The 144,179-nt window shown below is 40.2% G+C and overlaps 3 protein-coding genes across 8 annotated transcripts; 2 read left to right on the top strand and 1 right to left on the bottom strand.

The window, feature by feature from the left end:
* Positions 1 to 17,521: 17,521 nt before the first annotated feature.
* Positions 17,522 to 19,613, bottom strand: GPKOW (G-patch domain and KOW motifs). Its single transcript, XM_023501032.2, has one exon. It carries the CDS (start codon positions 19,265 to 19,267, stop codon positions 18,005 to 18,007), a length of 1,263 nt encoding a protein of 420 aa, XP_023356800.2. The 5' UTR covers positions 19,268 to 19,613; the 3' UTR covers positions 17,522 to 18,004.
* Positions 19,614 to 55,555: 35,942 nt separating this feature from the next.
* LOC111720132 (immunoglobulin superfamily member 1) lies at positions 55,556 to 65,574 on the top strand. Of its 6 annotated transcripts, none has more exons than XM_031963497.1 (9): positions 55,556 to 55,919; positions 57,216 to 57,281; positions 58,888 to 59,187; positions 60,591 to 60,878; positions 61,139 to 61,168; positions 61,299 to 61,394; positions 61,583 to 61,610; positions 61,757 to 61,830; positions 61,933 to 62,244. In XM_031963497.1, the coding sequence occupies exons 2-9, from the start codon at positions 57,248 to 57,250 to the stop codon at positions 62,115 to 62,117; spliced, it is 1,035 nt and encodes a 344-aa protein (XP_031819357.1). In that variant the 5' UTR covers positions 55,556 to 55,919; positions 57,216 to 57,247; the 3' UTR covers positions 62,118 to 62,244. The 6 variants fall into 6 exon arrangements, with proteins under 6 accessions (XP_031819357.1, XP_031819355.1, XP_031819356.1 ...); XM_031963496.1 differs by lacking the exon at positions 55,556 to 55,919 and adding an exon at positions 56,010 to 56,536; XM_031963494.1 differs by lacking the exons at positions 55,556 to 55,919; positions 57,216 to 57,281 and adding an exon at positions 57,299 to 57,612 and having other exon boundaries at positions 61,933 to 61,970; positions 62,153 to 65,574.
* Positions 65,575 to 70,444: 4,870 nt separating this feature from the next.
* Positions 70,445 to 112,770, top strand: LOC111720133 (T-cell-interacting, activating receptor on myeloid cells protein 1). The gene is made up of 9 exons (XM_023501031.2): positions 70,445 to 70,938; positions 90,583 to 90,730; positions 102,965 to 103,143; positions 103,395 to 103,430; positions 105,647 to 105,949; positions 109,824 to 109,892; positions 111,690 to 111,717; positions 111,898 to 111,986; positions 112,704 to 112,770. Exons 3-8 carry the CDS (start codon positions 103,110 to 103,112, stop codon positions 111,926 to 111,928), a joined length of 501 nt encoding a protein of 166 aa, XP_023356799.2. The 5' UTR covers positions 70,445 to 70,938; positions 90,583 to 90,730; positions 102,965 to 103,109; the 3' UTR covers positions 111,929 to 111,986; positions 112,704 to 112,770.
* The last annotated feature ends 31,409 nt before the right edge of the window (positions 112,771 to 144,179 follow it).

Here is a 144,179-nt window from a genome sequence, read left to right as displayed (position 1 = left end):
TATTTAAGATTTTAGCATCAATATTCATTAGGGAGATTGGTCTATAATTTTCTTTCTCTGTTTTCAACCTACCTGGTTTAGGTATCAGTACCATGTCTGTGTCACAAAAGGAATTTGGTAGGACTCCTTCATTCCCTATTTTTTCAAATAGCTTATGTAGCATTGGGGCTAATTGTTCTTTAAATGTTTGGTAGAATTCACATGTAAATCCATCTGGTCCTGGGGATTTTTTCTTAGGGAGTTGATTAATAGCTTGTTCTATTTCTTTTTCTGAAATGGGACTATTTAAGCAATTTACTTCCTCCTCTGTTAATCTGGGAAGTCTATATTTTTGGAGGTAGTCATCCATTTCATTTAAGTTATCAAATTTATTGGCATAAAATTAGGCAAAGTAACTCCTTATTATTGCTCTAATTTCATCTTCATTGGTGGAAAGTTCCCCCTTTTCATTTTTAAGACTAACAATTTGATTTTCCTCTTTCCTTTTTCTAATCAGATTTACCAAAGGTTTATCTATTTTATTGGTTTTTTCATAAAACCAACTCTTAGTTTTATTTATTAATTCAATAGTTTTTTTACTTTCAATATTATTAATTTCTCCTTTTAATTTTAGTATTTCAAGCTTAGTATTTGATTGGGGACTTTTAATTTGGTCTTTTTCTAGCTTTTTAAGTTGCAAGCCCAATTCATTGATCTTCTCTTTCTCTATTTAATTCAAGTAAGCCTCTAAGGATATAAAATTTCCTTTTATTACCACTTTGGCTGCATCCCACAAATTTTGGTATGATGTCTTATCTTTGTCATTATCTTGAGTGAAATTATTAATTGTGTCTACAATTTGCTGTTCACCCAATCATTCTTTAAGATGAGATTATTTAGTTTCCAATCACTTTTTGGTCTATTTACCCCTAAGTTTTTGTTGAATGTAGTTTTTATTGCATCATGATCTGAAAAGAAAGAATTTACTATTTCTGCCTTCCTGAATTTAATTTTGAGGTCTTTATGATCTATGACCTATGACCTATGGTCAATTTTTGTGTAGGTTCCATGAACTGCTGAGAAGAAAGTATACTCCTTTCTGTCACCATTCAGTTTTCTCCAAAGATTTATCATACCTAATTTTTCTAATATTCTATTTAGCTCTTTAATTTTTTCTTATTTGTTTTGTGGTTTGATTTGTCTAATTCTGAGAGTGCAAGTTTGAGATTTCCCACTATTATAGTTTTGCTATAGTATTTGCTGTATTTGCTGTTTCAGGTTAGAATGAATAAGAGTAAAGAGTGCACATTTATATGGTGCTTCCTGTATGCAGGCATTGTGTTGGTTCTTTGTCATTATCTGGAATTTCACAGATGAGGAAATTGAGGCAGGCTGAGGCTAGGAGATTCATCAGGGCCTATTAATTTGCTGAAACAGCAAATAGTCTTGCAACTCTCTTAACTTCTCCTTTAGGAGTTAGATGTTATACCACTTGGTGCATATATGTTTAATATTGATATAGCTTCATTGTCTATGGTACCCTTTAGCAAGATATAGTTTGCTTTCTTATGTCTTTTAATTAGATCAATTTTTGCTTTTGCTTGATCTGAGATAAGGATGGCTACCCCTGCTTTTTTTGACTTCACCTGAAGCAAAATAGATTCTGCTCCAGCCTTTTACCTTTACTCTGTATATAACTCCCTGTTTTCAATGTGTTTTCTGTAAACAACATATTGTGGGGTTCTGACTTTTGATCCATTCTGTTATCTGCCTCTGCTTTATGGGAGAGTTCATCCCATTCACATTTACAGTTAAAATTGCTAATTCTGTATTTCCTGCCATCCCATATCCCCAGATTATGCTTTTCTTTTTCTTGCCCCTCTTCCCCCCTTCCCTAGTATTAAACTTATGGGTCCCACTTGTGTCACACAGCTCTCCCTCTTTAGGATCCCTTCCTCCTCCATTTGAATCCCTTCCCCTTTCTTGTACTCTTCCCTTATTACTCTTTTTCCTTTTCCCTTTTCCTCTCCCACTTTTTAATGAGGTGAGAGAAGATTCTCTGTAAAACAAATATGTCAGTTATTTCCTCTTTGGGCCAACTCTGATGAGAGTAAGATTCATACAATGTTCCTCCCCCTCTCTAAGTTCCCTCAGATATGATAGGTTTCCTTTGCCTCATCATGGGATGTACTTTTTCTCTTTTTATCTCCCCTTTTCCCTTTTTCTGACTTTCCATTTCTACTTCCCTATTTTTATGTTATATCAGTAAAATCAAATTACACATGTGGTTTTTTTTTGTATATCCACAACAGAGATATAGTTCTCAAGAGTTCCTTTTACCTTTTTCTGCTTCTCTTGAGTCCTATGGTTGGAGATCAAATTTTTTGTTTAACTCTGGCTTTTTCCTTAGAAACAAATGGGATTCCTCTGTAAGAACCTTGGTTTTTAATGAAGAAATACTTGGGACATGCAGGCAAGCAATGGTCAAGGCTGATTTTATTAGTCTCATGCTTCAGTGCATGTTGGGAGAGAAAGAGACGTCTGGGAGGAAGGAGAAGGTCTGCACTATTCAAGGTGGAGAATAACTTAGAGAGGAGAAAGGTCCTAGGGCAAGACAGGAGCCCTGAAACAGGAATAAAGGCTGCTCAGCCACTTCCTCCTAACAGCAGGAGACACCCCATGAAAGCATCATGAAGCCTTATTTACAGAGAAGACCTGGCTGAGTGAGCAGGGCTTCAGACCCAGGCATAGAGTAAGAGAGATGACCTGCCCCCTGCTCCCTTTTTCCCAGGATCCCTCCCATAGCCCCCTGATGACTTTGGCCCAGTCATTCTTCTCAGAGGTGGGGCCCACCAGGGCACCCCCAGCAGAACAGTGAGCTTAGCCAAAGGCTTAAACTGGTCTCTAGGGGCCCAGCACCCCACCTTGAGCTATGTCACTGGCAGGGGCTGGGGCCCTGGGGCTCCTGAGAGCAGGCTGACTGAGGAGAGCTGGGGACAACTGTGGGAGGTCTGTAAAAGGCCTCTGGGCTGGGAGGCCTGGGGTTCAATCCCCCTTCTGCTAGGCCCTTGAAGCAAGCCTTGGGAGAAATCATTTGGGCTCCCTGGGTTTCAGGTTAGAATGAATAAGAGTAAAGAGTGCACATTTATATGGTGCTTCCTGTATGCAGGCACTGTGCTGGTTCTTTGTCATTATCTGGAATTTCACAGATGAGGAAACTGAGGCAGGCTGAGGCTAGGAGATTCATCAGGGCCACAAAGCTAGGAAGACCTAAGCTAACGTTGGAGCTCAGATCTTCCTGAGTCCGGACCAGCTGCCTCTAGTCCTAGCTGATGTTTGAGCCCCTGCCAGCTCTCCACATGCCCTAATTTGTCCTTGGGATGTCCTGTACCCCATTCCTATGGGGAGAAGGGACTCTGCCCTCAGACTCCCATCTGTCCAGGATATCAGGGGCCAGGGATCCTGGAGATGAAGCCGTCCTGCTCCTTCCTGAAGCACCCAGGACAGAGGTGATGGTGGGGGGCTTCTGATGGTGGGAGGAGAAGCCATGGCAGAATCCCTTCTCCCCAGAAGTCAGGTGCTTAGAAGGAACCTCAGTCTCTGGTCTGGGCTTTGGTTTCTAGAAATAGCCACAAACCCCCTGCTCAGCTTGGTCATGTCAGCATTGGGGAGAAACATGGCCTTCCTGTCAGCGGTAGTCCCCTTCCTGTGCTGAGGCCATAAATAACTGAGGCCATAAATAACCACGTGGCTGCCCTCAATGGGGCCGTCCAGGGGAACGTGGCCATCCTGTGTCAGAGAAAACAAGAGGGTCGGTCCCAGTTCTTCGCTCGGTTCCCCCCAAGTCCCAGCCTGAAGAGGAAACCTGAGGGAAGCTCTGGGGCCCGTGATCCAGCACAAGCAGGAATTCCCCAAACCCAAGTGAGATGTAGGCACACCATGAAGCACATATGGCCATTTCTCTGCCCTGTCCAGCTCAGTCCTGGCCCAGCAGCCCTTGGGAGGGCAGTGAAAGGTGGGCAGAGGGGAGGGTGCATTCAGTACACCCCCAATTCCAGTGTTAGTCAAATGGCCCCATGGGCTGTGTGTGAGCTGGCAATGTGGCCGGGCCAGAGGGGACAGAAACTTCCTCTTCTCACCCACATCCAAGTCTGGGGTCATATGGACACGAGCCTGGGTGATCTCTTATGAGTTTGGACCTAGCAACGTGGCAATCTGTGTCAAAGCACACACACGGTTTGGTATATTTTAAATTGATTTCAGAATATTTGTGCTTATTCACATGTCCACAATGGGGCATCACTGGGCTTCTTTGCTCAGAGCCCCTCTGATATTTTTAATTTTTCTTTTTTGTCATCTTGGCTATTGAAATGCATATAGAATATGAGAACTATTTCAATTTGTATTTCTTCTATTAGTGATGATTTGGAATATTTCAAAATATATTTCACACATTATGTATTTTATGCTATACTTTATATTTATATACTATTATATATGATATACTATATTAGATATGATATACTATATATAGGACCCCAGGCCTCCCAGCCCAGAGGCCTTGTACTGCCCTCCCACAGTTGTCCCCAGCTCTCCTCAGTCAGCCTGCTCTCAGGAGCCCCAGGGCCCCAGCCCCTGCCAGTGACATAACTCAGCTGGGTGCTGGGCCCCTTGAGACCAGCTCAAGCCTTTGGCTAAGCTCACTGCTCTGCTGGGGGTGCCCTGGTGGGCCCCACCTCTGAGAAAGATGACTGGGCCAAAGTCATCAGGGGGCTATGGAAGGGATACTGGGGAAAAAGGGAGCCGGGGGGGGGGCAGGTCATATATATGATATAAATACAATTTATATAATATAACTATATCTATATTATATGTATAAATCTAACTTCTCTCATAGTGTTCAATTTTCCCTTCAAGTCAAGTAGGAAGCCCTCTTTTCAGCAGATGGAGTTTTGGTTTTTATTGAAAACTGGAGTACTTGCTTCTATGTGTTAAGTATTCAATTTCCTCCGTTGGATTTATTGCTCTAAAATGAGTGTTACATTATTTTAATAATACTAATAATTTTATTTATATAATTTATTTTAATATAAATAAATTAAATAGTAGAATTTAATAATCATTAGCTACATAGTATAGTTTTAGACTGGGTTCTGCTAGGCCCTCTTTATTTCTCTTTTTTTCATTAGTTCTCTTGAGAGTCTTGACTTTTTATATTATATAAATTTCATTATTATTTTTTCCTAGCACTATAAAGTAATTTTTTGGTAATTTGATATGGCATTGACTAAGTAAATGAATTTATGTAGCATTATGTTTTTTTTTTTTATCATATTGGATGTTCTCAGTTACAAACAACGAATTTTTCCAGGCATTTGGGCCTGTCTTTATTTCTATAAATTGCAGTTTGCTGTTGTGTTTACCTAATTATCATTTGCATTTTGGAAAATAAACTCAAGTATTTTATATTGTATATATATACATATATATATGAATATGAATATTCATTCATTTCATGTAAGTTTATTTCTTTTAAATGGAGTTTCTTCTTCCATCTCTTTTTGTTGGGTCTTATTGGTATTAGAAATACTGGTGATTCGTGTAGATTTATTTTATATTCTGCTGTTTCTTTGTTGAAATTACTTCAGTTAATTTTTATTTGACTCTAGCGTTATGTATGTTTATGTTTATGTACAGACTTTATGTATATATATATTCATATCATATGTGAGCAAAGTGATAATTTTTTTGTCTATACTTATTCCCCAAGTTTTTTTTTCCTTGTTATGTTGCTATAATCAGTATTCCTATCACGGGTCACATAGAAGTGGTGATATTTGACATCCTTGTTTCACTAATGATTTTACTGGAAAGGGCTTCAAGTTTATTTCCATTACATATAATGGTAGTTTTTGATTTTAGATATATAGTATGATCATTTCAAGGAAAGGTTCATTTCTTTCTCTATTTTCTATCTTAAAAAGCACAGAAATGGATGCGGAAAAACTGGGACACTGATGCATTGTTGGTGGAGTTGTGAACGAATCCAACCATTCTGGAGAGCAATCTGGAATTATGGCCAAAAAGTTATCACACTGTGCATACCCTTTGATCCAGCAGTGTTTCTACTGGGCTTATACCCCAAAGAGATACTAAAGAAGGGAAAGGGACCTGTATGTGCCAAAATGTTTGTGGCAGCCCTGTTTGTAGTGGCTAGAAACTGGAAAATGAATGGATGCCCATCAATTGGAGAATGGTTGGGTAAATTGTGTTATATGAATGTTATGGAATATTATTGTTCTATAAGAAATGACCAGCAGGATGAATACAGAGAGGCTTGGAGAGACTTACATGAACTGATGCTGAGTGAAATGAGCAGAACCAGGAAATCATTATATACCTCAACAACGATATTGTATGAGGATGTATTCTGATGGAAGTGGATTTCTTTGACAAAGAGAAGATCTAACTCAGTTTCAATTGATCAATGATGGACAGAAGCAGCTACACCTAAAGAAAGAACACTGGGAAATGAATGTAAACTACTTGCATTTTTGTTGTTCTTCCCGGGTTATTTTTACCTTCTGAATCCAATTCTCCCTGTGCAACAAGAGAACTGTTTGGTTCTGCACACATACATTGTATCTAGGATATACTGTAGCATATTTAACATGTATAGGACTGCTTGCCATCTGGAGGAGGGGGTGGAGGGAGGGAGGAGAAAAGTCGGAACAGAAGTGAGTACAAGGGATAATGTTGTAAAAAATTACCCAGGCATGGGTTCTGTCAATAAAAAGTTATTTAAAAAAATAATAAAAAGCACAGAAATGGATGTAATATTTTGTTAAAAGTTTTTATTTTGCATCTGTTTATTTGATTATATGATTTTTGTTGATTTTGATATTAATATAGTTAATTCAGTTTATAGCTTTCCTATTAGTAAACCTTCATTCCTAATAAAAATCAATCATGGTCATAATGTATCATATTTTTGATATATAGTTTTTAAGCCTCTTTGCTAATATTTTATTTAAAATTTTTGCTTCTGTGTTCATTAAGGATATTGGTCTAAAGTTTTCTTTTTCTGTTTTGATTCTCCCTGGTTTGTATATGTTTGACACTTTGTGAAGCCATTTGAGGCTTCCTTGGCAAAGATAGTGGAGAGTTTTGCCATTTCCTTCTCTAGCTCATTTGATAGATGAGGAACCTGAGGCAAACAGGTTTAAATGTCTTGCTCAGGGATCATATAGCCAGTGTGAGGCTGGTTTTAACTCATCTTCCCGATTCTGAGCCCAGAGTTTAATTCTCTATGGCACCACCTACTGGCCTCAGAAATTTGGTAGAATCCTTTATTTTGCTATTTAAAAAATAATTTATGTAATTGGATTATAGGGTTCATCAAAGAGGTTCAGTGAATTTCTGAGAACTATAATAAATAATTATGTAATTTTGAATGAATTGTTCTTCAAATGTTTGATAGTCTTCAGTTCTGAATCCATCCAGCCTTGGATTTTTTCTTTGGAAGCTCATTTTTGACTTGATCAATTTCTTTCTCTGAAATTAGGTTGTTTAAACAGTCTGCTTCTTATTCTGTTAGGTTAGCATTATATATATATATTTGTAAATATTCATTCATTTCATTTAAGTTTATTTCTGATTAACAAAAATATAAAAGAACAGATTAATGAAATGGAAACACAATAGAAAGTACTAGAAAATCAGCAAACTGTTTAAAATAGACATTTAAACACCAAAAAAGAGATCTCAACAATTAAAAAATTAACAAAATTGAGATGAAAAACCCTACTGAATTAATAAATAAAACTAGGAGCTTAAAAAAATCAATAAAGTAAATAAACCATTAGTCAATTTGATTTGAGAGAAAACACATTATAACTAGTATCAAAAGTGAAAAAGACTTCAAAAGAATTGAAGAAGAAATAAAGGATATTATTAGAAATTATCTTGCTGAATTGCATACCATTAAGATTGATATGGATTTGATACCCCATCTTCCTGGACCTAGGATGTCACAGTGGGAGGGAGAATGTGTCAGAATAAGGGAAAGGGGGCAATGGGATCCTGAAGGACAATAAACTCGAGACTGACCTTGACTTACCTTCACTGCCAACATCCTCACCCACACCCTCTGCTCCATCTCCTTCCTCCTCCACATCCTCATCTCCTTCCAGAGGACCCAGAAAGCTCGCTGCTGCTGACCATGTCAGACTCTCCTGTCTTAATTTCTCCATAGCTATCAATGTAAGAAGGACAAACAGGAGAATAGATCAGTGAGGGAAGTAACAAAGTAGCAGAGGGCTCACCTATAGAGTCGTGATACCCAGAGATAAGTTCTTCCTCCACAGAACTGATTTGTGGATTGTAGGGATCCTTAAGGAGGCTCAGTGAATTGCTGAGGGCTCTGTGGGGGACAGGATGTTGGGGAAGGGTAATATTTGGGGGGACTTTTCATGTAGTTGAAGCCTCCACCATGTTGGGCTTGGTCACCATGACAAGGAAAAACAAAGGTGGAGAAGGGTCTTTAGTTAACTTCTTATAATTAAGTAAATGAACTTAGAATCTATAGCTCACAACTCTGGGGCTTTATATCTAGAACTTTGCTATGATTCTATCAAATTGATTAATACCAATTAAAATAGAGTAGGGGTCTAAATGAATTTTAAGAAAAAATTTGATTTAAGCCCCAATTGGCTGGAGGCACGCACCTATCCAGACTATGGGGAGAGGGATTGAATGACCATTTGGCCTAGAGGTGAAGGTTGGGGTTCAGCAGGTGGAACTCTCTGCCCCTCTCCTTCCCTTATGGTAAACGCCCTCTCCAAGGAACATAAGGTAAGGGTTCCACCTGTTGTCATTTATATTTGGGTAATGAAACCAAGTTCTGTGAAGATAGCTGATTATTCTAGTCCATCTCTTTTTTTCCAGATCCCAGTATCTGTAGCTCTTCCTTGGGACACTTTCCAGGAGTCAGCTTGGGGACTCCCTCATCTCCAAAATGATAATTGGGTATTAAAGTCACCCAGAATTATATGCTTGTCCTGTTTTGGCACCTGGATGATAAGGATCTCTGAGTCTTCACAAAATTTTTAGCCTTTTCAAAATGAAGAATTTACCATCAGTAAGGTTTATAGTGGGGATGAATCAATAGTGGAGAAAATGAAGGGGAACAATCTGCTTCCTGTCTCTGCTTGATTCCCCATTCTCTAAGGCATTTGGGAGCAGGGGCAGGCAGGTGAATCAGAAGCGGCTGAGACCTGTTGAGAAAGGAGGACTTTGGTATAGAGCTAAGGCTGTATCAGTGTGGGTTTGGGGAAGAGCTGGTGAGATGCTTGGGAGCACTGAAGGAAGGGAGAATGGTCAGAGCTTCTAAGGCTACAGGGAAGCCAAGAAGAAAGGGGACTGAGAGAGGATCATTAGAATCAGGCAGAGAGGTTATGGGGCATTTAGCCTCCTGCTTCTCTGTAGCTGGTTAGCTAAGATTCAACATTAGCTGCTACTCCCTTCACTTTCCCTGATCTGTGATTACTGCCCTGGCGAGTGGCACGTGGTTAAGGCTGCCATTGGCTTCAGTGCCCATTAATCCCTATCTTCCCTGCTAACGCCGGCTCGGGATGGAAGAAGCCCACTAAGCCAGGACTGCTAAAGGCTGAGCAGGCTTGTAATCCTAAGGGAATCAAGGGCAGCAGGGTTCAGGAACGTCCTGTCCCCTGGACCTGCACTCCCCCACAACTTCAGAGTGTGATGGGAGTAACTGCCCTAGGGTGGCTTTGGGGGGAGCAGAATCCCAGCAAATCCAGCTTTGGGCATGCTGGAACTTCAGGAGATGGATACCCTCAATGGTACCCAACTGCCCTCCAGCAGGAGACCCCTACTGGGTCATGGGCTGATGTTTCCTGAGACTGGGGGTCCTCCTGCCTGGGTTAAGCAGTTAAAGACAGGAGGAGTATTTGGCTCTTGGAGTCTTCAGTCTGGGATCTTTGCCTGACCCTGGGGGTCTGAACACTAAGGCCAGGGGAGGGAGGTCTGTGAATGTGCATTGTTAACTGAGATCGTGTGGAGTTAGCACCCTGATTTCTGAGCTCCCAAGGAAACAATCCAACTGGTTGGGTGGAGCGTGCTATAGAGAGATGGAGCCTTCCCTGGTCTGAGAACTTTTTAAGCAGTTAAAGAAATGCTCAGAAAGTGCCTGCTGTGGATAAAGCAGCCGGCTAGATGCTCCGAGGTGGGCTGGGGTGGGAAGCCTATAGATAACACCTGGGGAGAGAAGCTCAGATCAGAGAGATGACCCAGCACTGTGGAGGTGGCTGGATATGGAAGAAGCCATTCAAATAGCTCTCTGATGATGGGTAGAGGACATTTAGAGGGTAATAGAAAGTGATAGAAATAGGAAGACCAGGACATTGAGGAAGACCAGCTGGGAGGCTTAACTTGGAAGGAAGGTAATCAATTGAGTGGAAATACAAATCATCCATAGGAGGCAGCATCCCCAGGCATCTGGCTTTTTGTTACCAGGAAAAATAAAATATTTTCCCCTCTTTTACACCTTCCTCCCCATTCATAGAAGGTCATTTTAAGGGAATATCATTAAAAAAAGTTTAAGGAAACAGCCCCAACTGACTGCTTGGTCAGCATGGGTCACCCCTAGGGCTTGAAAAGACTGTCTACACTAGGGGCCTCCACTTCCTCCCCTCTTAACCCTTTACTATCCAGTTTGTGAACTTACTATTCCACTGACACTGCTCTCTCCAAAGTTACCAGTGGTTTTAGTTGACAGTTCTAACGATCTTTTCTCATTCCTCCTGGCTCCTCTGCAGCCTTAGAAATTGTTAACCATTTTAACCTTTGTTTTCAGGGCCCTTCCCTCCTCCCCTATATTCTCCTCCTTCCTCTCTGTCTCCTTTACTGGATCTTCTCTTAGACCACTCCCTGTAATCCTATGTGGCTGTCAGAGTCCATACTGGACCCTTTTCTCTTCCTCTAGACTACCTCACTTGGAATCTCATCAGTTCCCTTGGATTTAATGAGCATTTCTAGGCTGATGATTCTTAAATCTCCCTTTCCTGTCTCATTCTCTCTTTACCTCTAAATACACATCTCAACTGGCTTTCAGATGTCTCAAACTGGATATCCAGTAGACATCTAATTTTTAAATAATAAAATATTTTTTGTTACTATTTTTATTCTTTTCTCTTTCTATTTGACAACCCACAACTTCCAAGCTTCAGAAACCACGTTTCTGGTATATCCAAAGTACCAAGTTTCTAATCTAATTGTTTCATTTTTCAAAAACAGCACATAGCTTTATATTTCTAAAACAACACTGTATCTCTAGTTTCACTGTGAGAAGCAAGAGGAATGAGAGCAGGATCGTAAGCAAGTGTGTACCATGAGGTGAAGATTCGCAGTTTCTTTTTCTTGCTTTTTATTTTATTTTTAAAATTTTGTTAAGGCTTTTATTTACAAAACATATGCATGAGTAATTTGTCAGATTGACTCTTGCAAAATTTTCTATTCAAATTTTTCCTCCTTCTCCCCACTCCCTCTCCTAGATGGCAGATAGTCTAATACATGTTAAATATATTTAAATCCAATAGCTATACATACATATTTATACAGTTATCTTGCTGCACAAGAAAAATCAGTGAAGAAGAAAAAAAAACTTGAGAAAGAAAACAAAATGCAAGCAAACATCAACAGAAAAAGCGAAGATGCTATGTTGTGGTCCAAACTCACTTCCCTCAGTCCTCTCTGTGGTATAGATGGCTGTCTTCATCACAAGACCTTTGGAACTGGTCTAAATCATCTGTGTTGAAGAGGCCACATCCTCAGAACTGATCATCCTATAGTCTTGTTGTTGCCATATACAATGATCTCCTGGTTCTGCTCATTTCACTCAGCATCAGTTCATGTCAGTCTCTCAGTCCCCTCTGAAATCTTCCTGCTGGTCATTTCCTATAGAACAATAATATTCCATAACATTGATGTACCAACTATTTCAAAGTCCAGTTCTTTTGTGTAGCAAAATAACTGTATGGACATGTATACATATATTGTATTTAACATATACTTTAACATATTTAACATGTATTCGTCTACCTGCCATCTGAGGGAGGGTGGGGAGAAGGAGGGAAAAGTTGGAACAGATTTTGCAATTGTCAATGCTGAAAAATTACCCATGCATATATCTTGTAAATAAAAGCTATAATTAAAAAAATTCATGTTACCATAATTTACTCAGCCATTCTCCAATTGATGGGCACCCACTCAGTTTCCAGTTTCTTGCCACTACAAAAGGGCTTCCACAAACATTTCTGCACATGGGTCCTTTTCCTCCTTCATGATCTCTTTGGAATCTACACTAGGGCTTCCACTTCCTCTTCTCTTAGCCTTTACAATTCAGTTTGTGAACTTACTATTCCACTGACACTGATCTCTCCAAAGTTACCAGTGGTTTTAGTAGACAGTTCTAATGATCTTTTCTTATTCCTCCTGGCTTCTCTGCAGCCTTAGAAATTATTAACATTCTCTCCTCCTTGATACTCTCCCCTTTGTTTTCAGGGCCTTCCCTCCTTCCTTAGCTTCACCTTTCCTTCCCAGTAGAATCACTGCTGGATCAAAGGGTATGTGCAGTTTGATAACTTTCTGAGCATAGTTCCAAATTGCTCTCCAGAATGGTTGGATTTGTTCACAGTTTCACCAACAATGCATCAGTGTCCCAGTTTTTCCCGCATCCCTCCAACATTTAGCATTATTTTTCCTGTCATCTTAGCCAATCTGACAGGTGTATAGTGGTATCTCAGAGTTGTCTTAGTTTGCCTTTCTCTGATCAATAGTGATTTGGACACTCTTTCATATGGTGGAAATAGTTCCAATTTCTTCATATGAAAATTATCTGTTCACATCCTTGACCATTTATCAACTGGAGAATGGCTTGAATTTTATAAATTTGAGTGAATTCTCTATATATTTTAAGTGAGGCCTTTATCAGAACCTTAAATATAAAAATGTTTTCCCAGTTTATTGCTTCCCTTCTAATCTTGTCTTCATTAGTTTTGTTTATACAAAACTTTTAAACCTAATATAATCAAGATTATCCATTTTATGATCAATAATGATCTCTAGTTCTTCTTTGGTCACAAATTCCTTCCTCTTCCACAGATCTGAGAGGTAAACTATCCTATGTTGTTCTAATTTGTTTATAATATCATTTTTATGTCTAGATCATGAGCACATTTCGACCTTATGTTAGTATAAAATGTTAGGTTGCCTAGTTTCTGCCATACTTATTTCCAATTTTCCCAGCAGTTTTTGTCAAATTCTTATCCCCAAAGCTGGGGTCTTTGGGTTGTCAAACACTAGATTATTAAAGTTATTGACTATTTTATCTAGTAAACCTAACCTATTCCATTGATCCAATCTCTGTTTCTTAGCCAGCACCAAATGGTTTTGATGACTGCTGCTTTATAATATAGTTTTTAGATCTGCTACAGGTAGGCCACCTTCATTTGCTTTTTTTTTCCCCGTTAATTCTCTTGAAATGCTTGATCTTTTTTTTTTTTTTCAGATGAATTTTGTTATTTTTCTAGGTCAGTAAAAGGTTTTTGGGAGTTTGATAAATAGATTTAATTTAAATAAATAGATTAGTTTGGGAGTATAGTCATCTTTATTATATTCCCTTGACTTATCCAAGAGCACATGATATTTTTCCAATTGGTTAGATCTGACTTTATTTCTGTGGAAAATGTTTTGTAGTTTTGCTTATATAGTTCCTGATTTTCCCTTAGCAGATAAAGAGTCCCAAATATTTTATACTATCAACAATTATTTTAAATGGAATTTCTCTTTGTATCTCTTACTGTGAGATTTTATTAGTGATGTATAACAATGCTGATGATTTATGTGCAAAGTTGTGAATTATTTTTAGTAGTTTTTTAGTTGATTCTCTAGGGTTCTGTAAGTATACCATCATGTCATCTGCAAAGAGTGATAATTTGGTTTTCTCATGACCTACTCTAATTTCGTTAATCTCTTTTTCTTCTATTATTGCCAAAGCTAACATTTTTAAGACAATACTGAATGGTAATGGTGATAGTGGGCAACCTCGTTCACTCCTGATCTTATTGGGAATGGTCCTAATTTGTCCCTATTACACTTGCTTGCTGATGGGTTTAAATAGATGCTACTGATCATTTTAAGGAAAAGTGCATTTATTCCTATACTCTCTAGTATTTTTAATAGGAATGGGTGTTGGAATTTATCAAATGCTTTTTCTGCATCTATTGAGTTAATCATATGATTTTTGTTAGTTTGGATATTGATATATTTGATTATGCTGATAGTTTTCCTAATATTGAACCAGCCCTGAATTCCTGGTATAAAACCTAATCAGTCATGGTGTTTTATCCTGGAGTTGATTATCTGTAATATTGTTGCTAATAGTTTATTTAAGATTTTTGCATCAATATTCATTAGAGAAATTGGTCTATAATTTTCTTTCTGTTTTCACCCTACCTGGCTTGGCTATCAGCACCATATCTGTGTCATAAAAGAAATTTCATAGGGCCCCTTCTTTCCCTATTTTTTCAAATAGTTTATATAGTATTGGAATTAATTGTTTTTTGAATGTTTGGTAGAATTCACATGTAAATCCATCTAGACCTGGAGTTTTTCTTAGAGAGTTGATTAATAGCTTGTTCCATTTCTTTTTCTAAAATGGGACTATTTAAATAATTTATTTTCTCTTGTTAACCTGTGCAATCTATATTTTTGTACATATTCCTCCATTGTGTTTAGATTATCAAATTTGTTGGCATATAGTTGGACAAAGTAATTCCTAATTTTTGCTCTAATTTCCTCTTCATTGTTGGAAAGTTCTCCCTTTTCATTTTTGAGATTAACAATTTGACTTTTTTTCCTTTTCCTAATCAAATTAACTAACGGTTTATCTATTTTGTTGGTGTTTTCACAAAACCAATTCTTAATTTTATTTATTAATTCAATAGTTTTCTTATTTTTAATTTTATTAATCTCCCCTTTTATTTTCAGAATTTCAAATTTGGTATTTAATTGGAGGTTTTTAGTTTGTCCTTTTTCTAGCTTTTTTAGTTGTAAGCCCAATTCATTGATCTTCTCTTTCTCTATTTTATGCGAGTAATCATCTAAAGATATACAATTTCCCCTTATTACCACTTTGCTGCATCCCACAAATTTTGCTGTTGTCTCATTAGTCATTCTCTTGGATGAAATTATTGTCTGTGATTTGCTATTTCATCCATTCATTCTTTAGGATTAGATTATTTAATTTCTGATTTGGTTTGTTTTCTCCTGGCCTTATATTACGTGTGATTTTTATTGCATTGTAATCTGAAAAAAATTCATTTACCATTTCTGCCTTTCTGCATTTGATTTTGAGGTTTTTATGCCCTAATATATGGTCAATTTTTGTAAAAGTTCGATGAACAGCTGAGAAAAAAGTAAACTCCTGTCTCCATTCAATTTTCTCTAAAGTTCTATCATACCTAAGCTTTCTAACATTCTGTTTACCTCCTTCTTTCTTATTTATTTTATGGTTTGATTTATGTAGTTCTGAGAGAGCAAAGTTGAGCTCTCCCACTAGTATAGTTTTGCTGTCTTTTTCTTCTTGCATCTTTCTTAATTTTCCTCTAGGAATTTGGATGCTATACCACTTGTTGCATATATGTTTAGTATTGATATCGCTTCATTATCTATGGTACCTTTTGTAAGATATAGCTTCTTTTTTTCATCTCTTTTAATTAGATCTATCTTTGCTTTTGATTGATCTGAGATCAGGATGGCTACCCCTGCTTTTTTTACTTCACCTGAAGCATAATAGATTCTGTTCCAGCCTTTTACCATTACTCTGTATGTATCGCCCTGCTTCAAGTGTGTTTCCTGTAAACAACATATTGTAGGATTCTGGCTTTTAATCCAGTCTGCTACCTGCTTCCTCTTTATGAGGGTGTTGATTCCATTCACATTCAGTTAAAATGACTAATTCTATATTTCCCGTCATCTTTTTTACCCTAGGTTATGCTTTTTTCTTTCCCCTTTTCCTCCTCCCCAGTATTTTGTTTTTGATGACCATCTCCCTCAAATTGTCCTTCCCCTATAGAGCCCTTCCCCCCTTTTTACACCTTTCCCTTAAAACTTCTGTTTTCCCTTCTATTAGTCTGTCCCTTTCTTTGCCCCCTTTCCCTCCCACTTCCCTATAAGGTGAGACAAGTTTCTTTATGAAACCAAATATGTCTGATATTCTCTTTTAGGGAGAATACTTACTCTCTGATTAGATTAAGATTCAGAAAATGTTCATCCCCCTCCCTTCTTTCCCTCAATTATAATAGGTTTTCTTTGCCTCTTTGTGAGATGTAATTTCCCTTATTTTGCCTTTTTCCTCTTTTTTAGTACTTTCCACTTCTAGTTTTTTTCCTCAAATGGAGGAAGAATCAGTATATTCCTCATTCAATCAAATACACCACCAATCCTTACAAATAAAAACAGCAATAAAAAACCAAAAAACACAGTTCCAAACCTGCAACTCTATGCCAAGTCAGTAAATCCTTCCTGGATGCATTTTGAATTAAACAATATGGCTCTGATGGCCACAAAGCAAAATCTGATCCAAGTAAGATGAAACTGACTGATAAACATCCACATTCCCCAAATCTTAGAACATTTCCAGTCCCTTTCTAATTTTTTTCATATTATCATAATAAAGTCAAATTATTCCCTCCAATAGACATCTTAAACTCAGTATCTCCAAAACAGAACTCTCTGCCAGCCTTTGCTCAAACCACCCTCAGCACACATTGGGCAAAAGCCCTGTTCAGTAATGTCTGGCTCAGAAAATGCTTCGCCTGAGTTGGAACTCCTTCCCAATTTCCTAACCGGAGGCTGTGAGTGACTGTAATGATGCTCCTAATGCCGTTTTACCCCAGCTGCACAAAACAGCTTGGCGAGGACTGCCAGGAGGCAGTGACATCTGTGCCGAGGGATCCCTGGAACAGGGACTAGAGCCAGACTCAAGGTCGGCTCCGGCTGGAGTCAGAAGTAATGAGTCCAGAGAGACCTGAGGAAGGGTGGCGAACTCTGCCTGTTCTAAGGAGAAGGAATCATCTGCCTGGTGTAACCCAAACCCAAAGGGGAAAGAGAAGATACTCTTTTGGGGTCACTTCAGCACAAATAAATCCAGTCCCAAGTGAGAGGAACAGCAGTCTCCACGTGGGGGGTTGCTGACACGAGTGTGAAAGAAGGTGTGAGTTTGTCTTCTGCCCCACGGCTAGCCTCAAACTTGGAAGCTCCCACAATGCACTTAGGAAAGGGACCCAAGGCTGTAAGCCCAGCGCAGGGACCCCAACAGCTACCAGTGGTGTACTTTGTAAGGATTGTTATCACTAATATTGGCCGGGGATTCAATTTCTTCCCAAGTCCTAAGGATGAAAGGCCTTCTGGCTCAGATTCTTCCCCTCCCCCGTGACTACCCCTTGGTGACCTATCCTGGATGCTAAGAGACTAAAAAGTTGTTTTTGGAAATGCCTTTTTATTTAGACAAAAAACAGAAACCAAACTAAGAGAAGAGAGGCAGGACCCTGTGATTTCCCCTTGCCCTCTCTGCCCCTGCCCCAAAAGGCCACCCATGGTGATGAGCACTAGAAGGCTCTGCCGAGATGGCCAGAAGGCACACAGTAAAAGCCAGAGCCACAGAGGCCTCCTTTATGCCCAGGCCCCCCTGCCTCAAGATCCTCAGTCAATGCAGACGCAGGGTCAGAGACAGAGGGGGGCTCCATCCCTGTAGTGATATTAAGAGCCTTCAAGTTCTCCTTCAGGGCCCCCCAACAGTGGAAGAAGGGGGGGCCTTCAGTCTTTGGCCCCTATAGTGACATAAGGGGCCTTCAGTCCTCCTCCATACCCCCCACAATAGCAGGGGGTGCTCAGCCCCTGTGGTTATTTTAGGGGCCCTTCAGTCCCCCATAATGGCAGGTGCCCCTCAGTCCTCGGTCACGGGCCCCACATAATGGCACACAGCGTCGTAGTCCAGCTGCAGGATGGTGCCCTGGCCCTCCTCGTGCAGCAGCTGCACCAGGGCCAGGCTCTTCTCCTTGTCCCGGGCCAGCAGGCGGCCCAGCTGACCGGCCTGCGGCCCCAGCACCACCATGACCCTGGCCTTCTCCTCCTTGGGGATGAGCGTCTCCAGCATGTCTTCCCGAAGTCCCTCCAGAAGCCGGCCCTCGTCCGTCCTGCACACGCACGTGTCCGGGCTCAGCACGTCCTCGATGATCATCTTGGTGTTGTAGTAGCGCCCCTTGTGGTGCTTTTTGTCCACGAAGCGCACGCGGAGGTCCCTGCGCAGCCAGTGGGGCGCCTGCCTCTCCCGGGCCGGGGAGAGCTTCCTCTTCTGTCCCTTCTTCTCTTCGGGGGCCCCGCGCCCCTTAGGGTCCCCGCGCCCCCCCTTGGGGTCCCGGCTCTGGGCCTCGGCTAGCGGCCGCAGCACATGCTCGCTCAGGGTGGCCACCTGGCCGGAGGGGGCCAGCTTTACCAGGGCCCGGGCGTTGTCGGGGTCCAGCCCTTCCACCTGCCCGCGGAGGCCCTTGTGGGGCCCGGCCGTCACCAACACGGCCCTGCCCGGGGCCAGTCCCGCGGGCTCCTCGGCGCTCTCCCGGCTGGGCCCGGGGGGGCCCGAGGGTGGCGCCAGGCTGGCCCCCAGCCCGAGCCCCTTGGGGCGCAGGGGGTTTTCTCGGGGCTTCACCACCTGTTTGAAAGTGCGCCCGATGCCCTCGCCCGGCTTCCAGCCCATGCCCCGCAGCATGGCCAGCCCGTACGCCTCCACGGGCACCGCCTCGTAGTCCGCGCCCACCGACTCCGGGGCCGCGTCCGCGTCCGCCCGGGCCACCAGCGGGATGGCCATGGAGGCCGCCGAAGCCTCGGCGCCGGGGCCCTCCTGGAGGGCGCGCCGGGACTCCTCGAGCAGCTCCTCCACGGCTTGGCGGAGGACGCCCTCCTCCGGGAGTCCGGCCTTGTCCGGGGCCTCCCTCCGGCCGTGGCCGCGCCGCAGCAGCGGGATCACCAGCTCCCGGGGCGCCTGGTCGGGAGGCCGCACAGTGCGCAGCTCCCGACCCTCCACAGCCCGCACTAGGTCCTTCTCCTCCTCCCGCGGCCCCTCCAGCCGCTTCCGGCTCGCCGTGCGGCTGAAGCCGAAAGACACCGGGCCCGGCGGCGCGGAGGCCGCAGCATCACTCTCCCCGTGCGCCATCGCGCAGTCCAGTCTCCGGACAGACCGGACCCGGCTCTGCTGGCAGCTTTATGCAGCTCTTCCGCTTTCCGGCGCAGGCACAGGGGTACTCCGTCCCAGCAGCTGGTGTTTGCACTCGCAGTGCCTGCTGGGTCTTGTAGTCCGCCTCACCAGCAGCTGGTGTTTGCACTCGCAGAGCCTGCTGGGTCTTAAAGTCTGCCTACCAGGAGCTGGTGTTTGCACTCGCAGTGTCTGCTGGGTCTTAAAGTCGGCCTCACCAGCAGCTGGTGTTTGCACTCGCAGTGCCTTCTGGGTCTTGTAGTCCGCCTACCAGCAGCTGGTGTTTGCACTCGCAGTGCCTGCTGGGTCTTAAAGCCGCCCCACCTGCTACTACGTTTACGTGCGGTGGCTGCTGATCTTGTACTCATCCCTAGCGCCCTTTCCCCCTCTTCTTCACCCGATTTACTGGGGCTGCCTGTGCGCGGCGTCTCTTGCGTCTTACAGTCAGTCGTTTGCGCTCGGATCCCGCTGGGCCTTGTAGTTCATTCTGCCTCCTCTGATTTGCGCGCTATGGCTGCTGGGCCTTGTAGTCTCTCAATTCCGCTCCCGTTTATACTGGAATTGGGGCCTCTCGGAAAGCTGAACGCCCGTTCCGACGGACGCTTCAGGGGGAGTTCCAAGGAGGGGACGATGCACTAGGGAGGAGAAGAGCCTAGTCCGTCCTGGCGAAAGCGATCCGGGCACAGCGAGGTAACAAGAGGTCTGGCTCGGCGCCGCCGTGCGCGCTGCCTGCCGGGACTTGTATTACTTTTCCTTGTCCGCGCATGCGGGGATTTCGGGGCGAGGCAGCCTCCTTTTGCCTCTCCCCTCCCCCCACCGGAGTTCTGGTAGTGAGGAGGATGGGGGCGGGGGAGTCTTCCTCTCCCTGGTCCCCACTCACCAAAGTGGCTGGCAGAGGGGGGCCACCGGAGCTGTGACATGTCACCCCTCTCGGTTGTTTGCAAGCACTGGGAGGTGGGGGAGGGAGGGGAGCAGGGACCCCGGCCCACCCCAGTGCCCTGGGGCCTCCCCTCCCCCTTCCTCCCGCACGCATGCGAGCCCTCAGTCCTTGCCCAGAAGGCCCCTTCCCTGTGACGTCACAGCCTCTGGCAGTGACCCTCTTACAGCCTCCGGGTGGAGGTTTGCAGACACTGAGTGTCCCACCCGCGGGGGCGATGAGCCGGCAGGGCCTTCCCCTGGGAGGCCCGCGGACCTAGAATACGAGTTTCATTAAGCTCGGGAATCTGTCCTGGGGAGACCATTTGTCCTCGCGCCCATTAGGAGGGAGCCCCTGAGGAACCCGTGAGCCTGGGAAAGGCTTCTGCTCGGGCCCTTCCCTTCAGCCGGCAGCCAGCTCTGAGAGCTCCCCATAGGGAGGGAAACAATAATGTCCTCTGAAAAATGAGGCTGGGGGGGGGGGGGGGCACACGCCCCAGTAAGAGCTGCTGACCCTTGTTCCTTGAATCTTCCTGTGCATTTCATGGGGAGAAAGAAACCTACTTGTTAGAACCCTGGTGTTACCTCAATGCAATTGATACAATGTTTATTGGTTCCCACAAATTCACACCTTAGCTCACACAAGAGCGGGAGATTCACACGGTTAACTTTGTAGCAAGAGCTCTCGGGACCAAGAGACAATAAAAGACGGACTTAAATCCCGGCTGCGTTTGAGCCTCTCCCCTAGACCTTCTTCTCTGGCCCCCGAACATCCCAGGCTAGACCGATTCTTTAGTGGTCAGGCCCTGGGTACCAAGATCGCTGACAAGAACTGGGACAAATGCTTCCTGATGTAATCAAAGCCCCTCAGATGGAGCAGATTTCCCGCCGGAGACAATTTCCTTTCTGCCTTTTACCTTCGGGCTCTGGGAAGAGGATACTTTCAAAAGAAAAAGAAAAAAACCAAACCAAACCAACAACAACAACAACAAAAACAAACAAACAAAAAAAACCAAGATTATGCCATTATAAGTGATTTGTTTTCTGAATGTCAAACCTGATGGTGGCCAGATTGTAAATATCCTTATTTCACATTGAGGTGAAGGGTCAGGAGAAGGGGATTCTTTTTCTCCTGGACACTAATGAGAGGCAGAACTTTTCCTGAAAACCAAACTTTTAGCAAAACTGACCTTGGGCAAACCAACCAGTCTCAGATCCTGTGGCTTTGATTACATCAGGAAGCATTTGTCCCAATCCTTGCCATGATCTTGGTACATAGGGCTTGACCACTAAAGAACTGGTCTAACCTGGGATGTTCAGGGGGGAGGGAAGAAGGTCTAGGGAAAAGCCTCAGGACTCAGGTTCTAGAGGAGAAAGGCTAGAGCCAGATCTCTCTCTGGTTAGGACAGAAGGAAGGCTGTCTATAATGAATGGATCTGGGAAAGGATGTTCTATCCCCGAAGTCCGTTTAGATTTCAGCAAGCTCTCCTCCCAGCTAGCTCAGTTAGGTTAGAAGTTGGACAGTTCCCTGCTCTGAAGTGGTCGTGGTTCTCATTGTAAAGATGGGAAAACATATCCCACTTTCTTCTTTTGCTCAGGAATCTAAAGTAAGTGAATTGACTAGAGGAAAGGAATTGTCCCATTCCCTGTCTGACTAAATTGGTGGGAGACAGTTTCCAATAGATTCCAAGGGTCTTTTCTGCACACTTGTGCCTTACACAAAGTTTAAGATTCCAGGATAACCCTCATGTGTAGAGTCCTGGTTCTGAACTGATTCAGGTCAGTATTGGAGCAAAATGAGATATCTGTTGGTCACTTAACATGTGACCATGTTAAGGTCACAGGGTTATTTGTCGTTCCTACCATGGAGAGGCAGTGCAGACTTGTACAAAGATGCTGGCACCTCTTATTTCCTGGGGCACCTCTATCTTCTCTCTGGGCTTTCATTTTTCTCATCTAGAAATGGGAGTTGAATCACAAGGTGCTTGAAGGATCCTTTCACCTTTGATCTTTGGTGAGATGGCCAACTAGGAACCACAACCTGACAGATGTATGAACACGTCAGCCCATTCATTCCTTACGTTAGGCTTCTGAGTGCTCCCAAGCTAGACAACAACTTGAGGGTTCCAGTGAGTGAACCTCACAGGGAAAGTGGTCACCATTTCAAGCTTCCAGGGGCCAAGGGTAAGAAAACAGATCTAACTACCATTTGGGAAGGGTCTAGTTGGTGGTTGATAATCACCCTATGTCGATGTCCCAGGTTGTCCTATGGAGTTGCCCATGTGTACATGTGGCCCATGTGTACCTGATAACTATCTCTCCCTTGCAGCCTCTTCCATCTTTATAGGATGAGACCAAAATCAGCTGTTTAGTCTAAATCTTGACCTCTCACCCAGGCGTGCTGGGCAAGAATATCTCAGGTTCACAGGCAAACATGAGATACTAGACTTGGATGGTGAGGTTTTGAACCGCATTTTCCTTACCTCTAAAGTAGGCAAGATAATATTCGTTGTATTTAATCCTTTGGGCTATTAAGAGCCTTATCTGTGAGTCCCAGGTGGTGTCCGAGGTGGATTATATATCCAGATCACCTAGATCCAAGTCCCCACTTTCTTCATTACACCAGGTAGCCTCCCATCAAACTCAGGGATGAGGAGGAAATGGTCAGTCTGAAGATTGATGTTCAAGGATTAGAGGCTCTGGGTTTCTGTTCTCTGCAAGCCCAGTCTTGATGTTTGATCTGTTGCTTTGGTTTGATCGGTTCCTCACTTTTGTGAGATTTCCTCCCTTCTGTCAGAGGCCAGGCCCACATCCTGAGCATAGACTGATTAGTCTTCAGGAGGAGGGAAACAGCTCATGTGACTGTTCTGGGGTGGCTAGGAAAATGGGCTGTGGACCATCTACTGTCTTTCAAGTTTGCGCAGGATTCGGAGAATCTTGAAGAAGACAAGTTGTTCTGTGGGGATGAACAAGAAGCCAACTGCAGACTTATGAGACATAATAGCCACCTTTCTGTGTTGGAAGACCTGTCATGTGAAGACCAATTAGATTTATTCTAAGTAGCCCCAGAGGGAAGAATTAGGGCTAGCTGTGGATTCTGTAAGCAGAAAACCATAAACTGAACCCACATTTGCCTAGCAACTAGCTAGGCCAAACATAAATAGGCCACTCTTAGAGGTAGAAGTGACTTCCTTCTTGGGACACTATCATCATCTGAATCAACTAATGGAGATCATAGGTGAGGGGGTTCTTGGTCAGGTCTGGGTTTCCCTAGATGGCTTTGATCTTTGTATGGGACCTGCTGAGCCCTTGACCCATGTCCCTTTGACCAAATATTCTTGTTTTCATGCTCTACAAAGGAAGCAGAATGGGGAGGGCTTTGATCCATTTCTTTCCTATTTACAATACTTATGTTGTAGAAAATCTGATTGAAATTTCCCAGATTATATGGCAAGAGGAGGTTATGCCCTAGGATTGCAAGGCTGCCTCCACTGTTCAGCTCTATAAAGGTAAAGGGAAGATCTCGTCCTATGACAATCATGGTATTCTCGCTCTTGGTCATTGCTGGCAATATTCTGATCAGAGACCTCCTCAGTAGTCTGATCTTACATCTGGAAAAAAGGTCATCTGTCAGAGCCAGTGTGGCTTCACAAGGGTCTGAGGAACAATTGATGTGGTGTTTATTGTTGAAGTTTTGTTGCAGGACTGATAAGGGTGTGAAAATCAGGGGCCAGATGAAAGACTTCCTTATGAAATCTTAAAATTTATTGGTCAGAGATACTATTATATATATGTATATAATATAATATTTAATATATTACACTATACCATATTATAGTATAGTTATATAATATTATAACATATATTATATATAATGTATTTATATATATATATATTCCAATGCTTATAGAGCCAATACAAAATACACTGTGATATTCTGTATCTTTTCTAACAAGCCCAATCTACTGAGATGCAAATGATTTTTTCAACAGAAATAGAAATAGTTATGATCCACATCAGAGCAAAATTTTCATACCAATGTCCTCAAGTACATTTCTCCAAAACAGCTTTGGTCTCCATAGTGGGCTGCTTTTCCTGTCCTAAGTTCAAAGGTGTGGCTTTGATCTATTATATAGTAGAGTTTGCATTTTGCTTCAGTCTTAAGGATCTTTATCAAAGTAGGCCAGTCTCTGCTATAGTAAATAGGAAGAGAAATCAGTGAACCAAAGTATTTTAAGTTTCAAAATCTGAAATGGATTCTTGCATCCTGGCTCTCTACAGTTTACTGCTTGAAAATTTTGAGAGAAATGCTAGGAACAGAACAGACATCTGTATACAGCATTTGTAATTTAGCCAAGGCCTTTGATTCTGTTAGTCTCTAGGGCTTTGGAAAATTATGTCAAAATTTGGTTTCCTAGAGAAGTTCAATGATTTGATTTGTCATGATGGCACGATTGCCCTGGTTCTGCACAATGGACAATGCTCTCGAGCTTTCCCAATCACCAGTGGAGGGAGACAAGGCTGGGTGCTCGCTGCCATGCTTTTTAGCCTGATGTTTTTGGCCATGTTGTCAAATGCCATATTGTCAAAAGTCAGTTACTACACTGAGGGTCAATTCTTTACCTTGAAGGAGCTACAATCCAAAACTAAAGTGGGGGGAGAGGTGGTGCGTGATTTTTGTTTGTAGATCATTGTGCGCTCAGTGTAGCCTCTGAAGCCAAGATACAAAAAAGTATCAATTTCACTGCTCGTACTAATTTTTGCCTAACACTTAACACCAAGAAACCCAGGTTCTCCTTCAGCCAGCATCATGTTATCCATATGTGGAACCGTTGGTTACGGCAAATAGTCAAGTTTTGAATGCTGTGGGTACATTCATTTGCTTTGGAAGTATACTTTTTAGGTACACATTGATAATGAGGTTGACATACTCATTGCCAGAGCTAGCTCAGTGTTTGGGACTGAAGAAAAGTGTGGGACAAGAGCCCTTGTGCTGACCTCATGTTTATGCCTGTGAAACCCACTCTGTCTACCAGTGCCATGCCAGGAAACGGAATCATTTCCATTTGAATCTTCTTAGGAAGACTACCAGAGAATAAGCTCCCAGACACTGAAGTCCTTTCTTAGGCTGAACTGCCAAGCATTCGAACCGAGAGTATGACTCTGGTGGGCTGATCATGTTCAAATGACAAAAGTACATTTGCCTGAAAGACTCTTTTGTGGAGAATTCATGCAAGGAAAACACTCACATGAAGATCAAAAGAAGTGATACAAGGACACGCTTAAGATATCTCTGAAGAACTTTACAATCACTTGTGGGACGTGAGTGACGCTGGCAGAGGATTTGCCTAGCATGACACGAGAAGGTGGTAGTGCTGTGAGTGAAGCAGCATTAAAATGGCTCAAAAGAAATGCAAGATTCACACATTTAGAGAGAGCTCCACTCCAAATGTTCACCCAGACTACTTGTGTTAGAGCCTTGGGAGCTGTCTGATCAGCTACAGTTATAGGCTCTGTACCTCGACACCAAAGTAGTGATGTCATTTTAGTTCTCTTTGAGAATGAAGGACAGCAACCAGCCAATTAACCAGTCAGCCAACCAACCAATTAGCCACTAATCAGTCAGCCAACCAACTAACCAACTAACCAAACAACCAACCAGTACAAAAAGAAGTTAAATGACTTGCTCAAGGTCACAAAATTATTGAGTATCTGAGGCCAGATTTGACTGGCCTTTCTGACTCCAGGCCCAGCCCTCTATCCACTGAGCACCTCTCTGCCTCCTTAAAGTCCATTCCCATAATACTGGTCTCAGTGTCCTACATCCAAGGATTTTGTAAATGCCTTAAGCACTTGTCTTGCCTTGGGTTACTAGTGCTGTGTCAGCCTGGAGTGAGTAAGGGAGAACTGTTCCTTTCAGCTGGGTTCTGCTCCCATAGACTTTGAGGAATCCTGAACAAGATTTTGCTTTTAGATTTTGCCACATCTCCCCTTGGAGCAGCTGATGACAAGTAACCTTCTTCCCCAACCTCTTCCCTTTCCTTGTACTCTGTTGTCCATCTACTCCGGCTTGTGTATCTGAATCCTATAGGATTTAGGGAGCCTTCTGACAACCACAGGGCTGAGGGGAAATCTTTTGGTGACCCTTCTTATTTCTTTTTCAACCATTGTATTTTAAGCCCCATTAGACAATCAGATGTCTCTCTAGCATACCAGCTTCTCCTCACAACTAATATCCATAATATAAAAAGAAAGCTGTAGCAACAGCAAATAGATTGCCATTCATATAAGGTCTTTTGTTCAGTGCTTTCAATGTTAGTGTCTTGAATTTGTCAAATGGGCCAGCAGGAAAAATCTTGGGGTTAGAATAGGCCTTAACATACCCTTTCTTTAATTATTTCTTCTATTATAGCTTAAAAACAATGTCTTTGTTGTTATGCTGTGAATTCCTCCCAAGACTTGGCTCATGATGAATTTTCATATTCCTGATGCAGTTCTTAAATAATAGTCTTGATTCTATTGCCTAAAAATGTGCCTCTTAAAAACCCAAGTTGGTTGATGACTTGTGTCCATATTGGTGTTTAAAGACAAATATGGTTTTCCCTTTTTAATTGGAATTATTTTTCTTGCGTCAGTAAAATCTCAATTCTTGATTACTATTGACCCATTTTCAGCTTACTTCCTATAAAATTTCATATTTGAAGACATTTTTTCTCTTTGAAATGTATTTCCCCCAAATCTAAGGAAGGGAAATGGGGTGAGGAATGTTGTATATCAGACCACACACACACACACACACACACCCCTATTTTCTGTGCCAAATTGCATCCATGGAATTACCTGGATTGTTTAATTGTATAATTTGTATCATTGCATAATTCATTGTATAAGATTTATATAAATCTTAAAGAAGAAAACTTTTTAATGGGTAAGGAAATGGAGGGCATTTGAGTAGGAAAATAGAGGGCATTTGAGAACAGTGAATGGCAGGTATCAGGGTACTCATGTGGGAGATGCCAGACTGAGTTCAAGGCTCCTTTAAAGAGTATTTTTACTAGAAGATAGATCAGTTGCAGATGAGAACCAAGGCAGCAAGGACAAAAGGAGCCAATTTAGAGTTGGAGGTCTTGAATGAAGACCTGGATCTATTTACCCTTTTGTGAAATGGGGCATCTCTGTGTTTTCCTCATTTGTAAAATTGAGAGGGTTGAACAGGATCACCTTACATCCTTCCCCCAAGGAAGGTCCAAAGGTGCTTCCTAAAACAGAAGATAGATAGTGTTATTTTTAAATTCCAGGCTGTTTCTCAGATATGCGATGATGACATCAGGATAAATACAATGGTGCCCAGCAATGCAGAGAGGTGATCACATGAGTTCCAGTTCTTGTATAAGGAAGATTGGTTTTAGGGAAGGGCACAGTAAATATTACTGGGAATTTGGTTCCTTTATTCTATCCATTTTTTTCATCTAAGCATTAATTTCCAGACCACTTTTCCTGCTATATGTTGACCTGAAGACTATGGAAGAAACAATTTGAAATTTTGGCTTCATTTCAAGGAACTCAGCAATGGAAAACCTGCTTGTGGGCTTGTCAGAAGGGAATGTTTAAAGGACAAGATTATCGAGAAATAGTGGCTGTTGTTCAGGCTTCATTAAAAACTCCTTCTAGCACCATGGCCAGGGAAAACTCAGAGTCAGTTATATAGCATGTTAGACCACACTTGCTAGGGAGGCCCACATCAGGCCATACTTAATCTGCATTGTTCTTCCCAAGCTTTTCGGTGCAAACTTCATAATTCAAGGCTTTAAGAAGGATAAATAGTTAGTAAATGATGGTAGATAAGCCAGCTAACCTTGTTGTCTTTGGATGATTTGTATGGTTTGCACCCTTCGGGCTTGGGAAAGGTATGGATTGTCTCACAGTCCTGAGAAAATTCTCTGTCCTGACAGATTCTGTCTGTCTCTTCTCCATGTGCTAAGATGGTTTTTGAAGGGATGGGTTAGATAGAGGTTGTGACCAATGTAAGGACAAGGCCTTGTGATGGTAAGAATGAGAAACTCGAGCCAATCTAACTCTGCAGAATCCATCAGTCTGAGTCTCTTCCCTTTGAACCTAGAGGCTCTTTAATGTCCAAAGATTCTGAGTAGGGGAGATGAAGAAAGCACAAGGACTTCTGAGAAATGGAGAAGAGCAGCGATTACTATCTTCCCTATTCTTTCATATCAGTCGTCCTCCTCCCTTCCTGGTCTAACCCCCATACTTTCACATGTAGTAGAATCTCTTTCTCACATTCTTTCTCTCTGACTCTTCCTCCTTCCATGATTCCATAATGGGAAAGACTGCATAAGTTGAGGATTTTTATTCTGGGGATGAGCATAGGCCGTTAAAGCTTTGAATCCAAATGCAAGCAGGAGAGCATACAGAATTGCTTTTGGGAAATTGTGACCATTTGTCTTTTTGCCAAGTATGACTCTAGGAAGATCATTTATCCTCTGAATGGCCCTAATTATCTCTCTGTTACTGAGCAGGTGATACGAGTTTGCTTACTACTGATTGGAGACTTCCATGGACACTATGCCACAAAGAGCATGGGACTCTACTCTGAGGACAGATCTCTATCCACTAAGCAACACTGCCTCTGGTATTTGCATGTCTATCATCTTCTTTATGTTTCATGATATTAATGATATGGGAACTTCTAGAACATGTATCTTTGCACCTGAGGGATCCCATTCTCTGAACTACAGAGAGAAGAATTAAAAAAGAATGTGTTTTCATTTGTCATTTGCAATGCATGGTGCTGAGCAAAATGGCAAGGCTGCTGCTTACCAAGGTCCATTGCTAAGTCCATTCACGTTGACAGAGGACTGAACAAGGACCGACTCCCATGAATTCTAATTCATATTTTAGAGTCATAAAATTCCGTTTTATTATTTAAATTTATTTTAAATTATTTAAATTCTATTAAAATTAGATTCAAAAAATCTAATTCAGATTTAAATATGGATGGTTAAAGTACTAGGGCCAGAGTAACAACATCTAAAATGTGTCAAATTACAAATGGCCATTCCTGCCTGACTCACAAAATGGCAACCATTGGAAATGAAGATTTATGTGGCTTTTCCTAGAATTTACAGTTTGGCTCCATCCTAAGTAACCAGAGACTTTTGGAGTCAAGGTCACAGCTAGCATTTAACTATTCTGTAAGTCTTTAGTTATGTGCTGCTTTATCGTTTGCTCTTAATTCCAAGTTAGAAGTTAAATCCTGTGTCGTTAAGAATCTCCATCTGCTTCTGTGAAAATGTAACCCCATTACTCCAAGATCTATTGGCTATGGCACAAGTTGGCAAGTTCAAGTTCAGGGTTTTTAACCTCACAACTAATGTCACTTGGGCATAGAGACTGTGTCAAGGTTTGGTGGTGGCCTCCCAAGTCCACACACCATGATAACTGCTGAATTGATAATTAATTTATGAAATTGTGAATTGGACACAGGTGTGCCCAGTTCTTTGGGGACTCTCTAGGACAGACTATAAGTGGCAGTGGGAAATGGGGTGGCAACCAGCACTTTAATAACCACAGTGGGTAATCACAGGGCATACAAAGACAAGCAGCAGAAAGGGAAGATACAGAGGCAGATGGAATGGGGATTAGGAGGAGATGATGAAAGGTGGCAGGCTGAGAGAGGAAGAGAATTGGGAATGGGATGAGCCATAGAACTGGTTTGGAGTTGTGAGCAGCAGGGACATTTTCAAGTCTCATTTTTATAGGGTTTTTTTTTTTGAAACTGATCAACTTTTAGCTTAACCCCTTTGGGGTTAATTCCTTAACATAATCAGACCATTTCAACTGCCCTCATCATTCCTTTTTTAACCTGATCAGGGAAGTTCATACCTCAAAGGGATCACAATCATAGTTTTATCATTCTTAGATATTAAAACTTTCCCAGGTGATTGATTCACTTATGGTGAGTCTCCTAGCCTTTATCTAATTTTTGGGACTTTAAACAACCAGTATTATCTCAGCAGTGAAATTTGGAGCCAGGAATGGAAGAAGAGCTGGGTCTCTGAGAGTTTCATCCCAGTGGTGTGCACCATAGATACCCCTTCTCTACTTCAATATCCCATATTTTAAGTCTTACTATTTGTTATCTTGGCCCAAGTTATATTTTTGATAGTGTGGGCTTATTACCAGTCCTATCCTTTATAATTCATATATCATTTGTGGTTGAGTTATTTTTCAGTCATATCTGACTCCTCATGACTCTTGGCAAAAATACTGGAGTGATTTTCCATTTCTTTCTTCAATTCGTTTTACAGATGAGAAAACTGAGGCAGACAGGATTAAGTGACTTGCCCAGGGTTACACAACTAGTAAGTGTCAGAAGCAGGATTTGGATTTACAGAGATGAACCTTTCACTGGATCACTTAGTTGCCTTCATGTGTCACGTGGTACAAATTTAATTTTGTGTAAGATGCTGAGTCAATATTTGGATTTTAGATTTTTAAAAAATCGGCTCTGGTGAATGTGAAGGCAAAATAACTATTGGCATAGGACTATGTATCCTTTCAAAATAATTATGGCTACCCTGTTATGATCTAAAATATTGAACTTTGGAGGAAGCTAGATGTTGGTAGCCTCATGCTCTCTGATTCACTGTTAACATCCCATTGAGTCTTCAGATAATGGCACAGTTAAATAATGGTGGCCATGACATTCACGTGGGAGTATATCTGAAGCTTAGCACAATCTGATTCAGGCTTTAAATCACCAAGTGGCAAATCAGGTAAAAATTCCCTCCCTCATTAAAAGCATTGATGCTATATCAAGCCATAACTGGACATTTTTCCCTTTTCAGGCTTGTTGATTATCATTGACATATAACATTAGCAAATTGCTTATTTGAAAATGTTCTCCTCTGTCAGAAAGCCAGGCACAGTTGTTAAAATTAGAATGGGAAAAAATCTTTGAGTAGTTCTCTATTCAATTCTAATCTTAGTAGCTAAATAACATTAAGGCCTGGCTACAAATTAGAGAAAATTTTAGTTTCCTTTTCTCCTTCTGTTGAGGTTGTTAAAATATTTAGCAAGTTCCACGGCTGTGGGTCATAAATTATTCTATTTTTTGCTTCCTTCCTGAAATAGGGGGGACCTCACCCATGACTAGTGATGTCAGTAATCTCACCCTGCAAACCACAGTAACCATTGATGGCTGCTTCAGGGCCTCATACTCAAGGTCTGGGGTTTTAACACTGGCTTTGTATGGAGAGATTTGGCCCTTGTTTATTCACTGGTTTTTTGGATTGCTCTAGAGAAGCCAGTTGTTCTTGAGGTGAAAAGATATAGCTAGAACTGCATTATTATAATTATTAGCATGATTTTTTTTTTTTTTTTGCAAGGGAGTTAAAACTAACTGGTAGGTTCACTTCAGATCAGTAGCGATTGAATCACTGACTAAATTGGCAGTATGGAATCTCACTGGGATTCCCAAATAGGGATAAAAGTTATTATCTGACCCTTTATTTTTATTTTTTTAATATTTAAAATAATTTTATCTTTAATAAAAGATGAAAGCAAATGTGTACACTAATAAAATGGATATAATTGTTTACTTTTTACATAAACAATTAATTCTTTTTTTTATTATAGCCTTTTATTTACAAGATATATGCATGGGTAATTTTTTGGCATTGACCCTTGCAAAACCTTCTGTTCCAACTTTTCCCCTTCTTCTCCCCACCCCCTTCCCTAGATGGCAGGTAGACCAATATATCTTAAATATGTTAAAGTATATGTTAAATACAATATATGTATACATATCCATACAGTTATTTTGCTGCACAAGAAGAATTGGACTTTGAAATAATGTAAAATTAACCTGAGAAGGAAATCAAAAATGGAAGCGGACAAAAACAGAGGGATTGGAAATGCTATATTGTGGTTCACACTCATTTCCCAGAGTCCTTTCGCTGGGTGTAGCTGGTTCTATTCATTATTGAACAAATGGAACTGATTTGATGAAGAGAGTCACATCCATCAGAATTGATCATCATATAGTATTGTTGTTGAAGTACATAATGATCTCCTGGTCTTGCTCATTTCATTCAGCATCAGTTCATGTAAGTCTCTCCAGGCTGCATTGGTTTTGTTTGTGCAATTTTGAAAAATTTAATATAATAAAAATTATCCATTTTGTATTTTATAATGTTCTATATTTCTTATTTGGTCACAAATTCCTCCCTTTTCCAAAAATCTATGAGACTAGATGGAATAGTTCCAGAAAACCTAGTATGGAGGTCTGCATACTATTTTGTGGGTCCTAGAGGTCTTTCTTCTCTGATTCTGGATCCTTTCCCTTTGTATGATGCAGGGAAACTAGCTGTCACTTAAATATCACTGAGATGCCCTTTTGCCACTGGGAGGAGATATAGCTATGGCCCTAATTTGGGTACTGTCCCCTTCTGGCATAATTAATCCAACTTTGGCCCTTCTGATACAAATATCAAATCTTCTTGCTGTAAAGCAAATTTTCTTTTATTTTTAAAAATTGATAGTATATTTTCCCCTCAATTTTATGCAAGGATAGTTTTCAACATTCACTTTTGTAAAATTTTGAGTTTCATTTTTTTCTCCTTTTCTCCTTTTCCTCTCTCTTGCCCCCAAAAGCAAGCAATTTAATATAGGTTATATATGTATAATAATTTTAAACATATTTCCAAATCAGTCATCTTGTGAAAAAATCAGAACAAATTGGGGAAATCATGAGAAAGAAAAAAATTAAAAAGTGAAACTAATATGCTTTGATCTGCATTCAGTCTCTAGTTCTTTCTCTGGATATGAATGGTATTTTCCATCACAAATCCATTGGAATTGTTTTGGATCATTGTATTGCTGAAAAGAGCTAAGTGTATCATGATTGGTCGTTGCACAGTGTTGCTATTACTAGGTACAATGTTCTCTTGGTCAGCTTGCTTCATTCAGCTTTGGTTCTTGTATTTCCAGGTTTTTCTGAAACCCACCTGCTCATCATTTCTTATAGCACGATAATATTCCATTACATTCATACATCATAACTTATTCATTCATTTCTCAATTGGTGGGCATCCATTCAATTTCCAATTCCTTGCCACCACAAAAAGAGCTATTACAAATATTTTTGCACATGTGGGTCTGTTTCCCTTTTTTATGATCTCTTTGGAATACAGACCCAGTAGTGATATTGATGGATCAAAAGGTATGCACAGTTTTATAACTCTTTGGGAATAATTCCAAATTGCTCTACAGTTAATTGCATCAGTTTACAACTCCATAAACAAAATATTAGTGTCCCAGTTTTTTCACATACCCTCCAACATTTATAATTTTCTTTTCCTGCCATCTTAGCCAATCTGATGGGTATGGGGTGGTACTCAGAGTTGTTTTAATTTGAAGTTCTCTAATCAGTAGTGATATAGAGAATTTTTTCATATGACTATAGATGGCTTTAATTTCTTCATCTGAAAATTGTCTCTTTATATCCTTTGACCATTTTTCTGGACTTGTATTCATATAGATTTGACTCAGTTCTCTCTATATTTTATGAATGAAACCTTTTTCGGAAACACTGGCTATAAAATTTTGTTTCCTAGATTTTTTCTTTCCTTCTCATTTTAGCTGTGTTGGTTTTGTTTGTGCAATTAAAAAAATAATCTAATAAAAATTATCCATTTTGTATTTTATAATGTTCTATATTTATTGTTTGGTCACAAATTCCTCCCTTTTCAAAAAATCTGCCCTCCTAATTTGCTTATAGTATTACCATTTATGTCTAAATAATGGACCCATTTTGACTTTATCTTGGTATAGGGTGTAAGATGTTGGTTTATGCCTAGTTTCTGCCTTACTATTTTTTCAGCTTTTTCTGAAATCTACCTGTTCATCATTTCTTATAGCACAATAGTATTCCATTACATTGATATACCACAATTTGTTCAGTTATTCTGTAAATTGATGTGCATCCCCTTGATTTCCAGTTCTTTGCTACCACAAAAGATGCTATAAACATTTTTGTGCATCTTATTCCTATTAGATGTGTTCTTAAGCAAAGAAGACATTTATAGAGAATAAAATATATAATTCTAATTAAATGAAAATGTAAAGTTTCTGCACAGACAAAATGAAATACATCTGTTAATAAACACTTATTACATGCCTAGCCTGTTCCAGGCACTGTATAAACATTGAAGGATATAGCTACAAGAAGAGACAGCAAAGACTGTCAAAAATACTTTACAGTCTAATAGGGGAACAAACTCATCCACGTGAAAAAACTGAAAAAGATAAGGAGTGGAGGGATTTGGTTAAGGGACATGAGGGAGAAGCCAAATTCCAAAATGATCCTAGCCAGATGAAAAACAAGGGTCAGAAGGGAAATAGCCAAGTGGAGGGAAAAATCTTAATCTCATTTATTTAATAAGGGTTTGATATCCAAAATATATAAATAGTTAATAAACATATTAATCAAATAACTATTAATCATTCCCTAATAGGTAAATGACCAAAGGATATGACCAAAGTGTTCTCAAAAGAAGGATTGCAAAGTCTTTCCAATCACTTGAAAGAATGCTTCAATTCAGAGATGTCAGATACACAATCCATAGCCATATCTGGCATATAACACTCCCAAGTACAGCCCAAAGCAGATTAAAATTTATCTGGGAAATATTTAACAATATAAATAAAAATACAGCACCATAAACAATATTAATATGTGGTTTTCTAAGTCAATTTGTAGCCTACAGGATCCCCTTATGTATGATTTGTTTCTATTTGAATTTGGCATCATTAATTTAAATCACAATTAATAAAAAATTCAAGTCCAAACATCTCTGAGATTTTAATTTACAACCTACAAATTGTACAAATTGTACAACCTACAAAGGATAAAAGGTGGCAACAGTCAGTGTTGGAGGCATTGAAGGATGAGACAAACATACATTGTTGGTGGAGCTGTGAATTGTTATAACCATTTTGGAAAGCAATTTGGAATTATGCAAATGTGGTGGCTAAAATATTCGTACCCTTTGACTCAGTGCTGATACTCAAAGGGAGTCATGGATAAGCAAAAAGTCTCTAAATACTCTAAATATTTATAGCTCCTTCCCTTTCTATGATGGCTAAGAGTTAGAAACAAAGTAGATACCCATTGATATGGAGATGGCTAAATACGTTAGGGTACATGAATGCAAAGGGATATTGTTGTACTGTTAGCAATAATGAATGTGACGGATAAAAAGAAACATGGAAAGATCTCCATCAGTGGTGTCACAGTGAAATAGAAACGGGGCCACTGAATCTAACATAAGGATCCCTGTGAGTTGCATATTGATTTCATTTAAATATACAGCATCTATGTTTTATTGTATACTTATTCTGTTAAATATCTTCCAGGCCCATTTTCATCTGTTTTGAGTCACGTGTGGTCTGTGTGTTTGACACCTTTAGTAGATACAAACTGAGGTGTGAAGTCAGCAGAGCCACAAAAACAATGCACACACCTAGTAACTACAACAATATGTATGGCAAGAACAACCACACACCAAATGGTCAAAAGTGAAGGGGCAAAGTTTGGGAAGATCTCGAATTAAGAGATGTGGAAGTACATTTCCAACTCATACCATGACTGCTAACATAATTCATATCCTGGGACTTCATTGATGTGTTGACCAGTTGTGCTGATTTTTCCTTTTTTTTGGTCTTTAAAACTATTATTTATTATCTGGAATAGCTCTTTGGAAGGAGGAGGGGTACTGGAGAAAACTATGATGTAAAAGACATTGATAGAAATTTGTTTAAAAATCAAGAAGAAAAAAATAAAAAAAAATGTCCCCTTATGTGAAGAAGAACAAGGAAGCCATTTTGGTTTAATCAGACTATGTGAAAGGGAATAAAGAGTAAGAAATTTACATTTTACACATCAAATTTAAGTATTTAAAAAAAAACTGCAAAAAAGTATTTTATATTTTATCTGATTTAACAGGCATGGAAGATGGATTATAGGAGGCTCCTAAGGAGAGCTTCCATTAGGTTATTATTATAATGGTCCAGATATGAGGGGATGAGTGATTACCCCAGAGTTCCAGCAAAATCAAAAGAGGGAATATTGCTAGTCATTTGTGAAGTGTTTACTGTGTGCCAGGTGCTGTGCTAATTGCTAAAAAGAAAAAGGGAAACAGATCTTGCTTTCAAGAAGTTCATAATCGAATGGGAAAGACAATACTCAAAAGGAGTTTGAAAGAGGGAGACTGGGGGAGAAGGCAGTTGGTTTGGGGCAGGGTGAAATTCAGTCCATAGAGTGCAGCTGCTGGGATGGAAGGTTGGCTGACCCCCATGCCTCTTTAATTGGAGGCTTTGGGAGTTCTCAGCTCCACCCTTCAATCAGAAGGGCAGAGGGCACAAAGAGGTGTGAACATCAAAACTGAAGCAGTCTCAAAGGATAAGGGTCCTGGTGATGAAAAGTGAAGACAGAAATTGGACTTGAAAGATTTGAAAGAGCCAGACTAGAGGTTTGGAGGGTGCTAGGGAGGTGGCAGGTGGCATGGACTCATACAAGTTTGTGAGACAGTGGGTGGAAGGACGGAAGGATGGAAGGACAAAGTAAACTCTGAGAGTGTGAGATGGTAGATATGCTGAGTTGGTGGATAGCTAGGGGTGAAGTGAATAGTGCTCTGGGCAAAGAGTCAGAAAGAGTCTCTTGAAAATCCTGTTGCTTCTTGCTCCTAGTTCTGCCTATCAGATAGTATTTGGAAAGGAGATACCAAGTCTGCAGTTGTATCACCCGCTCTGAGTCACATATGCTACATGTCGTGGAGAGAAACTGAGATTCAAGAGTCCCACCTATTGTATTGCCTTAAATACCAGAGGTGCACCTATCTGGACTGTTTTAAAGTTGCCAGCCTGAAGCCATTGCCGATCTCCAGTGATCAGCCATCCATGTGTTACTACCTTGACTTACTTATAATAAAATCCTTTACATTCTCTTTGTCCCAAGTTTTGCCCAGGTAATCAGGGTGAAAGTCCAAATGAAGAATTTCCTTTTTAATAGTCTATCTTTAAATTTGTTCTCATGCATTTACTAGCTGTATGACCCTGGTCAAGTCACTTAACCTTGTTAACCTCAATTCCTTATCTGTAAAATGAGTTGGAGAAGGAAATGGCAAACCACTCCAATATTTTTGCCAGGAAAATCTCAAATAAGGTCACAGAGAGTGTGAACTAGCATAGCTTAAGCACTTCATAAATGTTAGGTATAATTAATATTGTTCTTATTAGACAGAGTACCTAAAGTACTTGTACATTTGTTAGGACTACAGATTTGAAACTATAAAATGCCCCAGAGTTTATTGAGTCTGACTTCTGAAGTAAATGTTAGAAAACTAAGTTCCGGGGGCACTCCATACAAGGGGTTCTACAAACAATATAGCCACAGTATAAATCCATTCAGCCCTACAGCTCATGATTTCCCACACAAGCATTTACCTTTATTGGTCAGCAAGTAACAAATTGATTAAATCAAAGTTATTTAATGAAATTCAATAACAAGAAAAAAAATATGAGGTGATTGGGATTAAGTGACTTGCCCAGGGTCACGCAGCTAGGAAGTGTTAAGTGTCTGAGGCCAGATTTGAACTCAGGTTCTCCTGACTTCAGGGCTGGTGCTCTATCCACTGCACACCTAGCTGTCTACAAGAAAAAATTTAATGCAACATTTCTCTCATAGGCTTGAGACACATTTCCCTATGACTACGTACATCACATGTGTGAACACATTGAGGGTCATCAGTGGCTCCTGGTGATATCACTCCCACCATTCTTCATTTCTGATGCATCTGATTAGCCACTGCTCAGCAGTTTGTTCCACTGGGCATAAGGATTTGGCATTTCCTCTGGAGAACTTTACCTGGAGTCCACAAGTCAGGTTCTACCTTTTCCGGGAGTAGAAGAGTCTCTTTTTCTTAAAGCAAAGTTTTGTTTTTATTTTTCAAAATAAAATCAGAGCCCTCACATATTTATATATAGGATGAGGAACATGCCCCCAATGTTCTTTCCTCTTTCTGAAGAGGGAGAACAAGAATGACTTCGTGTTAGAGCAGCTGTGACAATTAGAACTAATATGTATGACACATTCTTGTAAAGTGCAATCTTATGATGTCCAGAGTTTTAGAATATAAAATCTAGATCCTGGTGTTGATATTTACATTTTTAACTGCCAAGTATTATAAGATCCTTGACATTTTTCTATTGTTTTTGTTTTTAGTAATGTCTGACTCGTTATGCTCCTATTTTGGGATTTTCTTGTTAAAGACACTGGAATGATTTGCTATTTCCTTCTCCAGTTCATTTTAAAGATGAGGACATTGAGGCAAACAAGATAAAGTGACTTGTCTAGGGTCACGCGGCTAATAAGTGTCGAAGGTCAGATTTGAACTCATAAAAATGAGTCTTTCAACACTGATCCAACGCACTATCCACCACAGCGTCACCTAGTAGTTCCAACTAGACATTTTTCTACTTGCTTTTAATTTAGTTCTTTTTGAAACCAACAAAAATATAAAACTGTACTATGTATAATTGGAGCGGTGATTAAATCTGACTGTTTGTCCCATTCAAATGAAGGCTCTTGGTTTTATGCCTTTTACTAGGTCTGATTTTTTTTGGGGGGGGAGGATTCCTAAGGAGAGTGAGTTAGTTCTTGCGCTTGACCGACAAAGTCAGTCTCTGACTTTTCCTCTATGAAAAGGGCTTCCTTTACCTGAGCATCCATGGGCTCCAACACAGACATCCCCAAATGTGTAATTCTTGGAGACTTCCCATTCACTACCTTTCCTCTTCCCTCCCCCCCAAATTTGTTGTTTATTTTCATAGGCACTTAAAATATCCTTGGAAACCCATTGGCTTTGTACCAGCGCTGGTTTAGGGGCTGATCACATGGGGACAAAAGTGAAAGCCCTCAAGCAGCCTGTGTTTTATTGGGAGAAACAATTTATAAACATGAGTAGCTACAGAATGTTACAAAGTCAATACAAGTTTAACCCCTACTTCAAATGCCTCTGTGCAGAGGTTTAGACTATTCTTGGGGGGCAATTAGTGGGAAAGTAGATGGAACACTGGGCCTGGAGTCAGGAAGACCAACCATCCTGAGTTCCAGTCTCTCCTCAGTCATAGCTGTGGGATCCTGACCAATCATCTGTAAAAAGGGCTGGAGAAGCAAATTGCAAATTGCAAATCACTCCAGTGTCTTTGCTGAGAAAATCCCAGAGGGGGTCGTGAAAAGTAGGATGAGACCTGAGCAAGAACAAAGAAACCATTTTTATGAATGACTGTGATTACTGTTACTCTTCTAAAGGTTGGAGGGGAAGCATGTGGATTTGTTATTGAGCTGTGAAAGAAAGAATGAGGAGACAGAGAAACAAGATATTAAGAAATGTCTTCCTTTTTAGAATGGTAAGTTTTTATTGCATGAAGAAAAATAAAGAAAATTTTAGGTGGAGTTAGACTGAAAAAGAAGAAAATAGTGGAGAAAATAAATATTCATTAAGCCCTACTATCTGCCAGGCACTGTGCTAAGTGCTTTATAAATAGTATCATTTGATGCTTACAATATCCCTTGTTCTATTAACTCCATTTTACAGTTGAGGAAACTGCTACAAACCGAAGTTAAGGGACTTGCTACATTGCTGCCTAGAGAATATAAGTTTCAAAAATAATGGCTTGATAGAAACTAATGAGATTGTTTCCTGCCATTGCTGGAGAAGACAAAAAGATAATTATCTATTTTATTCATGGAAATATTACAACTTCTTATCTTCTGAAGAAAATTCTTGATTTATTACTGGAATAAGCAAAATACTGTAGGTCTGTGTTCTCAAGTGAAGACAAATCACCTTCATTTATAGAGAAGTTTTGGTTCATTTGAGCCTTCCCATGGAGAAAACACTGTAGATAATTACTTGTGTTTCCATTGTACTATCTATTTGTTAATAAGTAGTATGTTTCATAACTTTAATGTTTAATATTAGGGTATGAAAAGATTCAATCCAGTGAGATATATGAATATCTACGCTGTGAAAAGGAATTTATAAAATAATATGGCAATAGGAGAGGGGACTCAGACCAATTATGTATTTTCACATTAGGTACATTTCAATATATTTCAGACATATCCCCTAGATGACCAGAGAGTAGGAGTTCTGAACATTTTTCGTGTTATTGATCTTTTGGTAGTTTGTGAAACTTATGAATCCCTCCTCAGAATGTTTTTTTTTTTAACATGAATATTAACATTAACATTGAACATTAAACAGGATGAAAAAAGAAACAAAACTGTGTTGAAATTCAGTTATCAAAATATTTTTCTAAAACAAGTTTCCAGACCTAGAGTTCAGCAACCTCATTACAGAATTTGGAATCATAAAATGAATAATGCAAATTAGTCATGTGGTCTGCCAAGGAGCCACCTGAAATGGGGTTTAATAAATCCCCTAAGCCTTGTTACACAGGATAATTTCCCCTTAGTAGCAGCTGGGGAATCAGTAAAAGCCTCTGAAAGGAAGGTGCTCTTGAGCTGAATTTCAAAGGAGGCTTGGGAAGTGGTAGAATACAGTGGGTTTGCACATGAGAAGATTGACATGAAGACTTAGGATGAGAAGCATTGCCAAGTGGGAAGAATATTAAGACCAGCTGAATTGGACTGTGGAAGCATATGAGGAAGAGCAAAAGTCTGGGATGGGGAGGTTGGGGCTGGTTTTTGACAGGTTTTATGTGACCAATGTATAGTTTTTGATTGGCTCTAGAATTGATAGGGGATCAGTAAAGTCCAACTGCTGCATCCTCTTCAACTGGTACTTAATGTTCCAATAATGTGGCTTCTGCTCTTTCTATATTGGCTTCCTCAGGCCTTTCAGGTCTCTCTGGGTCTTCTTTTTCTGCTTCCTTCAATGGCTGCTCATCTTACAGTTTCATGCTAGGGGGCCTGCGGCCATGACACAGGATGTGGTGAGGGAGACTGACCTTTCAGTTGCCCACACGGTTTATATACCCCCTTATTTTCTTCTGAGAAACTCACTCATGGGGATGGTCTGATGGTTCTGCCTTATTCTAACTGAGACTGGGGCAGGCCACTTCCTCCTCTGAGTGTCAACTTTCACAATGAGTAAGGTTTGTCAAGTCAGAGTAGAATGGCCAATGATTGGCCTGATTGACAAATTTTGAGAGTTTATCTGACTACTTTCCCTTCAGCTTGTTCTCTATTTCTCTTCTTTTCCCAAGAGGTCTTCCATTCAACTTCTCTCCTTAAATTCCTATGGGAATGTCACCTTCCCTCTTTTATCTTCACAATTCTTTCTAACCCGGGGTAGGGAATGGCTGACCTGCTGCCCAAGCTCTTCCTGATGGTTGACTGGTTCAATGACAAGATTTCCATGAGGCCACAGAATTGGGGAGGTGACCCTCCATCTTGTCTGATTTTAAGGGTGAAAACAAGAAAAAAATCTGAATAATAATGTAGCCTAGGAAAAGGATACTTAGTAGGATTTAGGAGATGCTGGTGAGAGTACAGGTCTATGACCAACTTCCTCTGAGACTCTGGGCAAGTCTCCTCCTCTGAAGCTTTAGTTTTCTGATCTGAAAAAGGGAATTAGATTTAATTTATCTCTAAGGTCTCTTCTGACTTTTATAATTTATGGTTCAGAATATAACAGGGATTTTTAAAAAAAGTATCTTGTTATGTGAGTTAGTGAGAAGATTATTAGTTTAGAAGAGAATTGTTTTGGAATACTGGTGAAAGAGGGACAGAGAACAAGCTTCACAGACTTGAGATGGTGGGGAGGAAGGAAGTAAAAATTATTCTTCAGAAATCTGGTATTTGGGCCAAGGTAGCTTGGCAGCAGAAGTGTGTGTGTGTGTATGTGGGAAGGTGGATGGGTAGGGAGGATGTTGGTGTCAAAAGAACTTTTGCTTAATTTATTTTTCTTTACAAAATGTAGATAAGATCTTATCATGTGTTTATCTGAAAAAAAAAACTAGTAGAAGGCTCATGATTGAGGATAGAGGGATATTACTGAAGAGGAAGTCAAGTAAGGGAAAGATGGGAAGGTCCATGTGTTCCTTTAAGATTAGAATGGAGGAGTTGAGGAGGAAGACTTCATGCAGATTTTCTGCTTGGAGAGACCTCTGGTATTAGCATTTATTTGGAAATCATGTACTTGGGATTCCTTTGGGGGATGACTGGACTGAATATCTGATGAAGTTCTTCCCAGCTCTAGGAGTCTTTTCTTTCTTTTTTTCTTTTGAGAATTAAAAATGGATAATTTAATATATACATATGAACATATGTAAAAACATACATATACATCAAGAACAAATTTGCAAAATACAAAAGAGAAATTTTACTCTAAATATAGAAAAAGAAATCGAACAAACTGTTAAGGAATTTTTAGAATGGGAATTGAAGGTAAGGTGAGAACTTTGAATTAGATAAATTTGTTTTAAAATTATATCAAATTTCTATAAACAATTTTAAGCATATTCTACAAAATTGAGAATGAAAACAATTGACCAAAATATTCTATGACACAAATATAATTTGATTATTTAAATCAGAAAAATATGATGTAAACAAAATTATAGGTAGATATCATTAATGAACATTAATTTAAAAAAATTGAAATAAAATCCTGCCCCCATGAAAATACAATAGTAGTTTGTTAAAAAATTCATTATACTAAGCATGTAAAATGGTTCAATATTATTCATATTAAAAAATAAAGTATATAAAACTTTGTGACTACATCAGTGAATAGAAGGAATAAACTTTTAGAAAGTATAATATGTACTTATGTTTAACAAACTAAAAGGAATAGTCAAAGCCCCTCCCCCTTTTTTCTAAAACAAAATATATCTCTAAATCTAAAACAAAGAATTTTATACAATGGAAGAAAATAAAAGTTTTCCCCAAAAATACAGAAGTAAAGCCTGCCACTATTTGATACAGTTCTAGAAATAGACAAGGTAGGTAAAGAGGGAATGAAACTCTTTTTTAAAATTTATTTTTAAATTGTCATTTTGGGAGTCTTTTCTTAAATGTGTCTACATCTCCCAGCCTCACAATTGGTGACCCAGTGTGTAGAGGGCTGAAACTTTGAATAGGTGTACTTGAATCAGAAAACGGAGCACTTGAGGCTAATTACCTATTCCATATGAGACAATGACTCAATTAGCCTATGTTTGGATAAATGACTCTTCTCACAATTGATACTGGCTCAGTGTTTGGTGTTAAGATAATTGTAGGCAAGGATTAGGGGGCGGAGGGACAGAGACCAGAGTGACTTTGCAGCAGGACAAGGAGGAGAGACATCGGTGACTTTGGACTCGAGAATTCAGGATACATCATTGGCAAGCCTCATGGCAATTTGTCTGTCTCCTTCACTTCTCTCCCTAAAGACCAAGGACTTTAATTTATCCTGACTCTGGCTAACCCCAAGGCTCTCCAGGGAGCAAGGCTGAACTTTACATTCCAGTGAATGAAGGCAGACCCGAGAGAAGACGCTAGGCAAGTCACAACTGGGTGGCAGTTTCAGTGATTAGCTGGTGTGGCCTTTATCTAGATGGTGTGGTTTTTCTATCACGGACTAGCTCTGAGTGTGGATGTATAGTCCATCTTTTTAATTTCATAGGTACTGAATGAAAGGATGAGTGGGTGTGATGCCTGAGCTAATTTCAGTGGTTGTGGGAAAAATGTGGCGCTGAGGATGCTCCGGCCCTTGAAGTTCTCTATATGTCAATCTCTAATGATTAGAAGCAAGACTGATGATCTATAATAGTTGATAGGTATGAGATCTTTGCATATCCTTCAGGGCTAAGCTTCTGGGATCATTGAGGGATGAGAGGATGCCTTTTAAGGAATGAGTTGGAATTTAGCCATGAAAAGCCTTTCTTGTGGAGGCCATGTCCTGATACTCGTCAAGCATAAAGGGAGTTTGTCACTTCTGAAGCAACCCCACACTGGGACAGTTTTGACTTCTAGTAAGTTCTTCCTGACCTTGTTCAGAGATCTGTCTATATAGAACTTAATCTCCTTGGGGTCAAAACATATTGATCTGCAGGAGACTGAGTTCTTTAGGTACTTAGAAACATCAGAAATGTGCTCTTGACCCTTTTCTGAGCACCTTTCCTTCCCCCCTCCAATTCCTTTATCCAGTGCTCTCAAGAATGTGGGAATACTGGGACACTAATAGATTGTTGGTGGAATTGTGAACTAATCCAATCATTTTGAAGAGCAATTTTAAACTATACCCAAAGGGCTATCAAACTGTGCATAATATTTGATCCAGTAGTCACTCTGCTGGGCCTGTATCCCAAAGAGATCATAAAAAAGGGAAAAGGACCTATATGTGCAAATGTTTGTAGCAGCTCTTTTCATTGTGGCAAGGAAATAGAAATTGAGTGGATGCCCATGAATTAAGGAATGACTGAACAAATTATGGTATGTGAATATTATTCTATAAAAATAATGAGCTGGCTGATTTCAGAAAAGACTGGAAAGATTTACATTAATAGATGCCGAGTGAAATGAGCCAAACCAAGAGAACATTGGCCATAGTTAACAGCCAGATTGTGTGATGATCAACTACAACATAATTGGCTCTTCTCAGCAATACAATGATCCAAGACAATTCCAATAGATGTGGAATAGAAATTGCCATCTGCATCTAGAGAGAGAATTACAGAGACTAAACCACTAAATGTGGTTTTCACCTTTTTATTTTGTTTTCTTTTTCTTAATTTTTCCCTTTTGTTCTGATTTTTCTTTCACAAAATGACTAATATGGAAATATTTGTAAAGTAATTGTACATATGTAACTTAGATTGCTTATTGTCTTGGGGAGGGGAGAGGTGAGAGAGGGAAGGAAAAACTTCTGGAAGACAAAATCTTACAAAAATGAATGTTAAAAGCCATCTTATAATTGGAAAAATAAAATAGTATTGAATTTTAAAAAATGAGCTGGAGGAGGAAGTGGTAAATGGGGTCATGAAGATTCAGACACAACAGAAAAACAACTGAATAACATCAACAACTATATGCGGCAACGAGGACAGAGAAAGTAGGTTACATTTTGTACTGAACCTTTCTCTTCTTCTGAGACTGCTGCCCAAGATGAGTCTGAGGTCCCCTTTTGGCTTTCATTTTTTTCTTTTTTCTGCCTTGATAAGTCCTTGATATAGACTTGATAAAATATAGCAGAGAGATTCTTAGAAAGGCCTTGATATTTCTGATAGCAACTTCCTTATCATCACCCTCTTAATCAGCAATGGGGACTTGGTCACTGCTTCTTGAGACGGTGATGCTAGGGAAGTCCCAAACTCTGTTTTTGGAGTGTAGAAAACATAACATAGGAGTTTAAGTCAGATGATTTGGCTACAAACTTAAGCTCTCCTACTTAATACTTTTGGGGTTTTATCATCATGATATTATATATGTAGAATTAGTGAGAGATCATTTGGTTGAACACTTCATTCTAAAAATAAGGAAATGGAGACTTTGAGTGATAAGCTGACTTGCCCAGAAGACTCAGTGGATAAAGCTTGGGAATTGACTTGAATTTGGATCCTCCCTCAGATACTTATTGGTTGGATGACTGAACTAGCTGCTTAACTTCTAGACCTCAGTTTCCTCATCTGTAAAATGAAGATAATAATAGCAGCCACCTCACAGGGTAAGGATAAAATGAGATAATATATTTCAGATGCTTTGTAAGCCTTAAACCACAACATAAGTGCTGGCTCTATTGATGGATGAGACCCAAAGGTCTATATTCCCCATTGTCTGGCTCATTTAATTCTTTTGAGAAAGGCCCCTTTTATGACACAGATGGACCGCAGTACCTAGGTAACAAAAGAGAGACTTGCTATCTTCTTAGCCCTGTGTAAAAACTCAATAACTACTACTAGCAATGATTAAGTATCTCTATGTCAAGTAAACAACATAGTCCTTGACCCTAAGGAGGAAACATTCTATTAGAGAGTATAGCATGGAAATACAGAAAAGAAAATCGAGATAATTTTAGCAGTGACAGCAGCTAGGGACACCACATTGAGAGCTGAGTATAGGATTGTTTGGAGAAGGGAAAGGCTTGAGGCAGTGACACCAATAAGGAGTCTATGCAAGCCGAGAGAGGGATTGAAATAGGGAGGTGATTGAGGGAATATAAAAGTACATTTAAGAGATGTTCTGGAAGTGGAATCAATAAGAATTGGAAATTGATTGAACATATAGAAAAAAGGAGAATGGTGACTAGAAGGATGATAGTATCCACATAAAAACCAAAAAATGGTAAAAGGAATTTTTTTCCAAGGAGGGGTGAGATAAGGCATTCTGATGAGATATTCCAAGGGTGACTTAGCTAAGGGATATCCTTTTGAAAAGATTTAAGAAGCTGTTGATAATAGAGGAATCTATTTCAGGAGAGATACTAAGCTGGAAATGTAGATGTGAAAGCTATTTATATAGAAATGATAGACTCTTAAGAACCTTAGACATGACAGAGTTTGTATTAATACCTTTCTCTGAGTTAAACACTGTACTGCTTAGCTCCCGTTTCTAAAGAGAAGGATGCAAATACAAAGGGCATTCACCAACCAAGTCTTTTTCTTAGAAGATAGGACTAGAATAAGGAAACATACGTAAGTAACAGATGATGAAGACTTAATTTTATACCCATAGTGGCAGGAGAGCTAAAGCTTAGAATGCACTGAACCCCAAAATGAACCTATCTTTAAAGACCCCCTTCATGAGATTTTTCTGATAACTGTATCTCAGCAAGATGCTAAGACCTTCTCCACAAATATCATCTAGCATGTATGTATGTTTTTGTATATGTAACTATTATCTTGCTCAATATAATGTAAAGCCCTTGAGGTCTTTGCATAGTGACTGGCATACAAAAGGTGCTTAATAAATGTTTATTGATTAAAAATAACAAAATAATAACAACATGGTGTGTTTGAGCCATTATGATCCCAAAGGTAGTGAGGGAACATCTGACTACCTTTGCTTGCTCTTTACCCACTTTCAAATCATCTGAGCCAGAAGAATGTCATCTCAATGGAGGAAAAATGGTGGATGGTTTTCAGAGCCATGTTAGAGGTGGCAGAGGATTTGAGAAGGGCAGACACTGTCCTGATTATTTGAAAATAGAAGAGAATGGACTTGTGACTTATTGGAATCCCATTCCTGACAAAATTCTTGAAAGCATATTAAAGACTGTGAACTTTCCTTCTGCTTCCTCCTCCAAAACCTCATGAAGTGACTGCAGAGAGCCGGGGTTGCAGAATCAAAGATGAACCCCTGTGGAATGACCTTCTTCCCTTCATTTTGGACAGCAGCATTTCCCTGCTATTTTGGCAAGTCGGGAATGTCAAAGATAGAGAGAATTTGGATTTATTAGATATCATGTGATATGGCGCCATACAAGCCTTACAAAGGAAAAGATGATGGATAAGATGCTAAAAGAGAGACCAATCAAATGGATTAGGGTGTAGTTCAATGGCTGTACTCAAACATTGATCATTTCCGTCAGCTTGGAAGGAGGTCTCCGCAGAGTGCCCCAGGGTTCTGTTTGGCTTTATGCTGTTATGAGTGGGAATGGGGATAGTTATTGTGTTGGTTGACAGAAGTAGATACAGATATAAGATATTTGTGTATGTATATAATATAGAGCTCTGGGTCAACTTCAGTAGCTTAAATTTTACTAGAGAAAAATCCAAGGATGGCGTAGTAGATAGAGAGGTGACCTTGTAGATAGGAGGATCCGGATTCAAGTTCCATTCCTGATATATATTGGCTGCAAGATTCTGGGCAAGTCTCTTAACTTAGTGAACAGGCATTGATCACGTGTGAAGCACTGGGAACACAAATACAAGTCTTAAAAAAACAATCCCTGCTGTCAAGGAGCTTATATTCTAGGGGGAGAAGAAAACATACAAAAGGGGAGTTGGGAAGGAGGGGGGCTGCCTGGGCTGGGACATGGTGGTTAAGACTAGAGATGTTCGGGCTGGGACCCTTACCTAATATGGAGGCTCTGGGAAGGACTCGGTCATGTCAGAAGTCACAAAGGTAGTCATTGGCAAAGTTAGGGAAGGAGGGTTGCCTCTGGTAATGCTGTATGACCCAGGAGACCTGATCCATGTCCTTCCAAAATGTCAAAGTTTGACCTATCTCCCCCTTCAGCATCTTGTTCCATTTGACTTCTCCAGGACCCTTCTTACACTCTGTCCCAGGCAAACTGAGCAGCTTGATGGAATGCCAGGGACTAAGAACCTCTCCTGTCTCCACAGCTTTGCACTGTGTGCATGTCTTCCTCATTCAAGTGCTTACAAGGGGGTCAGAAAAAACCTACAAGGACCCTCTCAAGTCTCCTTTAAGAACTTTAGAACTGATTGTATGACACTGGCCCAGGACTACCCAGCATGGTGTGCCTTCGTCAGAGAAGGGACGGAGCTCTATGAGCAAAGCAGACTTGGGTTAACTCAGCAGAAACCTGAGATGCACAAAGGAGTTAGAGTTCACCTCAATGTTCATAGGAACTATTTGTGTCCAACCTGTGGCAGAGCATTCTGAGCTCATATTGGTCTGATCAGCCACAGCTGGTCAAAAACAATAACGGACACCATAATGATGTCATTTTTGTCCTCTTTGAAAAAGAAGGACAACAATAAACTGTCTCCTTGACTCTGTAGATCTCCTTTGGATTTATAGCTTTTGCTATACTAATTAATCAATCACAGTTTGTTAATCCAGTAGACCTTTGTTGTTACAATATTATACATTTGTTAATATTTATGCATTACTGAAGCACAAATGGAGCACAGATGAACTATGGGCACAGGCACAGATAGAGCGATCTCTAGAAAAGATGGAAGTCAAGACAATTGAGAGATACTGTTTGCTGTGGCAATTGAAAAGTGTAAAGGTCTCCTAATATCAGGAGGAGACCCAGATCTTAAGAATGAAGATGTTTAAGAAAAGTGAAGGATTCAAGGAGTGTACAATTAAGGCTACTCACTGATTATTTATTTATTCAATATTTTCCCCTAGTTACGTTCAAAATAAAAAAAAATTGTAAACATTTGTCTTTAAGATTTTTGAGCTTTAGGTTCTCTCTCTTATCCCTAACCACAATTAAAAAACCACAAGTGAAGTTATGCAAAATGTTTCCATTAAAGTCAAGTTGTAAAAGAAAATATAGAACTCCCACCCTAAGGAAAATTAAACCCCTCAAGAAAAATTAAGATCAAAAGAAAGAGAGAGATCAAGTAAGGTTTAATAATGTTTATTAATAAATGTTTATTGACTAAAGTAATCAGACCCAATCAGTTCCTTCTTTGGGTGTGGATAGCCTTTTTTATCCTAAATCCTTCAGAGTAGTTGTGGATGATTTTACTACTGAGAATAGCAAGTCATTCACAGCTGGTAATCCCCAGAACATTGCAATTCCTTTGTATTTGGCACATTTCACTTTGCTTGAGGACTTTCCAGGTTTTTCCCCTGAGATCATCCTACTCATCCTTTCCCATTGGAACAACACTATTCCATCACAAACACATACCACGGTTTATTGGACCACTCCACAACTGAAGGGCATCCTCTCAATTTCCATCATTTTTTTGCCCGGGAAAGAGGGTTATTTACTGATTTAAGGCAGGTGAGGTAATTTTAGAAACTTTTCTGATTCCCCCCTTAGAGTTTTGACCATAGAGCTCTACCTGCAGAGTTCACAGTAGGAATGGATTCCTAAGAGTTTCATTCTTATCTGTCTTTTGAAGATGAAGAACTGCTTAAAAAGGAAGGGACTCTTCTAATTAGAAGAGGCATTCCTGAGGAGACTGAATATTATAATCTTAATCAAGAATTTAACTCCTTCTAAGTTATATTCCCTGTGGTATATGACTCTGTATAACCCCAAAATGACATTTTTCCTGGATATGAAGCATGTGCCCCAGAAGAACAATCCTGGGAGTTTTGGGTTAGACAGGCAACAGTGGCAAGTGGAAGGCAAGTGGAAGACAAAGTGATGAGACTGTCTGATAGATCAGCCGGTTGCAAAGGCAGTGCATATTCTCATAAATACAAGATTAGATGCTGGCAAGAATATTTGCAAACTTTATGTTTTGGGCTTGGTGGATCAGAAGACCCTAATGTGAGTTTTGTTTTTATTGTTGTTGTTTTTTCATCCTTTATTTTTGAAAAGGACAAATAACATTATGGGCGTGATGTCTTGATTCATATGTGGATTCAATTTAAGTGAGGCAGGGATGCACTAAGTCATCAGCCTCACTCCTTTCAGAGCAATTGAGTCCAGAGTTAAGACAAAAATCAAGATGACTGGTGATGGTCCAGGATGCAGTGGATGACCTTGTTATCTTCAATGACTCAACTTCTCCACAGAGCCTGCTTCATTCACTTTTATGGCCACTGGAACTTGTCTCTAATATTGTGCAGCAAAAAGAGAAAAGCTTTTTAACTCTCTTTTCACAGTAGAACAACTTTTGAGAAACTGAAAGAGATGGTTTCTATGTCCTGAGAATGTAGGGAAAATGACATGGCAGGGAGTGTTTCTGGGTTTGGTACCTGACCCTCGTCCAACTGATGTCACCAGGTTGAAGTAGACACTGGTGGCCAGAGTGAGTTAAGTGGCCGAAGTGGAGAGTTTCAGGGGCCAATATTGCCCACAATGCTAAGCCTCAGCAGGCTCCAGGCTTTCTCAAGTGTGAGACAGAGGAACAAAGTTGGACAGCAGCTGAGCTACAGTCCCAGAACCTCAGGCAAGTAGGAAAAGAAACAGTCTTCCATTCCTTTTTCTTGGAGAGGTAGAGGACCAAAGAAAGGAAGGCGTGAAAGCCCAACATGAGACCACTCTTTGTTGTAATTGTGGAGTGGATGACCATGTTTATGTTGGATGTACTGGCACAGAGAATTCAATTTTAGTCATAAAGAAATTAAAATCTCTTGATCCAGTGTCAGAAAATTGGAGTGGAGACAGGCAAAGAGGTCATCCCAACCCCTGGAACTGTCACCCTGACCTCGTCCTCAATTCCCACTAGATCCATTCCACCTGAGTCCATTAGGTCTTGTGTAGAGGGGATGTGGAATGTATTGCTGTCCTGGGTGGTGGATCTCAAAATAGCATCAAGTTCCAATATTTTTATGACAGATATTCAGGTAAAATACCTTCAAAGTCTTTGATGGAGCTGAGGCTGGGGGGTTTTAGTGATGAAGACCGTTCTATGCCTGGGTACATCCAGGCAAGTTTGAAATTTTACAAGGAGATTGTTGGGGACAACAGAAAAGTGACACTCTGCTTCTAGTATGTCCATTCTCTCCAACACTCACTGGTGAGACAGTGTTGATTGGAACCATAGTGAGTCTTTTTTTTCCCCCTGAGGGAGTTGGGGTTAAGTGACTTAAGTCACACAGCTAGGAAGTGTTAAGTGTTTGAGGCTAGATTTGAACTCAGGTCCTCTTGACTTCAGGGCTGGTGCTCTACCCACTGCATCACCTAGCTGCCCCCCTCCCTCCAGCAAGTCTTTTCAAAATTCTGGTAGGATCCTGCAAATGTCAAGCTGAGATTCAACACTTGTATACTTTGCTCATTTGTGTGGAGGCTTACAAGAGGAAAGGGGGGAGAGATTTCAGTGAATATCAAGGGCACTCCCGCTGTTCCTCCTTCCCACTGGATCCCAAGGTATTTAACTGTGGGGATTCCCCAATGCCCCAAGAGTGGGAAGATGGGTTGAGGTGGGAACTCAGTGAGAAGACACAGACAGATTCTCATTGTGTAGTGGGATGGGCTGGATGGGGCAACCCCCAGAATCTACTGGTTCCAGAGCAGTGATTCAGAGAGTGATCTAGGAGGATTCCTCCCCCTGGGATGGAGAATCTCAGAAACCATCTCCAGGAGATGCTGGCCAATGGCATCATCCCAGAAACAAGCGGTCCTTTTGTGGCTCCTATAGGAATGATGCCTAAGAAAAGTGGAAAGACGCAGATGTAGGGTAATTACCGAACTTTGAAGGAAACATACCAGTACATGATGTCACAGGTGCCCTGGATTATCTGCCTCTTAGACTTTTGTAGGAGATAATACTGTGCCCGAGAGAGACAAGGGTAAGAATGCTTTCATCCCTCAAAGGACTTAGTCGTTAGCTGGTTTGTGGGAAGTTAACATTCGCTTGTTTACGTCACAGCTCCAGAGAATCTTCACCACAGTAGAATTACTTGGAATTTCTAATGAGTTCTATTGGAGAGAATTTATGGGCAGTGACCTAGGAAAAGTCTGAGAAAGAAACTGTCCACAGGCTTTGTGGCTGAGAAATGGGCACTAACGGTGGCACATTTGAGTAAACAGTGTTTTTTTTCCTTTTCTTTTTTTTTTTTTACAAGGCAGGAGAACTGAACCCGGAGGCAATTTCTTTCATGTCCAGAACTGCTATAGAAACTCCAGAGGTACAGATTCAACCCCCAGGGCTCAAATATCCTGATAGCCAGCACAGGTGAAGACATACATGTCTAGGGTGATACTGACTACAAGCTCTGTAAGGGAGCAGAGTAAGTGATGGGAGATCTAGGCCTAGGAGATCAGTTACCGGGTCAATTAAGATGTAACCTGAAGATATAGAGCAGTGATGCTGGAGACGTGCCTTATATGGAATTGCATTTTTATTGCTATCTATGGGAATTTCTGCCTGTTTCTTTTTTGCTTTTGTGTCCATTTGACTATTTTGTGTTGTGTTCATGCCATTGCTGAGCCTGTTGATTGTTTTGGCTGTTTGTGGTTGTTCATTTGTTTCAATGGCATCTAACTTCTCATGATTCCATTTAAGGTTTTCTTGGCAAAGACTGAATTGATTTGTCATTTCCTTCTCCAGCTCATTTTACAGAGGATGAAACTGAGGCAAACTAGTTTAAGTAACATGCCCAGGGTCACACAGCTAACAAGTGTCTGAGACTGAATTTGAGCCCAGGAAGATATCTTCTTGCCTTTAGCTATGGCATTCTGTTCACTGTAGCACCTGTTTAAGCCATATTTTACATTTAGACCTATTTGTTATTGCGATCGGCCAGCTCCGCCTTGTAGATAGCCATGCTTCCTGTTATTGATGTTTGCTATGTCCTATGGATCCTTCCAAAATTTGCCCGGGTTCCATGTCCTGGGCACAGGGCTGCTGTCCCTTCAGGTGACACTCTGGGGAGTGCCGTGTCTGCTGCATGTATTGTTAATGAGCATTTGTTTTGTTGTGGTTTCAGGGGTCCCAAAGGTTGATGACTTGGGATGCCTGGAAACTCCTTCGTGTTTAAAGTACTGATGTATAGTTACAGGGTTTGGATGTTCCCGGGCTGATCTTGGCAAGGGACTGCAGAGTTTTAGCCTAGGCAAGGGATGTAACCTGAGTCCCAAAGCCCCCTGGCGTACGACTCTCTCCTGGTGGGCGAGGACAAATGCCCTGCCCGGTGTGGGGGCAGAGGTAAGAGCTGAAGTTCTTGGCCAGTCTTCCTTTGGGGATTCTAAGGCTCAGTCCTCTTGGAGACTGGTCAGGCTCCAGTTCTTCCGGGATTGAGTTAATTCAGCTTAGAGAGAGAAGATGGGGCCAAGGACACCTCAGATTGCTGAAGTAAAAGAGCCCAAGAAGGCAGGAGAGGAGCCAGAAGTCTCAGTCATGTCTCTCTTCCCAACTGGCTACGCTAGAAACTGGGAGAGTTTCCCCTTGAGGTGATCTGGGACTCTCTTGGGTGAGCTGAGCTGGGTCATCTGGCTTTTGATGGGAGAGCCCCTTCACTCCGTCTCATCCAGCACACATCGTGCTATGTGGACCTTCTCCGATTTCTGTTTTGCTCTGATTTGGATAAATGGGTTTCTTTGCAATTTATGACACGTGCTTATTGTGGAGTTGGTAGTAGGTGGAAAGGAGGTTGAGCCTTGCCTTGAGAGTTTCCCTTTCCCCCAAGTGACAGAGCCACCAGCAATTAGATGGAACCCAATCGTATCATCTGGACGTTCGCGTTCATCTAGATGAACAATATTTAAGGGAGCAGATAGACATATTTCTAATCTTATATTCCCTCTCTCTGAGGAGACCAAAATGCCTCCCCTCTTGACAACAAAGAAAGAGAAGTGTTGGAAGGCAGAAGAGACAAAATGTCTATTCTTCCCTTTGAACCACAAACACAGAGAGCTCCTTGCCATTATGGGGCCCGTTTCTGCTACGAAGTATATTTAATAAATGTTTATTTTCAATAAAGGATATTACTTGAAAAAGATCTTAGAAAATCCTTAATAAAAATGTTACTTACTGAAAAAGTGTATGTGTGTGTCTGGAATTATATGTTTTTTTTTTTCTTGAAGAGAAAGCATAATAATTAGAATTTCAATGATCCCATGGATTTAAGAATAATAAGTAACACTTAGATTGTACTTATTATGTTCCAGGATTTGTGCTAAGCACTTTACATTTTTTCCTTACAGTAGCCCTGAGAGGTAAGTACTATTATTAGCCCATTTTTCAGATGAGAAAACTGAGACAAACAGGTGCTCAAGGTCACACACCTATTAAATGTTTGAGTCTTCCTGATTTCAGACCCAGTGCTCTGTCTACCGTGCACAAACCCTTCCCTCCAACTATTTGCCTTGATTTGAGAGGAAAACCTCATAGGTGAGAGAAATGAGTGAAGTTCCCAGAGATATAATGGAGGCAGTTAGCTGATAGGGTGAATGGACTGCCAGTCCCAGAGTCAGGGAGACCTTAGTTCAAATCTTGCCTCATACGTCCTAGTGGGGAGACAACTGAGGAAGTTAACAGACTCAGTGTCAGTGTCCATGAGGGTAGTAATAACACCTGCCTCCCAGGATTATAATTAGGGGCAGAGCCATGTCTAAAATGCTTTGTATACATTCAAATGCTACGTACACTAGTACTTAATATTTTATGTCAATGAATTGCATTAAGTGGTTTTGTCCATAGCTGGGGATTGAGGGCCAAGAGTCTATCCCATGGGAGAAGAGATTTACTGATTTCTTTCTGGTTTGGACTGGAATAAGTATAGTTTGGGCCATTTTCTTGAGGATATTTCCTAGCATAGCCATGGAAATGCCCTTGAACCTGGGACTAAGAGAGTGGAGAAGCAGATTAGCCCGGAGTGAAGTGGTGGGGCTGGTAGAGTTGTCTCCCGCGACCCCATGGGCATTACATCACATACCTCCTGCCCGCAAGAGCTGCAAGAGCAACTCCAGTGATTGATGTGAAACCTGGCAGGATGTGGGGAATGAACCTCCTGCACTTGCATGAATTGGGCCCAAGGTGCCCCAGGCTTGCCATTCAGGCTGACTCGGCCACAAGGACTCCTCTCTCACCTTTTCTTATTAGCCTTCCATGGCAGCCTGGGAAAGTCCTCGGGTGAGATTGACCCTTCACCTCATAGCCTTAGCAGCCTGAGCCAGTGTCCTCAGGTCCTTGGGACCTTTCCCTTCTGAGTACCCAGACCTCCCTGGGCAATGTGGGAGGCCAGGATCAGCTCTTGTTGGGATTGTCTCCCGTCAGCCCTGGAGAACCACAAGGGACAGCCTGACCATGGAAGCTCTGGGCTCCACCAGTCTGGGATTCTCAGGTATGGAAGTAAAGGTGTGTGTGTGTGTGTGTGTGTGTGTGTGTGAGAGAGAGAGAGAGACAGAGAGACAGAGACACACAGATAGAGAGAGAGAGAGACAGAGACAGAGAGAGGGAGAGGTCTATTCCAGGAAGAACCACAGGGGCTCTGTGAGAAAGGGAGAAACTCCCCTTTGAGGAGTGGGCTACATTTCACTTGGAGGGGGAAGTCTTCCTGCTGGCCCATTTAATGTAATTATGGATTTCCCCCCCAAAGCACCCTTGAGGGTCCCTTCACTATCATTCAGAGGCTCCTTGGTTAAGGGCTCTGCTTGTTAGGGAGCTCTTCTTTACATTAAGCTGAATCCTGCCGCCCTGGAATCTTCCTCTTCCTCATTTGCCCCTTGGAACCACACAGACCACAATTTTGTTGTCGCAGCAACCCTTCACATGGTGAAAGACCTGAAAGTGCTAAACAGGAATTTATATTTGATATTCAAGGAACTAGGGAAGTAGGGAAGCTTTTTGAGTAAGGGCAGTGACATCATTGGAGCTTTGATTTAGGGACCTAATTTCAGTGCCTCTGTGGAGCAGGATAGGAGAGAGAGACAGCCCTAGGAGGTCATTGCAACAGCCCAAGTAAGAAGTGATAATGGTTGGGACTAAGATTGTGACTATGTTTGTGGGCAGGAAATGAGAAAAATGGGCAGTAAGCATTTATTAAGCACCTACTGAGTGACAGTCCCTGATCTCAAAGACCTCATAGTCCAGTTGGGGAAGACAACATGGCAACAGCTGTGGACAAACGGGAGATAGGAAAAATAGGAGATGTTCAATATTGGGAAAATTGCTCTGTGGTGTGAGGACCCAGGTGAGATCACCTAGGTGGTGGATGCAGTCTCTGTGGTTGGGTAGATGGCTCCAGGGGCTCGGCAGCAGCAGCCCAGACTGGACTTTGGGGAGAGAAAAGTTGAGACAGAATGAAGGCTTCAGGGACTCTAGGAGACAGAATACTGGAAGGGTAACACTAGGGAAGGCTCTCGTAGACTTGGCTCCCTCTAGACCTCTTGACATCAGTCTTTTGGGACTGAAGCCCTGGCCCTTTACCTCCAGGATTAAAGGCTGCCCTCCTGGCTCTGTAAAGGTTCGGCCCACTGTACGGGACAGAAGGAGCGTTTGATGAGAGGTTCTCTCTCGTTTACCTATTTTAAAGTGGAAAACAGTGAGGATGGGTATCAGGGTGGAGATAGTGGTTCTGGCCACCACATCCTGGGCCAGCCCCCAGTTCTCCTGCCTCCTCGTCTTTGCTCACTTACAGCCAGCAGCTCTGGACTGGACTGAGGGCCCACCATGTTGCCCCCACTCATTCCCCTACTCTGTCTCGGTAAGTTTGGGCCCAGGCTCGAGCAGCGGGAGGACGGTGAGGGAAGGCCATTCATCAGCAGGTTTCGGGATGAAAGGGGCACGGAGACACGGAGAGTGTCCTGGGCAGGCAGAGCTCAGCTCTCCAGCTCTGGCCCTGTGGGGGGATGTTAGTGAGGGAAGAGGCATGGAGGGCAGCTATGGGCTGGAGGGCAAGACTCTGGCAATCGGACCTTCTCTTTTAGGGCTAGGTCTGGTCCAGGGGACAAAGGCACAGATGGATAAGTGCTTGTCCCAGAACATCCCCCTTTCTCCCAGCTCAGCCTCAGGGCAAGCAGGGTGTCAGGACAGAGGTATGTGGGGTGTACTGATGGAGTGATTCTGGGAGAAGTCTGGGGAGCCAGAGCTGAAGGAGTCCACAAGGAGAGAGCAATCCCAGGCTCAGCTTCTCTTCCAGACTGTCTCCTTAGACCTCCCTCTGCGCCAGGTTCTGCTCTTGGGAGGTCTCTTGGGACAAGGTGTGGCCCTGGCCCCAGGGTCCCCTAGGGAAGAGGAGTTTTCAGCTGCTGAAGGCTGGAGGTGGCAGAGCAGACAAAGTCTGAAGCAAGAAACTGATCCCTCCCTTGAGAGAAAGGGAGTCCTTGTTGTGAAGGACTTAGGGCTGCCCCCATGGGCCAAGGGACCCGACGATCTGTACTGGGCCTGGTGACATATGAGGGCGAGGAGCCTTCTCGGCTGGGTCCGTGGGCCAGTGCTGGCCACCGAGAGACTGATTTGCCTTTGATTTAGCCCTCAACCCTGATCTCCTGACGCTTTGTGGCTTACTACCAGATCCTTTGTCCTAAGTCCCAATACCCACCTCGGTGGATTCTGGGCTCCTCATATTCCTCATCTCTTTAATCCCATGGAGAAAGGAGATTGCTTCTCCCCTTTAGTCCACATGAACTCAGGAAGAATTATTCTTTCCTTGAAAACTCCTGTCCTCTCTATTGGGGACAACAAATCTTTCCACCGAGTCCTTTTCCTAACACGAGAAATCTTCTTGTCCCTCCAGCTCAGCCTTTGCTGGGGGGAGACACAAAGTGGGATTGTGGGAAGAACAAGGAATTTGGAATTAGGGACCCTCATTTTTTACCATTGGTATGACCTTGGGTAGATGTCTTCATTTGCAAAATAAGGGGCTTGGCTTGGATGACCTTGGAGATGCCTTTTGGCTCTACATGGAACATCCCAGGGGGCTTTTGTCTCCTGCTTTCCTCGTGTTCTAGCTTCCTTGTCTGTCTGCCTCAAGGCTCTCCTCCCTCCCATCCATGATTCAGCTGCCAAAGGAATCTGACCATGTTACTTGATGTACTCCAGTGGCTCCCATCACCTCCCAAATCATGAAAATTCTGTTTGGCGTCCAAAGCTCTTCATACCCCGCCTTCCCCCAAGCTTTCCAATCTTTTTATGCCTTCCCAACCTTCCTCCACTCCATGTATTCTTTAACCCAATGATGTTGGACTCTGATATTCTTTATTAAAACACTAAGTCTCCTCCCTTGTTCTTTTCACCTCTTACTTCCTGTCCTCTCATTCTTTCTCCTTCCATGTCTCTCTCTCTCTTCTTTCTCAAACATCCTCTCCCAGGATCTCCTTCCAGGCCATCCCTCTTAGCCCAGCCAAGTCTTGTGGTGGAACCAGGGGGAGAGGTGATCTTCTGGTGCAGGAGGCCGCCAGGGTCATATGAATGGCTGGTGACCTTCAGTCTGCTGAAGGCGGGGAGGCCAAAGCCCTTACAAGAGAAGGAGGTACACTTTTCTCAAGCCAATTTCCCCCTGAAGTCTCTGCGTGCCCAGGACTCCGGGAGCTACAGCTGCATTTACTATGAGACTTTCTGCCCACATGTCAGATCGGAAGCCAGTGAGACCCTGGAGGTCTGGGTGACAGGTGAGAGAGCAGGGGCAGGACTGGGGGTAAGAGAAGGCTCTGGATTCTTGGGGGGAGAAGGTCAAAGTGATGAGGTTTAAGTTTTGGGGTTCCCTTTTGTAGGGAACTAAATGATAAGGTCTAAATTTAGAGAACCAAAATGAGATTAGGGTTTCTGGTGGTCAGGGAATTAAATGATAAGGTCTAGTGGCAGGTTCGATGTTCAGGGAACCAAGTGGAGAGTTTGGCTCCCCTGCACCCCCTTGGGATTTGGCGCAAGGGAAGGGAGTTTTGGGGAAGCTCTTCTGGTGGCACAGAGGTTCTCTATAAAGGAATTTACAGACCCGAAAACCTAGATTGATAAGAGATTTATTATGGGGATTGGAAGTAAGGTTAGAAATCCTGACAGAGACGCATAAAGTCTCGTTAGGGAAATAGGTGAGGGTAAAGAGAGGATAACACTGGAAAAGAATATTATTCCAGCGGGCAGAGGCTTCCTTGGCATAGCATGGTGTGTTTAGAACCTCTGCCAAGAGAGGATTTTAGATTGGCTCTTTTATAAGAGGAGCTTTGGCTACAAGCTAAAGGGAGCTCCTGGTGGAGTCCCAAGTTGGCTCATCTACAAGCTGGGTTTCAGCTTGAGCTGGAATTTGAGTAGTATTGAATGAGTTTCTTTAATTGAATAGGGTTGGAAGTCTTTTAACTCAGGACTGAACCAACCCCATCTAGATAACAGAATGAAGCTGTTTATCTTGTTTCCCTCTGGCGGGGTCCCTGACTGAGGCAGAGTCCAAGGAGAATTTCTCCTTTAAGGAGTTTGAGAGTTTGGGGGTCCCTTCTTCAAAAGGACAGTTTTGGAGAGGTCAGTGAGAGGAGCCCCTGTGAGCCCCGTGCAGGGGAGTGGGGGAGCCAAGGGAGGAAGCCCTTTGTGAGGGGCCACCCTGCCCAACGTGAATGAGTTAGATGGAGGCAGGAGCAAACTTCCGTCCCTGAGAATGAGCAAGGTGGGCATTGCTCCTCCAGTGAATATCTGCAGCCTTGGCACGGAGGTGGCACCCTGCCCGGAAGGGAGGTCAGCCCCGGGACCTTGCTGGCACCTGCCGAGCTCACACCCCCAGAGGACACCCCAGATACTGCCATGGAGGCCTTTTTAATGGAGCCCTGGGAACTCAGAGTGGGGGGTGGGGCAGTGGGGGCACTTTTCCCTCTGACACTGTGCAGGATGGAGTAGGGGTGAACTCCAATGTGTAATAGAAAATAAAAAAAAAATCTAGAGTTTTTTTTTAGGAGTTGAGTTAAATTCCTAGTGAGGCAGGAAAGGCAAAAAGAGGCTGGGAATAAAAGAAAGAGTGGCAGGGGATCCCCTCAAGGCTCACTAACTCTTTGGAGACCTGGAGAGCTCTGGTCCCTGCTTTCTCCCGCAGACAGCCTTCCCAAGCCCTCTCTCTCAGCCCGGCCCAGTTCCAAGGTAACCCCAGGGGACAACGTGACCTTCCTGTGTCAGGGCCCATCCCGAGGCGTGGAGTTTGCTCTGTACAAGGATGGAGAGGAGCTGCCTGTGAGCACCAGTGAGCCCACCCAGCACGGGGCAGAGTTCCCCTTGATCCACGTGAACATCAACCAGACTGGAAGGTACAGGTGCTCTTATCTCCTTGGGAGAGACAGCCGTGTCCTGGCCATGCCCAGTGACCCCCTGGAACTCATAATACAAGGTGAGGACTGGATGCCTGAAAGTCCATCTAAAGAATGATTGTAGTTCCCTCTTCTCCCTAAACTCTCAATCTGTAGAACTGGGCAAATAGCCCCAGGAATCCCATTGGCTCTCATTGGGAGACTCAGAAATAGAGGAAGGGAAGCCCCTGCCTTTCCCCGAAATTTCAGGGCCATTGGGATCTTGCCTGGGAGCTGGGCTGGGGGGTTGGCTTTCGGAATCTTCACTCCTGTGATCTTACCTTTTCCATCCATTTTCTAGAGGAGCAGAATGAAAGTCTTCTCACAAGAGGTAAGGGTCCATGAGATGTGGAAAGGGATCAGTGAATCCCTTGGATCTGAGCTTGGGGCGAGGATCATTTGTGAGAGGACAGCAGAGCCTGATGACTAATGTTTTTACTTCTTTCCTCCCCCAATTACAGAACCCAAAACCATCCTCATCACTGCCCTCAGCTGTGCCTTTATCCTCTTCCTCCTCCTCTTCTTGACTTTTCTTGGTCATCGTCAATCTCAGACTGGTGAGTTTGGGGAGAAAGGGAATGAAACTGAAAGGAAGTTGAGGATTTAAGTATCATGGAGACTGCTGGGATCTCAGTTTCTTCAGCTGTTAAAGTGGGGGCCAACCCGAAATCATCTTTAAGGTGCCTTCCAGCTCTAAATCACAGGCTGGTGACTGACCTAGATCTCCCTCTTTCTCTCTCACCAGTGATTTCACATGGAGAGACCTCCAGAAGGTAGGGAGCTTCAGCTCATCATCCTTGCTTCCTTTGTCTAGTGTGATCTTGGATCTTCTAAAATGATTCTGTTGGGGAGAGAAGGATGAGTGATTCTCCCAGGATGAAAGAGCTCCTCAACCCCATCCTCTTTTTTCCCCTCATAGATTCCCAAGGTGCCTCTGTTGTACTTGGTTTGTCTGCTCTTCCAAATCTGGAGCTCCCCAATATGAGACTGAGTGTAAGTGACTGAGGCAGGTGGCGGGGCAGGGATCCTGGCTATATCCTGGGGAAGGCCTGGTCTCAAGAGTCCCCAACTGACTGACCCTTCTCTCCACTTCAGATGCCCAGGTTGTCAAATGCAGACGCTCGAGGACAACTGTGAGTTATTCTGATCCCCTCTGGGAGGACCCTGTCTCCTCCTGGGTCTCAGCCTCATCTCTCTCATCCCACCTACCTCATTCTTTGATTTTTGGTTTCATCTACTTCTCAGTAAATACCCATCATTTTTTTTCTTTCTTCCTTTGACTGATACTGGCTAATCACTCCTGTTTTTCCTTTAGGTTCCTGAGGCTGAAGACCCTGAGGGACTGACCTATATCCAGCTGAATCCAAAGGCCCTGAAGGAACAGCAGACAGTCCCTGGGAAGATGTGTCCTGATCCAACAACATATGCTACTCTTGCTCTGCAATGATGAACAAGAACTTCTTGCTCTGTTTTTTTCCTTACGATCCTTTGCTAGATAATCATCTATGTTCCCCTTCCTCAATGTGTATACTCCTTGGGTTCTGTTTGGGTCTTCTCTTCCCAAACCCTTCTGGTGATTTCATCAGTTCCTCTGGTCTTCATCACCATAATGCAGAATACAGGCCCTAGCCTCTCCTCTGTGCTCTAGGCCCACATCACTAGTAGCTGATCAAAAATTTCCAATTGGATGCCCTCCTGGCATTTCCAACTCTACTGTTCTAAGGAGAATTTTTTGTTTTTTCCCTCTCCAAACCCCCACAACCCTTTCCTTTTTCAAACTTCCCTCCTTCTGTTAAAGGCACCAATAGTTTTGTGGTCACCAGGTCACAACATTGAAGTTATCCTTAAATTCCCTTTCTGCTGATCCACAGTCCTTTGCTAATTCTTTTCAATCCTACCATCTTGCTCATCTAGCCCCTTTCTTTGCTCACATTGTCACTTTTCCAGGCCCTTGTCACCTCTCTCCTCAACTATTTCAATAGTCTATTAATTGAGGTTTCTGGGTCTGTCCTCTCTCCTTTACAATCCATCCTCCAGAAAACTGTGAAGTGAAATTTCCTAAAGTTCATGTATGACCTAGTTAATATTCCGCCCAGGAGGCTTTTATGTCTCCCTCTTATTTTTAGAATCAAATATAACTTCTCCAGTTGGGCATTTAAAGCCTTTCACTGGCTAACTCCAGTCTGGTTTACTAGACTCATTGTATGTTGCTAGCCTTCACTCTCTCTCCATTCCAAACAATTTGACCAGCCCATTCCTCAAAACAAAGAGCTGATCTCCCATATCTAAGCCCTTCTCCCCTGCTTTCCCACTCTTGGAATGGGGTTTCTTAGAGTCTTTCAAGACTCTCTCCAAGGATATCCTCTTATAGGTGACCTTTCCAGATTCTTCAAAACTGAGTGTCTTTCCCTACCATTATTTTTCTTAGTCATTATTGATGTTTTTCTTTTTTAAATACTCAATTTAACTAAGACCAATAAATGAACACTTCTATATAAAGACACAGAAAGTGTTTGGAATTTAATGGATGTGTTGGGGGAGTGACATGTTTTGTCCATGGGACTTTTTGTGTTTTAGGGATGTCATTTAAGTAGTTGAGTGGAGAATGGATTGCAGGGGCAGATTCCTGAGGCAAGCAGCAACTACTGCGATATTCCAGATATGAGGTGATGATAGCCTGCCCTAGGGTGGTAGAAGTGTCAAAGGAAAGAAATGGGTGTATTTGATAGGTACCACAAAGGTTAAATCGACAGGTCTTGTCACAGAATTAGATATGGGGAGAGTGTGAGATATTGAGGAATCTAGGACGAGTCCTCCATTGTGAGTCCAGAGTCTGTGATGATGGTGATGCCCTCTACAGTCACAGAGAAGTGAAAAAGAAGGGGAAGTTTTTGGAGAAAGATAATGAGAGCTGTTTGGTCATAATGCATTTAAGATGTCTACTGGACATCTAGTTGGAGATGGGAGATTTGAAGTTAGCAGAGAGATTGGGGTACGAAAGATAGATCTGTCAGCATAAAGATGGTAACCAAATCCTTGAGAGCTGATGAGTCATCAAGTGATATGGTATAGGAGGTGAAGAGAAGAGAAGAGAAGAGACTTGCCAGAATAGTCTGGCAAGTCACCTGTAGTAGAGAGTATGACCTGGAGAAAGATGGCACACAGGAGAGAAGTGGTCAGATAGGTGAGAGGAAAACCCAGAAAGGAGACTGCAAGAAGACTGGAAAGGTGCATATGAGGTGGGTCTCATGACAGTGTATAAATGGCTTTGATGCCAAATACAGGATTGTATATTTTATCCTGGAAGTGATAGGGAGTCACTGGGGTTTATTAGGTGAGTATGTGGAGTGGGGTGATGTGATCAGACTTGAGATTTCAAATCAGTAGGACTTGGAAGCAGATTAGATATGGAAGGGAGAGGGAGGGAGAGTATCAACACTGAAGTTATGAGCCTGGGTGAATGTTGGTACCTTGGACAGCAATAAAAAAGTTAGGAAGATAGTAGGACTTTGCTGTGAGTGAGTGTGTGTGTGTGTGTGAAGCTAAGAGTGCAGGTTTGGACCTGTTGGCTTCAAGATATCTGTAGGGCTTCCAGTTTATCCAGTTCAATACATTCAATAGACAATGGGAGATTGTAGTCTGCAGGGGCTGGACAAATAGATTTGAGGAACAGTGGCACGAGATAATTGAATTGATGAGAGTTGATGGGATCACCACATGAAACAGTAGAGGGAGAAGTGAAGAAGATCCAAGGAAGAGCCCTGGGGAAACTTTATGGCTAATAGATGTGACCTGGATGAAGATCCAGAAAAGGGAACAAGAAGGAGAATGGGTATACAAAGATCCTAGGTTCAGGAAATCCTAGAGGAGAACATAAAGACAAAAGGGGGTTGAAGAAAGGTTAAGAAAGATAAGTGTTGAGGAAAGAGCAAGTAGATGTGGTAGCCAGGAGATCTTTGGTAACTTTGAAAGGAGCAGTTTTAGCTGGGACCAGAAGTTAGAATGCAGAGAATTAAAAAGAAGTGGAGAAGGAAAAAAGTGAAAAACAAGAATTGTAGAAGATCTTTTCAGATCAGTTAGCTATGAAAAGGAGGAGAGATATAGAATAATAGCAGGCATGCTGAGGATGGTAGAGGCATGTATGTGTTCGTAGGCAGTGATGATAGAGCCATTTAACAGAGAAACTGAAGAATGGTGAGAGAGATGATAGAGGAACATTTTCAGCCGGATACAGCAAAAGAGAATGGGACTTAAAGAGGAGTTTGCCTTGGCAAGAAAGGCCAGGTATTTTTTTTGATGGGGAACAAAAGAGAAAAAGAGAAAAAGTGAAAACCGATACTATATTGAAAAAATCTGAAAATAAATGCAACATGCTATCTTCTGTCCCTCTCACATTGTCAAAGGAGTGGAATGGGGGATTCCTCATCATTTCTCTTTTTTGGAACCATTCTTGTTCTTTGTAATTTTGATATATTCAGTTTGGATAGTTTTGTGTCTTTTCTTTCCATTTACATCGTATGGTTGTGGAGTTGTATAGCTAGGTAGTGTAATGGATAGAGTTTTGGTTCTGGAGTCAGGAAGACCTGAATTCAAATGTAGCCCCAGACCATCATTAGTTGTGTGACATGAGGCAAATCATATAACCTCTTTTTTCAAAAGTTTCCTTAATTGTGAATGGTGATAATAATAAGCTCCTACCCTGTGGGGTTGTTGTGAGGATCAGATTGGATAGTAATTGTAAAAATGCTATCACAGTGCCTGGCACATAGTAGGTGCTGTATAAATGTCTAAATTCTCCTTCCCCTTCTCTCCTCTGATTCATCATTTTTACCATTTTTTATATCACAGTAAAAAGTCATTATATTTATGCATTAACATTTTTAAACCATTCTCAAATCAATACTACTTTGTTTCTAATTCTTTGCTACTATAAAAGAGCTTTGTAGCTATAAATATGGAAAGAGAGCTTTCTTCCTATCAGCAATTTCTTTGGGGCATGATAAACCTATAGTAACATCTCTGGGTTGCAGGATATGGACATTTTAGTTACTTCATTTATATAATTCCAAATGACCTTCATTGACCATCTAGGAATTAGGTCTTCTTTTGCAACTTTCCCAATTTGCTGAGTGTAAGATGAAATCTCAGGGCTCTTTTGATTTGCATTTCTATTATTGTTAATGATTTGGAACTTTCATTTATATGATTTCAATAATCTACAGTATTTCTTTTGAAGATTTTTTTGTTCCTATGATTTCATCACTCATCAATTTGGGAATGATTTTTGGCAAGGAATATATGCCTATGTGTAATATATAGTTTTATGTATAATAAATAAATTTTGGTATACTTCTGAGCTTTTGTCTGTTCATCTGGATGTATGCATATATGTATAATGTAATATGTTACTTGTCTATATATCTTGTATACTGAATCCTTGTCTGAGAAATTTCATTCAAATATTTTCCCTTTTTATGTTTCTTTTTTATTTTAGCTGCATTATTTTTATTTATGAAGAAACTTTTCAGTTTCATATAATCAATTATCTGTTTTATGTTCTTAAATTGCCTTTGTCTCGTATTTAGTTAAGAACATATCTCTTATCCAGAGCTTTAAAAAGTATATGAACCACTTCTCTTCTAATTATTTTTATAAAATGATTAAATTTAATTGTCTATTAAGAATTTATTAGGGGATATAGTACAAAATGTTTATATAAATTTAGTTTCTACCATCTACTTTCTAGTTTTTTTGCACCAATTAAAAAAATCAAACAGGGAGTTCTTTTCTAAGTAATTAATTATTGGTTCCACTGAATACTTGGTTAGTGAGTTTTATTATTTTTGTTCTCTTGTAAAATTATTTTCTGCAAGACTGATTTAATTGTATTTGATAACCAGTACCAATTTTTTTTTTGATGAGTATGGATTTATAATATAATTTAAAACCTGGAAAGTGTATTTTTCTTCATTTCCATCTTTTTCATTATTTTCTATGATATTATAGATCTTTGATTTCTCCAAATGAATTTTGTTATTTTTTTATCAAGTTCCATAAAGGATTCTTTTGATGTTTTGATTGATATAGCATTAGAACTGAATCGTAACATTAATAGGATTTCTACGAGTACTGAATCTTTTCCTCCAGCTATTCAAGTTCTTAATTTTTTAAAAAAAGATAATTTTGTAATTGAAACTGTACAATTCCTTTGTGGGTTTTGCTAGGTTGATCTCTAGATAATTTATGCACTTTGTAGTTATTTTGACTGTAATTTCCTTGTCTACAAATAATTTACAAGTAATTACAAGAAATTACAAGTAAATTACTTGTCTACTACTGCCTCTTGCATTATGTCAAATTGTGGAATTTTTGTCAATTAATTTTGAAACCTGAAGTTTTGCTGAAACTATTGTTTCAATTAGTATCTTTGCTGGGTTTCTAATATATATGTGTTTACAAAAATCATCCAGGCATCAGTAAAATAGAGATAGTTTTAGCTATTTTTTGACTGTCTTTACAACTTTAATTTCTTTCTGTTGTCTTATTGCCATTATTAGCATTTCTGGAATTATATCAAATAGCAGAATGGAGGATGGGCATTCTTGCTTAGCTTTTTCATTTATTGGTGAAGCTACTCTTTGTCATTGCTTTGTAGATTTTTTTTTGTTTTGTTTTACTTTATCAAAGATTTTACCTGCATCTATTGAAATAATTATATGGTTTTGGATATTTTAAAGATATTGAATCTCCCTGAAATACTGGTATAAATCCAACTCACTCACAATGAAAAATTTATTGGTTATTTTGTATAGACTTACAGGATTTTAATAAATTTGAATCAGTAGTTATTCATAATGTTTATCCATGTTCTCCTTCTGTGATTTATCCTTTTCTCATTTAAGGATTAGGATATACTTGTCTCATTAAAGAAATCTGATAATGTGCTTTCTTTCTCAGCTTTTGACAATAATTTTGCATAGTATTCTTTTTTTTTTTTTAAGAATTATTTATTTAGGTGTGGCATTTGGGATTAACTGACTTACCTAGAATCACATAGCTAATTAGAGTCAATATCTGAGGCCTAATTTCAACTCAGGTCCTCCTGATTTCAGGCCAGCACTCTATGCACTGTACCATCTAGCTTCCCTTGCATAGTATTATTCTTTAAAATTTTGCCAGTCCTCGTCCCCGAATCCACTAGGATTTTTAAAAATGTGATAGTTCTTTTTTGGCTAGTTTACTTCTTTCTATTGTTAGTGGGTTATTTAAAATGCCTGTCTAGTCTTCAATATGTCTGATTATTTTATAATTTGGAAGGTATTTCTGTATTTTTTTGTTCTTTGTTTTTATCTTATCATCCATATCTAGAAGGTCTTATTTTTTGGTCACTTGGTTGTTTGCTATTTTGTAGACTTGAATTTTTGTCCTTTTCTTTTCCTGAGGCAATTGGGGTTAAGTGACTTGCCCAGGGTTACACAGCTAGGAATTGTTACTTGTCTGAGACTAGATTTGAACTTGGGTCCTCCTGGACTTCAGGGCTGGTGCTCTGTCCACTGCACCACCTATCTGCCCCACATTCAATGTCTAAGTACATTCTTAGAGACAACACGCACATCATCAGGACTGCCTTGGGAGCTGGCCCTTCAACGACTCTGGCTACCACATCTTGGTCCAGCTTCCATCAGCCAATCAATCGAATCACTCTACACATAAACGTATCGGCATTATGTGTGTGTTTGTGTCTGTGTGCATATTATAGCAACAAGTGGCAGGGTGAATTAGGGATTTACTGTATAGTCAATAAATTAATGGTCAATAGTCAACAATTAAAAATATTTATTAAGTATACTAAGTGCTGGGGATAAATAAATAAAGTAAAAGTCTCTCTCCTCAAAGGCCTCACTATCTTATATTGTCTGTTTAAGTCTACAAATCCCAGAAATTACCAGTAAGGTTTCAGAGTCCATGGATAGTCGAAGAATGAAGGGATTACGTGCCACTTTGTTGCTTTTACTATCCTACTAATATTGGAATTGATTCCAACGATGCATTGATATATCTTGTGTCTGGACATGAGAAGCAGGGTATCCACTGCTTTGTTGACACCCATAATTTCTATAAGTGTTTTCAAAATCACTCCAATATAATCCAGGTAGAGTTAAGTTTTGTTGCTCAGTCCTTCAAGGATCAGTCTTTCTAGAAGATATAAAGATATTTCTTCCATTATTTCATAAACTGACTAGCACACGATGGTCACGTTGTGTTTTGTTATCTCAGAGAGCTATCGAAGTCCCCATGATCAGTCTCAACTATCACTTCCTCAAGGTCAAAGAGAGCCCTTAAAAATTCATGATGGGGCCATGTTCCTTCCTTGGAGAGTACACAGGACCATATGCTTCTTTGGTGACATTTCCTTTTTCTTTGAAGATGATCCCCTTGTTCTCAGCTTTTGCATTAGTCACATTCTCCTCCCCAAGTACCAATGATCGAATCCAACTTTTATGAAATGTGTGCTTTGTGCTAAGCACTGGAAATATAAATAGTCAAGACAGAGCCTTCTGTTCTCAAGAAGCTCACATTCTAAAGAGGAAGGCATCACATTTGAGTAGGTTCTTTCATGAGCCAGGTGGGTAGGTTCCATGATTCTTAGAGTCAGTAGCAAAGCAGATAGTGCCATATCTTTATGCAATGATTTATGTCATTCTACCTGGGCATATTGAGTTCAGGGTCCTCGACTGTGGACGGTAGACACTGAAGGAAGATGGTGGTGGGAGCTTGATTTGCCTGGCACGGTCTGCCTCCTGTCTTTCCCTTAGGGTACTGTCCAGTTTCAGCTTGATGGACTACCCTGCTTAGCACAGTGCCTGACACATAGTAGACTCTTAATAGAAGTTTATTGATAGATGGGCAATTATTTGGCAGTTGGCAGGGAAATTCTGACCCTTTTCCACAGGAGTTATTTCCCTAGATTATGTCTGTGAAGACTGGCCTGGGAACAGAAGCAGAAGTTTAGGGTGAGTGGGGAAATACTGGGGTGGGCTGCTGGGCTTAGAGCAGACAAGAGATTCAGTGAGCAGGGAGTGTTCAGTTGCTGAGATCTGGGGAATAATGGGTTGAGCCTTTCTCTTCAGGGTCTGGTGATGAGGAAGGACAGGTTTGGGACTGGTGGGTTTACTGTCCAAAAGCTAAATAGTTAAATAGTAGCAGAAAGAGTTCCCAGATCTGTTGAGCTATTAAAGATTGGGGTTCCAGGATCTGAACTTAATTCCCAGTATGGGTCAGAACTGAAACTCCATCCAAAGATGGCAGGAGATCAAAGACTAGAAGATGCACTGAGAGGCTCTCGGCTCTCGGCTCTCAGAGAGACCTTTTAATGGAGTCTGGGCTCCTGGCAGCCTTACTCATAAGGGACCTGTTAGAAACAAGCCTTCTCATGGAAGTCCTAGTACTTTAGGCATCAACCTTCTGACTTTGGTCCTACCCCTGCTGTCTGAGTCCCTGATCCTCTTGGCTCTAGGGCTTTGCCCCAGGTCCTGGTCCTTTGGCTGTAAGCTTGATAACTCTTGTCTTTGGTCTTTCAGGGGCTGCTCTCTGAGACCCTGGGCCTTTTAAGGCTTGATGCAAGTCCTTCTCTTCTGCTCTTTCAAAGTAGAAAAACATGAGGTCTAGCTGTCACGGGTTGGGGTAGCAGCTCTGACTACCACATCCTGGTCCAGCTTCTAGTCCTCTTGCCTCCTCTCTACTGCTCAGTTAAAGCCTCCACCCCACAGCTGACTTTGTGGGTCAGCACATGACCCACATTCATTTTCCTGCTCTGTTTTGGTGAGTCCCAAAACTGGACCTGGGGGACGTGGTGGATGAGATGGCATTCTGAAGAGGAATTGGCCAGAAAACGGGAAGAGAAATGGAGATGTATCCTGGACAGAGAAGAGACCAGGTATCCTGACCCTCTCCTCCCCATTCCTAACCAAGGTTCAGTGAGCAAAGAAACTACTTTTTGGAGAAGTGAAGAGGGGCAATTATGGACCGAAAGTGGAAACAACCATAACCTGAACTCCTCTCACAGACTAATGCTGAGTCAAGCAATAGAGGTTCATAATGGTGAGTCTTCCTCCCTCAACTTTCCCCCTCCATTCTTCCTTAGTGTTAGCTTGGCACGGAAAGCAACTGACAGAACAATCAGAAATATCAGATAGCAGATTGTGAGGTAATCCTGGGAAAGCCTGGGAAACTGGAGCTGAGGCTGCCAGAGGGCAGGGAGGAATCCCAGGCAACTCATACCGTCTGACCCACACCATCCCTCCTCTGTATTGCCCCCCAGCAGCTGTGACCCTTGGGTGCCAGGGGCCAGAAGAAATGAGAACTTTCAGCTAATCAATTCATAAGATGCCTGAGAATTGCGAAATATGACTAATCAGGAACCACCCCCCTTCCCTGTTGGGATTCTAGGAGTCAGAGCTATGTAGGGAGTTAGTGCAATCATCATAGGCAGGAAACCTGATGATTGATCTCTTGGAGACCATGGTGAAATATAAGAGGACAGGGTCATTAAAATTTTTTCTACAGGGGGAAGTTTCATGCTGAAAGCTAAGTGCCAGAAGTCTTTTTAAAAATAATTTCTTATAGCTTTTTATTTACAAGTTATATGCATGGGGAATTTTACAGCATCGACAATTGCCAAACCTTTTGTTCCAATTTTTCCCCTCCTTCCTTTCATCCCCTCCCCCAGATGGCAGGTTAACCAATACATGTTAAATATGTTAAAGTATAAATTAAATACAATATAAGCATACATGTCCAAATAGTTATTTTGCTGTACAAAAAGAGTCAGACTTGGAAATAGTGTACAATTAGCCTGTGAAGGAAATAAAAAATGCAGGCGGGCAAAAATCGAGGGATTGGGACTTCTATGTAATGGTTCATAGTCATCTCCCAGAGTTCTTTCGCCGGGCGTAGCTGGTTTAGTTCATTACTGCTCCCTTGGAACTGATTTGGTTCATCTCATGCTGGAGAGGGCCACGTCCATCAGAATTGATCATCATATAATATTGTTGCTGAAGTATATAATGATCTCCTGGTTCTGCTCATTTCACTCAGCATCAGTCTGTGTCAGTCTCTCCAGGCCTTTCTGAAATCCTCCTGCTGGTCATTTCTTACAGAACAATAATATTCCATAATATTCATATTTCATCTGCTGAAATGGTTTACAGGATATGGCCATTGGACATGCTCTTCAAGGGCTAACTCGTCATTGGGAAGATGATCATCTACTTGAGAGCCCCTGGGTCTTCAGAAAGGGCTGAGGAATAGCTGCTTTATGAGGCCAGGAGAAATTCCAGGGTAGAATAGCAATCTATAGACAATGTACATCAATCTTTGATTCTGTCAGTTCTAAGGGATGATGGGAAATGATGGCAAAATTGGGTTGCCCAGAGTCTTTTATATCATTTCATGATGACTTGCTGGCCTGGATTTTGGATAACGGACAATGCTCTCACACTTTCCCAGTCACCGATGGAGGGAAGCAAGGCTGTGTGCTTGCTTCCATGTTTTGTAACGTATTTTCTGGATCTAACGTTGTCAGATTCTTTCAAAGGCAATTTCAATTTGAACTGTCTTAGAAAGCTTCCATTATGGGGATGGCTGCTTTGATCAGCTTATCTCAGCACAGTGAAACCTCAAGGCTGTAGTTGACCTTAACAAGGGAAATGCAGGCCTGAGAATAGTTGTAATCTGCCACCTGAGCATGGAGGGTGAGAGGCAGCAATTGTGCCCTCAGATCAACTCTAAAAACAGGTTGTAAACTTCAGACACTGGCCCATGGGGACTGGAAGAAGTGTCGCTCTGGTCTACCATGTGAGTGGTGCCATCTCTGGTCAGGGGATCGGGCAGGGGAGAGCCAAGCAGGTCAGGAAGGATTTCTTTATCTGTAGTGCAATGGTGTAGGGATGTGGGCTAGAAGCATGGGCCATGTAGGAGCATCCTAGTTTCCTCTTTTTATTATTGGCTCACCGTGAAAAGCAGCCTTGTTTCTAGTGGCTGGCAAAGTGCTCGTGATGTTCATGCCCTCTCCTGTTCTACTGCCCTTGGACCAAATCCTGATTCCCCTTGCCCTAGTTACAGACCTCCTCTGTCTGTTCTGCCTTGGTGAGCCCCTGGGCTGGGCTGGGGGAGGAGGATGGTGGGAGAAGAGCTTTTGGCTCACACACTGCGGGGTACAGAGATAGACCCTCGGTGCTGAGGCAGTGTTCTTGGACTGAGCAGGTCCCAGATCTCTCTGCCACCTGAATCTGCCTCTGTTCTTGTCATGGAGGAACTGGGGGAAAGAACCTTTAGGGGAAGCGGCTGGAGGGAGTTTGGAGTCATCGATAATCTGAGCTTCTCTTCCAGGGCCACACATCCCTCTTGTGTGGGCTGTATCATGTTTCCATGGAGATATGTAGACACATGTGCATGGTGTACATATGTGTTCAATGTGTATGTTTGTATGTGCATCAGTGCAGTGTGCATGCAGGTGTCTGCATGTGTGTGTGTGTGTGTGTGTGTGCCTGTGTCTATGTGCATGCAGTGACCTGTGAGCCTGTGTGCACACCAGTGTGAGCCTGGCTCTGTGCTTATCTACAAGAGTCTCTGCGGGTCCATTTGTTCCCAGGCCTGTGTGTTTGTGGGTGATTCTTTGTCTCCCCCCCTTCATTTCTTCACATTCACCATTGCCCTTAGGGCCCTCTGGGGCCCAGAATATCTCTGTGACCTGCACATGGACAGGCCTGAGGGGCTGGGTCAGGGGGCAAAGGGCAGCCCTCAGCCACCCTGCCAGGCTCTCATTTCCCTTGGGACATTGAGGTTGAGGGGGGATGGAGATCTCCATCCAGAACCTTCTGGGCCCAGCCATCTCCTGGTGACTGAGAGGTCAGTGGTAGCAACAGCTCTGGGGCTGGTGTCAGTCATGTGCCGGCCCCGCCTCAGAGGGAAATAGACCTTCTATTGCAGGCAGGCACCCTGGAGGCTCTGAGGTCCCTGAGCCGCAGAGACCTTACCCAGCATTCTCCCCAGTGTCTCTGCCGCTCTGTGAGGGACGCAGCTCCCCCCCTTTCCTCTGAGGGACGGTGCAATCAGGACATCAGAGGCTGAAGCCCCTGGGGTTGGGGGATGGTCAGAAGGAAGCCTGGGAGCAGAGCTGAGCTGCCAGGGACAGTTGGGGCACCAGAGGAAGCGAGCTTGGCCTGGGCTCTCCTGGCATTTTGAGGGGGCAGGAGAGCTTGGGACAGTGGTCTCCATGCTCAGAGACGCTGAGTCAGTGGCTAGGGAGTCTGCCAACCTGTGTGGGGATGGGAGGGCAGAGCAGGGCAGGACTAGACCAAGGGGAGTCTACCTGAGGGGCTGGGGAAGGGAGAGGTGTGGGGGTGGGGAAGATGCAACAGAAGTCATCTGTTCCCCTCTCAGTTTCCTTGTCAGCCTTGCCCATCAAGTGCTAAGCCCAAGATCTTTGTGCCTCCCAATATGGAAGCCAAGGGATACGGCAGCAAGAGGGCTGGGCCAGGAGTCAGGAGCCCCTCAATTCAAGTTTGGTCTGGGACACTTAGCAGCCTGTGGTTCTGGGCAAGGCAGGTAACCTTGGTCTTCCTTAATGTGCTTCTCAGTAAAATGGGGACAATCTGAGCACTCAGCACCCAGGCTGTGAGGATTCAATGGGATACTATCTGTCAAGTACTTAGCACAGCACCTGGCCCCTGGGGGCACTATACAAACACCAGGAGGTGTTATTATCAATAACTATGATGATCATCAATTCTGGTCCAGGAGGTGGAAGCCTCAGGCTCCTGCCCCAGTCACAGACTAGTCACGAACTGACCCTGGGGCTCTTCCTTCTTCCCTATCCCCTCCCCCACACCCATGCTCTCCCTCAGGATCTCGGCCCAGACCATCTCCCTGTGTCCAGCTGGGTCCTGTGTGGCTCTAGGGGAGAAGGGGCTCCTCTGGTGCAGGAGACTATCATCATCACAATCGGTTGGTGACATTCATTCTACTGAAGGCAGGGACACAGGAGCCCTTGCAAAAGAAGCATGGAAACATTTCTGAAACCAATTTCCCCCTGAAGTCTCTGCGTGCCCAGGACTCCAGGAGCTACAGCTGCGTGTACTACTACACTTCCCACCCACATGTCAGGTCGGAAGCCAGTGAGACCTTGGAGGTCTGGGTGACAGGTGAGAGAGCAGGGGCAGGACTGGGGGCCAGAGCAGGCCCCGGATTCTTGGGAGAGGTCGGTGTGAGGAGCCCTGTGAGCCCCGTGCAGGGGAGTGGGGGAGCCAAGGGAGGAGGCCCCGTGGGAGGGGCCGCCCTGGCCAATGTGACCGAGTTAGATGGAGGCAGGAGCAAACTTCACTCCCAGAGAATGAGCGAGGTGGGCATTGCTCCTGCAGGGAATTTCTGCAGCCTTTGGCCCGGAGGTGGCGCCCTGCCCGGAAGGGAGGTCAGCCCCGGGGCCTTGCTGGCACCTGCCGAGCTCACACCCCAGAGGGCACCCAGATGCTGTCAGGGAGGCCTTTGTAATGGAGCCCTGGGAACTCAGAGTGGGGGGTGGAGTAGTGGGGGCACTTTTCCCTCTGACACTGTGCAGGGTTGGAGTAGGGGTGAACTCCAGTGTTAATAGAAAAAAATAGAATTAAGTTCCCCATGAGAGGGAAAGAGTAAAGAAGGTCTGGGGGTGGGGGGAGAGAGAAAGAGTGGCAGGGGATCCCCCCAAGGCTCACTAACTCCTTGGAGACCTGGAGAGCTGTGGTCCCTGCTTTCTCCCACAGACAGCCTTCCCAAGCCCTCTCTCTCAGCCCGGCCCAGTTCCAAGGTAACCTCAGGGGACAACGTGACCCTCCTGTGTCAGGGACCATCCCGAGGGGTGGAGTTTGCTCTGTACAAGGATGGAGAGAAGTTGCCTGTGAGCACCAGTGAGCCCACCCAGCACGGGGCAGAGTTCCCCTTGATCCACGTGAACATCAACCAGGCTGGAGAGTACAGGTGCTCTTATCTCCTTGGGAGAGACAGCCCTGTCCTGGCCCTGCCCAGTGATCCCCTGGAACTCATAATACAAGGTGAGGGCTGGATGCCTGAAAGTCCATCTGAAGAATGACCCAGGGAAATTATATCCCTTCTGGCAAAACCCACTAAGACCTAATGTTGTGAGAATGAAATAAAGCTTTCATTAGGTATGATGTAGCTATGTTAATTACTCTGATACAATATTACTCATTCTGAACATTTTGGTTCCATCTGCTGAATTTGTGAGAAAGGAGGGGATGTAAAGGAAGGAATGAGAATTGAAATAGCTCAGATGCCTGTACTGAGGTGGGCTGGTGGGTTTTCCTGTAATGCATTCGTTCCCCATTTTAATCACCTCTTTTTTTTATTTAATAGCCTTTTATTTACAGGTTATATGCATGGGTAACTTTACAGCATTAACAATTGCCAAACCTCTTATTCCAATTCTTCCCCTCCCTTCCCCTCCCCTCTCCCCCAGATGGCAGGATGACCAGTAGATGTTAAATATATTAAAATATAAATTAGATACACAATAAGTATACATGACCAAACCGTTATTTTGCTGTACAAAAAGAATCAGACTCTGAAATATTGTACAATTAGCTTGTGAAGGAAATCAAAAATGCAGGTGGGCATAAATATAGGGATTGGGAATTCAATGTAATGGTTTTTAGTCATCTCCCAGAGTTCTTTCTCTGGGCGTAGCTGGTTCAGTTTATTCCTGCTCCATTGGAAATAATTTGGTTGATCTCGTTGCTGAGGATGGCCAGGTCCATCAGAACTGGTCATCATATAGTATTGTTGTTGAAGTACATAATGATCTCCTGGTCCTGCTCATTTCACTCAGCATCATTTCGTGGAAGTCTCTCCAGGCCTTTCTGAAATCATCCTGTTAATAGCCTTTTATTTACAGGTTATATGCATGGGTAACTTTACAGCATTAACAATTGCCAAACCTTTTGTTCCAATTTTTCACCTCTTACCCCCCATTCCCTCCCCCAGATTAATCACCTCTTTTTTAAAGTTGAACTCAAAAGTCACCATCTTTTGTTCCTATCAGTGACCTCTCAGCCTTTTAATGTTTTCTTCTTTCTTAAACATTCTTAGATTACTTGGACTCATTGCTCATTTCCCTTCTTCTCTTATTACTTGATATATTCCCTGCTATTAAGGTTCAAGAAAATTTCCTTTTAATTTTTGTATCTCTAATGTCTGTCACCCAGCTTTACAATTTTTTTTAATGATTATAACTTTTTATTGACAGAGCCCATGCCTGGATAATTTTTTACAACATTATCCCTTGCATTCACTTCTGTTCCGATTTTTCCCCTTCCTCCCTCCACCCCCTCCCCCAGATGGCAAGCAGTCCTATACATGTTAAATGTGTCACAGTGTATCCTAGATACAATCTATGTGTGTAGAACCAAACAGTTCTCTCGTTGCTCAGGGAGAATTGGATTCAGAAGGTCAAAATAACCCGGGAAGAAAAACAAAATTGCAAACAGTTTACATTCATTTCCCAGTGTTCTTTCTTTGGGTGTAGCTGCTTCTGTCCATCCTTGATCAATTAAAAGTTAGATCTTCTCTTTGTCAAAGAATCCACTTCCATCAGAATACATCCTCATACACTATTGTTGCTGAGGTATATAATGATCTCCTGGTTCTGCTCATTTCGCTCACCATCAGTTCATGTAAGTCTCGCCAATCCTCTCTGTATTCATCCTGCTGGTCATTTCTTACAGAACAATAATATTCCATAACATTCATATACCACAATTTACTCAACCATTCCCCACTGATGGGCATCCATTCATTTTTCAGTTTCTAGTCACTACAAACAGGGCTGCCACAAACATTTTGGCACACACAGGTCCCTTTCCCTTCTTTAGTATCTCTTTGGGATATAAGCCCAGTAGTAGCACTACCAAGCTTTACAATTAAAAGGGCCTTCATTAATGTATTGAAATCCATTGATCACCACCCGAAATGAATATTACAAGGAAAGCAAATCAAAACATTATTGCTAAATTTTGAAACCCCCACATCAAAGAGAAAATTTTACATATAATAAAAATCCCCAACAATTCAAATATGCTGGAGGTACAATTAGACTCACACAAGACCTAACAGTGGCCTCAATAAAATCCTGGAATATTGTATATTACCAATCAAAAGAACTAGGGTTGAGGCTGAAAATATTATATCCCATGAAAATAATAATAATAGTGAATGAAAAAAAGAACATTCAGTGAGCTGTCCAATTTCCAGTATTTTATTTCAAACAAATCTGAATTCAATATAAAATAAGGGCAAACATTGAAGACTAATTTCAAGGGACTCAATAAGAACAAACTTTATGTTTTATACATGGAAAGGTAAACCATATGTCTAAGATGATCATTAGTGATTGGGTGGTCCAAAAGAAAGATTGGAGTGGAGCTGAGTATGATGTGATTTTTACAAAGCAAAATCATGTAAATGTAAAGGTAAAACACAATAATTATGCTACATGAATGAGGTGTGAAAACAAGAACCAACCCAAAAGAATTAAGTGGAGTGGAGGGCTAGTGGTTCTGAAATGCTATTCACATAGAGAATAGGTTAAAGAGAGAATATATAATACATATGTGCACCCCATACACAAATATATATATATATATATATATATATATATACACACACACATATCTAGAAAATTATAACAAATTTTATAAATTTATAAAGGAATTTTTTTATTTATAAAGGAATTTTTTTCCTTCTCTCCAAAATTTATAAAGGAATAAGTGGGGGAAAGAATAAGATAAGGCATAAAAGTTTGTTGAATTGAGTCAGCTTATCAAAGCCTTTGCTTGAAATTCTTCAGCTTTCTATCTTTTCCTTTTATTCCTATGCCTTTCAATTTAGATATCCTACAAAAACCATGGAATTTTCCATTTGGAAGGTACCTGCTTGGACAGAGCAATGCTTAGTCCCTCTTCCTGACCCTCCCCTTTTTGTCCATGGATATCTTTGATCTGGTGTCTAGGAGATCTTGTTTATTTTTTTCCCCTTCATTAATTTTCTCTACTAGTTCCTGTTTTGCCTGGATTAGTGATCCACCACTTCCTTCCCAGAGAAGCTGAGGCTGAGGTCCTCTCCCCAATTTCCTCTTTATATAGAAAAAAAGATGGCTGCAAAAGAGAAGGAACATGACCACACAATGGAATTGTGATTGTCTCTTCCTTGTCCAGATTGGATAAAAAGAACATTCATGTATTCTACATTTCTCACTCCCTCCTTGATTATGTCTTCTCAGATACTCTACTATGCTGTTTTCCTTTCCTCCCTCTTGTGTTACCATTCCTTCTTTCTTTCTTTCCAATACAGACACCACAAAACTATATACAATTCTTTTATTTATGTATTTTACTATTTCTGACTCTTTGAGACTGTTGTGTTCTGAAATGTTACTGGTTTCTTTTTCCCCTACCAGAACAGAGAGACATTTTCATTCCTTGACATTTTGGCAGCTATATTTACTGTTCCTCAGATTCTCTTGATTCCTTGCTAAAGTTTTGAAATTTCTCTGCCAATCTATTTATTCTCTTTCCATTGAGAGCTCTCATTCTATTAAAAATAGCTTGTTTAATTTCTTCCGGGTACTCCTATAGTCCTTGTACTGAAGATGTATTTTCCCCTAAGGAGCTGTCTGTATTCCTACTTGTCCAATTACTATCTTCTAGTTTTCCTTGGGGGCATCTCTATAATGTATCTTCCTAGCTTTCTGCCTTTCTATTTATTTCTATCTCCAGTCTCAGTTTCTAATTTGGAACCTTGTTCCAGTATAGATTCTGCTGTGTCCTCCGTTCTTAGATGGGGTGGTCATGTGTAAGGTCATCCTTATCTTGATCTCAGCAGCTCCTGTCGGGGGCCTTATCTTCTCTTTTTGTGCTTGAGATCAGAGTTGTGGAAGTATAGAGAGCCCCTGCTCCAAGGTCTTTAACTAACTATTCTCAGTCATGGCATTACTATGCTCTTTTGCTCCCTAGTGGCTTCCCTCATTAGGACACTGCCATTGTTTTCCAACCTTTTTTGCCTGAGCTCATGTGGCCCTCCTGGAGGGACCTTTTCACTATCTTGGGTTTTAGGGAAGCCTTTTATTGTATTCTTGGTGGAGGCTAGTTGAATCAACATCCCAATTTTCTTTTAATTTCTTTACCAATAAAATGAATCTGGTATACTATTTTTAATTAATTGCTAGAGCATTTATGAAATTACCTAGTTTCTTTTATTTTCTTTTATATCACCATTGAATTAGAATTCGCAGATTTTCTTTATTAGACACAGTGACTTAGAACAAGAAATCTCAAACTCATTAGTTACTTATGAAGCTACTCTTGAAGTTGGTATCACCCCAGAAATCTTTTTTCTCTTGGAGAATACTAGATAAAGCGATCATACCATTTGGGGAACCATGTTACCTATTTTCTTCATAATAGATTAGGGTTCAGGTAGCCATGTCTTTGGATCTTCCTCTCACACATAATTCAAAGACTTGACTTTTATGGTTCTGTCTTTCAGTTGGGCCAACTTTCTTTTTAAAGGCCACTGGGATGAGATTAATCTTGGTCAGCCAGTTATTAGAAATTCCCTTTGTTTCATCTGTTGTGTTTAAGTAAGATCATTGCTCTATTATCTTGTAAAGATGGCTGAGGGGACAGCTAGCAGGTGCAATGGATAGAACACCAGCCCTGGACTCTGGAGGACATGAAATCTGTCCTCAGACAACACTCACTAGCTGTGTGATCCTGAGCAAGTCACTTAACCAATTGCCTCATCTAAAAAAACAAACAAACAAATAAACCAAAAAGATGGCTGAGAAATTTTTTCAATTTGATCAGAGACAAATAATAGATTGGATATCCATTTAGTTTATTTATGAAACCCTATGTCAATTCTGTTGTCAAGTTTTTGACGACAATACTGTGAATTAATCCAATCCTTCCTTGACTTCTCCTTTCCCCATTTCCAGCCCTACCTGTGTACTACTTACATTTAAGTATGAATTTCCTTAGATGAGCTTATTGTCATATGGGAGGAAAATTCAGAAAATACTCAATTGAATATTGGTATCTTAGTTTCCAGGAATACTTTGTAACCAGAAATTATTCCTAGTCTCTATTGGAGCCCAAAAAGTGACAAAAAACAGTTTTTAAAGTGGAGAATTGCTCTGAGCAATTTTGAATGATTTTTTGCTGCACAATACCATTGGTCTCTTACTTTTTCCATTGAAATCCTTTTCAAAGGCCCCATGCTAAATATTCATCAAAGAATGGCACTTTTAATGTCTAGTATTATTAGATGGGATCTTATTTATGTCTTTTATTTTTTACATTAGCAGCTTTCCCCAGTGTTCTGTTTCATTTCCTCTCTAAGAGTCATTCTATACAACAAATGGTACTTTTGCAAAAGAAAGTGAAGAGGGAAAAAAAAGCGTAACTCAGGAATACAATGGAAAAGTCTGAAAATACGTGCATTTTATAATACTTGTGGATCTCCCATCTCTATAAAAAAGTGGGATGGAAATATAATCTCATGCCTCTTTTCACAAGCCTTTTATACATTTTATAATTTTACAAGATTCATTTAAAAAATTATCAGGGCATATCTCTATTTGTATTGTTGGCTTTGCTGATTTTGGTCTGCATTAGTTCATGTAGTTTTTTTTTTGAGGGGGGTGCTTCTCTATGTTCATCACGTTTTTCATTTCTTATAACATGATTATATTCTGTTATATTCACAATTTTTAAATAATTTCTTAATTCATGGACATATCCTCTGTTTTTGATTCTGTTCTCACACAGTGTTTATATATATATATATATTCTTGTCGGTGGCCTCCTTGGGGTATAATATCTCTAGGTAAACAAAAATTGATAGTTTTACTCACTGTATTTGCATAATTCCACATTGTTTTCCAAAATATTTGTACTAATTCTCAGTTCCAATGTCTTTTGTTTTTACACACACACACACACACACACACACACACACAAAACAAAAAACAAAACAAAACATATATCCATGTGTGTACATGTGCATCTTGGATACCAAACCTATTTTCAAAGTTACTCGGCTTTTCTTTTCTTTTCTTTTCTTTTCTTTTCTTTTCTTTTCTTTTCTTTTCTTTTCTTTTCTTTTCTTCTGAGGAAATTGAGATTAAGCACCTTGTCCAGGGTCACACAGCTAGGAAATGTTAAGTATCTGACATCACATTTGAACTCAGGTCTTCTTGACTTCAGGGCTGGTGCTCTATCCACTGCGCCACCTAGCTGCCCTCTTTGTTTTCTTTTGTTCTTTTCTGTGTACTTTTTGATTTTTTTTTCTCTTCCCTCCCCCTTACTACCCTAAAGAACACTACAACTAAACATGGAAATATATACTTCTAGAGATATCTATAAACATGCAGACATATATACATATATAGGCACTCATAAACATATATAAAAGACTGTACTATGATAATTTCCTATTATTTGTTTCTCCAAAGATGGATAACATCTTTCTTCATAAGTTAAGTTTTTCCATGTTTTTCTAAATTAACCAACTCAACATTTCCTATACCACAACAGTATTCCAACCCAACTGTGTCCTATTTGAGTGATTGTTTATGAAATATTTTCTCTCACACACAATTTTCTGCATTCCTTCTATTCTTGGCTATTAGGTTTTATTTGTACAATAAAATTTTAATTTACAATAATCAAAATTTTCCTTTTTTACACTCCAACAACCTTATAATATAATGAAAGGTCTGATATTGCTAAATCTACTTTTTTACATCTTTTATCCCTGGTTTCTTTGAAGTTCCTGATCTTTTTTTCCCTTAACTCAGTAAAACAATTTTAGAATGATTTAATTAGGATGAAATTAGATAAATAGATTAGTTAGGTAAATTGCAATTTTAAAAATCATATTGGCTTTAGCTACCCATGATCAATAAATATGATATTAATTATTTAGACCTGAGTTTATTTGTATAAAATGGGTTTTATTTAAATGTCAACACAGTTACTATGTCTATTTTGGCAGGTATGCACTCAGGTATTTTTTAATGTGCATTTTAAGTGGTCTAAAACAATATTGAATAATCTTGCTACTGACACATATTGTAGTTTCTCTATTTTTCACTTTTGATTAAATCTTTTAACTTCAACTTTATCTGAGATCATGATTGATATCACTGCTTTTTTACATACTAAATTCTGCTCCTGTCCTTTATTTCAGATAGATGTATGTCTCATTTTTATAATGTTTCCTGAAAGCAGCACATTGTTTAATTTGACTTTAAAATATGCTATCCATTACCATTTTATGGGTAAATTCATCCCATTCACATTCTAAATTACAATTAATTGTTGTGTGTTTTCCTGTTTCCTATTTTTCCTCTCAAGTTTTTTTTACCCTATTTACCTTATTCTTCCTTACTCCTCTGCTTTATTTCTACCCACCATTTTGTGCCTTCTTCAAAGAAAGTCCAGCAAGAAGTAAGTATTTTACAAGGTCACCTAGTGAAAGGTGTATTAAGAAATAATTTTCAGTTGGATATATCACAATCTAGTGTATTCTTGGAAAGTAGGATTGATGGAATTGAGGGATTGAGACAATTTTTTCCCCCAATTTTTCCTCAGGGGAAAATGAAACTTTGAGCAATTTGTCAAGGGCTAGGGACAGTCTCTAGTATTCCTCAAGACATTTTGTCAACAGAATTCCAAATCCTTTTCTTTAGGTGGTTGCTTCAGAGTCTTAAAAAATGTTTTATTTAATTTTAAATTTATGAAATAAAACAAGAATTTCTGTAATGTAGTACAATAGAAAAAATAATAGCATATGAAACTGCAAATCTATTAAGTACAATTTGCTATTCCTTTTAAATATATAATTGTATAAGTGTATATGTGACTAAATATATTTATAATTTTATTTAACACTATATATAATAATTATATAAACATACAATATGATAAAATAAGAATATGTAAATTTATTTTTTCCCTTCTGCCCCACTGTAGAAATGGCTATAATTAGTCACATATATACATACAAAATCATTTTATACATGCTTCTACTTAGCAGTTCTTTGTCTGGATGTAAATAGAATCTTTTTTCCTATGTCCTTTGTAGCTAATTTAGGTATTAAAAATAGTTGATTCCCTTCAGAAGACTTTCAGTGCTCCAGGTACATTTATTCCATTAAAACTTACAGAGTCCAGCTTAACCACAAGTTATACTCCCAAGACACGTTTGAAAGGCAATCAGAGATTTGAATTCCTTGACCGTCTACCTCTGATTTTTAAAGGCTACATCACGTTCATTTCTCTTTAGCTTAAAACACTCACTTGTCCATCTCTCCTAGATGCCCTGTGCATAGAAATTTAGTTTTGGAAGAAGACTCAATATAATGTATTTTCTGTCTTCTTTTGGCATGTCAGAGAACTTCTTGTGAAAAATGGCTCATCTCCCAAGCTCATATTACTCTTCTCCATGCTTTCTCCACTGCTGGGATGCTTCTCTCATGTTTCTCCTTAGTGTCCCTTCATCCCTGTGTGAAAGACACTTTCTGGCATCACCCTCAGGGTTCATTCCTCTTCCCCAAAGCTTCTCTTCTTCATATCTTCTGAAACACACAGAGTCAGGATGTGACACTGAATGAAGAAAGCAGAGGTTTATGTATACTTGTTATTAGAACAGTAGCTTGAAGGGAAGGAGTGAGCTGGAACCTGACTCAGAGACTTAGGATGCGGTGAGACCTCATAACGTTATTGTGAGCCAGACCTGAGTATGATCAGATATTCCACCTATGGGGAACAACTCAAGACAACAAGAATCCTCAGCCTCCCAGATCCCTACACTGCTCCCCATTGTCTCTTTTTCCCTCCCCTGCATCTCCTCCTTTATCCTCAGACAAGGATCTCATCAGGCCAGATATCCCACTCGAGTTCTTCAGTTGGAGACCTCAGAATGAACTAGCTCTCTAAACAAAACAATCCTGGAATCATTCCTATATCCTGGTCCAAACTTTCGGAGACTCCCACAGCCCAGATTTAACTCAGAGAACAAGAACATAATCATACCCAACCTGACATAGCTGCCAGCCCAGATGTTGACAAGTAAGTCTAAAATGATCCTGATGGGCAGCTCATGAATCAACTTTTAGCTATATTATAGAGGCAGAGAGATCAGGTCTCTTCAATCTCTTTCAGAGTGTGTGTGTGTGAGGCTCAGAGATGTGAGAAGAGAAAGATGGTGACAATGTGTGGGAGGTAAGATTGAGAAGGTGACTGCCTTAAGCTAGCTGCTTCAGGGAGCAATGACTTGAAAAACCCATTCTTCCCCTCCTCCAAATATTTTGGGAACAACGACATGGTTTTTAATTGAGAGGGTCCTGTGGCAAGATGCCAGGCAGCAGGCAAGAATCATATATAAAATTGAGAGAGGATAGATAAAATTCAATGTGATATGACAAAAGCTATGAGAACAAAATTGAGTCAATAAGATGAAGTAAATAATAATATTGTTATCATTTGTATTTTCTGCCAAGCACTTTAAAATTATCTTTATCCTCACTCTGGGAGGTAGATGCTATAATTATTTCTATTTTATAGATGAGGGATCTAAAACAAAGTGACTTGCCTAAGATCATACAGCTATGAAATATCTGAGGTTGGATTGGAAATTCAGTCTTCTTGCCTCCAGGTCCAGAATTCTATGTAGTGTGTCCCCCACTTATTTCAATAAAACACATTTGCTGTTTAAAAACACTAAGATCAAAAACTGACTTGTAAATCAGGTATTCTCTGAAAATCGGTATTAAAAGATGATCTAGACAGATCTTCTAAACAAATCACCAAGGAAAATGACCAAATTCTATCAATCAGAAACAGGGAAATAGAATGTTTCAGCCATTTCCTGAAAGAATCCCCCCAAATGATAACTCATGAGAACAATAGAGATATATGTTTCTGAGAGTTTTCCAGAATTGATATCAAGGATGTCGTCAGCAAATGATTGCTCATTTTTTGGTTATTTGTGTTCATGTGATTGCTTTGATTTAAGGGGACATTGATAATAACCTAGAATTAATATTCAAGTAGCAATTTTAGGTTTCTTGAAGTCTTTACAGATACTATTCTTTTTAATCCTTACAACAATCCTTAGTGCTAAAGGCTATCATTATCCCCATTTTCTATGAGAAGAAACTGAGACTGAGCCAGGAATATATGGCTGTTAAGCATCTGAGGTGCTATTTGAACTCAGGTCTTTCTGTTTCGGAGTCCAATATGCTCTTTAACTTGAAATTGAAAGCTTTGAAGGGCACTAAGAAGTTAAGATGATTGGTCCAAGGCGAGTCAGCCAATATTTATTTGATTCAATAACTGAACCAATTCTTCCCAACAAGGAGATCAACTCTATCTATTATATACCACAGTTGCCTCTAACTAGAGAAATCTGTCATAAAAAGTAAGCTAAATTGGCTACATGGTGAGAATGAGCAGTAATTGGGAACAAATTTTGCATTCCATTGATATTATTGAAATATTGAAAGAATATGTGGAATATAGTCATCATGTGGTAAACACATCCTCTCAGTTAGCAAAGGATGTCATTTCCCCTTCAATAGCATCTCCACTTCTGTCCCATTCTTTCTGTCTATCCTTCTCCCCCACTTATGATTCTTGTTATCTTTCCCTGTTGAACTATTATAGTGGTGTCCTTGTTGGTCCCATTCCCCCAAATTCTTCGCTTCTCTTTTATAGTTTCTTTAGCAATGCCAGGATGATGATAGTGATGATCATGATGTTTTTCTACTACTAAATTGTAGTTCTGACCATATCACTCATTCTTCTAGAGAGATAAATTTTAGTGGCTTTCTATTTCCATGTTTGACTTTTAAAACTCTTCACTATCAGGAGTGATTAACTAGTGTTTTAGAGTTATTAGTTTATATCCTACTTTTATGACACTTTGGGATGTCAAATTGACTTAAAAATATTTCCCAACTCCATGTCTTTGTAGTGGTAGGAAGATACTTTCTCCTTACCTCCACTTTATGGAACCAATGTGCTCCTTCAGAAATAGATTCAATCAACTAATAGAGGAGTAATTTCCTGATTAACCCAGAAACTAGCAAACTCCTTACTCATATCACCATCATAAGTAATTATGTAATATCTACTCTGGATTACTGTATCAAATTTAACTTTAATTTGAAGATTGAGTCTACCTCAGGCACTAAGGATAAATTCAGTAGTAAATTATTCCTACTGGAATTGTTCAGAGCCTCCACAGTGTATGTACCATTAATAATCAGCCAGTAAACAATAGCATAGCAAAAATACTAACTCCTCTCCTCAAAACCTCCTCCCAGCAAAATAAAAAAAAAATACCAACAAACTGGAGTGTAATCTCCTAAAAATACACATAATGTCTGTCAGCTCAAATTTAGCTAAGAACAGTAGTAAGGAATATGTATACATTATGAAATGAACATGGATATGAGGACATGTGTGTATGTGTGTGTGTGTGTGTGTGTGTGAGAGAGAGAGAGAGAGAGAGAAACAAGAGAGAGAAAGAGAGAGACAAATAGAGACAAAGGCAGATGAGAGAGAGAAAAGAGAGGAAAGAGAAAAGAGAGAGAGGTGGGGAGATACAGAAAAACAGTGACAGAGACAGAAAGAAAGAAAATGAGAAAGATAGAGACCGAAGAAAGACTGAGAGAGACAGATGAAGAGAGATACAGACACACAGAGATAGACATACAGAGAGAGACAGAGACTGAAGAGCACACCAAGCACCATTATGTTCAATATGTGCCTTTTGTGGAACAAGCCTAAGATGGGAGATATAAATATTCCATTCCTCAGTCTCAGTTCCCAGGATCTCCCATAATGTGATAGTCTCATTGTGCTATTCAGCAGTATATATAAAATCTTATCATCTAGTCCACAAAAATCCATTTATTGTGCTTGACCAGGAAGAGCTAATTAGGACAACCTTGATTGAACTTCCTAGTAGAATTCCTCCATTTCCTTCCCTTGATTTCTTCGTTTACTTCCTTGTATATGAAAAATTAGAAAAATAATTAAAGGATGGTGATCACTCTCCAGTATTATCCCCTAAAGTGCAATTTTTTTCAAAAGAATTTATTTATCTGTTTTGGGTTCTGTTCATCAATTGTTGTGATTATTGTTTGGCCAGCTGAGTTTTATATGTTTTTGGTGCTCTTTTGTCATTAAAATTTCTGATTTCTACCTGTCTTTTAATTATAGCTTAGAAAGATATAGTTAAAAGATAGAACTGACACCCAATTGTTGGGTGTCTGATTCGTCCCTCTCTGATACAGATAGCTTTAAAAAAAAAGATTTTCCAGGTGCAATTGTTTCAAGACACTGTAATGCACTTTGCTGATAATTTGGATTTTCAGAGAGTAGTTTTTACTAAACATAGTTTTATTGTACATAGTCAATAAGCAAGGAAACCAACAAACCTCCATGAAATAATTACCGTGTTCCAGGCACTATGACTTATGTTCTACTTAGGATTCTGCTGCACTCTCAGTTTCTTAAGTTTATGAAATGTTTGATTTTCATTTGTGTCTTTCCTATTTAGCATACATAGTACCAGGCACATGGCAATCATAGAAGAAATCCTTTGAGGTAATGAGATGGGATAGAATAAAAAAGTTAGGAGAAAGAAGGGAAATTCAGTTTCAGCCTGAGACAGGGGATTGGGTAGAGAGGGAAATCAGAAACTACAATGGGTTTTAAATATCCTGTATGCTCAAGAGGAAGCAGTAGATAGTCAGAATCAGCTTTGGGTTTTTAAATTTTATACTAACCTCAGCTACGGTTTCTCTGCTGTACGTGACTGTGGCTAGGTCTAGTTGGTTTCTTTTTCTATAAATGAGGATACCCTAGTTACAACTTGAGGTTTGAATAAGGGAAGTGGTTTACACCTTAAAGAATTTTTCTTTACCCTTTGAATCCAAAAGAGGAAGAGAAGAATGAAATCCTCAGCTCTGCCCATTCCCATTCCAAGTCAAGCCCTTGTTGATGATTAAGATTCTGCATCCTTCTCTTGCAGGTTTCTAGCACAAATTATTCTTCTCCTTATGGGCTTGGTCTCCAGGAGAGAACATCAACCTGAAGTTTGGATGCACAAAACTCAGGAAAATCTTGCTAATTTCTCACTACAGCAGAGATTAGCAGAGAGATTAGCACAGAGATTAAGGAGAGTGACTTCCTCCTGCCTTTGATATATTAAGACCTTGGGAATTTAAGATTTATTGGCTATTTAATGATACTTACCCAATCCAGCATCCATAACCTATGAGGGCTCCCAAGGGTCTCCTGTTTCTGGTGTGGATTCCCTGTACTCTGGCAGAACTCTGACCTTCATTCAAAGGAGAGGTCAGATGCAAGTTAGGTCATCATCCTCATGATGTTGTTCCTCCTCTTGGAAAATGAAGGAAGAACCAGGGTAACAATAGCAAATGCTACCTTCTACATGAGGACTTTCAAACCTTATGTCCTCTGGAAAAAGCCCCGTCTTCTTCAAAGAGTTCTTCCATAGTATCATGACAGTTCAGATAGCAGGTCACTGAGGGAAGCTAGCCTAGATTCCAAGTAATTAGCTATTAATCCAATTTATTAATTAAATTATTAATTTTTACTTAATCAATTTAATTAATACAAAGGAAGTTCTCTCACTACCATTCTTGGATTAATGGGAGAAAAAACCCCAAAATACCCAGCAAGTTTTTCTTCCTTTAGGACCTGAATTCTAGTAATGGCACTGCCCTGGATAATCTCTTCAATCCAGGTTTTAGTTTCCTCTATTATAAAGGGAGGGGTTTAGGGTCAATGATCATTAATATTCCTTTTGGCCTCAAATCTATAGTCCTCTAAGGTCAGGATCTGAAAAATTGATATTTGGATTTTGCAGACAGTCACAAAATATCAAAATTTTCTCCTTTTTGTTGAGAATGAATTTATTTTGCAGTTTTAGAAATATTTAATTTGAATCCAACGAAATATCTGTGCTACAATCGACCTAATCACCTGATGAAATTGTAGTGGGGGAACTTATTGTCAAGGGCCAACCCTTGAAACAAGCACGGAGTTTCTCCATACACTGGCAATTAAACACATGCAATTTTGAAAGTCTGATCCATCCAAGATGTCACAGGCATTATTGCAGTGAGGGGAAGAACTATTGCTAATTAAATTCAGAGCTGGTAGGACTGGAGATTCAGGAGGCAACTACTCAGGCATTTACCCAAGCTTATGAAGACTTTCCTTAGAAGATTGAATAGATGAGAACAATTTGTTCCAACAGCCACAAAGGCAGCTAAAACAGGCATTGTTGAGCATGTAAAGCTTGGTTAGACATTTCAGGTGCCAGGATCATTCATTGCATCCTGAGCCATTGCCCATCCTATTGCCTTTTGGTCTGCTACTGGACTTCAGTGACTGGAAGAGAGTGAGAGGGTGATTACTATGTGCAACCCCGCTCCATTTGAATTTGAGTTCATGTACTAGTCAAAACATCACCTCGTGATTGGACCTGTTCAAAAATAAAGGAAAAACAACTCAGGAGTTTGTTTTGCACAAAGTTGATTTCACCTTTTGATCTACACCTCCTTCTTTAGCTCTTTTTATTTTTTTTTTGCAGGCAGTGATATCTGTGAGCTGCCCAATGTATCAATGAACACATAGTTCCTCCAGATACCAAAATGAGCTCCAAATGAACACGTGATTGAGATAGTAAAGGCCATTTCATGCATGGATTAAAAATGCAAAGAAGATATGTCCTTTCTGAGGTATGATTGGGGAAGAAACATGCCCAGAAAAGGAAGAAAATGTATCACTGGGGGAGAGTGCGACAAGTTCATTTATGTTACATAAACTCAAACTCTTCTATAGAAACAAAACCAAAGAAGCTAAAATTAAAAGGGAAATAATAAACTCAGAAAAGCTTTTCATCAAGTTTCTTTAATCCAATTCTCATTTTCAAGATATATAAAGAATTGATTAAAATTTATAAGATCAAGAATCATCCCTCAATTGATACATGAATTACTGACTTATTAAAAGTTTTGGAATAGAATATTGAAATATACTTTTCAAAGAAAGAAATCTAGTTTATTAACAGCCATATTAAACTATACTCAAAATCACTTATAATTTTTTAATGGTCCCCACATTTTCTGCACCTTCCCTCCATCACATACACATGAAGTAGAAAGTTTTATATTAAAAAAAATGGATGGGTGAAAAAGTGCTAATGTAACATTTTTTCCTTGTAAGCTTTATTTCCATAGGTTGGAGGGAAAGAACCATATCTTAAGCATGGTCAAAGATTTACCAGTGTTTCCATATGAAATCTTACCTAACTGACCTTTCAGAGGACATCTACCAAAAGGAGAGGCAGAAGCTAGAGGAAAGCAGAGCATGTTAGTACTATCAGTAGCGAGAAGATCTTAGACTCAGGAAAAATCATTATCTGGGAAACAAAATCTTAATAAAAATGTAAAGCTCCAAGCAAGAACTTATTCACACACAATAGAAACAAATAGGAGAAATAAAACTGAGGACAGGAGGACAGGAAGACCTTGATGTTATCAGTATTTAAAGAGAAGTATTTGGTTTTTCAGAATGATTCACAATCAAATAACATAAATGATCTACAACACAGTGACCACATTTCTCTAAAAATCTTTTCTTTGTCATCTGTGATTGGAAGGAATTTCTCCCTCCGCTGAAATTGCACAGCACTGTGGCCCTCTCTTAAATCTCATGATAAATCACTCAGGGTTTCTGGACATTTTTTCTGGACATCCCCCAAGACTGAATGCTCTCCATTTTCATTTCCACCTCCTGGCCTCCCTGCCTTCCTTGAAGTTTCAATTAAACCCCCATCTTCTACAGGAAGTCTTTTCCAATCTTTCTTAATTCTAGTGCTTTCCTTCTCTTAATTGTTTACTATTTATTATATATTTTTTGTACATTTTTATTGTTCCCCATCTTCTCTATAATTAGATAGTGAGCTCCTTAAAAGAAGGAACCATTTTGCCTCTTTTTGTATCCCCAACACTTAGTACATGCCTGATACAGAGGAGGTCTTTAATTAATGTTTATTTATGATGGATTACAAAGTTGCACTGATAGCATATTAAAATTTAAATTTAAAACACTTCATAATTGATTGATATATGTTAAATATTGGAGACAAACAGGGGCAAAAATCTGCCTTCAGGGAGTTTGCAGTTATATCGGGGAGATGCAACACATACAGAGAAAGTAATTACAAAGTATAAATGCACAATAATTTCAAAAAGAATAATGACAAAAAGAAAAGATCTTATATAAGAACATGGAAACTGAGCTGTATGGAGATTATGTGAGGAAGAGGGGAGGAAGAAGGGAGTTTCATAAATGGAGGATTCCCTGTAAAGTGGCACATTGGAGAAGGAGAAGGTCACTTACAGGAAACAGCTATTAGTCAACAATCAACAAGCATTTATTAAGCACATACTGTATGACAGCTATTGTACAAAGAAAGGCAAAAAACAAAGGAACAACAGCCCCAAGAAGTTTATGCTTTCTGGGGGTTCAGAGTCTGTTGACTCTGTTGAATGGGGGGGGGTGTTAGCAACAGAGGCCAAGGGGATACCAGTGCTAGGACCCTGAATACAAGGATGAAAGCATTTCTAATAATAAGGTTAATAGAGGTAACCAAATTCTGGCTGAGCTATTTAAAATCCTGCAAAATGATTCTGTTAGAGAGCTTCACACAATATGTCATCAAATTTGGAAGTCTAATTGTGGCCACTGCATTGGAAAGATGTTTATAGCTCAGTCCAAATGAAGATCAATGCTAAAGAATGTTGAAATTATTGAATACTTGCATTCATTTCACCTGCCAGCAAGGCTATGTTTAAAATTCCTTAACCTTGAGTTCAGCAATATGTGAACTAATAATTACTCAAAAGGAAGTTTTCGAAGAGGCAGAGAATCGATAGAGCAACTTGCCAACATTTGCTGAATTATGGAAAAAACAGGGAGTTCCATAAAAAAAATAGACATTTACTTTTGCTTCATTTATTCTAAAACTTTTTATTATATGGGAATGTGGCAAGTGTTCAAAGTGATGATAGGACCAGATCATTTTATTTGTTTCCTGAGGAAATATGGGATTAGTCATTGCTTTCAAACCTGGCTGTAGATTGTCATTTATTATTTAACTTTTATTCAGAGCACTTGATGTAACAAGTCAGAATGCATTATAAAGCAGAATTGAAGTTGTTGGGAGAAACACCAGCAAATATTGATGATAGAAAATGATGAGGGTGAAAGAAGAGAGTGTAAATGACAGCTGAACATAAAAGAAAAAACCCAACACATTAAGATCTTTGACAATGGTCTCATCGTTATGTACCAAAAGGAGAAGAAATGAAAGCAGTTTCAGATTCTATATTATTGGGCTCAAAGATCACTGCAGATGATGACTACTGCTATGAAGTTAAAAGACTCTTGTTTGGAAGAAAAACTTTGGCAAATTTGAATAGTAGGCTAAACATCAGAGATTTTTGTTGACAAAGGCCTGCTTTTTATCAGTAGCAATGTATGGCTATGAGAGTTGAAGTGTAAGAAAGACTGAGCACTGCATAATCAGTGCTTTTGAATTCTGGTGCTGGAGAAGACTTTTGAGCGTTTCTTGGACAAGAAGGAGATCAAATCAATCAATACCTTAAGAAATTATTTCAGGCTATACATTGAAAGGTCAAGTACTAAACCTGAAGGTTAAATCATTTGGCCACATAATGAGAGAATAGGATTTGGTGGAAAAGCCCCTGATGATTGGAAAAGATTGAAGACAAAAGGAAAAGGGGATGGCAGAAGATACGATGGATAAATAGTGTCATAAAAGCAATGAACATGAGCTTGGACAGATAAAGAGATCGTGGAGGATAAAAAAGCCTGGTTTGGTGTAGTGCAAGGAATCACAAAGATCTGGACATGACTGAATTATTCAACAATAACAAAAACCAAAACCTTAATTGGGCCTAATTATGGCAAGGCTTTCCTTTACATCTTCATAACTGATTTACTGCCATATTTATGACAATAATTTTACTTAAAAATTATTTTTAAATATTCCCCCAATAAAAGTAAATTTTATATATTCTCTAGGATTCAAAAAATCCCCACACTATTCTAGTAGAAAAGTTGAAGAGAATAGAGAGGAACACTGAGAAAGGGATGGAGGGGAAAGGAATTTGGGAGTAGCAAGAGAAAGAAGTCTTTTGAGTAATGGCAACTGTGAGTTCAGAATCACTAGGATGAGGTTATGATTTTGCTATTTATTGAGGCATCAATTGAGGTAGACTTTCATTATCCATCGACTTTGGAATCAGAATAGAATTGTCTCATGATATCATGCAATATTATATGGCTAGAGAGTAGGGTGTGGGTGGATTGTCCTCATAAAAAGAAAGACAACTGCTATGGAGGTATTGGAATGTGGACAGGATTCCTGGAGTTCCATGGAACAGATGCTTAGGGAGACTAGGAAGCTCCCCTTCTTTGGCTATGGAGTTGCCAATAACTGGACAGGATGCCTGGATCAGGATATATTGGCTGCCCAGTAAATCTATGGAGCTTTGACTCCAGGTCTGTTACTATGAGTTTATGAAGTGCTTACTATGTGCCAGTCAGTGCTCAATGAAAAGAAAGAAGAGGCAACTTGTTGATTTGCCAGGCCAAGCCTCTCTACCCATACTCTTAATCTCATGGCTGCCTATCTCCCCTAGCAAATTGTCACACTAAATCATCATTTCCCTCTAATCTTCACTCTCTCCCACTATATTTTGATTCTGTTTCTTTTGGTCATGTCTTCCATGGACTTTCACTTCTTCCTGTCATGAAGGGAAAAGGAAAGGAGAAGGAATATGATAGAGATTCAGCTAGGGTTGGGATAAGGGTTCCTAAGAAAATGACTGGTAGCAACTGTCTTTGAGTTCCATTGTCTTCCATGGCTAAAAAAAAACAAACCTTCACTTGCACTCTCTTGTCAAGCAGTAATCCTAAATGCCTCCTTCCTCTCACAGATGTATACCTATTAAAAACAATCTATACTCATTGTCTGCACTTCCTCCCCTCTCACACACTTTGTAAACCATTGTAACTTGGCTTTTTCCGCTATCTCAGTTGAAACCACCATTTCTAAATTTACCAATGATCTATAATTGTCAACTCGAATGACCTTTTCCTCCCTCTTCTCTCATTGGTCTTGACCTCTCTATAGCATTTGAGATTATTAGTGCCATAACCCCTGAGACATGCTCTTTTCTCTAAGTTTCTGAAGCAACATTTTCTTGGTTCTGCTTCTCCTGGGCACTCTCTCTTACACTCTCGGTATTGACAATCCCATCAATATCCAAGGGTTCAATTAACATCTTAACCCAGGCTCAGATCACCATATTCAGCCCAGCATCTCTTTTGAGCTTCCATCTTTTATTACCATTCGACTCTTGGCCATTTGGAGCTGACTGTCTGAGAGATATCAAATGAAATATAGTCAAAAGAGAAATCATTATCTTCCCCCTGACCCAATCTTCTTCCTTATTTCCCTATTTCACTTCAGGGCATCACCATCCTTCTACTTACCTACCTCTACAACTTTGGGATTGAATTCCTCCTGTTGGAAATAAGAAAAAGGAGCCCTAGAGAACAGCTGCTCAGATCACAGAGAAGGAAACACAGAGACAGGTCTAGGTTGCCAAACTCCTTATACTAAGTTATATTGATAATTACGATGATGGGCTTGCTTGGTTCCCATAAATATCAATATTGGGGGAAATGTAGGTCAGATGGGTTTTTAGATACTCTTTAGATTTTGACTCCTCATATTCAGGAGAAAGGAAGGTGATGGAAGTCCATTTTAGATGATGGTTTACAGTTTGCATTCATGTACTGTTTGAACCAAAATAGCAGTAGAGATCAGGTCTAATCCTTTTTACTTCACATATGGCAGACAAAATACCAAGCCTGAAATCAGGGGGCCTCCTCTTTGAGAGCTTAAATCCAATCTCAGACACTTATTCATTGTGTGACCCTGTTTAGTTCACTTAAGCCCATTTAACTCAATTACCTCATCTGTAAAATGAACTGGGGAAGGCAATGGCAAACACTCCAGGATTTTTGCCAATGGTCATGAGAAATCAACTGAAACTGATTGGAGTTGACTGAAATGACTGAACACATCCATTTTAGGACAGAATGGAATTGGGTCGACGTCACTCAGATAGTTATAAGCATATCCAGGTTCTGAACCCATGTGTGACTCCTAATACAGTGTTTTCTTTCTTCTAGGCTCTCTCTCAAAGTCTAGTCCCCTATCTCTAAAATCCCCAATCTTATCTTTAGGGACAATGTGACCCTTCACTACTGACAGCCACATTGGCTAGTTGTTGTCCTTTATTCTTGAAGAAGACCAAAATAACATCACTGTTAGAGCTGAGTTAGGGTTCAAATGTCATTACTAAGACCAATACTAGCTCAGAATGCTCTGCTATAGGTCAGACATAAATAGTCCAGATGAACATTTGGGGTGGCTCTCTAATTCTGTGCACCTTGCATTTCTCCTGGACTCATTCAAGTCTGCTTTGGAACTGTCAGAAGATAATATTTTCTACTCAAGAAGAGGCATTGAGAGCTCTTGCAGTACAAGTCCTGGGGTGATTTCTAGCTTCTGTTCATGACATCACAGGATGCTGGGACACACAGCTGCTTCTGTTTAGCCCCACAGAAAAAATCAGAATCTACCATGCCCCGGAAGTCTGGATGTATGGAAGAAGGGTGCTGGAAGAAGAATCTGTTGCAGGGCGGAGGGCTTGGAAGAAGCTAGAAGGAGAAACTTTGTATAGGGCTGCTTGAGGAAGTACTCTTTGGGGAGCCAAGCCTGACTGTAGGAAGTGATCAGGAGCAGAATGGGGATATGAGAAAAAGCCAATTCTGAAAATGTTACATGACTTGAACTTTTATCATGGCAGGAACAGAGAGAACCATACTTCTTGTTACTAGGAGTTTTCTTCCTCTTCTTCTTCTTCAGTATGGCGTATAAGGGCCAATCCAAAAATGGTACAAAGAGGAGAAAGGCAGAAACTAAGAGAATGGTTTGGATTCGCCTCCTCTGGAGTTGTCTGGACTTTGTTCTAGATCATTGACTATGGGGAATGCTCACCTTTGGTTTTTGCCTTGTACCCAAACTCTACATTGGAGCTTGGCCAGGAAGATTTGTGGATTCAGTCACAATGTGATCCTTCTGTGTTAAGCTCCTTCATGGGCCACAAGGTTTGTTCTATACAAGGAAGGAAAGGAGAAGTTTGAGGCTTACCCGAGATGGAGCTAAGTTCCTCTTAATGCAAGTGAACACCAACCACAAAGGGAATTGCAGCTGCCCCCATCACTCTGGTATTAGCAGCCTTGTCTGGACCCAGCCCAGTAACTACTTGATGCTCAAATAAAAAGTGATGGGGAGAAACCTGAGCATGGTTTTGGAAGGTAGCGGTCTCTACTGTGTCACCTCTGTCCAGGGAATTAACCACAAGGAATGAGCTCTAGGTTGGGGAATCTATAGGATCAGAGATTGGGGAAACATTTCCTCTTCACACTCCATTCCTCAGAAGTAGGAACTGTGGGTGGGAAACAATATGTGAAAAGGAAGGTGGTGTGGTAAGGTCCAAAGGGTGCTAGAGTTAAAGTCAAAAAGGCTCAATGAATGCTGATCGTGCCATTTGTCACTATATGACCCTGGACAAGTGATTTGGGCATTTGTTTCCCCATTTGTACAATGAGAGAATTAGCTTCTTAGATCTCTTCTTCCTCTCTAATCCTAAGAAGGATCTCTCATTACCCTAGTGAGCCATTCTTCTCCATTATCTTTTCTTTTCCTTTTTCCCCCGTTATCTTATACAGTTGAAAAAGATGAATAAGAAGAATGAGGTTGGCTTCCCAGTACTTTATAATCTTACTTGTCTAAGAAAAGGCCATGTGACTTCAAAATGCTAGAGAAAAGATCTGATTGTGGGGAGTGGGGAGGGGGAGCATAATGAGTGGAGGGGCAAGAGAAAGATCTCTTCAGGACAATGGAAGTCAAAGATTGGTTGCTACCAGTCATTTTTTTGGCCACCCTTATCCCAACCCCAGCTGAATCTCTATCATATTCCTCCTCCTTTCCTTTCCCCTTCATGACAGGAAGAAGTGAAAGTCCATAAATATTGAGGAAATAAACAATTGACTGAGAAATGGGGCTTCAGTTTCCTTATCTGTAAATGACAGTCTACAATTAGAAAATGTTGAAAGTCCCTTGCAACTTCAAATTCTATGTTTCAAATTGATTTGACTTTCCACTGCCCTTTCCATCAAGGATCTTGTGTGAAGAGTCTGCTAAAGAGATAAGAAGACTATGCTTTCTTCCTAGATTTCTTTGATCTAACCCCTTACACCCCATAGTCAATATAACTGGTACTTTTTACATTGGACAGAAACTCTGACTTGAAGACACTGGTGAGTGTGTCTTCCAGAGTGATCGTTTCACACCTCTTCTATTTTTCCATTATGGCTTGCAAAGCTTTCCATGTTTATCTCACTAAGAGCCCTGGAACCCCACAAGCAGATACTTAAGTATAATGGACTAATAAAAAAAGGGACCAGAAGATCCTAGATGTGGTTTGTGAGAATTCAGTTTATCTGGACCTACAAGTGCACATAATTTTGGCACTGTTGTCCCTGCTGGGGAAATCCATTTAGACCTAGATGCAGCAACATAGCATCTTGTTTACAACACAGAGTGGTGATCTTTTAATGCTCTGCAATTCAGCATGTCACCCTATGAAGGAAAACTTATTTAAAATATCTTTTAGATAAAGAGCGTGTGCAATGGTCATTGTAATGCATTAAGATTCCAGGGCTAAGTTGGTGGAGGGGGTTGGAAGGATGGCTGGAATTCATTCCATCTTTGTTTTTATCTTTTAGATTCTCCTGCTTCCTGCAAGTGCAGCTTCTTGATGCCTTCAATTTTTAGGGTCATTTTCATCTCTTATCCCTAGAGTACTTAGGCTCATCTTTCCTTTGCCTACTTTAGATCATATTCTCTGGGAATTGTGTGGAAATTGAGAGAATTGTGGGAACTGAGGGAACCACACTGACTCCATCTTGTAATCCAATTCTGGAGCTATCTTAGTTCTCTTTCTATTCAAGTTTGGGGCTTGTGCAATTTCTGTCTTGTGAGAAAACTTTATTCAGTCAGGAGAATTTGGATCTGTAGTGAATTCCCTGCATTTCTGGGAATGTGGACCACCTCTACTTGCCGCTCAGAGACCATTAACTAAGGACTTAGAAACTTTGTCAGATCAAAGACTGAGAAAAAGAGATTTTTCCCCCTCATAATTATGTGTCCTTAAGCCACCCATATACTATATCTAGAAACTGGTCCCATACTGGTCAATCAGTTACTATTTCCTTGTTCTTTTAATTATTTACAGACACAGAGGGGAGTGGGATACTTCCTTTCCTGATTTCAGGGAATTTCATTAATTCACTCTCCCCCTCCCAACTTGGAAAATCCCTAAGTTTTCATCTAACTAAATCAATCTAACAACAAGAAATTGTATCTCTTTTGAATTAAACTCACTTCAACTTCAATGTATAGAAGGACCTTCAAATGGGAAAAAAAATATCGGCACATCAGGTATTATTTCCACAATATGAAGAGACCTAACATATACATGCATATGATCAAAATACATTCATATTAAATGAGGCCCCAAAAGTATGCATACCCTTTGACCCAGATTGCCACTACTGGGTCTGTATCCGTAGGAAATCATAAAGGAGGAAAAACGACCCACATGTGCAAAACTGTTTGTAGCAGCTCTTTTTGTGGTAGTAAAGAATTGGAAAATGAGTAGATGCCCATTAATTGGGGAATAGCTGAACAAATTATGGTATATGAAGATAATGGAATGTTATTGTTCTGTAAAAATGCTGAACAAGCTGATTTAAAAAGTCCTAGAAAAATTTGCATGACCTGATACTGAGAGAACAAGCAGAACCAGGAAAAATTGTACACAGTAACAGCAAGAATGTGCTATGATCAACTATGAAAGATTTGGTTCTTCTTAGTGGTTCAATGATCCAAGATAATCCCAGTATATCTAAATAGAAGAAATAGTAGAAAAAGAATGATGGATATTGAATGAAAGTCAACACGTGCTAAGTGTAAAGGGCTAAAACTCTGAGTTGATGCACTTGAGGATGGACAACAGAGCACTTCAGGCTAACTACCGACTGGACAATACTCTATTAGTATATGCTTGGAATATGGCCCTTCCCACTATTCTGTGCTGGTTCAATCTTTTGGTGTATACAGAGAATTGTGGGAAGGATTAGGGGATGGAGTAAGACAAGCGGGGGTCACTTTGGTGGTGGAGGTGGAAAAGGAAGGTCACGGAGATCCTGTTCCACTCCCTTCACTTATACCCACTAAAGGCCAAGAATAAAGACCAAGGACTTTTGCTTATTCTGACTCCGGCTGATTCTAACTCGGTCTTCACACCTATGTATACTTCTTTTTTGTTTTTTCCCCTTTCCCATAGTTTTTTCCTCTCATTCAGATGTTTGCATCCCAATGTGATTAATAAAGCAATGTGTAATAAAAAATAAAAATGAGGAAAAATACATTCATTAATACATCAATAATATGTGCCAAGAGGATATGAACATATGGTTCTTAAAAGAAGAATTGCAAAATATAAAATGCTCCAAATTATTAATAACAAGAAAATTGAACCTGAAAACAACCCTGAGTTTGTTCCTTACGCCCAAGAAATTGAGAAAAATGAAAAAAGATGGAAATTCTGAACATTCTACCTGAAGAAAAATACAATACATTGCTTATGTAGCTGCACTCATTTAAGCATCCAGGAAAGCAATTTGAAATTTTGCTAATAAAGAGCCTAAAGGGTTGATACCTCTGATCTAGAGATCTCTCTCTTTTAGCCCTATAGCCCATGGATGATAAAGGCAAAAAAGGTAATTTTTTTGTAGTAGTAAAGAACTGGGAATAAAAGGAGAAGTCCCTTAGTTAAGGAAAAGTTATGAATTGTGGTACATGAATATTTATAAGAAGCCATGTATATAGATTCCTTTTTATCTTTAATCTAGCAATCTTTAACAAATTGAAACAATTTACTACACAAAGGACAAGAAATAGGATTGCATAAGACACTGAATTCCTTTTAGAAAGTATATAATTTAGCACAGTAGTATCAAAATTGCCCTATTTATTTCTGAGTCCTTCTGCTCTCCTGGTTTTCCTCTGGGTATTAGAAAAATGAAAATGCAGAATCCAGAAAAGCCTGCAGCACCTATATCATCAGGTGCCAAGTAAAAGGAGCAGGACCAAGAAAACAAGATGCTTAATTATGACAACAATATTAGTGGAATGAACAACAGTGCTGAAAAGTGGAAACTTGTCATGGCCAAAACATATCCCCAAAGGAGAGATGAAAAAAACAAAAACCAAAAATACATCTTTTGTTTTGTTGCTAATTTGGGAGCTTATGGGTATGGACCATGGAATATATTGTCAACTTTGGTTGATGGGTTGGTTAGTCTGCTGGTCCCCTCCAGTTTCTTTTCTTTTCTTTTCTTTCCTGTTCTTTCTTCCTTTCTTCCTTCCTTCCCTCCTTCCTTCTTTCTTTCCCTTTTTTCTTTCTTTCTTTCCCTTCCTTCCTTCCTTCCACAGGGAAGATTGATTGTATTGCTTTATCTAATTTAGAAATAAAAATTATATTAAAATACAATCCCTTATTATATTCAGCGTAAAGAAATCTCAGCATCTTGAGGGTAGGAATTATTATTTTTTTCTATTTGTTTTCCTACATTAATTGGGGGACAAACAGACCTAGGTGTATTGATGCCAGGTTACCCGTTATTTATTCTTCTACCCCCTCCAGGAATATTCTTCTATTCCTAATTAACATTGTTCATATTCAAGCCTCTTCCAAAGTCTAGCACTGACCTCCTGCTCTGCCATTCGTGTTTATGGCTGCCATAGGAGAATTATCTGGTAGAGTCAAATAGTGTTAAGACACCTGGTGGCCTAATGGATTGAGTACTGGGCCTGTATGCAAATGTGTCCTCACACACTTTAGTAACTGTTTGATTTCAGAAAAGTTCCTTATTTTCTGTGTGTGTCAGATTTTTCGACTATAAAAAGGATAACGATGGTACTTACCTCCTGGGGTTATTGGAAGCATTAAATCAAACAATAAATATAAAGAGCTTAGCAAATTGCCTGGCACATGGTAGGTACTTAATACTCATTCCATCCCTATGCCACAAAGCATGGTACCTTGAAGACAATATGTGCTTATTAAATGTTTTCTTTTTAATTTGAATTAGACAAAACAATACATCAATCCTCCCTGTTCAAAATTTCTCTTTACAGCTTCCATTCTGATGGGTGTCAGCTTAGTTTGGGACTCATCTCAGCAGGATAGAAGGAGTGTTAGAGTCCATTTGGGTGCAAGTGTGTCTGCCTGACAATCCCTTCGATTGTGTCCTTTGGAGAGGCTGCAAAGCTTCCTCACTTTTTCGAGCCCTGCTCCTTTTCCTAATGCTAAAGATAGATGACTTTCCAGTTTTACAAAGAACTTGCATAGATTTTTTGTTTCAAGCACCAACTCACTGAGGTCAATATGACAATTTATTATATCCAAGGATCGAGTGTTTTTACCCAACACATATAGTTAGCAAGGGTAGGACCAGGATTCCAAAACAGGACTTCTGCCCTTAAATCTAGGTTTTGCTTCATTAATTCTGAAGATAGTAAAGGGGGCCTGAGAAGATCGAAGAGGTGTGTAATGGAATATGAAAGAATAAAGGAAAGAATTCATGACAGATGGGTGTGGATGCCTCTTTGGGCATTAGGGAAGGCTGAAGATAAAGCTTTCTGGGAGAGATCTTCCCTATTTCATCTGTTTTAGAGAGGAAACAGTTGGACCTTGTTTGAGGGGGTGGAGACAGAAGCCCCTGCCACCACATCCTGGACCCAAGCCTCAGCCCTGGTCCCTCCTCCTTTCCTCTGGACAGCTGAGATCATTCAACTGAGGACAGCACTTTGGCTACACCATGACCTCCACACTCTCCTTTTTACTCTGTCTCGGTGAGTCGAAGGGACCAGGAATAGAGATGGAGGAGGAGGGGGATGATGCGAGGATTCTGATAAGGTACATGGAAAGGGAGTTGTGGGGGAATGAGCAGGTTCTTCATGCTTCTGAGTGTCATTGACGTGACATTTTCTGGCATTCCAGAAAAAATAAATGTCAGGTATCTTTAATGAGAGGGGGATAAGATGTGGCGTGGTATGGTGAGTGCCATTGTAGGAATTGGCTCACTGAAGTGTCTTTTTGACAGGGCTGTGTCTGAACCAGAGGATCAGCGCACGGGAGGGTGAGTCCTATCCCCCAAATACTCCCTACCCCTTGAAGATATGGGTGGAAGGAGAGTGATCTTGACAACTGAGTCCTAGAGACTTCTCTGGGAGGTTGCTTTCATCCCTATTAAACAGGGCTCCAATGTTGTCATGGTACCCCCTTGGCCCTGCTGCTTTCATGCCCTCTTGGGATGATATCCCTGTATCCTTGAGCTCACCTGGCTCAGATTCTGGAACTTTCTGTTTTCCTTCTTCGCATTGAGGTGGTCCAAGAGCTCTCTTCAGCTCTTAAACCTTATATATTTATGTTCAACAAGTAAGGAAAACTCTTATTGATTCTTTCTTCACATGGCCCTAATCCTCTGGAATGGAGTTAATTGTACACACACACACACACACACATACACACACACTCACACACACATGTTTATATTTCTGTAAACATATATGTATAGATATAGATATAAAATCACTGTTCAAACATGTTTGCCGATGGATTGATACGTTGATTTTTCCCTCTAATTTTTCAGGCAAGGAAATCAAGCTCACAAGAGGCAACAAGAATGTTATGAATTCCCCCAGCTAAACAGCATGGGGATTTTGTAGACTTAGACCTTAGAGGGGCTCTGTGGCTCTGCTTGTCCAACATATTTTAGAGACATAGATATAAAGACCCAGAGACTTAAGTGGCCACAATGCTCGTAAATGGAAGTCTGGGAATTTGAAATGATGGCATGAGACTTCAGATCCATTGCCTTTCCACTAAATAGCAGCAATCTTGGAAGCCATTTCCTTTGGTCTGTACCTTTCCTTCTATTTTACTAACCCGCTAATGTGTCCATTTCTGATCAGGACAGGAAAGATATTCCTTTCTATTTTACTGACATTTCTGCTTGTCTCAGCCAATCCATTCTATCTCCTCTGAGAAATTTCACCTTCTTGGTCATTCTCTTCCTCACCTTCCAAGTTTTGATCTCTCCCGATTATTTTGCTTCTTCCCTACTGCCTAAAAATCAAAAATAACAACCTCCAGATCTCTGGATATATGAAAATGAATGTTTACATGAGTTATAATTTGTTGGTGTCCTCAATGTCACAACTAAATGCACATGAAAGTTGTTTGTACTCCTTGTCTCAGTTCCCTCTCCTACCTCGCATTTTCCATCTGTTTTTGGACCTCATCCTTCAAAATTACTCTCTCTGCAAGGATTAGTTTTGTTTTAAATGACAAATTTGATGGCTCTTTTCATTCCTCATTCTTCTTGGACTCTCTCCAGTTTTTACGTTAATGAATACCTCTTTTTCCTTACTGCTCTCTCCTCCCTGTTTGCTTCTTCTCAATTTCCTTTCTTGGATCATCTTTTATACTGTGATCTCTTGTCTCTAAATGCTCACTTAGTCATTTCATCATCTCTTGGGATTAAATCATTATCTTGACTCAGCTGAATTCCAGATTTATTTCCATTCTACCATTTCCTGGGATTGGACATTTTAAACTATCTGTGCTCTAGTCATCTAAAAATGTGAAATATGCAAATTTTGAGCCATCTTTAAGTGTTCACAAGAACCATTTGTGCCTAAGCTGTGGTAGAATTTTTTGAGCTCATATTGGTCCAATCAGCTTTACTCTATCCACACTGTACTTTGACCCCCATATATAGATGTCACTTAGGTCCTCTTTGAGAATGAACGACAGTTACCTCTATAGTGCTCTCAAAATTGGCAAGTTCTAAACTTTCCTTCCTCAGAGAGAGAACCTTGCTTTCCTATTTCTATTAAGAACACCACCAACCTTCTAGTCTTCTAGATTTGAAATCTTAGTCTTATTACAGATGGGGAAAATGAATCTCAGGGAAGACAATAGACTTTGTCTAGATCATGCAGCAAATAAGTGTTAGAGATTGTCTAGAACTTGGAACCTATGACTTCTCAAATGTGTTCTAAACCAAAATTTAACTTTAGGCATTGATCCTTTCTGTGGTTGACAAGGCTAAGGAAAAGGAAAGTATGGGTTGAGTTTTATTGAGAAAGTTTTCCTTTTAGATTCATAGATTGGAAAGGGATTCTGGAAGGGGACCAGAGATTTCTATGGCACATCCCCTCATTGTATGGATGATAAAACTGGAAATGAAAAAAAATCTAATTTGTCCATGGTCACTCCAATACGTATGAGCAGAGCTGAGATCTGCACCCAAATGTTCCAACTCCTACTTCAGTGTCTTTTCTCTTCCAGGCCCTCTCCCCAAACCTAACTTCTTAGTTCAGAAAGATTTTATCCTGGTCCCAAAGGGCAGCATGATCTTCACGTGCACCATATCAGATGATGATTTGCCACCCCAGAAATGGACATATCTTCTGTTCAAGGAGGGGAATTCCAAGCCCTTGTTTGAAAAGACTACAGAAGCAAGCTGGGTTGAGTTTACCCTACAGTTTGAGACAACCCAAGATTTTGGGAACTACAGTTGTAAGTACTTTAGCTCTCAGAACCCACAAATAAAGTCAGAAGCCAGCACGGTCCTGGAGATTTCTGAGAAAGGTAAGAATGGGAATCTGGTTCTTTTGTTGTAGTTGTTTTTATTTTATATAATGTATTTATTTAGAACAATGAAAAAAGGGAAAATAGAAGGAAACCCAGAAGAAAAATATTGTCACATGCACATAATATAAAAGAGGATTCAGAATGTGTAAAATAAATTTCCATTCCAAGAAAGCATATATGATACTAGAACACATTGTATTAAGCACTGTCTATCTTTGCTTTTGCTTCCTTGCAGGCTTTTTTTCATTGTCTGCTGTGTACTTCTTATTTTGCTCTTTTTCCCTTTTCTTCCCCCCACCTTCCTCAAGTAGGCTGCAGTAAGCATGGAGATATCCACATACATAGATATCTATAATTATTCTCAAATATGCACATGTTCATTCATAAAAATTTGTGCCATGCTTGTTGATCCTCTGTCTCTCTGAGTGTGGATAGCATCATCCTTCATGGGTCCAAATCTTTCCATAGGTTTCTAAATTAAACTAATCATTTTCTATACCACAGCACTATTCCAATGTTACAATGCCTAGATCTGGTTCCATTGTGCAGGACAGAGGACTGAGAGGTTATCTTGAAAATTGAGCTTGTTGGACAGGGACAGCTCTGGTTCTCAGAGAGGAAAAGTTTCTCTTATTAACGTCATGGATCTCTTTGCCAGGTTAATGAAACTATGGATCCTTTCTCAGAATAATGTTTTGAAATCCATGAAATGTAATACAAAAAATTAAAAAGGAAATCAAATATATTGTGATAAAATTATCAAAATATTAATTCCCCCTCCCCAAGTTCAAAGATCCTAGAGCTGAGGAACCTCTGTACTAGGGACTCCTTAGCAGGATCACGAAGCTATGGTGAGAAGGCTCCTTGCCATATGGGCTAGTCAATAAGTATTCATGTAATGCTTACCACTTTCTGGGCACTTGGAGGCACAGTGAAAAGCCTTCTCACCTATTTTTGCTTTTTTCTTTGTTTTTGGTATTTTTCATAGCAGGGTGGAGTGAATAATGATACCTTTTCTCTGGTGCCTTCAGGTTTACAAATTTCATTAGAAATGATTTCCTTTGATTCTCATGACACCTCTGAGAGGCAGGTGGTATTATTCTTCCTATTTTACAGAAGAGGAAACTGAGACTATAATTTAAGAGACTTGCCTTGAGTCTCATAGTTAGTGAATGTTTGGGAAGCATTTAAATTCAACTCCCTAATTCCAAATGCAATACTCTATCCACAGATCCCCACTCCATTACAGCTACTGAGAGAGTTGATGATATGGGATAGTAGTTTAGGAGAGATAGAATAGGGCTGAAAAAGCAGACCTAGTATGTATTTGCATAAAGTTATGACTGAACTTATGGGAACCAATGGCTTTACCTCGGGAAATGTTGAACAGAATTGTTTTAGATTTATGTCTTAATCAGAGTAATTAAGTATTTCAGAATTAATTATCATTACAATACCAATTAAAGACCTTGGCTTAAGAAGGCCAAGGTGAACTGCAGCAAATGGGGTCTCCAGTTGTTCTGATCTATATCTTGCTCCTGGAAGGCTCTGGAGACGAAAGTGATTCTGGTGAGTTTATGCAGCTCTTCTTCACTCAAATCCAAGTCACTTGCATATCACATAATGCCACCTTCCTGATGTCATGATCGTCTTTCAGAAGGAAGGACAAGCAATAACTACAACAACAACATTATGGTTACTGCATAGAAGGATCTTTTGGTTCTACTCACTTCACTTTGCATTATGGTCTTCCCTGTTTTTTTTCTGATCTGGGGCAGGATGGCTAGGTAGGTAATGTAAGTCATTTGTAATTCCTAATTCATTTAATAGTTAACAAAAAAAAAAGATATTTATCTGACCAAAGTAGGAGAGTATCCAACAAGTGATATGGTTGGGAATCATGTTCAGAATAAACATGTGATAAATTTACTATGGCCATTCTCTTCTAGGGGTCCTCAAACTACAGCCCGCGGGCCACATGTGGCAGCTGAGGACGATTATTCCCCCTCACCCAGGGCTATGAAGTTTCTTTATTTAAAGGCCCACAAAACAATTTTTTTTTTACTATAGTTCGGCCCTCCAACAGTCAGAGGGACAGTGAACTGGACCCCTATTTAAAAAGTTTGAGGACCCCCGTGACTTTGACAAAAGGTAGGTTTATTTTAAGTAATAGGTTACAGACAATAAACACCAGGAATAGTAAATATAAAATAGAGTTGGGAAAGTAAGAAAAAAGACAAATCTCTTGGAGAACTCATGATTAACCAGGAGAAAGGAAATACTCTATGAGGTGGGAGAAAGCCATTGACTGCAGCTGAGACTAATCAGAGTTGGCTAGATTAAGGAGAAAGGTGCCATTATAGGGAAAGCACTATGAGGGGAAGAAAGATAGTACTTCACAATAGGCTTAGTCCTGAAGAGAACTTTTCAAAGTTCTTTATCATAAGCAGATCTTTTATAGGGGTAACAGTTTTGGGGGTTTCTCAGGGAGACCTGAGAAGTAAAAGCTATAACTCAAGAAAGAGGGGTCAGGAGCCAGATGGAATGCACTTAGAGCAGTTCCCAGACCATGTCTAACTATATACTAATCAATATTTGAATAGATTTTTTGAAGGTACCCAGAGGTTGGGGGATGGATGAAGAGGGTTGATAAAGAGTTCCTCCCTAGATGATGTAAGAATTATCTGATAATCGTTTATTCATGAGAGGGGAAGAAAGTAAGTCATATCACAAGCATAAGTAGTGTCAACCCCTTGAGTAGAGTAGGTTCAGGTAAATGAAGCTGCCATGAAGATTTACTAACTACCCAGCTTCCTAGCTCCCAAGATTCTTGTGGCTGCTTTGTACTCAGGTTTTGAGGAAATGGCATCCACTGACTAAGTTCTAAGTATCCTGAACCAAGACATGTCTTTCTATACCTTTTAAGGAAAAGCTAGTCTAACCTGCATAGGGAAAGAGTTAGGATCTTGCTCTTGCTGCTCCTGGGAAAGAATTGAAGAGGAGTGGGTATGGGAGTGGATCTGTTGGAGAATAGTAAGATTTGTAAGGGAGAGAAAGTAGGATGATATAAGATTACAATTCAGAATTCATGAATTCATGGAAATGGAAACCGAATCCTTGTGAGTGGTGTCAACATCAAGGCTATGGCCATTTCTGTGTATTCATGAGGAGGAGAGCTGGGATAAGTTATGAAAATTGAGCAGATTGAGAAACTGGGAAGTTGGGCTATTTGAAGGAAATTCTATGTATATGTTGGAGCCCCTCAGGATGCTGGAAGGAGTGGAGTTGGAAAGAAAATATTTGAGCTAGGAATTAAACTAAAGGCAGCTATGTGGAACCATGGTGTCAGGAAGGCTCAAAACTCAACTTTCTGAGTTCAAATCTAGCCTCAGACACTTTCTAGCTGTGTGACTCTGGACAAGTCACAGTTTGCCTCAGTTTCCTCATATGTAAAATGAGCTGGACAAAGGAATGACAAATTATTTTAGTAGCTTTGCCAAGAAAACCTGAAATGGGAAGATGAAAAGTCAGACGCTACTGAACAGCAATAAGATGGCACAAGGAATAAGGCTATGAGGGCTGGAGCATGGACTCGCACCTCCTCAGGGTTCCCATACCTGTTGGTGGTAATTGATTGGCAGTTATTGCCTAGGAAGAAGATTGCTGAGAAAGAAGGTAGTCATAATCCACAATGATTTCTCTCCTCAATTATGTCTTTGGGGATTGAAGTGGAAGTAGATCTTGTGGTTTTCTATTCCCAAGGCTGATGAATTCATGCCTCTTTGTAGCCTCCCTGGGGAGATGTTGGTTAAGTTGGTGGTGGTTGTGGTTGGACTTTGTTGACATATTCTTTCTCCTATTTTCTCCTTAGGGCATCTTCTAGCTTCAGCCCAGCCGGTTCTTGAGTGTGGTACAGAACAGATCCCCTGCTCTAAATTTGGTAAAATTTTCAATAGTCTGTGTGTAAATGGGAGAGATGGCTGAGATGGAGGTAGAGGAAGAGTTAGGAGAAAGGGCAATGCCCCATGATCAAGGAAAATGGAGACAGAAGGAGGATTTCTTATTCTTAGAGAGGGTACAAATGAGGAAGGAAGGCCCTCGATATTACAAAGACATTGAAGTTATGGGCAAAAGTTATGGGCAAAATCCCTTCTCTGATAGTCAATATTTTACTCCTTTGGGCCGGGGGGACAAGAAAGATCCATACCTTTCTTTTTTTATTTTTATTTTTTATTTAATAGCCTTTTATTTACAGGTTATATGTATGGGTAACTTTACAGCATTAACAATTGCCAAACCTCTTGTTTCAATTTTTCCCCTCCTCCCTCCCACCCCCTCCCCCAGATGGCAGGATGACCAGTAGATGTTAAATGTATTAAAATATAAATTAGATACACAATAAGTATACATGACCAAACCGTTATTTTGCTGTACAAAAAGAATCAGACTCTGAAATATTGTACAATTAGCTTTGAAGGAAATCAAAATGCAGGTGGGCATAAATATAGGGATTGGAATTCAATGTAATGGTTTTAGTCATCACCCAGAGTTCTTTCTCTGGCGTAGCTGGTTCAGTTCATTACTGCTCCATTGGGAATGATTTGTTTGATCTCATTGCTGAGGATGGCCAGGTCCATCAGAACTGGTCATCATATAGTATTGTTGTTGAAGTATATAATGATCTCCTGGTCCTGCTCATTTCACTCAGCATCAGTTCGTGTAAGTCTCTCCAGGCCTTTCTGAAATCATCCTGCTGGTCATTTCTTACAGAACAATAATATTCCATTATATTCATATACCACAATTTATTCAGCCATTCTCCAACTGATGGACATCCATTCAGTTTCCAGTTTCTAGCCACTACAAAGAGGGCTGCCACAAACATTCGTGCACATACAGGTCCTTTTCCCTTCTTTATGATCTCTTTGGGATATAAGCCCAGTAGTAGCACTGCTGGATCAAAGGGTATGCACAGTTTGATAACTTTTTGAGCATAGTTCCAAACTACTCTCCAGAATGGTTGGATTCGTTCACAACTCCACCAGCAATGCATCAATGTCCCAGTTTTCCCACATCCCCTCCAACAATCATCATTATTTTTTCCTGTCATCTTAGCAAATCAGACAGGTGTGTAATGGTAAGATCCATACCTTTCAAAAATGTTTTGCTTGGTTTAACTTTGATTAAATTTGATTAAAAAGTAAATATACTCCTCAACCCCCCAACCCCTCAGTCTGGTCACACAGATCCATGTCCAATGTCACCCTACTATGTCAGGGGTCATTTTGGGGCATGAGATTTGCTCTGTATAAGGAAGTACAAGAGAAACCATTGGGGACCCACAATTAGACCCAGGGTGGGGTTAATTTTTCTTGACTTATGAGACATCCCACAGTGGGAGCCACAGTTGCTCCCATTCCTCAGATGCTGTGAGTTTAGTGATGGTAGAGCAATACCTTTCTACCCCAGAGCTTTTAGTGAAATATGAGAGTGGTATTTCTGAGGGAAGGTCAACTCTGGAGGGGATATTCTTCAACTTCCCTAATAGAACAGAATTAACACCAAGAACTTGACTCTAACATTGAGAATGAGGAGAATTGCAGACAATATAACTTTTAGTCTCTCCCTATTCCAGAGTCAAAGGGCACCATAGTGGGTTCTTGGAAATGCATATTTATGAGATATCTTATCCATTACTTATGACCCATTCTATTTTTTTTTCTATTCTCTTTTCCAGATGAACTGAATGAAAATGTCACAATAAGGTAAGACAAGGAGGAATTAAGGCTCCCAGAGAAGGAAGCCATGCCTCCAAAGCTCTCTGGGTTCAAGCCTAGCACTTATTCTACAGAATGGGTAATTAATGGAAGTATGGAAACATGGTTAAAGGTGATAACTCCTTCGGGACAATGGATACTGAAAATTGATTTTTTTCCTTGCTTTAGTATCAAAACCACTCTCATCATCAAATGCTGAATCATCATTCTCTTCCTCTTTTTATTGGCCTTCTTCTATCATCAACACTCCTATACTGGTGAGTTTGGGAAGAGAGTGTGAAAGCATGAGAAAATAAACAGTGGGATGAAGCCTGGAGTCTCAGTTTCTTCATTTGTGAAATGAAGCTCTATCAATCTATAAGGTCCCTTTCATCTATGATGCTGATAGAATTGCTGTTCCTGTTAATATTCTCACTGGGGACTCCAAAAGAAGGTCTATTGGGAGGATGAGAAACTTGGTTCACCTCCAACTCTTGAGTTATTGCCACTCCTCCTCTTATATGATCCTAGACTCTATCCATTAGGAGGCAGCCATTGTAAGGAAAGAGTAACAGGTGTGGCTCTCAAGTTGACTTCTCAGTTTGGTACTTTGCTTATCTGATAGCATCCTTGGCTGATGTCATCTTCCCTTTATGTGTTTGGCTCCTCTCAAACATGTAGTACTGAAAGAGGAAACCAAGAATAAATGTTCTAAAAGGAAACAAGGGAGGGATATATGGTACCTGATTGGGGACCTCAGTTACTGTCAGAGCCTATTCTCCATGGCAGGTATAGACATGGATAAGAAGAGACTGATACATCAGTAAGCAATACCTATTCCATCTGCCTCCTGGGAAATAATTCAGAAATAACTCATTGGTCCTAACATTTCCCTGGTATCATCTGCTGATTAGTTGTAGATCCGGTATTTCTTCTTGCTCTCAGTGCTAAGTGATATTCACAGATCCTTCTTCCCATTTGTATTCTTTCTGCAGAATTCAGGGGTTGAGGACCAACAAGGAGTGACATACATCCACTTGAACATAGAGATCCTGAGTAAGGGAAATCAGTCCCTCTATGACACCTCAAGAGACTGTAATATATAGATAACACTGTAGCTTGGTAGTAAGGGGCAAGCAGAGACATATGAGTCATTTGGAAAATAAACATGAAATTCAAACAGAGGGCTAGGGATTCAAAGTGCAACATGGGCATATGATTCCAAGCTTGAATCATGTGAAGCACTTGAGGGAGAAGGCACCTGGCTTGTGATATACCATGGGCAACTATATACTGTTCAATACCTCCTAACTTTGATTTAGCAGCTATACCAAACAAAAACCCTTTTAAAAGCATTTAATCTTAGAGTTATAAAACCACAATATATCTTTCAACATCTAGTGGCAAATTCTGATAGATGCATAAGATAGGACATCATTTGCTTCTCTTTCTATGAATATATCAAATTGGAATTGTTTTGTTTTTGAAAATATTTGAAAAGGAGGGAGATTGAAAGAAATGTCTGGAATATAGGTCAATATGCTCATATTTTTCTTAATATTGAATCAATCCTGCATTCCTGGTATAAATCCTATCTGGTCATAGTGTACAATTCTTGGGATATATTGCTACAATCTCCTAGATAGCATTTCATTTAAAATTTTTGTATCAATATTCATTAGAGACATTTATCTATAATTTTCTTTCTCTGCTTTTGCTCTTCCTGTTTATGTATTAGCACCATATCTGTCTGGCTAAAGGAATTTGATAGAACTCTTTCTTTGCCTGTTTTTCCAAATAGTTGATATGATATTAGAATTAATTGTTCTTGCTTAATAAAATTCACTTCCTCTATCTGGCTCTGAGAATTTTTTTTCTTAGGGAGTTAATTAATGGTTTGTTCAATTTATTTTTCTAAGGTGGAATCTTTTAGGTATTCTATTTCCTTTTCTGTTCATGTGCAATTACACGTTTGTAAATATTCAACCATTTCAATTCATTTATATTGTCAGATTTATTGGTATATTAAATAAAATTATTAACCTATCAAACAAAATAGCACCTAAGAATTGTTTTCACTGATGGTAAATCTACCCTTTTCATTTTTGATAGTAATAATTCAGTTTTCTTCTTTCCTTTTAAAATCCAATTAACCAATATTTTATCTATTCTATTGTTTTTTTTATAAAACAGGTTTCTACTTTCATTTATTAGCTTACTTTTTTGCTTTCACTTTTATTAATCTCTCTTTGATTTTTAGGATTTCCAATTTTGTTGGAATCTAGTTCCAGTGAATAGTGAGAGTGTGGCTATGATGAACATGCATAAGCCAGATGGAAAAATCTGTCGAGCAGTCCACTTATTAATCTGAGAGCCAGAGTTTATATATTCTTTAAGCTAGTGCTACATTAATACCAGGATTAAGCTAGTATTGCATTAACACCAGACTCAAGCTAGGTGTTGCTTTAACACCAGGTGTCTACAGATGGCATTGTGTACATTCCAGGGTTAATGTATATATCATACTTTGGCATTTGAGTTTGACATTAATTTTAAGCAGTAACTAGGAGTAACAATAACAGTGGCATATAGCTGTAACTAGTGGTAACAAAGTATCTATCACAACAGACTCATAAATAATATAGTATAGTATAGTCCTAGTAAATAGTATAGTCCCATCTTAATCCCTTAATACATTGTAACAAGGGATAATTTTTAACACTGGATAATTTGGGGTCCATTTACCAACCAGTTTCACTTTCTCCCCAAACCAATGGGGTCCAAGGTACTCTGAGGGCAAGGTTAATGATCTCATCTTCTTAAAGTAATTCCTGCTGAGAATGGGCATAGAGCTGAATCACCTACAGATTCCCATTCCTTTTGGAGGGTAGTAAATTGGTACTGATTGAAGTATCCAATGGTTGATTCAGTTCCTTGAAGCTGGTCAATATAGCTATAGCTGACCAAAATCTAGAATGAAAAACAAATCTAAAATAGAGGTTAGGATAATCTGAAAAAGAGACAAGTCCACCAGAACTGCTGTAAAATGTAGAGAGAACAATATAGATTGGCCCTCAGCTTTTCACATAAAGACATATATTTGTGTCATAGGATAAACAGTACATGCAAATGTTGAAGGTGTTTCAGATTTAGTTTTAATAAACAATAAAATAACAGATCTCATAGACAATCATGTTAATTGATCTTATATTATTTTAGAAACCTTTAGGAACTTTATTTCATATAGATATAAACATTTAGTAACAGATAACTTGGCCAAATACTCATTTGCCTACTTATTTAGGATATAACGTGTTAGAATCCTTACAAGCTATTAAGTCATTAGAACTGATAGAGACAATAATTATCTAATTTATTTTTTTAATTTACTGAACCATGGTTCAGTATGATTGATCTGATCTTATATGGGCCAGAACTTGAAACAAGGTACTAAGTGGAACTGATAGAGAGTTCATATAAGCAAGAAGCTCTTAGGGCCAAAGAGCACTCTGGGAGAGCCAGAAGCCCTCTCTTGGAGGCAAGACAGATTCATTCCAACTTTCACCTTGGTGCTGGATGGAGACATTTGGAAGAAGAGAAGCTGAAGCTGGCAGAGGCAAAAGATTAGCAGCAAGAGCTCTTGGAACCAAGCAGAGAGATAGGCCTCTAAGAAAGCTAACCAGGCCCAAGGAAAGAGATAAGAAATAAACGTTTGGATTTTATCAGCTGGCTGTATTTGGAGTGATTATTACTCTGAACCGAAACTAAGGCTGCCTCCAGAGAACCTCCCCGAGAAACCTACTCTCCCAGAAAACCATCTTAGAGAAAAGAAGAACACCACAATAATGACTACTTATTTGTGATTGAAAACAGCCAGATATTATATAATTGAATTGTGCTCATGGCTTCTATTGACCATTTGCTCTGATTATAGAAATTTGCTAGAGGAAGAAAATACAGGGGTATGATTATAATATTATCAAAACTGCTTCTTCAGGCCTCAGCCTGGGAGTATACATATGACAGGATAAAGCATCCTCAGCTCAATTTAGATCCAATTATAATAGTTCCACCTTATAGCCAGACTCAGGAATAATCGGGTGGGTTCTTATTTAAGGAGACACAACTTGGAAACTGAGTCAGAAGGATTCTACCTTGAGCAGAGGCCAAATTGTCTCCCGACTTCTCCAGATACAGACCTCTACCTGTAATAGTTCGGGATCACATTTCTCTGAGTAGCTTATGATATTTCTCTCAAATGGTGAGTTATTAACTTCATGATCAGGAAATCAAATGTGAAACTGAAAAGAATGTCAATTTTCCTTCACAGGCTAATTGTACACTATTTCAAAGTCCGACTCTTTTTATACAGCAAATTAACTGTTTGGACATGTATACATATATTGTATTTAACTTATATTTTAACATATTTAACATGTATTGGTCAACTTGCCATCTGGGGAAGGAGTGGGGAAGGAGGAAAAATTGAATAAAAGGATTTGCAACTGTCAATGCTGAAAAATTACCTATGCATCTATCTTGTAAATTAAAAGTTATAATTAAAAAAGAAAAAAAGAATATCAGTTACAATCCCAAGAGATTTCATCACTAATAGCAAATTCTACTAATATCTTTGGGCTAGATAAATTATTTTTTAAAAGTTTACCAGGACTTACATAGGAGATTTTTAAAAGTTCTTTTATATTTTAAACTCATCCTGGTGCAAAATATTAATCACTAAACAAGCTTATAGATTCTTAGTGAACACATTCCTTGTTTAGGAATTATACATCCTAAACAGGCTCATTTCTCAGGGTGTGATGATCTTGTTTCCCCTGATGGTTTAAGAAAACTGGCAAGCTTACAAATCAAGGGAGTTGACAGAGACCCCAGGCAAGAGGCTGAGCTTGCTGTTGCCTACCCCAACTATTCTTTCTGTTTTCATGGGCTATGCTGTTTCATATCTCCTCCCACTTTGTGAAGAGGGAAAAGATGCTGCATTCCCTCCTACTTGAAGTGAACTTACAAGGCTTTCACCTCCTCTCTTATTCTACACACAGTAATATCCTTCTCCATAACATCCTATCTCCTATCTCCAACTCTTTGGACTGGCCTTCCCCAGTCCTGGATTACCCTCTGTCTTGTTCTCTGCCTCAAAAGACTCCCTACTTCCATTTAAGAACCAACTCAAATACTATTTCTACATGAAACCTTTCTGGATTTCCCAAACAGTGAGGGTCTCCCTTCCAGGGTCCCCTTCCCAGATTACCTGGGATTAAACTTCACTGTATTTGCAGTGTCCCAAAAAATCTTAGCACAGATTTAAGCTTTCATACAGATAACTGTATAAATATGTATACATATACATGTTAGATCCAATATATGTATTGTGTATGTAATATATGTAATATGTATTGCCAGCTAAGGGAAGGGGTTGGGGAAGGAGGGAAAAATTGATACAAAAGGTTATGCAAGGGTCAATGTTGGAAAAATTACTCATGCATATGCTTTGTAAATGAAAAGCTTTAATAAAAAAAAATAAATAAATAAAGGAAAATAAAAAGAAAGAAAAAAAGTAAATTAAAAAGATAAAAAAAAGAACTGGCTGGCATGATGGCAGTACTGTCAGTGATCAGAAAATAACTGTGGAAAATGTACAAGGACAATTCTCCTGATTTTCAAAGAGAATATTTTCTAATTTCTAAAACTAGTGAAAAGTTTGATTTTAACTAATGTCAAAATTCTCAAAGTTCCCATCATTAATGCAATTGGAAAATATTTAGAAAGGAAAACATGATGGTATACTGAGGAGGCAGAAAATCCCTTGAGGTTTTTTGGTTTTTTGCTGAGGCAATTGGCGCTAAGCGACTTGCTCTGGGTCACATAGCTAGGAAATATCAAAAGTCTGTGAGACTTTGTTTTGGGTGAACAAAAGCTCTACAACTCCAGAGTTTTTTGCTGGTCCCTTGAAAGGAGAGCACATTCTTTCCTTTCTTCATCTGCCTTTGATTTTCTCTCCCTTGCATTTACATGTGAATCAGACTAGGTTTGGAGAGTGAATTGGGCTTCATTGTCTAGATTGCCTAGTCTGGTAGTTGTTATTTAGGAAAGTGGAGAAGGGGTGGAGATAAGAGCCCCTGGAGAATGATTAGGGTCACAAGTTCTCCCTAAGTTACATAAATTTTCTTTTCTTAAACCAAAGTAAACTGGGATCTTGAATTTTAAATTATTACCTGGTATAGGAAGTCAACAAACAGACCAATAAGCCAGATTTAAAACTTGTTTCCTGTCTTTTCTGGGCTGTTCAAAGCAAAGTGTGGCTCATTGTTCCTGGGGAAAGAACTCTGAATAGAGCATCCTGTCTTTGTCAGCTAAAGACTTTCCAGCCTCCACAACTTAGTGGATGCGAGTAAAGGGCAGTAGGGGGCCCTGATGAGCTGAACTTCTTCAGCAGCCCAGCCTTAGTCAAGAGAATAAACCCCAATAGGAGGACTTGCAAGAGCTGAGTAATTTTCTACAAATGCAATATGTTTAGTTTGATATGACCTGCTCTTTATGAACCCATGATTTGGACCAGTCTGGGGGCAGGATCAAGGAGCCTGCTAAGAGGAGTGTGAACTCCTGAAATATTCTTATGTCAGCACTAACCTCATTTCCTCTTCTCCCTCAGACTCTACCCAGTCGGTTTATTTTGTGATCAATCTCTTTCACATCAGCCTGGTTGGATTGGTCCTCCTTGTCATGGGGAAACTTTTGGCCAGTAAATGGAACGGCCTGAGGAGTTGAGGATGAGCCAGAGGATATCTGCCTGGAGCAGTAAGGCTGGACAGACAGAGATCAAAGGTTATAGGAACTTCAAACTAACCAGCAAATATTGAGGGAAAGAGATCAGGCAACTCTGGGCAGCATAAGAAAACTTGGATCCAAACCCAGCTAATGTCCAGAGCTGACCATCAGAAACCTTCTGTCCCCTTCCATTGGCCCAGTACCAGGCTTCCTGCTCTCCAGCCCTGCTTCTCTTCATGCTGTATCACCAGGTCCTCTCCTCCTTGTATTCACTTCCACATGGCATAAATGGGTGACCCTGGTTCTTCTAATAAATAAAGAGAAAAGGTAAAATGTATTTCCCAAATAGCAAAGCTTCTGAGAGTTATGAAATTCTTGAAGAGTAGCAACAATTCTCAGCTCTGACCCACACTATCTGTTACAAAGCACTTTTTAAAACCATTGCTAGGTGGTTTAATGAGCAGAGATCTGTAACTTACAAAGACCTGAGTTCAAAACTTATTTCAGACATTTACTAGGTGTGGGATCCTGGGTAATTTATTTAACACTTTCTCATAGCCTCAGTTGCTCTATCTGTAAAATGCAAATAATAACAGCATCATCTTCATAGGGATATTAGGAATATCAGATAAGATATATTTATATATTTGAAAGTTCTTTGTAAACCAGATAGATATAGATGTAGATATATGCACATATACATACACACAAGCATATCTCTATGTTTCTCTATGTATACATACACAGATATATATGCATTTTATAAATGCTGATTATTAACATTATACAATAATCAACCATGATAGACTGACCTCTTCTCAACAATACAAGGATCCAAGACCCCAGAAGATTCATGGTGGAAAATGCTAATGATGGCCAGAGAAAAAATTATGATGTCTTCATGCAGATCAGAGCAGACTATTTTCACTGTTTTTGGTGGTGGTGGGAGGTTGGGTTTTTCCTTTTTGTTCTATTTCTTCTTTTACAACATGACTAAAATGCAAATATATTTAATGTGATTGTATGTGTATATATATATATATATATATATATATATATAACAAGATTGCTTGTCATCTTGGGGGTAGAAGGAAAGGGAAGGAGAGATAATATTCTGAAATTCAAAATCTTGTAAAAATGAACGCAGAAAACTATCTTTACATGTAATTGGAAAAAGTAAAATAATAATTACAAAAATAAATAAATAAAGTTTTGAGTTAAAAAATAAATGCTGGCCATTAATAGTATTGTTATTACCTTGTCATGAAAGCAGTGGCTGTAATTATTTCCATTTGACAGAGGAGAAATCTGAAATTCATGGAGAGGTCATGACTATCCCTGTTCCAAGAAAGCCTCTCTGATCCAAGGTCTCTTCCTTTTTGATCCATAAATGTTCACTACAGCCTCATGCCTAAAATCTGCTCCATTCCCAGTTGAATTTACAACTCCTTTTACTTATGGTAGAGTATCTTGGTTCCATTACGATGGGAGCTCCTTCTATCCTATATCAGAATACCCTTCCCCGACATCCCTCTTCCTCTACTTTTCTCTCCATAAACTCTTGTCTCTAAATCTGATTCTCTTCAGTATTTGAAGTAACTATCCAATGATTAAGAGTCAGTCACCCACTGAATTTATCCATTGCTAGGAATTAAGAGTTGCTTTATGGATGAAAGGAGTGGATTGCTCAGGATGCTTTTATTTCATCACTTTTTATAACAAAATAATGTTCAGTCCCAGTATAAATCACAACTTGCTTGTCGATTCCCCATTTGATGGGTAGTCTCTCAATGTCCAATTCATTGCCAACACAAAAAGGGATGGAATAAGTACTTTTATACACACAGGCCCTTTTCCTTTTGCTTTTGATTTCTTGGATGCAGACTTAGTAGTGATATCTCTGGGTCAACAGCTATGCACAGTATTATAGGCCATTTCAAATAGTTCTAAACTGTTTTCTAGTTCCACAGTGCCTCTTTGAGCCACCTCTGTGGCCACTGGAAGAGACTGTTTTCATTTGTTTATTCCATTGTGGGTAGGGTAAACACCCTCCCAACTCATCTAAGGCTTTGAGATACTTCCATTATCCTCAGTGTTGTTTGGCCCATCTGCTGAAATGGTTTACTTTGGTATGGCCATTGGGCATGTTCCAAGTCCTTTGAGCCACTAGTGAAGTTTGGGTGAATCAGGTGCCCTCCCAGGGAGGGAGGGCAGTCACTAAAACCTAGGAAACTGGTTTCTCTGGAGCAGCCTGGGACATCACACATGGACCTATTTCTGGGATTTCTTACTGCGTAATCAGAGGAGCCTTCATATGAAGAGTCAGGCACTCAAGGAGGCCCTGTGTCTGAGACTGAGATCCCGGCTCCCTTCAGCCCTTGCTCTTCAGGCCCATCCTTTCAGCACTGAACAGGGGACAGGGGTGTCCTTGCTTTGGATGCTCTCCCTGGTGGGGAATTGGCCCTCAGTCTCAGGGGTTTGGTCTCATGATCTTTGGAAGACTGGCCTCCTGCTGAGGTTCCGGACCTCTCAGAGGGAGAGTTCAGCAAGATGTTCTCCAGGTAATGATTCTGAGGGTGGAAAGAGTGTGGCCAGACTGGTGGGAGGAGACAACAGGTCCCCTACCACATCCTGAGCAGGACCTCGCTTGGGGCTTGCCGACTCCTGCTGTGTGCTCACTGAGGTCTGGGAATCTCAGGCGCACCATGGACCCAGACCTCCTGTGTCTGCTCTGTCTTGGTGAGCCCCTGGGCCGGGCTGGGGGAGGAGGACGGTGGGAGAAGAGTTTTTGGCTCGCACACTGAGGGGTATGGAGATAGACCCTCGGTGCTGAGGCAGCGTTCTTGGACTGAGTAGGTCCCAGATAAAGAACCTTTAGGGGAAGTGGCTGGAGGGAGTTTGGAGTCATCAATAATCTGAGCTTCTCTTCCAGGGCTATGCTGCATCTATGTGATTGGGGCACAGTCAGGTGAGTGTTTTCCTTTGGGACTGTTTGTTGAGGACAATTAGGGGGAGAAGCTGGGATGGGTCCATCCATTGGTCTATTTCTGACTATCAGGGAGGGAGGGGCCTCCATTGATCTATTTGTCATTCCAAGGGAATCCAAGAAGGGAAAGAGGGACCTGAATCCCTCTCCTATTCCTCTATAACCATCAGGGAGGATAAAGAGAGGATCTTGGATGAAGCTGTGCAGTTATTGGTTCCACAAATGATTATTTCGAATTAAAAGCAACGCTTCTGAACCAGGACCTGTTCTTTTATACAAAATTGCAAGGTCCCCTCAGGCTTTAGGGGATTCATACCTCATTATCCTCTTGATGTTAACGAACAATATGCTCAGGGTGAGAAACTGCTTTGATTGCGTTATCACATAACCCCAATGGCATAAATCAAAAGGAACAACATTGGACCAAATCCTATCAAGTCCTTGATGGAAGCCCCTGATGAGGTTTCAGTCTTGACTGCAAGAACTGGGCCTTGGAGCCAGGGGAAGCCCCAGGCAACATGTGCAGGAGCATTCCAGCAATGGGTCAGAAGGAGGCTTTGCAGGGCTTGGAGACTCCCTATGACTGTCCCCTGTAGCCTGTGGTTGGGAACACCTTCCAAGCCTCATTCTCCAATACAGCTCATCCTTTGGGAAATTGGATTTCATCCTATTTTCCTTTTTCCTCCTTCCCAACTTGAGTCTCTCCCTAATTCATGGAATAATTCTTTAACTCATGTGGGGAGGCGCCTGGATCTGAGCAGAGAACATCTTGTTAGCTGACTTACTTGGGGTTGGGCAGATGAAAAGTCCCTCTTACACTACTAGGGCCCTTCCTCCTTGCTCTGTCAGGCCCCTGCATAACCAGGAACCAGATCAGGCCACCTCTCAGTGGAACACTTGTGGATGGCTCAGGCAACAGGGATCCTGCCTGTGCCCCTCCAGGAATTACACCCATCCCTTCTTGAATGGATGCCTGTCGGTGGGCTTCCCCACTCAGCCATTCTCTGTTGGGTGATGGAAGGATGGCGGAGCAGGGAAGGATGGGATGGGAGGTTCGCCACCGGCTCCTTTCCAGTTCTGCTTCTTTGTGCTCTTAGGTCTGGCAGGGCATCTCTGCAGTCTCAGGTTACTCCTGAATAACAAGGTGAGGTCAGAGTGCCTGCCTAGGGCCAATGAGGCTGCCCCTGTGAAGGGCCCAAGGCCAGAGGCTGGTTTGAGCTGGGAGGTGGGCTCTTACCCACAAGGAAGCAGGGAAGGGAGCTCCCTCCAGGGCCTGGGAGGGGTGACAAAGGCTCCTGAAGGCCCCTGGACGTGGCTGTTCAACCTTCTCCAGGGTTGTACATGAATGAGAAGTCCAGGTTGGCTGGGACCTAGTGGTCTTATTTGGGAAGGGCTGTGCATGTGTGTGTGCATGTGTGTGTGTGGCGTGTGTGTGTGCGTGTGTACATGGCATGCAGTGACCTGTGAGCCTGTGTGCACACCTGTGGGCCCTGGCTCTGGCTTTCTATACCAGTCTCTGTGGGTCTTTGTTCCCAGGCCTGTGTGTTTTGGTGATTCTTTGTCCCCCCTCCCCCTCTTCACATTCACCACTGCCCTTCGGGCCCTCTGGGGCCAGAATATCTCTGTGACCTGGGTGTGTACAGGCCCTAGGGGCTGGGTCAGGGCAAGGCAGCCCTCAGCCACCCTGCCAGGCTCTCATTTCTCACTGGGACATGGAGGTTTGTGGGGGATGGAGATCCACATGCTCAGAGATGCTGAGTCAGTGGCTAGGGAGGCTGCCAGCCTGTGTGGGGATAGGGAGGGAAGAGCAGGGCAGGACTAGACCAAGGGAGTCACCTGAGGGGCTGGGGGAAGGGAGGGTGTGGGGGGGGAAGATGGCAGAAGTCATCCTGTTCCCCTCTCAGTTTCCTTGTCACCCTTGCCCACCTAAGTGCTAAGCCAGGATCTTGCCTCCCAACATGGAAGCCAAGAGATACGGCAGCAGAAGGGCTGGGCCAGGAGTCAGGAGCCCCTAATTCAAGTTTAGTGTGGGACACTTAGCGCTGTGGGATTCTGGGCAAGGCAGTACTGGTCTCCCTCAAAGTCTCCTGGAAAATGAGGACAGTTTGAGTATTCAGCACCTAGGCTGTGAGGTCAATGGGACAAAATCTGTCAAATGCCTTGACACACCTGGCCCCTAGGGGGCAGTGTACAAAACCAGGGTCCTTATTATCTATGGCTGTGATGATCATTAATTCTGGTCCAGGGAGGTGGAAGCCTCAGGCTCCTGCCCCAGTCACAGACTAGTCAGGCTCTGATTCTGGGCTTTTCCTTCCCCCATATCCTTTCCTGTCTCTCCCAGAACCTCCTCCCCAGGCCGACTCTATGTCCCAAGCAGGTCCTGTGGGGGCACCAGGGAAGGAAGTGACCTTCAGGTGCAGGAGACCATCATCGTCACCCAATCAGTTGGTGACATTCCTTCTCTGAAGGTGGGGACACAGAACCCTACAAAGAAACATGAAATCCTTTATAAACCAATTCCCCTGAAATCTCTGAGTGCCCAGGACTCTGGGAACTACAGCTGTGTTCACTACACTTCCTACAGATCAAGTCGGAGCCAGTGAGACCCTGGAGGTCTGGGTGACAGGTGAGAGACAGGGGCGGGACTGGGGCCACAGCGGGCCCTGGGTTCTGAGGACGGTTTTGGACAATGAGGAGCCCCTGGAGCCGCTGCAGGGGAGTGGGGACCAGGGAGAGCCCCATGGGAGGGCCACCCCTGGCCAATGTGACCGAGTTAGATGGAGGCAGCAGCAAACTTCCTCCCTGAGAATGGCGAGGTGGGCATTGCTCCTGCAGGAATATCTGCAGCCTTTGCGGAGGTGGCGCCCTGCCCGGAAGGAGGTCCAGCCCAGGGCCTTGCTGGCACCTGGTGAGCTCCCCCCAGAGGACACCATACTGCCAGGGAGGCCTTTAATGGAACCCTAGGAGAACTCAGAGTGGGGTGTGGAGCAGTGGGGGCACTTTTCCCTCTGACACTGTGCAGGGTTGGAGTAGGGGTGAACTCCAGTGTGTAATAGAAAATAAAAAACCCTAGGTAGTTTTTTAAAGAGTTGAGTGAAGTTCCTAGTGAGGCAGGAAAGGCAAAGAGAGGCTGGGAATAAAAGAAAGAGTGGCAGGGGATCCCCCCGAGACTCGCTAACTCCTTGGAGCCCTGGAGAGCTGTGGTCCCTGCTTTCTCCCACAGACAGCCTTCCCAAGCCCTCTCTCTCAGCCTGGCCCAGTTCCAAGGTAACCCCGGGGGACAACGTGACCCTCCTGTGTCAGGGGCCATCCCGAGGTGTGAGGTTTGCTCTGTACAAGGATGGAGAGGATCTGCCTGTGAGCACCAGTGAGCCCACCCAGCACGGAGCAGAGTTCTCCTTGATCCATGTGAACATCAACCAGACTGGAAGGTACAGGTGCTCTTATCTCCTTGAAAGAGATGGCCCTGTCCTGGCTCTGCCCAGTGAACCCCTGGAACTCATAATACAAGGTGAGGGCTGGATGCCTGAAAGTCCATCTGAAGAATGATTGTAGGTCCCCCTTTCCCCTAAACTCTCAGTCTGCAGAACTGGGCAAATAGCCCAGGAATCCCTTTGGCTCTCACTGGGAGAGTTGGAGAAATAGAGGAAGGGAAGCCCCTGCCTTTCCCCGGAATTTCAGGGTCATTGGGATCCTGCTTGGGAGCTGGGCTGGGGTTGGCTTTCAGAATCTTCACTCCTGTGATCTTACCTTTTTCATTCCATGTTCTAGAGGAGCAGAATGAAAGTCTTCTCACAAGACGTAAGGGTCCATCGAGATGTGGAAAGGGATAGTGACCCCCTTGGATCTGAGCTTGGGGGGGATCATTTGTGAGAGGATAGCAGAGCCTTATGACTAATGTTTTTACTTCTCTCCTCCTCCAGTTACAGGAACCAAAACCATCCTCATCACTGCCCTCAGCTGTTCCTTTATACTCTTCCTCCTCCTCTTCTTAACTTTTGGCCGTCATTGCCATGCTCAGATTGGTGAGTTTGGGAGGAAAGGAATGAAACAAAGAAAGGAGTTGAGGATTCAAGCATGGGTACCACTGGGACCTCAGTATCTTCAACTGTGAAAGTGGAGGCCAACCTGAAATCATCTTAAGGTGCCTTCAAGCTCTAAATCACAGGCTTGGACTGCCCAAGGTTTCCCTCTTTCTCTCTCAGCAGTGATTTCACATGGAGACACCTCCAGAAGGTAGGAGCTTCAGGTCACTTCCTTGCCTCCTTTGTTTAGTATCTTAGATCTTCTGTGATTCTTGGGAGAGAAGGATGAGTGATTTTCCCAGCATGAAAAGCTCCTCAACCTAACCTCTTTTCTTCTCATTGATTCCCAAGGTGCCTCAGTTGTACTTGGTTTGTCTGCTTCTCTTCCAAATCTAGAGCTCCCCAACATGATACTGAGTGTAAGTGACTGAGGCAGGTGGCGGGGCAGGGATCCTGCCTGGGTCCTTGGGAAGGCCTGATCTCAGGAGTCCCAACTGACAGAACCTTCTCTCCAATTCAGATGCCGGGACCAAATGCAGTGCTCGAGGACAACTGTGAGTTATTCTCATCCCTTCTGGGAGGACCCTGCCTCCCTCCCAGTCTCAGACTCATCTCTCCAGCTTCCTTCCTATATTCTAGCTCTTGGTTCATCCACTTCTCAGTAACTGACCCATCATCTTGTTCTTTCTTCCTTCAAAGGAAGATCATCACAGTATCACTCAAGTGATATGGTTGATCCTCCCTGCCTTGTTTTCTTTTAGGTTCCTGGGGCTGAAGACCTGAGGGCTGACCTATTCCAACTGAATCCAGAAGCCCTGAAGGAACAGCAAGAGTCCCTGGAAGATGGGCCTATCCAACAATGTATGCTGCTCTTGCTCTGCAATGATGAACAAGAACTTCTTGTTCTGTGTTCTTTCTTAGGATCTTTTGCTGAATAATTATCCATATTCCCCTTCCTCAATGTGGGGACCCTTTGGATTCTTTTTGACTTTTCTCCTCTAACACTTCTGGTGATCTCCTCATCTTCTTGGGTTTATCACCATAACCCAGGGTCTAAGGCCTTTTCCCTGAACTCTAGCCCACATCACCAGTTCTAATTGAAAATTTCCAATTGGGTGCCCTATAAGCATTAATCTATTGTTCTAAGCAGAACTTTTTGTTTCTTCCTCTACAAACATTTACAACTTTCTCCTTTTCAAACTTCCTTCCTTCTACTGAAGGCACCTATTCTTTGGTCTCTCATGCTACAAATTTGGAGTTATTTTTAAATCCTCTTTCTGCTCATCCACAGTCATTTGCCACTGCTATTCAGCTCATTTTCTTTGCTCATATTGGTCACTTTTCAAGGCCTTTGTCACCCTCTCTCCTCAACTACTTCTTTTCTTTTCTTTCTTTTCTTTCTTTCTTTCTTTCTTTCTTCCCAGGCAATTGGGATTGATTGGGACTTGCCCTAGTTACCTCCAGTACTTTAAGTAACTATAAGATTTTCTCAGGTCCTCTTGACTTCAGAGTGGTGCTCTATCCCTCTAACTAGCTTCCTTCCTCATCTATTTCTCGCATATTAATTGATTTCTGATCTGTCCTCTCCTCCCTAATCCATCCTCCAGCTGTGAAATAAAATTTCCCTACTCTCCAGTCTTGACAAGTTGATATTCTGCCAAGAAGCTTTTATTCTTTTCCTACCTTTAGGATCAAAATTAATTTCTCAGTTGGGCATTTGAAGCCCTTTCTAGCTATTGTATTTTTATTACTTTCTCTCCATTTTAAATAAACTGAGCAACCTGTTGTTCCTCAAAAAGCTGAACTCCACCTCTGGGCCCTTCAAAGATTTCTCCTGCTTTTCCACCCTTGGAAGAGTGTCTTTTAATCTTCAAGACTCAGTCAGTTTATCTCTTATACCACCTTTCAGATTCATGAAAATGAGCATCTTTCCATAATTAATTTCCATTCACTATTGGTTTTTCTTTTCAATCTCATGCAAAAAAACACCAAATAAATAACACTTCATTAAGAGAGCAGAAAAGGTTTTATAAATTGATTTTATATCAATCTACTTTTCTTTGGAATCTAAATAAATTAAACATACAAGCTTTCTTTGTTGGGATGATTTTTAATTTTTTCATATCGCAGAGTTTTTCAGGATCCTTTCTTCCTCATTCAAGGAGCCGTTCTACTATATAAGTCAACAGATATTGGATCTTTCTCTAAAAGGTTAGAAAACCTAGGTTCAAATAAAAAAAAAAAGATAAACTTCTTTCAAAATCCAGTCAAAGAGGGAAACATCAAACAAATACATTCAAATAAGCTATATAAAATTAGTAGAAATAATGAATAGAAGGAAGACATAAGAATGAACAAAAGGCCCTATGAAGTTAATACTTTGAAAGCCAGGAAGGTAGGATGAAGGGGAGACAACCACGGAAGCATGGAATCAGAAGGAAAATGCCAGGAGTTAAGAGATAGAATGTCTTGTTTAAGGCAACAATAATGAAATCAATGTTACTGGATCAGAGTCTGTGTCTGGGGAGTAAGATGTAAGCTGACTGAAAAGAGTGGGACTGGGTTATAAAGGGCTTTGATAAGGAAAGATAGGATTTTGTATTTGCTTCAGAAGGTGACAGGGACTCTTGGAATTCAATGAATGTGTTGGGGGAAGTGACAAGACTGGACCTTTCTTTTAGGAACATCACTTAAGTGCTTGAATGGAGGATTGATTGCTGGGGAAGGTTCTTAAAGCAGATGCCAACTATTGCAAAAGTCCAGATATGAATGAGGTGATGAAGGCCTGCACTACAAAAGCAGGAGTGTCAGAAGAAAGGTGTATTTGATAGGTTCTGCAAAGATTAAATTGAAAGGTCCTGGCATAATATTGCATATGGGGAGAGTGTGAGATCTTGAGGAATCTAGAATGATTCCTAAATTGTGAGACTAGAGTCTGGGATGATGGTGAAGCCCTCTACAATCCCAGAGAAGTGAGAAAGAAGGGAGGTTTTTGGAGAAAGATAATGAGATCTGTTTGGTCATAATGAGTTTAAGATTGAACATCTAGTTCTAGATGGTAGATTGGAGGTCTGCAGAGAGACTGGGAAAGGAAAGGTACATTTCAGAACTGTCAGCATAAAGATGGTAAACAAATCCTTGAAGGCTCATGAGTCATCAAGTGAAATAGTATAGAAGGTGCAGAGGAGAGAGCTCAGGATAGAGCCTGGAGGGACACCTCTGGTTAGAAAGTATGACCTGGAGAAGAGGGAACAAAGGAGACAGGCAGCTCATCAGATAGGAAGAGGAAAATCCAAAGAGAGTATTGTCCTAATAACCTAAGAGAGAAGAAAGTATAAAAGAGGAGGATGGAAGGTTGGAGTTAGTTTTGGGGGTGTGACAGCATATAAAAGACTTGGATGTCATACAGAGAATTTCATATATTATTTTAAGTTGTAGGGAGCCACATCACATCAGATGTGAGATTTAGAATCAGTAGGGCTTGGAAGCAGATTAGACATGATAGGGAGAGTGAGAGGAAGTTTCAGCACTAAGGTTGTGAGCCTGGGTGAGGGAGTAAGTTGGTACCTTGGACAGTGAGAAAAAAGGAAGATGGTAGGGCTTTGTTATCAGTGAGTGAGTGAGTGAGTGCTTGAAAGTGTGTGTGTGTGTGTGTGTGTGTGTGTGTGTGTGTGTGTGTTTGTGTGAGGCTACAGAGTCCAGGTTTGTATCTATTGACTTTAAGATGTTTGTGGGACATCCACTTTAATATATCCAGTAGGCAGTGGGTGTAATATTCTCTTCTTAAATGTAATGTTCTCTGGGTGCAGGTTTCTTGGAGGCCTCTGGAGGCTTCTGGCCCATAACAAGTGGGGAGATGGGAATCTACAGAAGCTGGACAAATAAATTTGAGGAATAGTGGCACAGAGATAATTGAATTGATGAGAGATGGTGGGATCATATGAAATAAAGAGGGAGAAGTGAAGAAATTCCAAAGAAGAGCCTCTATGGTTAACAGATGTGACCTGGATGAAGATCCTGAAAAGGAGAGAGAAGGAGAAACACTTCAATAGGTGCAAAAAAAATCCCAGGTTCAGGAAATCCTAGAGAGGAAAACATAAAGACAAAAGGGGGTTGAAGAAAGGTCAAGAAAGAGAAGTGTTGAGGAAAAAGCAAGTTGATGTGTACATGAGCAGAGAACGCCTAGTCAACTAAATTAATTGGGGTTGGGCAGGTGAAATAGCTCCTCTTACACTACTAGTACCCTTCCTTCTTGCTTCTGTCAAATCCCTGTATAACCATCAAACCTAGATTAGATACCACCCTCTTCATGGAACAAATCCTGGCTGGGCTAAGGCAGCAATGGCCTTGCCAGATGGCCCTCTTGGAGTGCCATACTTAAGTCCATTTCCTGAATGGATGTACCTTGGTCATTCCCCACTTAATCATTATATCTTATAGGTGAAGAAAAATGATCTAGTGGGGAAAGATGAGATTAGGAAGTTTATGATCTAGCTTCCAATCTGCTTCTCTATGATTTTAGGCATACCAATTCATCTCTTGAGACCTAAGTTTACAGTTATATAACAAGCTGAGGAGAGAATAGCCCTAGTGTAAGGTCCCTCCAATTCTGAGACCATTGAGGTTGCTTCTATGTCTATCACTCAGGAGACTAAGGGCCTCTGAAGCCAGAGGCTGAGTTTGAACTCAATTTTCAGGCTTCCTTATCCATAAGGGTATAGGGAAAGTACAGCTTCCTCAGACCCTGGGATAGTGTGAGGAAGACTCTTGTAAATAATCAGAATGTACTCTGTATATGGGTGCTCGACACTCTCACCAGAACCAAAATCCATAGGATGCAACCAAAGCTGTTCCTAGGGGAAATTTTATATCTCTAAATAGCTACATAAATAAAATAAAGAAAAAGGAGATCAATGAATTAGGCATGTAACTAAAAAGCTAAAAATATTAAAACCCTAATTAAATACTAAATTAGAAATTTTAAAACTTAAAGGAGAGATTATTTAATAGAGACTAAGAAAACTATTGAACCAAGAAACAAAACTAAGAGTTGATTTTATGAAAAAAAACTAACACAATAGATAAACCTTTGATTAATTTGATCAGAAAAAGGAAAGGAAAAAAAACAAATCACTAGCATCAAAAATGAAAGGGGTAAACTCACCATAATGAAAAATAAATTAAAGCAATAATTAGCAGCTATTTTGCCCAACTCTGTGCTAGCAAGTTTGACAATTAACTGAAATGGATGAAAATTTATAAAAGTATAAATTGCAGGTTAACTAAATAGGAGCTAAAATAATTAAATAGTCCCATTTTAGAAAGAGAAATTGAACAAGTCATTAATGTACTCCCTAAGAAAAATTCTCCAGGGTCAGAGGAATTCACAAGTGAATTCTACCAAACATTTAAAGAACAATTAATTACAGTACTATGTAAATTATTTGCAAAAATAGGTAAAGAAGGAGTACTGCTAAATTGCTTCTCTGACACAAATATGGCACTGATACCTAAATCAAGAAGGGCCAAAAGAGAGAAAGAAAATTACAGACCAATCTGCCTACTGAATGTTGATGCAAAAATTTTAAATTAAATATTAGCAAAGCAACTTATCATAAGGATAAAATAATCTCAATAGATGCAGAAAAGGCTTTTGACAAAATACAGCATCTATTCTTATTAAAAACATTAGAGATCATAGGGATAAAGGAACTTTCCTCAAAATAATAAGCAGTATCTATCAAAACCTACAGCAAATATTATTTGTAATGAAGAGAAGCTGGATGGCTTCCCAATAAGATCAGGAATGAAACAAGGATGCCCATTCTCACCAGTATTATTTAACATTATACTAGAAATGTTGGCTTTAGCAATAAGAAAAGAACAAAAGAATTAGATTAGGTAATGAGGAAATAAAACTATCACTCTGCAGATGAGATGATGATATACTTAAATAATCCTAGAAAATCATCCAAAACCTATTATAAACAATTCACAGCTTTAGCAAAATTTAAGGATATAAAGGAAACCCACACATTCATCAACATTTCAATATATTACTGACAAACTTGGTTATTTATTTTTTCCAGCAAGAGATAGAAAGAGAAATTCCGTTTAAGATTACTGTAGATGAAATAAAATCTACCTGGGGTCTACCTGCCAAGACAAACCCAAGAACTATATGAACACAATTATTAAACACTTTTGACATGAATAAAATCAAGTCTAAACAATTGGGAAAATATCAATTGTTCATGTTAGGCTGAGGTAATATAATAAAAGTGACAATTCTGTCTAAATTGGTCTACTTGTTCAGTGTCATACCAATCAAACTACCAAAATGTTATTTTATAGATCTAGGAAAAATAATAACAAAATTCATCTGGAAGAACAAAAGGTCAAGAATATCAAGGGAATTAATTTTAAAAAATACAAAGAATGGTGTCTTAGCAGTACCAAACCTAAAACTATACTATTAAGCAGCAATAATAACAACCATTTGGTATTGGCTAAGAAATAGACTGTGGATCAATGGAATAGATTAGATAGACATGAGAGAATAATCTAGTATTTGATAAATCACCAAACTCAAGCTTCTGCAATAAGAACTCATTATCTGACAGGAATTGCTGGAAAAACCAGAAAATAATGTCGGAAAATCGGCATAAACCTATATCTCACACATAATATCAAAATAAGGTCAAATGGATACATGATTTGTCCATAAAGGATGGTATCATAAACAAATTAGGAGAACAAGGGATAATTTATCTATCAGCTCTCTGGAGAAGGAGGGAATTTATGACCAAAGATGACTTAGAAAACATTATGAAAGACAAAATGGACAACTTTGATTACATTAAATTAAAAAGTTTTTGCACAAACAAAACCAACAGAAACAACATTAAAAGGGAACCATAAAGCTGAGGAAAAATCTTTACAGCCAGCATTTTAAATAAAGGTCTCATTTCTAAAATATATAAAGAATGGTGTCAAATTGATAAGAATATCAATCAGTCCCCAATTGATAAATAGTCAAAGGATATGAGCCGACAATTTTAGATAACAAAATTAAAGCCATTTATAGTTAGATGAAAAATGCTCTAAATCACTATTGATTAGAGAAATACAAATTAATATAATTCTGAGGTGCCACCTCATACCTCTCCGATTGAAAATGCTCTAAATCACTATTGATTAGAGAAATACAAATTAATATAATTCTGAGGTGCCACCTCACACCTCTCCGATTGGCTAATATGACAGGAAAAGGTAATGATAAATATTGGAAGGGATGTGGGAAAACTGGTACACTGATGCATTACTGGAGGAGCTGTAAAATGATCCATTCCTTAGGGAGAGCAATCTGGAAGTATGCCCAAAAGGCTATAAAAGTGTGCATGCCCTTTGACCTAGCAGTGTTATTACTGAGTCTGTATCCCAGGGAAATCATAAAGGAAGGAAAAGGACCCACATGTGCAAAAATGTTTGTAGCAGCTCTTTGTGTGATGGCAAAGAATGGGGAAAGGAGTGGATACCTGTCAGTTGGGAAATGGCTAAATAAGTTGTGTTACATGAAGGTAATGGAATATTATTGTTATATAAAAAATGATGAACAAGCTGATTTTAGAAAGGTCTGGGAAGATTTACTGGACTGATGCTGAATGAAACAAGCAGGGATACATTGTACACAGAAACATTAAGAAAGTATGATAATCAACTAGGAAAGGCTTGGTTCTTCTCAGCAATTCAGTGATCTGAAGCAATCCCAGAAGACTTTGGACAAAAATACCATTTGCACCGGAAAAGATCTAAGGAGATTGAATGTAAATCAACACATGGTATATTCACTTTTTTTTTTTCTGTTTTTTCTCTCCCATGGTTTTCCCTTTTGTTCTGATTTTTCTCTTCCAACATGATTCATAAACAAGTGTGTATTAAAAATAAATAAACTTACCACAATAATAACAAACAAACAAACAAAGAAATCCCACTCTCACCAGAGTTGCCTTTGAATGAGAAATTCAGACTATCTGACAGAGTGTGGCCCAGCACAGAGAGGGTTGTGCATATATGTTTGTCTTTGTGTAAATATGGACATGTATACAAATGCATATGTGTGCATGCTTGTGCCATGTTTACATATAGATATGACTAGTAAGTATCAGAGGCAATATTTGAACTCAAGTCTTCCTGATTCCAAGTCAAACATATTGATATTTGCTCTCCAAGTGGAAATTAGTGAAAGCTTTGAAAAGCCCTAAGAGGTTAAGCTGATTGGTCGAAGATGAGTCTGCTAGTATTTATTTGAAGCGATAGTTAAACCCAGTTCTTCCTGGCAGAAGGCAACTCTATCCACCATATGCCACAATTGCTATTAAGGGCAACCTTGTTTGAATTTCCTAATAGACATCCTTACATTCTTCAAGCCTTTCCCTTGATTTCTTCATGAATTTCCTTGTCTGTGGAGAATTAGAAGAAGAAACAATTAGAGACTATGATCACTCTCCAATTATTATCCCCCTAAAGGGTAAAGCCCTTTGAAAAGTATTTATTTATTTATTTTGGGTCTTGTTCATCAATTGTTGTGATTATTGTTATTTAACCAAGTGAGTCTTAGATGTTTTTTGTGCTCTGTTTTCATTAGCATTTCTGGCTTCTGTTCCTGTTTAATTATAACTTAGAAAGTAAAAAATAAAACTGACACCCAACTGTTGCTATAGCAACTATCAAAGAGTCATCACCTCTCTGACAGAGACAGCCTTCTTTATAAGAGACTTAAACACTTTTCAAGGTGCAATTATCTCAAGATACTGTCTGTACTTTGCTGTTGAGTGATTTTCAGAGGATAATTTTTACAAAACACAGTTTTATTGCACATAATCAATGAGCAAAGAAATCAACAAGTTTCCATGAAATGCTTCCTGTGTTCAAGGCTCTATGATTTCCTACTTTGCATGCTGCTACATTCTAAGTTTCTTAAGTTCATGGAATGTTCAGTTTTTTGCATACATGTCTCTATTATTCAGCATACATTGTACCTGGCACATGACAATCATATAGTACATTACTTTGAGTTAATAGGATGGGATGAAAAAGACAAGTTAGGGGAATGAAGGAAAAATCTATTTTAACCTGTGACAGGAATTTAGGTGAAGAGGGAAATCACAAACTACAGTGGGTTTTAGATAGTCAGTATACTCAGGAGGAAGCAGTATAGTCTGAATCTGATTTGGGTTTGTTAATTTTATACCATACCTGTTCTGTATGTGACTGTGGCCAAATCTCATTTGTTTCTTTTTCTGTAAATGAGGATAATAATAATTACCCTAGCTACAACTTGAGGTTTGGGTAAGGGAAGTGGTTTATACACTTTAACGAGGTTTTCTTTGGCCTTTGAATCCAAAAGAGGAAGAGAAGAAAGAAATGCATCTCAACTCTGCCCACTCCCATTCCAAGTCAAGTCCTTTGGGAGATGAGTGGGGAACATATATCCTTAACTGCTTCTGCATTCTCTCTTGCAGGCTTCTAGCACAAATTCTTCCTTTTCCTATAGCCTGGCTCCAACCAAGAACATGACCCTGAAGTTTGGATGGCTGAAACTTGGGAAAGCCTTGATAATTCCTCACAACAGCAAGGATTAGCAGACAATGAGGCTAACTTCCCTCCTTGCCTTTGACATACTAAGAGCTTGGGAACTCAAGGTGTATTGATTGTTGCATGATTCTTCCCTATCTGGTTCCATTACCCAGGACAGGTTCAAGGGTCTCCTGTTTCTGGCGTGGTTTCCGCTTCACCGGCAGAAAGAGAAGTGATTTTTTTTTTACTGGTCTCCTGGACCCACAAAAGCAGGAGATAAAGCAGATTCTTACATTTAGAGCTAGAAAGAAACTTAGAACTCTTTTAATCCAAACACTTCATTTTATAAATGAGAAAATTGAGGTCAGGAGGTTAAACTACTGGTCCAAAGCCATGTAATGGCAGAGTCCAGTTTTGAAATGAAGCCCACGGCCTACAAATCCTGGAATTGTCTCCATGGCTTTCCCAACTGGACCTGGGTATAGTAGTTTGAAGGGTCCCCGGGTCTTCAAGTTCCTCTTCTTTTCCTGTCCTTTGAAATAAGATTTACATATTCAAAAAAGCAACCTTTCAGAGATTCCCAGAATTAATTGGCCAAAATCGTGGATGGGTGTTGGAAGATCATAAAAGCCCCAACTTTCTGGCTGAGATATGCAGGAAAAATCTATTAAACCTAATAAACATTTATGGATCAATTGATTATCTTCCTATTATTTTTGTATATATTATTTTATAAATTGTTCTCTAGATTAGTTTACTATGCTTTGGATTAGCATAGAAAATGTGACCACAGAAACTTTATGAAAATATTTTTCTAGTTTACTGTTTCACTTTTAATTTTAGCCCCTGTGAGCCACTTCTCATTTTGAAGATATATAAAGAATTCATTAAAATTGGTAAGAACCAGAACAATTGGTCAATTGATAAAGGAACGGATTCCCTACTGTCCTATTAGAAGGTTTGGAATTTGGAACATGCAATTTTCAAGAAAAAAAATCAATTTTATCAACATTCACATTAAACTATGCTCTGAATCACTTATTATTTTTCATTATTATTTATTTCATTTCTTTCAATCAGTAAAACATGCCTTCTTTTCTCCTTCTACAATATTCCCTTCCTAAATGAGAAAAAAATAAAAATAAAACTGTTATTCTAAATACATATAGTCAAACCTAAGATCTGAGGGAATTGAGAAAATAGGAAAGAGGACAATATATAGCTTGAACTAGTTCATCAATTGGCCAAGATGAGATAGACAATAGCCTGGGTAGGGACAATGGCTTGGAAAAGAACTGAGGAGTCAAGTGACTAGGAGTCATAGTGTGAGGAATAAAACAAGTTTTGGGGTTAGAAGATGGAAGATTATGATCAGAGTGAGTAATTTCAGAACACATAAATGTGAATGTGAAAGACTTGTGGGTGATGACAACAAGGTCAAGAGTTTGACCATCTTTGGTCAGTCGGGACAACTACATAAAGTACTGAGTTAGTTAAGCCTTCTTTATATTAGACAATAGGTAGGTGAAAAAATACTGATGCAACATTTTTTTCTTTGTAAGCTTTATTTACACAGGTTGGAGGAGAATAGACATATTTTCACCCTGGTCAAAGACTTACCAGTGTTTTCATATGAAATCTTGCTTAGCTAGTCATTCATAGCACATCTATCAAAAGGAGAGACAGAAGCTAGAGGAAAGCACCGCATTAATATATGATCTGTAGTGAGAAGATCCTAGACTCAGGGAAATCATTTTCTGGAAAACAAAATTTATAATACAAAAGCAAAACTCAAGTGTTGATTCATACAGAAAAGAAACAAATAGGGAAAATAAAACTGTGGGCAGGAGGATATGACTACCAATTATATAATCAGTGTTTAAAGAGAAAAAATTTGGCTTTTCAGGATGATTCACAATCCAAAAATATGATCTATACTACAATAAACACATTTCTCTAAAAATCATTGTCATCTCTGTTTGGGAGGAATTGCTCCCTCTCCTTAAATTACACAGCCTTGTGGTCCTTTCTTAAGTCCCATGATAAATCATGAGGTCTCTGGGATTTTCTCTGGCCATCTGCCAGGGATGAATGCTCTCCCTCTTCATTTCCACATCCTGACTTCCCACCTTCCTTCAAGTCTTAGTTAAATACCCATCTTCTGCAAGAAGCCTTTTCCAATCTTTCTTAATTTTTGTGCTTTCATTCTTTTAATCATTTCCTATTTATGTTGTATTAATCTTTTTGTGGATTTTTATTGTTCTGCATCTTCCCCACATTTAGATTGGGAGTTCCTTGTGGGCAGGAACCATCTTTTGCCTCTTTTTGTATCCTCAGCACTTAGCACATGGCTCATACAGAGGAGGCCTTTAACTAATATTTCTTGATGATGGATTACAAAGAAGTTGCAATGATAGCAAAATAAAACTAAAATTTAAAACTTTTCATAAATGATTTTTGTATGTTAAAATCTTGGGAGTTGAAGAGGGATAAAAATGAGAATGTTTCTGCCTTCAAGGAGTTTGAGTTGTATTGGGGAGATGGAACACATACAGAGAAAAATAATTACAAAGAATAAATGCATAATAATTCCAAGAAGGATAAGGACAATAGAAAAGATCTTGTATAAGGACATGGAAAGTGAGCTATATGAGGACTCTGTGAGGAAAATAAGAGGGAGGAGAGAGTTCCACAAATGGAGGATTCCTGTGAAAAGGCACATTGGGGAAGGGAATGTAACTTATGGAAACAGCTAATAGTCAACAATGAGCAAGAGTTTATTAAACACATATTGTAAAATACATATTGTATTTCAGCTTCTGCATTAAGCACTGAGGGCACAAGGAAAGGCAAACACAAAGGAACAACAGCCTCCAAACAGTCTATGTTCTCTGGGGTTCTGACTCAACAGGTCACTTTCAGTTCAATGGGGAGGCTGACAGTAGCAGAGACCAAGTATGTACCATGTCAGGCCTTTGATACCAGGGATGAAAACATTGCTACCAATAAGGTAAGGAGGAAACAAAATTCTGACTGAGCCATTTAAAATCATGAGATGATTCTGTTAAAGAGCTGCATGCAATATGTCATCAAATTTGGTGCCACTGAATTGGAAAATATCAATTTACAGCTAAATCCTGGTGAAGATCAATGCCAAAGAATGCTTAAATTACTGAACATTTGTACTCATTTCATATGCCAGCAAGGTGATGTTTAAGATTCTTTAAGTGTGGGTTTAGCAATATGTGACCAATAATTACAAAAGGGCACGTTAATTTTCAAAGAGGCAGAGAACTGAAAGAGTAAATTGCCAGCATTTGCTGGATTATGAAAAAAGCAGGGGAGTTCCAGAAAAAAAAACCCAGGCATTTACTTCTGCTTCATTTATACTAAAACTATTTTTTCTATTTTTTGGAATGTGACAAGTTTTCAAAGTGATGGTAGGGCCATTTCATTTTTTTCTTCTCTCTTGAGGAATCTATGCAAGAAATAGTAGAACAAAATATGGAACTAGTCATTGTTTTTGGATTGGGAAAAGAGTACAATACGGCTGTATGTTACCATGTATTTATTTAAATTTTAATTGAGCACTTGATGTAAAAAGTGAGATTGGATGTATTAAAAGCCAGAATTGAAGTTTCTGGGATAAACACTTAAAATCTCATACATGAGATGAAACCGCTCTGATGGTAGAAAATGAAGAAGAAGAAGAAAATGAAGAAAAAGAAGATGAAAGGAAAAGGGGCTGGTAGAGGACAAGATAGATAGATGGTGTCATGGGAGCAATGAACATGAACTTTGGATGAGGGTGAAAGAAGATGGCATAAAAGCCACCTAAACATGGAAAAAAACCGCAACACTCTTAAATCTTTGCCACTAGTCTCATTGTTACATTCCAAATAGAGGGAGAAGAGATGAAAGCAGTTTCAGATTCTATATTCTTAAGCTCAAAGATCACTGCAGATGATGACTGCTGCTATGAAGTTTAAAGACTCTTGTTGATTGACAAAGCTTTCGCGAATTTGAACAGCAGGCAAAAGTCAGAGACATCAACTTGCTGACAAAGATCTGTTTCTTTTTCCAATAGCAATGTATGGCTATGAGAGTTGAAGTGTAAGAAAAGCTGAACACTCAAAATATGCTTTAGGATTCTGGTGCTAAAACAAACGTTGGAGAGTTTTGAGAGACAACAAGATTAGATCAGTGAATGTTTGCATTAATTCAGACTAGTCATTGAAAGATCAAATACTGAATCTGAAGCTTAAATCATTTGGCCACTTAATGAGAAGACAGGAGTCATCTGGAAAATTCTATGATGTTGGAAAGATTGAAGATGAAAGAAAAGGGGCTGGAGAGGAACAAGATGGATAGATGGTGTCATGGGAGCAATGAACATGAACTTGGATAGTGCAGGACAAAAGAGCCTGGGGTGGTGAGATGTAAGGGGTCACAAAGAGCTGGACATGACTGAACTATTCAACAACAGCAACTATAAAGTTTCCCCCCTCCCCAAAACACCACCACCTTCATTTGGCCTAACTATGTCAAGGCTTTCTTTTACATCTCTATAATTGATTTACTACCTTATTCATGACAATAGGCCTACTTAAACAATTATTTTGTTGAATATTCTCCAATTGCAATCAAGTTTTATATATTCTCTGGGATTAAAAAAAGAAACACCCCACATTATTGTAGTGGAAAAACTTAACAGAATAGAGAGTAATGTTGGGAGTAGTTAGTGTGGAGAGGCATCGAGATATGGCAATTGTGACTTAAGAATGAGAAGTTTATAACTGGTTTGTTTTTATTTGAGTATCATTTCAAGTAGATTTGATTCAGTATCATGGTGGAATTTCTCAGGTGGAATGCAACTTATATGGCTAGAAAGAGCAGTGTAGATGGACTGTCCTCATAAAAAGAAAGACAACTAATATGGAGGTATAGGAATGTGGACAGGGTTCCTGGGGCTCAATGGAACAGATGCTTAGGGAGACTAGGAAGCTCCCCTTTTTTAGCTATGGAGTTGTCAATAACTGGACAGGGTGCCTGGATCAGGATATATTGACTGCCCAGTAAATCTATGGAGCTTTGACTCCAAGTCTGTTTCTATGAGTTTATGAAGTGCTTACTATGTGCCAGTCAGTGCAATGAAAAGAAAGAAGAGGCAACTTGTTGATTTTCCAGGCCAGGCCTCTTACCCATACCCTTAATCCTATGGCTGCCTATCTCCTCTAAGACTTTGACTAAATAATCATTTTTCCCTCTAATTTTCATTCTCTCCGAATATACTAACTCCTCTCTTTCTTTTGGTCATGTCCAATTGTCTTCCATGTTTAAAAAAAACCTTTCACTTGCACTCTCTTGTCAAGCAGTACTCTTAAATGCCTCCTTCCTCTCACAGATGTATACCTATTAAAAATAATCTATGCTCATTGCCTGCACTTCCCTTCTCATGAACTTTGCAAACCGATGTAACTTGGCTTTTTGCCCCTATCTCAGTTGAAACCACCATTTCTAAATTTACTAATGATCTATAATTGTCAGCTCGAGTGACCCTTTTCTTCCCTCTGCTCTCATTTGTCTTGACCTCTCTACAGCATTTGAGATTGTTAGCACCATAAGCTCTGAGACGTGCTCTGTTCTTTAGGTTTCTGTGGAAACATTTTCTTGATTCTGCTCCTCCTGGGCACTCTCTCTTACACTCTCTGTCTTGACAATCCCATCAAAATCCAAAGTTTCAGTTAACATCTTAATCCAGGCTCAGATCATCATATTCAGCCCAGCAACTCTTTTGAGCTTCCATCTTATATTACTAGTTGGCTCTTAGTCATTTGAAGCTGAATGTCTCAGAGACATCAAATGCAATTATAGTGAAAAGAGAAATCATTGTTAGCAGCTCTGTCTGGACCCAGCCCAGTTACTACTTGATGCTCAAATAAAAAGTGATGGGGAGAAACCTGAGCATGGTCTTGGAAGGTAGCATTTTCTACTGTGTCACCTCAGTCCAGGAATTAATCACAAGAAATGAGCTCTAAGATGGGATTAATCTATGATGAAGCTTACTCCTTTCCTCAGAAATAGTAACTGTGGGTGGAAACGATAAGTTGTGCCAAAGTTCCATTTTGATGTCCTGACCTAGTTTCCCAATTGTCCTATTTAGTTATTCTGCCTCAAGTTATAACCTTTCCCTCTTAATGTTTGATGAGATAAAGGTTTTATATCTTTAGGTTATAGACATTCCTTCTTAATGTTTGACAAGATAAAGATTTATCCAGTTTAGATGTCATTAGAATATCAGTAACCCCTCCATTGTGTCATCCTAGGGGCCTCCCACACCATTAGGTTATCCCCATCTAGGTGCCTCCCCACTATGTCATTTTTCTTGTTATCCTATAAAAAAGCTTGCTATCCTGATACTTGGGGCTGGACTCTTTGAGATGATAGTCTTGTCTAGCCCTGGGATCAAACATGGATCCTTTGGTCCCAGTATTTCTTTCCATTTAATAAACTATTGAATTGGACTCTAATCTCTTGTCTTGCTCAGTGTCTTCGGCATTACAATGTGAAGAGGGAGGTAGTGTGGTAAGGTCCAAAGGGTGCTGGAGTGGAAATAAAAAAGCCTCAACGAATGTCTCATCTGTCTGATTTCAAGGCCAGGAGACTCCAGAACACTGGAGAAAAGGTCTGATTGGGAAAGAGGGGAAGGGGAGCATAATGAATGGAGGGGCAAGAGGAAGATCTCTTCAGCCCAAAGATTGATTGCTGCCAGTCATTTTTATGGCCACCTTCATCCCAACCCCAGCTGAATCTCTATCATATTTCCCCTCCTCCTTTCTTTCTTCTTTTTCAGTTAGGAAGAGGTGAAAGCCCATTAACATTGAGGAAATAAAACAATGAGCAATGGGGCTTCTGTTTCCTTATCTGCAAATAATAATGTAGAATTAGAGGATGGCTAAAGTTCCTTCCAACTTTAAATCCTATGATCCTAATTGCTTTGACTTCTCACTGGGAATATTCCCCACTTGGGGATACTATATGAAGAATCTGCTTAGAGGATAAGAAGACTCTCTTTTCCTTCCTAGATTCCTTTGATCTAACCCCCTAAACCCCATAGTCAATATAACTGGTACTTTTTTGGACAGAAACTCTAGCTTGAAGATACTGGTGAGTGTGTCTCCCAGAGTGACCTTTTCACACCTCTTCTATTTTTTTCCATTATGGCTTCCAAAGCTTTCCATGTTTGTCTTACTACCGGCCTTGGAACCCCACAAGCAGACACCAAGTATAACGGACCAACAGAGAAAAGGACCAGAAGATCCTAGAGAATTCAGTTTATCTGGACCTACAAGTGCACATATTTTTAGCACTGTTGTCCCTGCTGGGGAAATCCATTTAGACCTAGATGCAGCAACATAGCATCTTGTTTACAACACAGAGTGGTGATCTTTTAACGCTCTGCAATTCAGCATGTTACCCTATGAAGGAAGGCTTATTTAAAAAATCTTTTAGACAAAGAGTATGTGCAATGGTCATTATAATGCATTAAGATTCCAGGGCTAATTGGTGGAGGAGGTTGGAAGGATGGAATTCATTCCACCTTTGTCTTTATCATTTAGATTCTCCAGCTCCCTGCAAGTGCAATTTCTTGATTCAAGTTTGTGCCTTGTCCAGTGTCTGCCTTATGAGAAAACTTTATTTATTTATGGGAATTGTGAGAAAACTTATGGCATCATTTGGATCTGCAGTGAATTCCCTGCATTGCTGGGAAGCTGGCCCATTTCTACCTGTTGCTTAGAGATTATTAACTAAGAACCTCAGTTAAACTGACTAGAAACTTTGTCATATTCAAAGACAGAGAAAAAGAGGTTCCCCCTCACAAGTATCTATCCTTAAACCACCCTGTGCCTTATCTGGAAAATGGTTGTATACCGGTCAATCAGTTATTATTTCCTTGTTCCTTTAATCCCACTAAGAGGAGATCGGGATACCTTTACTTTCCTGATTTCAAAGGAATTACATTACTTCACCCTCCCTCAATTTGGCAAACTTAAACTTTATTCAATTAAAATCAGATTATTTAATTTGTAATTGATTTAGCCCTTATTATTTTGTTTTAAGTCATAAAAACCTTGCTTCCCCTTATATATGGGGTCTAGGTGCCACTGAGGAGGGTCTGGAACGATTTTTCAAACTTGGAATACTTTGCTTAATAAACTGAGTATTTCAGAAACTCAAACCTTTGTTTTCTCATTTATTTTACTTTATCTCCCATCACACATAGCAATGACAAAATCCATGACAAAATAATAGAAAGAAAAGTTCTATTCTAAATAAATATAAAATGCATAAATTGTCTGGGAATCAACTTATTTTTGGTACAGTTGGGTTTCTATAAGAGATTCCTGAGTTTAAATTGGGAATCTTAATGTGTTCTAGTAACCTTTGCATATACTGTCTGTCTAAAAATTTTTTTGAAGAAGATTTTCCTTCACAGGATCTCAATGTAGATTATTATAAGATCACCATTCCATGATTCTGTGTTTCTGCATCTAAGTCTAAATGAATTTTCACAATAGGGAAAATATTTCCAGAATATTATGAAAGTATATGCACAAAATTTTCTAAAATATATATTTATATATGGTATATATGCACACATGTAGTTATTTTTGCATATAATAATTATATATATAAGAATTTTACAGATATAAAAATAAAGGCTTACAAGAGGGTTATTCATTGATCAGGGTTGGAATGTTCCAATATTATGAAATTATAATTTTATATGAATACATAATATTTAAGAAATATATTGTATAATAAATATATATTATGGAGTTGAAATGAAACATAAAATTATAATTTATCAATTTATTAATATATCAATTAAGATGTCAAGTAAATAAATTTGAAATCCTACAAAAATTTGTTTAATACATTTGATTTCCACACAAAAGACTTATAATCTCATTGAAGATAATGTTAAAATACTAAGAAAGAAAAAAATCATAATTCCACCGATATTATTTGATTTTTATTTAAAAATATTTTAAAGGGTTAAAAATTGGAAAAATAGCAGGTCAACAAAATAA

This window comes from Sarcophilus harrisii, chromosome 3, assembly GCF_902635505.1.
Source record: "Sarcophilus harrisii chromosome 3, mSarHar1.11, whole genome shotgun sequence".
NCBI classification, from domain to species: domain Eukaryota; kingdom Metazoa; phylum Chordata; class Mammalia; order Dasyuromorphia; family Dasyuridae; genus Sarcophilus; species Sarcophilus harrisii.
Note: the sequence above shows the minus strand (reverse complement) of the source record. Positions and strands in the feature narration are given on the sequence as shown.

Coding starts and splice junctions, on each gene's coding strand:
- GPKOW (XM_023501032.2), bottom strand. CDS start 19,267: ATGGCGCACGGGGAGAGTGATGCTGCGGCCTCCGCGCCGCCGGGCCCG.
- LOC111720132 (XM_031963493.1), top strand. CDS start 57,351: ATGAAAGGGGCACGGAGACACGGAGAGTGTCCTGGGCAGGCAGAGCTC. Junction 57,613..58,887: donor AGCAGGGTGTCAGGACAGAG/GTATGTGGGGTG, acceptor ATCCTCTCCCAG/GATCTCCTTCCAGGCCATCC. Junction 60,879..61,138: donor CCTGGAACTCATAATACAAG/GTGAGGACTGGA, acceptor TCCATTTTCTAG/AGGAGCAGAATGAAAGTCTT.
- LOC111720133 (XM_023501031.2), top strand. CDS start 103,110: ATGACCTCCACACTCTCCTTTTTACTCTGTCTCG. Junction 103,144..103,394: donor CTCCTTTTTACTCTGTCTCG/GTGAGTCGAAGG, acceptor TCTTTTTGACAG/GGCTGTGTCTGAACCAGAGG. Junction 103,431..105,646: donor GAGGATCAGCGCACGGGAGG/GTGAGTCCTATC, acceptor TTTCTCTTCCAG/GCCCTCTCCCCAAACCTAAC.